This window comes from Nicotiana sylvestris, chromosome 2, assembly GCF_000393655.2.
Source record: "Nicotiana sylvestris chromosome 2, ASM39365v2, whole genome shotgun sequence".
NCBI classification, from domain to species: Eukaryota; Viridiplantae; Streptophyta; class Magnoliopsida; order Solanales; family Solanaceae; genus Nicotiana; species Nicotiana sylvestris.
In genome coordinates, this window is record NC_091058.1 from 34,522,349 (window position 1) to 34,666,527 (window position 144,179).

Below are 144,179 nucleotides of genomic sequence, written 5' to 3' on the forward strand. Positions count from 1 at the left end.
CTAGTTAAATTGAAAGAAATTATGAGTACAAAAATACTAAAATGAGAACTAAATTAACTATTTGGTGTTGGCTTTCCTGACAGTGGTATTAGGCGCCATCACGATCTTTAGTGGATTTTGGATTGTGACAGCATGGTTAATATTTGCATAATTTATGCGATAATCTATATTTTATTTTTAACTGAGATTGAACAAGTGTATTTTGGAAGTTGACAACATATGGTTGTTAGAAATTTTATAAAATCAATTGAACCGATCTTTCAAAGTTTACTAAACTAAAGCGGGCATTTTACTTAACATGGGACGAGGCATGAGTCAGGGGACGTGGGGCACAAACCTCATGTATCTTTAAATTTTTTAATTTATAAATTAATAAAATAGCATAATAACTACAAAAAATAAAAAAATTCATTAAAAGTAAATTTAAAAAAAAAGCTCAAAGAAAATAAAATATCTAGAATTTTTTGTAAATATAAATGCAATAGTGTTACAGTTACTATGAGATAAAAATTAACTATAACATCTAATCTTTCAAACGATTAAAAAATTATAATATTTTAAAAAATATTATCAAACAACACAATTTATCTCTTTAACAGTTAATAATCAGTAAATTTTATCAATTTTATAATTTAATTATTTCTCTTTATGAGTAAATATATAATTGTTTATAATAGAAAAAATATAAATTTTCCTATTCAAATGATATTCAATCTTCAATGTTCTCAATTAGTAAATATGCAACACTTTGGATCATTATTTTGATTTACTCTTGATCTTCATATTTCTATAGATGAATAAAACGTAAATCATTTATTTGTTTAAAGATTTTTGAGGGTCAACACTGCTAATTAGGAAATTTGACTCATGATAGCATTAGGAACTGGTAGGCGAGTTCCGAACGATGAGCGTTAGATGTATCTTGGGCCCACGGACAGGCGCATGGGGCGCAAGTCTCAGGACTAAGCCCCACACGTGAGCCTCGATATATTTTAATAGTATCCCACCTCAAGATGAACCCGTGACGAGTCCCAAGAAAACCTTTTAAAACACTGCTTGAAATATTACTTCAATTTAAAATAAAGAATTTTTAGTTGGAAAAAATATTATTGAGGACTATTTCAAGTAAAATAATGAGCTTCACTATAACACTTTAACTTCTTCTTCTTTTCAAATAAAATTTATCTCCAAAAACAAAGTATGTGATTTATCTTTCTCTTCTTTTGTTTTCATCCTTTTTTTTAGTTAAGAAGTCAAAAAATAAGATCTTTATACAAATAGTTAGTCATATTAATTGTTTACTTTTTCCAGCCATATACATAGATTATACATTGATTATACCCAATTATACACATATAATACATAAATTAAGCATATATTGTATCTCACCGGATATTTTTATTTATGTGATTGGGTTGGGCGGCTATTTGAATTAATTCTTCAAAAAATAACTGTAATAGGCCTGAGTTAGTTTGGGCCCAAGTGTAGCTGATCCAATTTACTGGGTATAGGGGGAATATTTAGGAATAACTCGGGAAACTGGGTTATGGGTTATATGAGGGGCTATCCAACCATAACAAACAATCTGGCAGAACTACTGGCACTGCTAGAAGAACTAAAGTTAGCAAGGGAACGCAATCTGACTCCCCTTGTGATCGACACTGACCCAATAGAGATCATTATAATGTTAAAACATGGTCATATTCCTTACGATAACTTTGTTTGTGAATGTAGGTCATTGATGACTTAGTTGGGGAACCTAGCCATCGGCTATAACTTTAGAGAGCAGAACCTGGTGGCAGACCTGCTACCTAAGGAAGGAGCAAAGAAAAGGCCTTTTGACAATACTAGAATTTTGGAGGTTCCTCCGGTGTTTACCAATGAAGCACTATTGACAGACATCCTAGGAATTACTTTCAATAGAAAAAACTTTGGTTTGTAATATAACTACTACTGTTCCAAACAATGTTGTTCAACTGGACAGCTCCTCTATGGCGCCACCAATGTAATTATTATAATTTTTTGTTAATTAAGTATCTAGTTAATATTAAAAAAAAAGAAGACATTTCTCGCTATATCCAAGTTATTTTTATATGTTTTTCCTCTTCCTTTGTGTTGGGTTAACATAGTATCTTAACCAAAATAAAACAGAAACAATGCCTAAGAAAATGCTTTTTTTATTTTTGAAGGTAACATAGTAACATAATCTATTAGATATCTATTATTAGGTTCGATTTGGTACTTTAGAAAAACTTATTAAGAATTGCACTAGTCACTACATGTGGTTAGTCTTTTATCGAAACAAAAACAGGACGAATAATTAGGTGACATTTGCTTGATAGTATGGGAAAAAAATAACATCCACATAAAGCATCATCGTTTAATACAACGTTTGGTTCCATTTTTCTTTTACATAATTTATGTGATAATCTATATTTTATTTTTAACTGAGATTGAACAAGTATACTTTGGAAGTTGACAACGTATGGTTGTTAGAAATTTTATAAAATCAATTGATCTCAAAATTTACTGAACTAAATGTCACGATCCTGAACTCAAACCTATCGTGATGACGCCTATCGATAATACTAAGCCAGTCGACTCTCTCAATACTTCAATAATTCATTCAAATATATACTAAAGGCCTTTTCATAACAAGATTTTTTATAAAAGGAAACAAGAGTTGAAGCCCCAAACATCGGGGTATCACTAAGTCATGAGCATCTAATAGAACTGGTCCGACAATAACAAGATTTAACATAGTCTGAAATTCAAAATACAACTCAAGAGAGATAGGGAAGAAGAAAATCAAGGCTGCGAACGCTGGGCAGCTACCTCGCTATCTCCAGACTGATGCGAAGACTATCAATAACCTCCCCGATCAACTACTCCTGGATCTACACACGAGGAGCAGGGAGTAACATGAGTACACCAACTCAGTAAGTAACAAAAATAAATAGGGAATCGAGAAGTAGTGACAAGCTATGCAAATACAGTTTATTTCATAAAGTTCAGTAAAATGTAGGCATGTTTTCAATCCAGAGTTTAAGTCAAATCAGTTGATTTAAGTCAAATTCAAGTAAAGTCAGATAAATTATCTTTCAACAGTTCTCAAAGAAAGAATATTAGGCAACTATGTGCATAAATGATGAAATCATATCCTGCCCCTCGGGAAATCATCACTCAGTCCTCCCTATCACTCCAACCTCACAACCACTCATTCCTCACAATCGCTCAGCACTCGGCACTCGCACTCAGTAGGTACCTATGCTCACTAGGGGTGTGTACATACTTCGGAGGGGCTCCTTTAGCCCAAGCGCTATATCAATGCCAATCATGCCAGAATTAATGAAACATGTTACGGCGTGCAACCCGATCCCGTAAACATACTCACAATCAGTCTGTCAGCCTCACTCAGTTATCAATCTCTCCAGTCTCTCGGGCTCTAAAAAATCAGGATAATCAGCCCAACAGAAATGACATGACGCATCAGATAAAATGACAGAGACTGAGATATGATATAATAATACATGAACATGATTGAGTATGGAATATCAATGAAAATAGCAAGAAACGACCACTAAGGGTTCCAAAAATGCCGGCATAAAGCCTAAACATGGTGTCTAACATGATTTACAATCAATCTTTCTATAACACATAGGGTGCATAAAACTAACAACATGTTTTTTCAAATTTACAGTTTATACGAGACGGACCAAGTTACAATCACTCTCGGTGCACGCCCACACACCCGTCATCTAACATGTGCGTCACCTCCAAAATAGTCACAAGACATAAAATTCGGGGTTTCGTATCCTCAGGACCAAATTTACAATGGTTACTTACCTCAATCCGAGCAAATCTCTACTCCGCAATGCTCTCTCCTCTCGAATCGGCTTCCGAACGCCTCGAATCTAGTCACAAGCAGTACAATATCATTAATATATGCTAAAGGAATTAATTCCACAAGAAAAACTACTAAATTAGACTCAAAACCCAAAATTGGCTCAAACCCGGTCCCCAGACCCCCGTCTCAGAATCCGACAAAATTCACAAAACCCGAAAGCGCATTCACTCACAAGTTCAACCATACTAAATTAACTCAAATCTGACAATAAAATCCCCTTCAAAACCTCAAAATTCCATTTCAAGAACTCCTCCACTTTTCCCCCAATTTTCACCCCAATTCACAATTTAGATGATAGAAATCAAGATATAATCATGGAATTTAACCAAAATCAAGTGAGGAATACTTATCACAATCAACTCCTTGAAAATGCCTTCAAATATCTCCCAAATCCGTGGTCTCTAGCTCAAAATATGAAAAATGGGCTCAAACCCTCGATTTTGAATTTAACATTGTATGCCCAAATTTTCTTCTTCGCGAACGTGATCTTCCTCTCGCGTTCGCTAGAACCACTTCACTGCCTTCTCACTCTACTCTTTGCGAATGAGACACACGCCTCGCGAACGCGATGCCTTACAAGATCCAACCTTCGCGAACACAACCACCACCTCGCGAGCACGTAGAACAAGGACCTAAGTTCCCCAACTGCCTCACTCCTCTTCGTGAATGCAACACCTCTGTCTATTCGCGATGCACACACAGACCACACCTTTGTGTTTGCGTCCTCCTCTTCGCGAGCGCGAAGAACAAACCCTTACCACTCAGAAATCACTCTTCGTGAACACGAGCATCCACTAGCGAACGCGAACGAGGAAACCAGAAGAATTCATCAGCAGATATCAGCAGTCTCTTCAAGGCAAAAAAATGCTTTGTTAATCACCCGAAACTCTCCCGAGGCCCTCGAGACCTCAACCAAACATACCAACACGTCCCATAAATAATATCAAAATACTAAATTACACTCAGATTCAAGCCTAAGAACTTCTAAACTCCCAAATTCCACAAACGATGCTAAAACTCGCCAAACCACATCTGAATGACCTCAAATTTTGCACACAAGTAAAAAAAGGACGCCACGAACCTACTCCAACTTCCAGAATTCCATTCCGACCGTGATATCAAAATTTTCACTGCCGACCAAAATCGCCAAAATTCTAACGTTCGCCAATTCAAGCCTAATTCTACCACGGGCCTCCAAATCACATTTCGAACGCGCTCCCAAGTCCAAAATCACTTAGCGGAACCATAAAAATTCAAATCCTAGATTGTTTACACATAAGTCAATATCCGGTCAACTTTTCCAACTTAAACCTTCGCCTAAGAGACTAAGTGTCTCAACTCACTCCAAAACCACTCTGGACCAAACCAACTGACCCGGTAAGACATAATACAGTTGAAGAACACAAATGAAGCAAAAAAATTGGGGAACGGGGCTATAACTCTCGAAACAACCGATCAGTCATTATATCCTCCCCCTCTTAAACAAACGTTCGTCCTCGAACAGGTCTAGAAACATACATAGAGCCTGAAATAGGTGTGGGTATCTTCTCCGCATCTCCTGCTCGGTCTCCCAGGTAGCGTCCTCCACAGGCTAACATCTCCACTGCACCTTCACTGAAGCTATATCCTTTGACCTCAACTTTCGAACCTGACGTCCCAAAATAGCCACCGGCTCCACATCATAAGTCAAATAACCATCCAACTGAACCGTGCTGAAATCCAGGACATGAGATGGATCGCTGATATACTTCCGAAACATAGAAACATGAAATACTAGATGCACACTCGATAAGTTGGGTTGTAAAGCAAGCTCATATGCCACCTCCCCAATCCTCCGAAGCACCTCAAATGCCTAATAAATTGAGGGCCCAACTTGCCCTTCTTCCCAAATCTCATAACACCCTTCATGGGTGAAACATTCAACAAAACCTTCTCCCCAACCATGTAAGACACATCACAGACCTTTCTGTCAGCATAACTCTTTTATCTCGACTGCGTCGTGCAAAACCATTCCTGAATCAATTTCACCTTGTCCAATGCATCTTGAACTAAGTCTGTACCCAAAAGCCTAGCCTCACCCAGCTCAAACCAACCCACTGGAGATCTACACTGCCTCCGATATAAAGTTTGATACGGAGCCATCTGAATACTCGACTGATAACTGTTGTTGTAAAAAAACTCCGTTAGTGGATGAAACTAGTCCCATGAACCCCCAAAATCAATGACACAAACGCGTAGCATGTCCTCCTATAGTTGAATAGTGTGCTCGAACTATCCGTCCGTCTAAGGATGAAATGTTGTACTCAACTCAACTTGAGTGCCCAACTACCGTTGTATGGCTCTCCAAAACTGTGATGTAAATTATGTGCCTCGGTCTGAAATGATGGAAACTGGCACCCCATGAAGGCAAACAATCTCTCTGATGTAAATGTCAGCCAACCGTTCTGAAGAATAGGTAGTGCTCACAGGAATGAAGTGCATAGACTTGGTCAGCTGATCCATTATCACCCAAATAGCATCAAACTTCCTAGAAGTTCGTGGGAGCCCAACTACAAAATCCATGCTGATCCGCTCCCACTTCCACTCTGGAATCTCTATCTTCTAAAGCAAGCCACCCGGTCTCTGATGCTCATATTTCACCTGTTGGCAGTTGAGACACCGAGCTACAAACCCAACTATATCTTTCTTAATTCTCCTCCACCAATAGTGTTGTCTCAAATCCTGATACATCTTCGCGGCACCCGGATGGATGGAGTACCACAAACTATGGGCCTCCTCAAGAATCGACTCCCGTAGCCCATCCACATTGGGCACACATATCCGAACCTACATCCTCAATACCCCGTCATCACCAATAGTCACATATTTGGCATTACCATGTTGAACCCTGTCCTTGAGGACAAGCAAATGAGGATTATAATACTAGCACTCTCTGATGCGATCAAGTAAGGAAGACCAAGAAACCACACAAGCTAGGACCCGACTGGGCTCCGAAATATCCAATCTCACAAACCGATTGGCCAAGACATGAACATCAACTGCAAGGGGTCTCTTACCAACAGGAAGGAATGAAAGACTACCCATACTCACTGACTTCCTACTCAAGGCATCGGCTACCATATTGGCCTTTCCCGGATGGTACAAAACGGTAATATCATAGTCCTTTAGCGGCTCCAACTATCTCTGCTACCTCAAATTGAGATACTTCTACTTGAACAAGTGCTAGAGGCTACGATGATCAGTAAACACCTCTCAAGACACATATAAAGATAATGGCTCCAAATCTTCAATGCGTAACAATGGCAGTCAACTCCAAATCATGAACATGGTAATTCTTCTCATGGGGATTCAATTGGCGCGAAGCATAAACAATCACTCTACCCTCCTACATCAAAACACACTCAATGCCAACCCGAGAAGAATCATAATATACTGTATAAAAGCCTGAAGCTGATGGCAGAACTAATACTGGAGTTGTGGTCAAGGTAGTCTTGAGCTTCTGAAAGCTCACCTCACACTCATCCGGCCACCTGAAAGGAGCACCCTTTTGGGTCAATTTGGTCAAGGGCGATGCAATAGACGAGAAATCCTGAATGAACCGACGGTAGTAGCCAGCCAAACCAAGAAAGCTCTGAATCTCTATGGCTGAGGATGGTCTGGGCCAACTCTGAAACCGCCTCTATCTTATTCGGATCAACCTGAATACCCTCACTAGACACCACGTGCCCCAAGAATGCTATAGAACTGACCCAAAACTCACACTTTGAGAACTTGGCATAAAGCTTCTCCCCGCTCAGCCACTGCAGTACAACTCGCAAATGCTCGACATACTTCTCTTGGCTACGAGAGTACACCAGGATATCATCAATGAATACAATAACGAACGAGTCGAGATAAGGCCGAAACACGTTTCATCAAATGGATGAATGATGTTGGGCATTGGTCAGCCCAAAAGACATCACAAGGAACTCATAATGACCATATCGGGTCCTGAAAGTTGGCTTAAGAATATCTGAGTCCCTAATATTTAACTGGTGATACCCTGACCTCAAGTCGATCTTGAGAACACCCTCACTCCCTGAAGCTGGTCAAATAAATCATCAATACGAGGCAAAGGATATTTTTTCTTGATTGTGACTTTGTTCAATTGCATGTAATCAATACACATTCTTGTAGTGCCATCCTTCTTCTTCATAAATAGAACTGGTGCACATCAAGGTGACATACTAGGCCAAATAAACCCCTTATCAAAGAGTTCTTGAAGCTTCTCCTTCAATTCCTTCAACTCCACCGGTGCCATACGATATAGTGGAATGGAAATGGGCTAAGTCCCTGGCACCCAATCAATACTGAAGTCAATATCCCTATCCGACGGCATGCCCGGCAGGCCTGCAGGAAACACATCCGGAAAATCTCTTACTACCAGATTTGAATCAATAGTACGAGTCTCTGCACCGACATCCCTCACAAAGGACAAATAAGAAATAAAACCCTTCCCAACCATCCACTAGGCTTTTAAGAACGAAATCACTCTACTGGGGACATAATCCAATGAACCTCGCCACTCAATCCGTGGCAAACCTGGCATAACCAACGTCATCATCTTAGCGTGACAGTCCAGAATAGCATGACACAGAGACAACCAATCCATGCCCAATATCACATCAAAATCAACCATACTAAGCAGCAACAGATCAACTTTAGTCTCTAATTCCCCAATAGTCACTACATACGATCGGTATACACGGTCCACATAATAGTATCGCCCACCGACGTAGATACACAAATAGATGAAACTAGAGACTCACGAGGCATGTCCAAATAATGAGCAAAATATGACGACACATATGAATAGGTGGAACCAGAGTCAAATAATACAAAAGCATCTCGATGACATATAGAGATAATACTTGTATCACTGTATCTAAAGCAATGGCATCTGGTCTGGCATGGAGTGCATAGACCTGACTACTATGATCGACCTCCCCCTCTAGGGTGACCCCTACCTGACTGAGCTCCACCCATAGCTAGTTGGGCAGGCGGTGAAGTAACCGGGCCTGAAGATGTAGCCTGACTCCTCTGCTATGCTGAACCTCCGTGATAACGAGGACATTGCCTCCACACATAACCAAACTCCCCACACTCAAAACAACTCCCTGGTACTGGTGACGAGGATTAAAGGGAGGCCCGAGCACCAGGATGACTGGTAGAATAACCTGGCATAGAGGATCCCTGAACCGATGGAGCACAGGATGAACTTTGGGCTGGGAGGGCACTGAGTGATAAGTAGCCCTAATGAGAACTGTGAGACCATGGCCAGATGATGCACCACTGAGAAGCGGGCGGGCCGTCTGAGCATGTCTGAAAGGATGACCTCTGTCGTGGTAAAACTGACCCCCAGAAGGAATACTACCAAAGCTAACTGATCCACGAGGCCTCTTGGCCTCCCTCTCAACCCGCTCCTAATAGCGAATAGACTCTATATCTCGAGCAATGTCAACCACCTCCTCAAAAGTAGCACCGGACATCCTCTCTCTAGTTATAAGTATCCACAGTTGATATGCGAGGCCATCCACGAACCATCTGATCCTCTCCCTGTCTATAGGAACCAACCAAAAATCATGATGCGCTAACTCAGAAAACCTCATCTCATACTACGTCATAGTTATATCATCCTGGCGCAACTGCTCGAACTGTCTGCACAACTTTTTTCTACGTGACTGGGGCACATACTTCTCCAGGAAAAGAATGAAGAATTTCTGCCATGTAAGGGGAGCTACACCAATAGGCCTACGCCTCTCATAAGCTTCCCACCAAGTAAAGAAAACTCCAAAGAACTGAAAGGTAGTGAATGAGACCCCACTAATCTCTAAAATACCTGTTGTACAGAGAATTCTCTAACACTTATCAAGAAACCCTAGGCATCCTTACTCTCTGCACCGCTAAAAGTCGGAGTCTGAAGTCTCCCAAACCTCTCCAATCTACGTTGTTCATTATCAGGAATGACTAAAACCACATAGTCCTGAGCAGGTGCAATCGGCTGGGCTGGTAGTGCCCCCGGTGTCTAGAGTCCCGGTACCACCTGCTCTGGTGTACGGGAGGCGGGAGTCTGAGTGCCTCCCCCATCCTAGGAAGTGGCTGTTGCGGTAGAAACAGAGATGACCTGATCAAGACTAGTGCACACGGTCAGAATCTGAGCTAAGCTTTCCTGAAGACCTGGAATCACGAAGGGCATAGCGGGTTCCTGAGCCAGTCCTGCTGGTGTATCCACAACTGGGACCTTATCCTGAACTGTGGCAACTGGTGGGTCTGCAAGTGCCTCCCTAGATGCTGTGCAGGCTACACCTTTACCCCTACAACAACCTTGACCGTGACCATAACCTCTCGTGGCCCTGACTGGTGGCACTAGTGGTTGTCCGTCCTGCCTAGTAGCACGTGTCCTCACCATCTGTGAGAGAATAGAATAACAGAAGTTTAGTTACTAGTATCAACAGATTCGCATAATAAGAATTCAAGAATTTGAAGTTTCCTAAGGGTTCTGCAGCCTCTCGAAGATAAGTACCGACGTCTCCATACCGATCCGCAAGACTCTACTAAACCTGCTTATGACTCGTGAGACCTATGTAACCTAGGCTCTGATACCAACTTGTCATGATCCTAAACTCAAACTTGTCGTGATGGCGCCTACCGATGATACTAGGCCAGCCGACTCTCTCAATACTTCAATAATTCATTCAAAGATATACTAAAGTCCTTTTCATAAAAGAAAATAAGAGTTGAACTCAATATAGAAATACTGAATGGAAGCCCCAAACATCAGGGTGTCACTAAGTCATGATCATCTAATAGAACTGGTCCGACAATAACAAGATTTAATATAGTCTAAAATCCAAAATACAACTCAAGAGAGATAGGGAAGAAGAAAAGCAACGCTGCAAATGCCGGGCAGCTGCCTCGCTATCTCCAGACTGCTGCGAAGACTATCAACAACCTCCCCGATCAACTACTCCTGGATCTTCACACGAGGCACAGGGAGTAACGTGAGTACACCAACTAAGTAAGTAACAGAAATAAATAGGGAACTGAGAAATAGTGACGAGCTATGCAAATACAGTTCATTTCATAAAGTTCAGTAAAGTGTAGGCATGCTTTCAGTCCAGAGTTTAAGTCAAATCAGTTGATTTAAGTCAAATTCAAGTAAAGTTAGATAAATTATCTTTCAATAGTTCTCAAAGCAAGAATATAAGGCAACAATGTGCATCAATAATGAAATCATATCCTACCCCTCGGGCAATCATCACGCAGTCCTCCCAATCACTCCAACCTCACAGCCACTTATTCCTCACAATCCTCGGCACTCGGCACTCGCACTCAGTAAGTACTTGCACTTACTGGGGGTATGTACAGACTCAGGAGAAGTTCCTTCAGCCCAAGCACTATATCAATGCCAATCATGGCAAAATTAATGAACATGCTACGGCGTGCAGCTCGATCCCGTAAACATCCTCACAATCAGGCCCTCGACCTTACTCAGTCATCAATCCCTCTAGTCTTTCGGACTCTCAAAAATCAGGATAATCAGCCCAATAGAAATGACATGATGCATCAGATAAATTAACTGAGACTGAGATATCATATAAGAATACATGAACATGACTAAGTACGGAATATCAATAAAACCATCTAGAAGAAGGCAAAAAACGACCACTAAGGGTCCCAGCCATACCGGCATAAAGCCTAAGCATGGTGTGTAGCATGATTTACATTCAATCTTTCTATAACACATAAGGTGCATATAACTAACAACATGTTGTTCAACTTTACAGTTTATACGGGACGGACCAAGTCACAATCCCCTCGGTGCACGCCCACACGCCCGTCACCTAGCATGTGCATCACCTCTAAAATAGTCACAAGACATAAAATCTGGGGTTTCATACCCTCAGGACCAAATTTACAACTGTTACTTACCTTAATTCGAGCAAATCTCTACTCCGCAATGCCTTTGCCTCTCGAATCGGCCTCCAAATGCTTCGAATCTTGTCACAAGCAGTACAATACCACTAATATACACTAAAGGAATCAATTCCACAAGAAAAACTACTAAATTAGACTCAAAACCCAAAATTGGCTCAAACCCGGCCCTTGGGCCCACATCTTGGAATCCGACAAGTCATAAAACCCGAAAGCCCATTCACTCACGAGTTTAACCATACCAAATTTACTCGAATCCAACAATAAAATCCCCTTCAAAACCTCAAAATTCCATCTCAAGAACTCCTCCACTTTTTTCCTTATTTTTTTTACCCCAATTCACAATTTAGATGATAGAAATCAAGATATAATCATGTAATTTAACCAAAATTAAGTGAGGAACATTTACCCCAATCAACTCCCTGAAAATGCCTTCAAAAATTGCCCAAATTCGTAATCTCAAGCTCAAAATATGTAAAATGGGCTCAAACCTTCGATTTTGAATATAACACTGTCTGCCCAGATTTTCTTCTTCGCGAATGCGACTATCCTCTCGCGTTCGCGTAGAACAACTTCACTGTCTTCTCACTCTACTCTTTGCGAACGCAACATACACCTCTCGAATGCGATGCCTTACAAGCTCCAACCTTTGTGAAGCGAAGAACAAGGACCTGGTGTACCCAACTGCCTCACTCCTCTTCGCGAATGCGACACCTCTCTCGCGTTCGCGATGCACACACATACCACACCTTCACGTTTGTGTCCTCCCCTACACAAATGCGAAGAACAAACCCTCACCACTCAGAAATCATTCTTCGCGAATGCGAGGGTCCACTCGTGAACGCGAAAAAGGAAACCATAAGAATTCATCAGCAGATATCAGCAGTCTCTTCAAGGCCAAAAATGCTCCATTAATCACCAGAAAGTCACTGAGTCCCTCGGGACCTCAACTAAACATACCAACACGTCCCATATCATCATACGAACTTAGTCGAATCTTCGAATCACTCAAAACAACATCAAAACACTAAATTACACTTGGATTCAAGCCTAAGAACTTATAAACTCCCAAATTTCACAAACGATGCTGAAACCCGTAAACCACGTCCGAATGACCTCAAATTTTGCACACACGTCTAAAAGGACACCACAAACCTACTCCAACTTCCGGAATTCCATTCCGACCCCGATATCAAAATTTTCACTTCCGACCAAAATCGCCAAAATTCTCCAATTCAAGCCTAATTCTACCGCAGGCCTCCAAATCACATTACGGACGCGCTCCCAAGTCCAAAATCAAATAATGGAGCTAAGAAAATCATAAAAATTCAAATCCGAGATCGTTCACACATAAGTCAACATCTGGTCAACTTTTTCAACTTAAACCTTCACCTAAGAGACTAAGGGGTGGTTTGGTAGGATGTATAAGAATAATGCGGAATAAGGTGTATTAGTAATGCATGGATTAGTAAGACATGTGTTTGTAATACAAGCATTAGTTGTGCATATATTATTTCTTATCTACTGTTTGGTGTAGTGTATTAAAATTATAATGCTTTGCATAATTTTTAAGAAAAATAGTTGTTTACAAAAATGCCCTCTATATTCTCTAGCTTTAAAGGATAATTTTATCTTTAAACATACTAATGCATGCATTAATAGCCTTGGTATTACTAATGCCATGGTTTTCTATGCATTACTAATGCATAGGATAATACCAAGTATGATGTATAACTAATACAAGTATTAGTTATACACATGTTAAAAAAATGTACCAAGCAAGGTATTAGTAATGCATAGAGCTAATGCTTGCATTATTTTTTCTAATACCTCCTACCAAACGACCCCTAAGTGTCTTAATTCACTCCAAAACCACTCTAGACCTGAACCAACTGACCCAGTAAGACATAATACAGCTGAAGAACATAAATAAAGTAGAAAAATGGGGGAACGAGGCTGTAACTCTCGAAACCGGGTCATTACACTAAAGCAGGGTATTTAACTTAACGTGGGACGAGGCATGAGTCCCGGGACATGGGGTGCAAGCCCCATGTATCTTTAATTTTTTTAATTTATAAATTAATAAAATAGCATAATAACCACAATATATATATATATATATATATATATATATATATATATATATATATATATATATATATTAATTGATATAAGCTTTGAGTTAAATTAAAAAAAACTAAAAAAAAATAAAATATCGAGAAATTTTTATAGATATAAATAATGCAATAGTGTTAAAGTTACTATGAGGTAAAAGTTAATTATAATATCTTATCTTTCAAATGATTAAAAAATATTATCAAACTACATAATTTATCTGTGACGACCCGGCCGGTCGTCTTAAGAATATATGCCCCGATCCCCTATTAACTGATTTTCCCAAGTTTAATTCTGCTATTTTAATTTGCTGGGATGTTTGGTGTCAAGTTTCGGAGGGTTTTGGAACACTTAGTTCCTAAATGGGAGCTTAAGTGTTGAAAAGTTGACCGTAGTCGGAACAATATGAAGACGGCTTCAGAATGGAAATTTGGTGGTTCTGTTATCTCCGTTAGGTGATTTCGAGATTAGGAGTGTGTTCGGATTGCATTTTGGAGGTCCGTAGCTAAATTAGGCTTGAAATGCCGAAAGTTGAATTTTTGAAGTTTCGGTCCGATAGTGAGACTTGATCCGAGGGTCGGAATGGAATTTTGGAAGTTGGAGTGGTTTTGTAGTGTTGAATGTGACGTGTGTGTGCAAAATTTCAGGTCATTCGGATGAGGTTTGATAGACTTTTTGATCGAAAGTATATTTTGAGAATTTTGGAGTTCTTAGGCTTGAATCCATGGTTAATTCGAGGTTTCGATGTTGTTTTAGGTGTTTTAAGGATTGGTACAAGTTTGGGTAGCAATTTGTGACTTGTTGGTGCCTTTGGTTGAGGTCCCGGAGGCCTCGGGATGATTTCGGATGGTTGACGAAAAGATTTTTGAATTTAAGTTGCAGCTTCAGCTGCTGGTTCTGTCATAACCGCACCTACGGTTTAGGTTCCGCGGGTGAGGCGCCGCAGAAGCAGCTAACAGGCCGCAGAAGAGAAATTGAGGGAGGTCAGCAGGTTTCGCAGATGCGGGGGATTTTTCGCAGAAGCGGAACCGCATCTGCGAGTTGGAGACCGCAGGTGCAGAAATTGACCATTTAATGAAAAGTAGCAGATGCGACCTTGGCTCCACAGAAGCGGGACCGCAGATGCAATCCCAGGGCCGCAAATGCGGAAATCGCTGGGCAAAACATATAAATTATTGCCTTCGTGAAATTTGGCCATTTTTCATCTTTTTTCAAAATGCGAAGAAGCTTAGGGAGCACTTTTCAAGAGGGATTTTCAGAGGAGTTCATTGGGGTAAGGTCTTTGGTCCCTAAACTCGTTATTGGAATGATTTTTATCAATTTAAGCATAACAAATTAAGAAAAATCAGTGGTAATTGGTGTGAGCACGTGATTTTTGCCTTACGAAAACTACTCCAAAATAAATCAAAAATAAAATAAATTTCTTTTACTGTGAATTTTTTTGAATTTGCGTGGTGTTTGTTAAATATTTGTTTTATGTCCGTAAATATTTACGTTGTCATAATAAAAAAATAATAAAATAAAATAAAATAAAATAGAATGTGAAAATCGGACCTGGATTAAAATCCAGGCCCAAAACCAAATTACCCCCTAGCCCAATCCAGGCAGCCCAAGTCCGGTCCAATCCAGATGAGCCAAAACGACAGCGTTTGGTCGTAGCTTCTCAGGGACCGTTGGATCAAATCCAACCAACGGTTAAGATCTTACCCCTTACCCGTAACCCGTAACCCGACCCTTTGACCCGATCCAGGCTGACCCTGAACTTAGACCAAACGACAATGTTTGGTTAAGTGGATTGATCTCAACCGTGCATCTTAATTGATCCAACGGATGAGATCAATCCACCCCACCCCTATATAAGGACCAAACCCCTACCCCGGCCCCTAACTTAACACCCCCCTCCTCTCACTGTTCATCATCGTTCCCAAACCAAACCCCTAACCTTAGCCGCCATTATTCCCCACCGCCTGAAACCCGGCGGCAACAACGCCGCCGGTCACCAAAATAATACCCCAGAACCCCCTGAACATCCTCTATCCAGATATTCGAGCCAAGCTCAGATCTAAACCAAACAACCCCTAGTTAACACCATAGCACCCCCTAGCATGCCTCGTTATGGATCTGGTGTTGGTTTGGTTCGAATCCCCTCAGAACTCTTCGAATCTTCTTTTGAAGGTTCAGACCAAACAAGAACAAACTCATATCTGTTCTAAACTGACACCAAATGACCCCTAGGCTACCCTCACCCGTGTGTCGTATTTGGTCCCCCTCGAATCTGACCAGAAATGGTTAAGTCCCAAATCGAACCTTCAGGAACCCTAGAAATACCAGACTTTTGGATTCTGCCCAAATTAAATAAAGATTGAGGTTTAATCGACCTTAGTCGAAGTATTTTCAGTGGAAAATACTTCGACTAAGGTCTGTTTGATTTCAAACAAAGTCCAAATCCAAGTTGAGTTCGAGTCCGGTTGAAGTTAAAGATTTAGAGGTACTTTCCTTATTTCCTTTTTGTTTCTTACATGAATAATTGTTTGTTTAATAACCTGTTAATTTTTCATGTTTTTATTTGATTAATTCTGTCATCTTTGTCTCATGCCCGTATGATTAGTCAAATAAATGAATTGTTTCTGTTGGTTGTGATTAATTACAATGTGTGTGATCGACTCGATTAAGTTCGTCGATCAGTTGTGTTATAAATCTTGTTTCTGAAAATGCTGATTGAAACAGTCTGTTTCTTTTGTTTTAGACTGATTATGGACAAATGTTGTAAATAGTCAACTGATTAATACTCGTCAATTAAATCATGTTTGTTTGCAAATCAGTAAATTCAAATGAATGTTGTGTATATATTGTTTTCTGAACAGGGCATTGTCAGTATATTGACAATGCTCCTGCGTGTGTTTGATCTTGGTTCAATGTTGAAGTCCAGTCCGAATTGTTATAATAATTTCAGTGGTATGTTGTTATGATGTTAGTTCTGAATTCAAGTTTACAAAGGTTGGGTAAATACAATTGTATTAGGAGGTTAATCATTAGGAATTGGTTGTAGCTGCTAGACAAGTTTAGATTCAGATAACTTGTTAAAATTTGAGACAGTAATACCAGTAGAAAACAGTAAATCTGGGACATTTTGGGACAGAACAGTAAGGGTAATATGATAGCATAATGGGCTGAAAGTGGAAAGTTAGTGGCTATTATTTAAAGTGATAATGGGAAACAAAGGGTAATGGGGCTGCTTAAAATCAGGATAGGATCATTTAAAGTATTAAAAAGTAGTTTGTAATGGAACTTTCTGATTTTAAAAGAAGAAAGGGGTCCAAGAATCACTAGAAGGGTATAGGACAGCCCTGTATAAATAGAGGGAGCTGGACAGCGATTAAAGGAGAAGAAAAAATCAGATTTTAAGAGGAGAGTTCAGAAGAAAAAATAGGAAGAGATTGAGAGATTTGAGGATCAGATTTTAAAGCAGATTTTAAGAGAGAATTTAAGAAAAATATACCTAGAGTGAGATAAAAGAAAAAATCAAGCAGAAAAATCAGATTCCTCTTGGAATTTGAAGAGGAAGAAGAAACAGAAAAGAAACCAAAAGAGAGTATTCGCACACACACACACACACACACAATGAAGCTGAAACAGAAAAATAGAAAAGAAAAGAAAAATCCGAAACCTTGTTGTTCTTTTGGAATCTGTCCGGGTCTGTGTATTGACATTATTTGGTTTTAAAATCTGAAATTCTTTAAGAAGCTTTGCTCTTGTGAATCTGGGTTTCTCGGGTCTTATTATTGCTCAAATCTGTGAAAATACTGATATTCTGCCAGTATTTTGTTACTGCTACAACTGCTGAAAACTTACTTCTTCTACCTTCATTTCCAGGTACTTATCTTCTAAATTCTATGTTGGAAAGAGATTCAGCATGACAAATCAATGAAGTTTGATTTGCAGTTTTATTTTTCCATTTATCTAAGTTTGTTATTATAAATTTCAGTTTTGTTTCATGTTGTTTCATATAGAAGTATGCTTGACATGTTAATTATCAGTTGATCATTCTCTTTTGAAATTCATATAAGTGTTGTAATAATATTACCAATTCCAGAATTTCATTAAAGCATAGTTATGGTTGAGTTGTTAAGATAGGGAATATGGCATGAAGTTGGCTATTAATTAAGTCTTACGACATTGTTAGACAGGTATAAAGTATTCTGGGAATATCAAGAAAATGCGTGGTTAGTGTATTTCGATTGTTTGGTTGTAGATTAAGGCTAGATGATGATTGGTTGCATTTTATTCATATAGGGTGTAATAATGATTATGGTTAACATCAATAGTCGGAAGTTGCATTAGTATCCTCCGCTATGTTTGCAAACGTCAAAAATAGGGCGAATAATGTTGGATGCAATATCACTTTATTAAGTCAATTAGGTAGATTTGTTCTTCTTCTTAAAATAACAAATGGCCTAGGAATGTTATAATGTGAAAGTTAGTAACAAGGGTTCACATAAATTGAGAATCCAATCGGTTTGATTATATATATATATATATATATATATTTGATTATATATATATCTTACATTTAATCATAAGCATAATTAATTAAAATAATTTCGCCTATTAGATTAAAAACGAGTATATGAGAATAAGTTGAGATGTACATGCACAGATTGCAACACTTTAAATCAATGGTAAGTAAAAAATAGAATTTGCACTAAATAAAAATAATGAAAATTCTTGGAAAATATTTCTTCCCTTTATGAATCATTTTTTTAGTTTCATATGCAATTCACTCTTTGGTAGATATATAATGTTGTATTTGCCGAAAATAGTGTTAATCATATTTTTATTCTTTTCTTTGAATTTGAATAGTTTGGATAAATATAATTTATACGCGGGAATTATAATCGACGGGCAACATTTAATAAATTGTGAATTCTTTTCAAGAGTTCAAAGGTATCTTAAATGGATATTTCTCATGATATAATAAACAATTTGGGGAAAGTCCATAATATTATTAACAAAGATTTTGCGCAATCAGGGATGCGTTTGCGCACCCTGATTATATTTTTAAAAGCAAAAATTCGGATTATGCGTACGCGTAATTTCGAGCGAATATTTAATAAAAAAAACGAATTTCTTTGGAAGACGTTAAATTAATTTCATAAAAACCCGAGATGTGCGGTTCACTATTTAAGAAAAACAAATATTCTTGATTCGACACAATTTCGAAAAAATGATTGTTTAATAAATATATTATCAAAAGTTATCGTGTACACGTACGCGTGACACAATTCCGCATTTTTAAATTTATAACACGAATATACGTACGCGTAATTCGATTCAAAGAAGGGTCCTCAATCACAATAAGTATAAGCGGTAGTAAAATCATGTAACATCAATATATTTAATAAAATCAAGATAATTAAGCCAATAATAAAAACAGTTAAGCGACCGTGCTAGAACCACGGAATTCGGAAATGCCTAACACCTTCTTCCGGATTAACAGAATTCCTTACTCAGGATTTCTGGTTCGCAGAATAATAAACAGAGTCATATTCTCCTCGATTCAGGGATTAAAAATTGGTGACTTGGGACGCCTTAAAATTCCCAGGTGGCGACTCTGAAATAATTAAATAAATCCTGTTTCGACTGTCCTTAAATTGGAGAAAACTCCCCACGCGCCCCGCGGGCGCGGTAAAAAGGAGGTGCGATAGCTCTGGCGACTCTGCTGGGGACAAAAGTGTTATCTTCAGAACCACTGGTTCAGGGTTTAAAGAATTCGAGCTTAAAATAACTGCGATAATTGGCTTCATTTACTATATGATTTTCAACTGTTTATATGCTTAACATGCTAAATATTTTTTTACCGCTTTAATATTATTTGAATTGTGAATATATACAACTGCTACGAAAACCCCCTTCTTTCTGAGTCTTCTAAATTTATGGTGCACACGTGCGCGTGGCCCACCTTTCTGTTAAAGTCATACCAAATAAGACGAAGTTGGGACAAGTAACTAGGCCGGGTAGACTTTCGTGCTCCCGGTATGTTGCCCCCGCTTCGGCTCAAACTGTCCGTTTGGGTAAGCCAGGTTTAGAACAATCAACCTCAGGTTTTTCACTTAGAATAACTCAGCCATGTACCGGATCCCTAGTAGGAACGTATATTTGCATCATGTACATTTGGCCTTGGAGACTCAACACAGGGGTTGGGTCTGTCTAGGACAGGTGAACCCGAAATAAAAAGACCATCATGATGCATCCTACTTGCTACTTGTGCATTCATTTGCCTCGAACATGCTTGTTGACCAGCTTAAATGAAATCATGGTGAGAAGAGAGGAATAAAATGGGTTGTTTTAAAAATTTCAAAAAAAAAAAGTTTTAAATCTTGAAATAAAGGTATTTAATAAATAAAAAAAATTGAAAATGATTTTTTTTAGTGTATATTTTCAAAATGAGTCTTGACTTTATTAAATTAAATTTCAGATACAAAATGAGCACCACACAAAACCCCCCATCCACGAATACAGAAGAGTTTCTATTTCAGCTTCAAATGTGGTGGTATGATTTAGGCGAAGATGGTCAAAAATGGGTCGTCAAGCATTTGGGAAATCTCACGGACATTATGAAAGTTAAACCCCGTGATGACCTGATTGCGGCGTTAGTAACTTTTTGGGACCCTGTTCACAATGTCTTTCGTTTCTCTGACTTCGAGCTTACTCCTACATTAGAGGAGATAGCTGGATATGCTAGTTTTTACGGAAGTCTAAGAAATCAAAGCCTGATATTCACAAAGGCTCCCTCGGTACATTGATTCTTCGGTCTTCTGAACATCAGCAGTCAAATCAGGAAAAGCAATGTCATCAATGGATGTTGTTCCTTCAACTTTTTATATTCAAGGTTCGGAAAGTCAGATGGGTTCGAAATTCATGAGAAAGGCCTTACTAACAAGCAAAACAAAGACACTTGGCAAATTCACCGTCGCTTTGCCTTCATGGTGGCTTTTCTAGGAATCGTGATCTTCCCAAACAAAGAGCGAACAATTGATATTCGCACCGCAAAAATTGTGCAAATCCTCACCACCAAAGAAAATCACACCCTTGTCCCCATCATTCTATCAGACATTTATCGGGCTTTGACTTTATGTAAATCAGGAGCAAAAGTCTTCGAAGGATGCAAAATTTTGTTGCAAATGTGGGTGATTGAACATCTCCAACAACAGCCTAAGAGCATACAGTATGGGTCAAACAATGATAATTGCATCGAGAGTTATGAGGAAAGGATAAAAAATTATCAGGCTCCAGAAGGGATAGAAACATGGGTACCTCATCTAAAAGCTTTAACGGCAAATCAGATTGAATGGACTTTGGGATGGCTCCCGATGAGGGAAGTAATACACATGTCAACCTCAAATAGTTATCTGCTACTATTGGGATTGAGAAGCATCCAGCCGTATGCGCCACTAAGAGTCCTAAGACAACTAGCGAGATATCAAGTAGTTCCTGATGATGAAGATTTGAGTATGCAAGTAATCGAATTACACCCAGAAGCCACCATTCCCGAGGCTCTACTTCAGCAGATGTGGAATGGATGTCGATACTTGAAAAGTGATACTCAAGTCCCAGACACTACAAAGGGTGAGTTAAATCCTGGATATGCAAGGTGGTTTGAAAAACGGTCTCGCGTGGATAATGTACCAGAGCCTGAGCTAAGAAGGCCAACAAAAAGACCCCATGTACAAAACTTCAATGATAAAATCCAAGAGCGGTTGATCTGGGGAGAAAAGGAAAAAGGGTACAAAGCAACTATCCATGCCCTAAAAGAAAATCTGAGAAGCCTCAGTCTGGAGAAAGATTTGCAAGCACAAGAAGCCGAAGGCGAGAAGAAGAGTCTAGCTTGTGAGAATGAAAATCTTCATGCTCGATTCCAAAAAATGAAAAGAGTTTCTGAAACACCAAAGAGGAGCTGGAAGGATCAAAAAACCATCGCCAATCTTTTTGAAAGAATGCAAGATTATGATTCCATTCTTGCGGAAAATGAAAGGGCGTTGAGCAAAGCAAAAGAAAAGATCCAACAATTAAACGAAGAAGCCAAATCTAATAAGGAACGCCAAGTAAGGCAATCCGAAGAAGACAGGGCACAATTCAAGAAGGAAAAAGACCATTGGATACGATCAGAAAACCAGCTTCGTGCACAGCTAGAAGAGGCAAGAAGATGCAACAGAGAACATCAACAAGCAGACCTCGACGGGGAAAGAGCGCAAGCAAGATTAGAACAGGCCAGACTCCGAGCTCTGTTAGAATCAGCTCTAGATCGTGAAAACCGTGTCAGAGATATAGCCACCACTCGTCAGCAGCAATTGCAGAACCAAGACCAACGTCTCCAAGATTTCAGGGCACAAATCCACGACCTGGCGGTCTACACTTCTCAAAGTTACGTAAACTGCCAAGGAATGGATTATGAAAGGTTTACAGAGCATGCACCCATTTTTTGCCCGTCATCTAGCAATGGAGTTGGAAAGGATGTATCGTACGCTGGGAGGTCATCCAGGTCAAGCCCCACATTGAGCAAATAATCTATTAATTTACAACACAAGTGGAAAGTGGGGCACGTTGTGAGATGTTAAGAATTGTATCTTTTATTTTGATTTAAGTGTGTGTGTTTCAAGCCATTTTCTTACAAAGTTTTCAAATGTAATGTCTGTTCATCTTTGTATAATGAATAAAAGTGTTTGCCTCATGTCCGAACTACGCAAGGTCTGATTCATGCGGGGGCATGATACGTAGGCAATCTCTATAAGATTCGACCACCACAATAAAAGATATATATAATAAATAAAAGTGAATAAAAATTTCAAGAAAGCTGGGACGACACAAGCAGCCGAGCAAATGCATAATAGAAAAGGATTATTTGTCTAGGAGCATTGCATCTCAACGTGTGATTATATATGTGTTAAACTCTCAAAACTTACAAGTTTGTTCATTTCCAGAATTCAAGCAGTTAGTTTCTCTAAAGAGTATACTGGCATATTATCATTACCACACAAGATCAAAAGGACCAATACCCGAAAGTATGTCTATCCTAGATGTTGACACAGGTATGGAGCTAGAGGAGATGGATGTCGGGAAAATGAAAGAAGAGATGTTTAAACTCAAGCAGCAAATGGCTGAGATGTACCAAGCCTGGTCTACAGGACAGTTACCCCCATCTTACCCAAATAACCCTGCTCCATCAATGACCCAAACTCAGGATAATATTACCACTGAATTATCCCCAAATTTCCCCATTTACCAGCACTACCGAGGCACCACCTCTCAGACACCGCAGTCTCCACCTCCGAAACCAGTTCCATATTTTCCTCCACCTATGACTCCTGTTTTCGTAGCACCTCCCCTGCTACATTCCACAAATCTCCTAGTGAGCCTACATTCCAGGCCCAGGACAACCAATATTACCCCCCGGAGCCCACCATCAAAGCCTCCAAAATCCATTCAACTGCTCCTCGTTTTGATCTCCCAACCGAAATTGACAAGCCAGCCAAAAATGCTGAACAAGAAGAGATGATCAGGAAGGTCAAGAGTCTAGAACAATCGTTCAGAGACATGCGAGGATTAGGTGGGCAAGTCAGTGTAGCATATAAAGATTTGTGCTTATTCCCCAATGTACAATTACCAGTTGGCTTCAAGATGCCCAAATTTGACCTATACAGCGGGCACGGCGACCCAGTAGCCCACTTAAGGGGTTTCTGTAGCAAGATGCGAGGAGCTGGGGGAAAGGATGAATTATTGATGGCTTACTTCAGTCAAAGTTTAAGCGGATCAGCTTTGGAGTGGTATACACGCCAGGACCATGGGAGATGGTACACCTGGGATGACCTGGCACAGGCATTCGCATACCATTTCCAATACAATCTGGAAATCATCCCAGATCGACTATCTTTGACAAAATTTGAGAAGAAACACAATGAAAGTTTCAGAGAGTATGGTTTCCGGTGGAGAGAACAGGCAGCAAGAGTGGATCCTCCTATGAAGGAGAGTGAAATGGTAGACTACTTCCTCCAAGCCTTGGAACCAACTTACTATGCCCATTTGGTTTCAGCGGTAGGGAAATCATTCAACGAAGTAGTGAAGATGGGAGGTATGGTGGAAGAAGGCCTCAAGACAAATAAAATCATGAGCTATTCAGCAATTAAGGCAACTACTCAAGCTATTCAAGGCGGGGTAGGAGGAATCGGAAGAAAGAAGAGGGAGGAAGCAGCCGTAGTTGATTCAGGAATTTGGTCGGGACCCAGAGGTTCACCGCTTTACTATAATCAACAACGACCACGCCAATCAACTTACCACCATGACTCATCCCAACACTACTATCACCCTTCGGAGCCTCATTTTTCCATTAACCATGCTCAAGCATACAATCAGCCACCTGTTCACGCCAATTGACGTGCTCCTGCCATACCAAGTACTTACCCACGAGCCTATCCCGGACCAGGTTTCAGGCCTAGGCCAGCATTCAGAGGAGAAAGGGAACAGAAAAAGAAAACTTACACTCCATTGGGAGAGTCTTACACTAGTCTGTTCCACAGGCTGAGATAGCTAGACATGCTAAGACCAATACAATCCAAGCTACCCAATCCTCCTCCAAAGAATCTGGATTACACCATCAGCTGTGAATATTGCTCCGGTGCACCAGGCCATGATACGGAGAAATGCTGGCATTTGAAAAATGCAATACAAGAGCTGATTGATACTAATAAAATCAAGGTTCAAACCCCCGAAGCTCCCAATATCAATAGAAATCCAGTGCCATCCCATCAAGAGGCCAATATGATAAAAATCATACAAGCTGATGGGGAGACAAAGAAGCCGTCACAAACTGTCATGATGATCAAGTCTCATGAAGCCAAGCCAGATAAGCAGTTAACAGAGGAGAAGCCAGTACCTAAGCAGAACAGAAATGTGATGAGCCATCTATGATAGTCGAGGAGGGATTATCGAGCAAAGTTGCCACAAAACAAGAAAGGCCGAAAGTGATAGTACCAGGGGTTGTCAACAAACCCATTGTATTCTTGGAAGGAGCTCGTACAGATCGGGTTATTATCACACCTGTAACCCAGCTGCCAGTCATCAACAACAAAGCCATCCCATGGAACTATGAACGGGTGACTGTAATGTACAAGGGAAAAGAAGTCAAGGAAGAAGTGTGTGAGGTGCAAGGCTTGACTCGTTCGGGAAGATGTTTTACGCCCGAAGAGTTAAGAAAAACTAAAAATAATCCAACACCAATAAAGAGAGCTGTGACGGAAGAAGAGGCGGAAGAGTTTTTAAGAAAAATGAAACTCCATGATTATTCTGTTGTGGATCAATTGAAGAAGACGCCCACTCAAATTTCATTGTTGTCATTACTGATCCATTCAGAGGAGCACCGTCTGGCTTTGATGAAAATCCTGAATGAGGCTCATGTTCCTGAAAAAATCTCTATAAATCATTTGGGAAGAATAGCCAACAGAATCTTTGAGACAAACAGAATTACATTTGCTGATGATGAATTGCCTGTGGAAGGTACCGAGCACAACAGAGCTCTTTACCTCACCATGAAATGTGAAAACTCCATAGTAACCCGGGTATTGGTTGACAATGGGTCAAGTGCAAACATCTGCCCTCTCTCTACTTTAAGCAAATTAAAAATTAAAGAGGAGAGGATCCAGAAGAATAGTATCTGCGTACGGGGGTTTGACGGTGGAAGAAGAGATTCATTTGGCGACATAGTGTTGGAACTAACAATAGGGCCAGTTGAATTCACAATGGAATTTCAAGTGTTGGACATAACTGTTTCTTACAACTTGTTATTGGGTCGACCATGGATCCATGCTGCTAAAGTAATCCCGTCAACATTACATCAGGCTGTCAAGTTTGAATGGGATCATCAAGAAATAGTTGTGCATGGGGAAGAAAGTTTAAATGCTCACAACAGTACCATTGTACCGGTCGAGGGAACAGAAAATGACCAGGGACCATGGGTATACCAAGTGTCCGACACAGTGTCGGTAGAGAAAATTCCAGAAGGGAAATACCTTCTGAATCCAAAGATAACCTCTGCCTCAGTCATGGTAGCTTATGAAATGTTAAAAAATGGTTTCATACCCGGCAAAGGTCTGGGCTCATCTTTGCAAGGAATTATACAACCAGTATCTCTCCCCGAGAACTGGGGAACATTCGGTTTGGGGTTCATACCCACTGTCAATAACGTGATAAAGGCCAGAAAGTTGAAACACAAGGCATGGGTTCTTCCAAAACCGGTCCCATGTCTGTCAAAGTCTTTTGTCAAGACTGGTGCTAAAAACCGCCCGATAACAACAATTCCTAAATCCCGGGTCAATCCTGAGGAAGAATTAATTGAAAGATTCAAGAAATTGTTTGATGATGTGAATATGTTGGAAAGCGGAGAAGGGTGTAGCAACGCAGAAGTTCAATTCATTGGGCCAGAAACAAAGCTTAATAATTGGAAAGCCACTCCTCTCCCCATTCGAAAGGAGTCTTGGTAGTTTATTTTGATTTTCTTTCAAGTTTGTTTGGGTTACTTTAGGGTTGTAATCCCAAAGCTTATCTTACAGTTTGTTTGAAGTGTGCAAACCTTGTTATCTTTCATCATCCAATAAAAAGCAGTTTCCTTTTTATTATCATTCCTGATAGTTTTCTTTTCTTTTTCTTCTTTTTTCTGTACAGTTCTTTTTACGCTGGCTCTAGTGATATGGCATGCATGAGGAATCCACAGCCCAGTCTTAAAAATCAATCTAGTTCCGAAGTAATAATTCAAGAAATATATTGTGATTATGAATCAGAATATGATGAAGATGAGGTTTTTGAAGAGATTAGTAAAGAGTTAATTCACTTTGAGGAAAAAATCAAACCTAACTTGAGTGATACCAAGGACATCAATATAGGGGACACGAGTAATATCCGAGAAACTAAAATAAGTGTCCATCTCGAACCAAAGATCCGAGAAGAGTTAATTAAAGCACTCATAGAATTCAAAGATGTTTTTGCATGGTCGTATGACGACATGCCGGGCCTGAGCACTGATTTAGTGGTTCACAAATTGCCCACCGATCCAACGGTGCCTCCTGTCAAGCAGAGGCTGAGAAAATTCAAGCCTGATATGAGTGTGAGAATTAAGGAAGAAATCACCAAACAATTGGAAGCAAAGGTCATTCGAGTCACTCGATATCCTGTTTGGTTAGCTAATATCGTTCCTGTGCCAAAGAAAGACGGCAAAATTAGAGTATGCGTCGACTACCGCAATCTCAACAAAGCCAGTCCGAAGGATAATTTCCCATTACCCAATATCCATATTTTGATCGATAATTGTGCCAAGCATGATATAGGATCTTTCGTGGATTGTTATGCCGGGTATCATCAAATTCTAATGGATGAAGAAGATGCAGAAAAGACGGCATTCATCACACCATGGGGAACTTATTGCTACCGGGTAATGCCGTTCGGTTTGAAGAACGCCGGAGCAACCTACATGAGAGCGATGACCACAGTGTTTCATGATATGATACACAAGGAGATTGAGGTATACGTGGACGATGTGATCATAAAATCAAAGCATCAGGCCAACCACGTTGGGGATTTGAGGAAGTTCTTCTTAAGACTTCGCAGGTATAACCTCAAGCTTAACCCTGCCAAATGCGCATTTGGAGTTCCATCTGGAAAGTTGCTGGGATTCATAGTCAGTCGACGAGGCATCGAGCTAGACCCATCAAAAATCAAAGCCATCCAAGAATTGCCACCTCCAAGGAACAAAACTGAAGTAATGAGTTTGCTGGGAAGGTTAAATTACATCAGCAGGTTTATTGCTCAGCTCACAACAACCTGTGAGCCAATTTTCAAATTGTTGAAAAAGGATGATGCGGTCAAATGGACCGATGAGTGTCAAGAAGCGTTCGATAAGATAAAAGGGTACTTGTCGAACCAACCCGTGTTGGTCCCGCCAGAGCCAGGAAGACCTTTGATTCTTTACTTGACGGTCTTGGAAAATTCATTTGGTTGTGTATTGGGGCAACATGACCTCACTGGCAGAAAAGAATAGGCCATCTACTACCTTAGCAAGAAATTCACAGCTTATGAGGTTAAGTATACTCATCTGGAGAAGACATGTTGCGCCCTGACTTGGGTAGCTCAAAAATTGAAACACTACTTGTCATCCTACACTACTTACCTCATTTCTCGTCTGGATCCATTGAAATATATTTTTCAAAAGCCTATGCCAACGGGAAGACTTGCAAAGTGGCAGATATTGCTCACAGAATTTGACATCATCTATGTGACTCGAACTGCAATGAAGGCCCAAGCACTGGCCGATCATTTAGCCGAAAACCCGGTCGATGAGGAATACGAGCCGTTGAAAACCTATTTTTCTGATGAAGAAATAATGCATATCGACGAGGTGGAGCAAATTGAAAAACCTGGCTGGAAACTTTTCTTTGATGGAGCCGCTAACATGAAAGGAGTCAGGATAAGAGCTGTAATCATCTCTGAAATAGGGCATCACTATCTTGTTACGGCTCAACTGCGATTTTATTGCACCAATAATATGGCTGAATATGAAGTTTGTATTTTGGGATTAAGGCTAGCCGCAGACATGGGTATCCGAGAAATCTTAGTCATGGGAGATTCAAATCTTTTGGTACATCAAATTCAAGGAGAATGGGAAACCCGAGACTTGAAGCTCATACCATACCGACAATGTCTACATGATCTCAGTCAGCGGTTTCAATCAGTGGAATTCCGGCATATTCCGAGGATTCATAATGAGGTTGCCGATGCATTGGCTACTTTGGCATCAATGTTGCACCATCCAGACAAAGCTTATGTGGATCCCCTACATATTCGAGTCCACGATCAGCACGCTTATTGCAATATGGTTGAAGAAGAATTTGATGGTGAACCATGGTTCCACGACATCAAGGAGTATATCAGGATGGGGATATATCCCGCACAAGCCACAAGAGATCAAAAGAGGACCATTAGGCGATTGGCAAATGGATTCTTCTTAAGCGGAGGAGTTTTGTATAAAAGAACACCGGATCTTGGATTATTAAGATGCATAGATGCCAGACAAGCTACAATTGTCATGTCTGAAGTACATTCGGGAGTTTGCGGACCCCACATGAGCGGATATGTGTTGGCAAAGAAAATCCTCCGAGCTGGTTACTATTGGCTTACCATGGAGCGAGATTGTATCAGTTTTGTGCGCAAGTGTCATCAATGCCAGATACACGGAGATTTGATTCATTCTCCACCATCCGAGTTGCACACAATGTCGGCACCATGGCCCTTCGTTGCCTGGGGCATGGATGTGATTGGACCAATTGAGCCGGCAGCATCCAATGGGCACAGGTTCATTCTGGTAGCTATTGATTATTTTACCAAATGGGTTGAGGCCAAGACATTCAAATCAGTGACCAAGAAAGCTGTGGTCGATTTTGTCCACTCAAATATCATATGTCGATTCGGAATCCCAAAGGTGATCATCACAGATAACGGTGCTAATCTTAACAGCAACTTAATGAAGGAAGTATGTCAACAGTTTAAGATTACACATCGCAACTCTACCCCATATCGGCCCAAGGCGAATGGAGCAGTCGAGGCAGCCAACAAAAACATAAAGAAGATACTTCGGAAAATGGTAGAAGGTTCAAGACAATGGCATGAAAAATTACCATTTGCATTATTGGGATACCGCACTACTGTTCGCACTTCAGTAGGAGCAACTCCTTATTTGTTGGTATATGGCACTGAAGCAGTAATTCCTGCAGAAGTTGAGATTCCTTCCCTTCGGATCATCGCCGAAGCAAAGATTGATGATGATGAATGGGTCAAAACCCGTCTAGAACAGTTAAACTTGATTGATGAAAAACGATTGACCGCAGTATGCCATGGCCAATTATATCAAAGAAGAATAGCAAGAGCATACAACAAAAAAGTGCGTCCACGGAAGTTCGAAGTGGGTCAACATGTGCTGAAACGTATTCTTCCACATCAGGTTGAGGCAAAAGGCAAATTTGCCCCGAATTGGCAAGGACCATTCATTGTGACCAGAGTATTATCGAATGGTGCACTATGCTTAACAGATATTGAAGGCAAATGCATAGACATGGCGATCAATTCTGACGCGGTAAAGAGATATTATGCATAACTTTTTGAATGTTTGTATTTAGCATTTATTTCGAAGATTGGAATGACAAAGGCAATTTATTCTGCTATCCAAACACTATAGCATTTGCTTCCCCTTCGAGCCATATTCGCTTCTTTCTTACCCTATCTTGGAATCAATGAAAATCAAATATGCAATAAAAAAATATAATTAAAAAAAAAGAAGAAAAGAAAATCACTATTATTTGGTGAACTACGTTTGACCTGATTCCTCAAAGAAGGATACGTAGGCGCCTCACAGCTCGGTCATAGGGTGCACAATATACATAATGTTCACAAAAAGAAACATCAAGCGACCCCAATCAAGAAACTGGGGCAAGAACTGTATTGGAAATAAGAAAAAGATTCCAAGAGTTGTAATTTTAAACCCATACCAAAGCTATTTAGCTTTTAATACCTTTTCCATTTCTAACCCCATACCAAAAAGACCTTTCGATCAATCTTAGAAAAATGCTGAGACAAGCAAATGAAGATGGTTCATAACACTCTGGTACAAACAAGAAAAGAAAGTAAAAATGAGAGAGTCTTATAGGTGAAAACCCACACGGGCACCATAAGGCGACGGAAGTTGAGAGAAAAGTAAAATGAGAGAGTCTTATTGGTGAAAACCTTCGTAGGCACCATAAGGCGAAAAGGAAGTGAGAAATGAACAAATGAGGAAGGTTTGTCGGCGAGAACTCTTTGAGATAATACAAGTCCAACAGGTCTGTAAAATGAAAAATGAAGTTGGATTACGAAAATTTTGGGGAAAACAAAAATGAGACAATTGAAAGGAGATTGATTAAAGACTGGGTTGATTAATCCAAAATGCATACCCTGATCATTGGCGCCAGTGACTCCAATCAGATAAGTTTATTCCTTTTCCAACAGTCATCCAAATTTGGTTTTTTCTTTTCATTCTATAATTGTCGAAATCAGCATGTTTCGTCACTAATAATCTTACTTTTCTAAAAGCTTTGAGATAAGTTTTATTCCAAGCAAATAAGAAGGAATGTCAAGGTATACTACCAAGATTCAAGGTTACATGATGCAAAATAAAGCCATGAAAGGCGGGAGATAAAAATAATAAGATATGGGAGGAAGAAAAGTGAAATCAAAAGTGGATCAACAATGTCAGGAGAGACATATGATTACGGTTAAAAGGGTATGAAGGAAAACATACAGAGGGGAATCCTATAGTCAAGGATCAATTACAAGGACAAAACGGTCTTTTTCAACCATTCCAAGGCAATAAAAAAGAGACGAAGAGAAGCCTCACCATCGGCAAGAATACCCCAGTTAACCACCCTGCTTTAAACTAACGAAGTTTTCTTTGATTTAAAACAGGGGCAAAGACAATATTTGTGTCAGGAAATACCTGGTAAAGAAGAAGAAGTCAGGCGTCAGGCGTCCACCTGGAGAATGAGGATGAAGAATTAAAGAAGTCAGGCGTCCACCTGGAGAATGAGGATGAGAATTGAAGAAGTCAGGCGTCCACCTGGAGAATGAGGATGAGAATTAAAGAAATCAGGCGTCCACCTGGAGAATGAGGATGAGAATTGAAGAAGTCAGGCGTCCACCTGGAGAATGAGGATGAGAATTAAAGAAATCAGGCGTCCACCTGGAGAATGAGGATGAGAATTAAAGAAATCAGGCGTCCACCTGGAGAATGAGGATGAGAAAAGAAGAAGTCAGGCGTCCACCTGGAGAACGAGGATGAAGAATTAAAGAAAGAAGTCACGCGTCCACCTGGAGAATGAGGATAAGAATTGAAGAAGTTCGGCGTCCACCTGGAGAATGAGGATGAAGAATTAAACAAGGAATCAGGCGTCCACCTGGAGAACGAGGATGAGAATTAAAGAAGTCAAGCGTCCACCTGGAGAATGAGGATGAGAATTGAAGAAGTCAGGCGTCCACCTGGAGAATGAGGATGAGAATTAAAGAAATCAGGCGTCCACCTGGAGAATGAGGATGAGAAAAGAAGAAGTCAGGCGTCCACCTGGAGAATGAGGATGAGAATTGAAGAAGTCAGGCGTCCACCTGGAGAATGAGGATGAAGAATTAAAGAAGGAATCAGGCGTCCACCTGGAGAACGAGGATGAGAATTAAAGAAGTCAGGCGTCCACCTGGAGAATGAGGATGAGCATTAAAGAAGTCAGGCATCCACCTGGAGAATGAGGATGAGAAAGGAAGAAGTCAGGCGTCCACCTGGAGAATGAGGATGAGAATTAAAGAAATCAGGCATCCACCTAGAGAATGAAGATGAGAAAGGAAGGAATCAGGCGTCCACCTGGAGAATGAGGATGAGAAAAGAAGAAGTCAGGCGTCCTCCTGAAGAATGAGGACAAAGAATTGAAGAAGTCAGGCGCCCACCTGGAGAATGAGGATAAAAATTAAAGAAGTCAGGCGTCCACCTGGAGAATAAGGATGAAGAAGTTAAGAAGAAATCAGGCGTCCACCTGGAGAATGAGGATAAAGAAAAGAAGCAGTCAGGCGTCCACCTGAAGAATGAGGACAAAGAAAAGAAGCAGTCAGGCACACACCTGGAAAACAAGGGAATACAATTGAAGTGTAGGAATCAAAAACCCGCTCATATGAGAAATGAGCACATTTAGAGTCAATAAAGCAGAGGAATCCAACAAAATCCCCAGCAAGAAACAACAAGAGTCCCAAACAGATGAAGAAAATACGGGACACAATAAAAAGGAAAACGGAATAAGTCAAATGCCCAAGAATCACCAAGATATCAAGACAACAAGAAACTCAAGGGCATGATCTAGATAAGATTTTTATAATTCATGTACCATAGTCTAGTTTAGCTTTTTTGTATTACCTTTGAAGTAAGGTGTAATAAGGAGGTCAGCAAGCAGTAAAAACAGCACGAAGCAGCAGTAACATCACAGTCCCATGGTAGTCCCAGCTACCCAAAACTTCCCGAACTACATTGACCTGATTCCTTTATAGCCAAGGATATGTAGGAAACCTTTGAAGCAGAGGTTCGGTCAAATCTTTCAAAAAATGCTTCCCACGGAGTATTTGAACGGGCAAAAATCGCTCGTATCCGCTCACTTTATCTTTGCACGAAAACTCTTCGAGTTTCCGCACAAAGAGGGGCAGCTGTGAGCACGTGATTTTTGCCTTACGAAAACTACTCCAAAATAAATCAAAAATAAAATAAATTTCTTTTACTGTGAATTTTTTTGAATTTGCGTGGTGTTTGTTAAATATTTGTTTTATGTCCGTAAATATTTACGTTGTCATAATTAAAAAATAATAAAATAAAATAAAATAGAATGTGAAAATCGGACCTGGATTAAAATCCAGGCCCAAAACCAAATTACCTCCCCCCCCCCTTAGCCCAATCCAGGCAGCCCAAGTCCGGTCCAATCCAGATGAGCCAAAACGACAGCGTTTGGTCGTAGCTTCTCAGGGACCGTTGGATCAAATCCAACCAACGGTTAAGATCTTACCCTCTTACCCGTAACCCGTAACCCGACCCTTTGACCCGATCCAGGCTGACCCTGAACTTAGACCAAACGACAACATTTGGTTAAGTGGATTGATCTCAACCGTGCATCTTAATTGATCCAACGGATGAGATCAATCCACCCCACCCCTATATAAGGACCAAACCCCTACCCCAGCCCCTAACTTAACACCCCCCTCCTCTCACTGTTCATCATCGTTCCCAAACCAAACCCCTAACCCTAGCCGCCCTTATTCCCCACCGCCTGAAACCCGACGGCAACAACGCCGCCGGTCACCAAAATAACACCCCAGAACCCCCTGAACATCCTTTATCCAGATATTCGAGCCAAGCTCAGATCTAAACCAAACAACCCCTAGTTAACACCATAGCACCCCCTAGCATGCCTCGTTATGGATCTGGTGTTGGTTTGGTTCGAATCCCCTCAGAACTCTTCGAATCTTCTTTTGAAGGTTCGGACCAAACAAGAACAAACTCAGATCTGTTCTAAACTGACACCAAATGACCCCTAGGCTACCCTCACCCGTGTGTCGTATTTGGTCCCCCTCGAATCTGACCAGAAATGGTTAAGTCCCTTATCGAACCTTCAGGAACCCTAGAAATACCAGACTTTTGGATTCTGCCCAAATTAAATAAAGATTGAGGTTTAATCGACCTTAGTCGAAGTATTTTCAGTGGAAAATACTTCGACTAAGGTCTGTTTGATTTCAAACAAAGTCCAAATCCAAGTTGAGTTCGAGTCCGGTTGAATTTAAAGATTAGAGGTACTTTCCTTATTTCTTTTTTGTTTCTTACATGAATAATTGTTTGTTTAATAACCTGTTAATTTTTCATGTTTTTATTTGATTAATTCTGTCATCTTTGTCTCATGCCCGTATGATTAGTCAAATAAATGAATTGTTTCTGTTGGTTGTGATTAATTACAATGTGTGTGATCGACTCGATTAAGTTCGTCGATCAGTTGTGTTATAAATCTTGTTTCTGAAAATGCTGATTGAAACAGTCTGTTTCTTTTGTTTTAGACTGATTATGGACAAATGTTGTAAATAGTCAACTGATTAATACTCGTCAATTAAATCATGTTTGTTTGCAAATCAGTAAATTCAAATAAATGTTGTGTATATATTGTTTTCTGAACAGGGCATTGTCAGTATATTGACAATGCTCCTGTGTGTGTTTGATCTTGGTTCAATGTTGAAGACCAGTCTGAATTGTTATAATAATTTCAGTGGTATGTTGTTATGATGTTAGTTCTGAATTCAAGTTTACAAAGGTTGGGTAAATACAATTGTATTAGGAGGTTAATCATTAGGAATTGGTTGTAGCTGCTAGACAAGTTTAGATTCAGATAACTAGTTAAAATTTGAGACAGTAATACCAGTAGAAAACAGTAAATCTGGGACATTTTGGGACAGAACAATAAGGGTAATATGATAGTATAATGGGCTGAAAGTGGAAAGTTAGTGGCTATTATTTAAAGTGATAATGGGAAACAAAGGGTAATGGGGCTGCTTAAAATCAGGATAGGATCATTTAAAGTATTAAAAAGTAGTTTGTAATGGAACTTTCTGATTTTAAAAGAAGAAAGGGGTCCAAGAAGCACTATAAGGGTATAGGACAGCCCTGTATAAATAGAGGGAGCTGGACAGGGATTAAAGGAGAAGAAAAAAATCAGATTTTAAGAGGAGAGTTCAGAAGAAAAAATAGGAAGAGATTGAGAGATTTGAGGATCAGATTTTAAAGCAGATTTTAAGAGAGAATTTAAGAAAAATACACCTAGAGTGAGATAAAAGAAAAAATCAAGCAGAAAAATCAGATTCCTCTTGGAATCTGAAGAGGAAGAAGAAACAAAAAAGAAACCAAAAGAGAGTATTCGCACACACACACACACACACACAATGAAGCTGAAACAGAAAAATAGAAAAGAAAAGAAAAATCCGAAACCTTGTTGTTCTTTTGGAATCTGTCCGGGTCTGTGTATTGACATTATTTGGTTTTAAAATCTGAAATTCTTTAAGAAGCTTTGCTCTTGTGAATCTGGGTTTCTCGGGTCTTATTATTGCTCAAATCTGTGGAAATACTGATATTCTGCCAGTATTTTGTTACTGCTACAACTGCTGAAAACTTACTTCTTCTACCTTCATTTCCAGGTACTTATCTTCTAAATTCTATGTTGGAAAGAGATTCAGCATGACAAATCAATGAAGTTTGATTTGCAGTTTTATTTTTCCATTTATCTAAGTTTGTTATTATAAATTTCAGTTTTGTTTCATGTTGTTTCATATAGAAGTATGCTTGACATGTTAATTATCAGTTGATCATTCTCTTTTGAAATTCATATAAGTGTTGTAATAATATTACCTATTCCAGAATTTCATTAAAGCATAGTTATGGTTGAATTGTTAAGATAGGGAATATGGCATGAAGTTGGCTATTAATTAAGTCTTACGACATTGTTAGACAGGTATAAAGTATTCTGGGAATATCAAGAAAATGCGTGGTTAGTGTATTTCGATTGTTTGGTTGTAGATTAAGGCTAGATGATGATTGGTTGCATTTTATTCATATAGAGTGTAATAATGATTATGGTTAACATCAATAGTCGGAAGTTGCATTAGTATCCTCCGCTATGTTTGCAAACGTCAAAAATAGGGCGAATAATGTTGGATGCAATATCACTTTATTAAGTCAATTAGGTAGATTTGTTCTTCTTCTTAAAATAACAAATGGCCTAGGAATGTTATAATGTGAAAGTTAGTAACAAGGGTTCACATAAATTGAGAATCCAATCGGTTTGATTATATATATATATATATATATATATATCGGTTTGATTATATATATATCTTACATTTAATCATAAGCATAATTAATTAAAATAATTTCGCCTATTAGATTAAAAACGAGTATATGAGAATAAGTTGAGATGTACATGCACAGATTGCAACACTTTAAATCAATGGTAAGTAAAAAATAGAATTTGCACTAAATAAAAATAATGAAAATTCTTGGAAAATATTTCTTCCCTTTATGAATCATTTTTTTAGTTTCATATGCAATTCACTCTTTGGTAGATATATAATGTTGTATTTGCCGAAAATAGTGTTAATCATATTTTTATTCTTTTCTTTGAATTTGAATAGTCTGGATAAATATAATTTATACGCGGGAATTATAATCGACGGGCAACATTTAATAAATTGTGAATTCTTTTCAAGAGTTCAAAGGTATCTTAAATGGATATTTCTCATGATATAATAAAAAATTTGGGGAAAGTCCATAATATTATTAACAAAGATTTTGCGCAATCAGGGATGCGTTCGCGCACCCTGATTATATTTTTAAAAGCAAAAATTCGGATTATGCGTACGCGTAATTTCGAGCGAATATTTAATAAAAAAAACGAATTTCTTTGGAAAATATTAAATTTATTTCATAAAACACAAGATGTGCGGTTCACTATTTAAGAAAGACGAATATTCTTGATTCGACACAATTTCGAAAAATAATGATTGTTTAATAAATATATTATCAAAAGTTATCGTGTACACGTACGCGTGACACAATTCCGCATTTTTAAATTTATAACACGAATATACGTACGCGTAATTCGATTCAAAGAAGGGTCCTCAATCACAATAAGTATAAGCGGTAGTAAAATCATGTAACATCAATATATTTAATAAAATCAAGATAATTAAGCCAATAATAAAAACAGTTAAGCGACCGTGCTAGAACCACGGAATTCGGAAATGCCTAACACCTTCTTCCGGATTAACAGAATTCCTTACTCAGGATTTCTGGTTCGCAGAATAATAAACAGAGTCATATTCTCCTCGATTCAGGGATTAAAAATTGGTGACTTGGGACGCCTTAAAATTCCCAGGTGGCGACTCTGAAATAATTAAATAAATCCCGTTTCGACTGTCCTTAAATTGGAGAAAACTCCCCACGCGCCCCGCGGGCGCGGTAAAAAGGAGGTGCGATAGCTCTGGCGACTCTGCTGGGGACAAAAGTATTATCTTCTGTAACCCAGAACCACTGGTTCAGGGTTTAAAGAATTCGAGCTTAAAATAACTGCGATAATTGGCTTCATTTACTATATGATTTTCAACTGTTTATATGCTTAACATGCTAAATATTTTTTTACCGCTTTAATATTATTTGAATTGTGAATATATACAACTGCTACGAAAACCCCCTTCTTTCTGAGTCTTCTAAATTTATGGTGCACACGTGCGCGTGGCCCACCTTTCTGTTAAAGTCATACCAAATAAGACGAAGTTGGGACAAGTAACTAGGCCGGGTAGACTTTCGTGCTCCCGGTATGTTGCCCCCGCTTCGGCTCAAACTGTCCGTTTGGGTAAGCCAGGTTTAGAACAATCAACCTCAGGTTTTTCACTTAGAATAACTCAGCCATGTACCGGATCCCTAGTAGGAACGTATATTTGCATCATGTACATTTGGCCTTGGAGACTCAACACAGGGGTTGGGTCTGTCTAGGACAGGTGAACCCGAAATAAAAAGACCATCATGATGCATCCTACTTGCTACTTGTGCATTCATTTGCCTCGAACATGCTTGTTGACCAGCTTAAATGAAATCATGGTGAGAAGAGAGGAATAAAATGGGTTGTTTTAAAAAAAAATCAAAAAAAAAATAGTTTTAAATCTTGAAATAAAGGTATTTAATAAATAAATAAAAATTGAAAATGATTTTTTTTAGTGTATATTTTCAAAATGAGTCTTGACTTTATTAAATTAAATTTCAGATACAAAATGAGCACCACACAAAACCCCCCATCCACGAATACAGAAGAGTTTCTATTTCAGCTTCAAATGTGGTGGTATGATTTAGGCGAAGATGGTCAAAAATGGGTCGTCAAGCATTTGGGAAATCTCACGGACATTATGAAAGTTAAACCCCGTGATGACCTGATTGCGGCGTTAGTAACTTTTTGGGACCCTGTTCACAATGTCTTTCGTTTCTCTGACTTCGAGCTTACTCCTACATTAGAGGAGATAGCTGGATATGCTAGTTTTTACGGAAGTCTAAGAAATCAAAGCCTGATATTCACAAAGGCTCCCTCGGTACATTGATTCTTCGGTCTTCTGAACATCAGCAGTCAAATCAGGAAAAGCAATGTCATCAATGGATGTTGTTCCTTCAACTTTTTATATTCAAGGTTCGGAAAGTCAGATGGGTTCGAAATTCATGAGAAAGGCCTTACTAACAAGCAAAACAAAGACACTTGGCAAATTCACCGTCGCTTTGCCTTCATGGTGGCTTTTCTAGGAATCGTGATCTTCCCAAACAAAGAGCGAACAATTGATATTCGCACCGCAAAAATTGTGCAAATCCTCACCACCAAAGAAAATCACACCCTTGTCCCCATCATTCTATCAGACATTTATCGGGCTTTGACTTTATGTAAATCAGGAGCAAAAGTCTTCGAAGGATGCAAAATTTTGTTGCAAATGTGGGTGATTGAACATCTCCAACAACAGCCTAAGAGCATACAGTATGGGTCAAACAATGATAATTGCATCGAGAGTTATGAGGAAAGGATAAAAAATTATCAGGCTCCAGAAGGGATAGAAACATGGGTACCTCATCTAAAAGCTTTAACGGCAAATCAGATTGAATGGACTTTGGGATGGCTCCCGATGAGGGAAGTAATACACATGTCAACCTCAAATAGTTATCTGCTACTATTGGGATTGAGAAGCATCCAGCCGTATGCGCCACTAAGAGTCCTAAGACAACTAGCGAGATATCAAGTAGTTCCTGATGATGAAGATTTGAGTATGCAAGTAATCGAATTACACCCAGAAGCCACCATTCCCGAGGCTCTACTTCAGCAGATGTGGAATGGATGTCGATACTTGAAAAGTGATACTCAAGTCCCAGACACTACAAAGGGTGAGTTAAATCCTGGATATGCAAGGTGGTTTGAAAAACGGTCTCGCGTGGATAATGTACCAGAGCCTGAGCTAAGAAGGCCAACAAAAAGACCCCATGTACAAAACTTCAATGATAAAATCCAAGAGCGGTTGATCTGGGGAGAAAAGGAAAAAGGGTACAAAGCAACTATCCATGCCCTAAAAGAAAATCTGAGAAGCCTCAGTCTGGAGAAAGATTTGCAAGCACAAGAAGCCGAAGGCGAGAAGAAGAGTCTAGCTTGTGAGAATGAAAATCTTCATGCTCGATTCCAAAAAATGAAAAGAGTTTCTGAAACACCAAAGAGGAGCTGGAAGGATCAAAAAACCATCGCCAATCTTTTTGAAAGAATGCAAGATTATGATTCCATTCTTGCGGAAAATGAAAGGGCGTTGAGCAAAGCAAAAGAAAAGATCCAACAATTAAACGAAGAAGCCAAATCTAATAAGGAACGCCAAGTAAGGCAATCCGAAGAAGACAGGGCACAATTCAAGAAGGAAAAAGACCATTGGATACGATCAGAAAACCAGCTTCGTGCACAGCTAGAAGAGGCAAGAAGATGCAACAGAGAACATCAACAAGCAGACCTCGACGGGGAAAGAGCGCAAGCAAGATTAGAACAGGCCAGACTCCGAGCTCTGTTAGAATCAGCTCTAGATCGTGAAAACCGTGTCAGAGATATAGCCACCACTCGTCAGCAGCAATTGCAGAACCAAGACCAACGTCTCCAAGATTTCAGGGCACAAATCCACGACCTGGCGGTCTACACTTCTCAAAGTTACGTAAACTGCCAAGGAATGGATTATGAAAGGTTTACAGAGCATGCACCCATTTTTTGCCCGTCATCTAGCAATGGAGTTGGAAAGGATGTATCGTACGCTGGGAGGTCATCCAGGTCAAGCCCCACATTGAGCAAATAATCTATTAATTTACAACACAAGTGGAAAGTGGGGCACGTTGTGAGATGTTAAGAATTGTATCTTTTATTTTGATTTAAGTGTGTGTGTTTCAAGCCATTTTCTTACAAAGTTTTCAAATGTAATGTCTGTTCATCTTTGTATAATGAATAAAAGTGTTTGCCTCATGTCCGAACTACGCAAGGTCTGATTCATGCGGGGGCATGATACGTAGGCAATCTCTATAAGATTCGACCACCACAATAAAAGATATATATAATAAATAAAAGTGAATAAAAATTTCAAGAAAGCTGGGACGACACAAGCAGCCGAGCAAATGCATAATAGAAAGGGATTATTTGTCTAGGAGCATTGCATCTCAACGTGTGATTATATATGTGTTAAACTCTCAAAACTAACAAGTTTGTTCATTTCCAGAATTCAAGCAGTTAGTTTCTCTAAAGAGTATACTGGCATATTATCATTATCACACAAGATCAAAAGGACCAATACCCGAAAGTATGTCTATCCCAGATGTTGACACAGGTATGGAGCTAGAGGAGATGGATGTCGGGAAAATGAAAGAAGAGATGTTTAAACTCAAGCAGCAAATGGCTGAGATGTACCAAGCCTGGTCTACAGGACAGTTACCCCCATCTTACCCAAATAACCCTGCTCCATCAATGACCCAAACTCAGGATAATATTACCACTGAATTATCCCCAAATTTCCCCATTTACCAGCACTACCGAGGCACCACCTCTCAGACACCGCAGTCTCCACCTCCGAAACCAGTTCCATATTTTCCTCCACCTATGACTCCTGTTTTCGTAGCACCTCCCCCTGCTACATTCCACAAATCTCCTAGTGAGCCTACATTCCAAGCCCAGGACAACCAATATTACCCCCCGGAGCCCACCATCAAAGCCTCCAAAATCCATTCAACTGCTCCTCGTTTTGATCTCCCAACCGAAATTGACAAGCCAGCCAAAAATGCTGAACAAGAAGAGATGTTCAGGAAGGTCAAGAGTCTAGAACAATCGTTCAGAGACATGCGAGGATTAGGTGGGCAAGTCAGTGTAGCATACAAAGATTTGTGCTTATTCCCCAATGTACAATTACCAGTTGGCTTCAAGATGCCCAAATTTGACCTATACAACGGGCACGACGACCCAGTAGCCCACTTAAGGGGTTTCTGTAGCAAGATGCGAGGAGCTGGGGGAAAGGATGAATTATTGATGGCTTACTTCAGTCAAAGTTTAAGCGGATCAGCTTTGGAGTGGTATACACGCCAGGACCATGGGAGATGGTACACCTGGGATGACCTGGCACAGGCATTCGCATACCATTTCCAATACAATCTGGAAATCATCCCAGATCGACTATCTTTGACAAAATTTGAGAAGAAACACAATGAAAGTTTCAGAGAGTATGGTTTCCGGTGGAGAGAACAGGCAGCAAGAGTGGATCCTCCTATGAAGGAGAGTGAAATGGTAGACTACTTCCTCCAAGCCTTGGAACCAACTTACTATGCCCATTTGGTTTCAGCGGTTGGGAAATCATTCAACGAAGTAGTAAAGATGGGAGGTATGGTGGAAGAAGGCCTCAAGACAAATAAAATCATGAGCTATTCAGCGATTAAGGCGACTACTCAAGCTATTCAAGGCGGGGTAGGAGGAATCGGAAGAAAGAAAAGGGAAGAGGCAGCTATAGTTGATTCAGGAATTTGGTCAGGACCTAGAGGTTCACCGCCTTACTATAATCAACAACGACCACGCCAATCAACTTACCACCATGACTCATCCCAACACTACTATCACCCTTCGGAGCCTCATTTTTCCATTAACCATGCTCAAGCATACAATCAGCCACCTGTTCACGCCAATTGACGTGCTCCTTCCATACCAAGTACTTACCCACGAGCCTATCCCGGACCAGGTTTCAGGCCTAGGCCAGCATTCAGAGGAGAAAGGGAACAGAAAAAGAAAACTTACACTCCATTGGGAGAGTCTTACACTAGTCTGTTCCACAGGCTGAGATAGTTAGACATGCTAAGACCAATACAATCCAAGCTACCCAATCCTCCTCCAAAGAATCTGGATTACACCATCAGCTGTGAATATTGCTCCGGTGCACCAGGCCATGATACGGAGAAATGCTGGCATTTGAAAAATGCAATACAAGAGCTGATTGATACTAATAAAATCAAGGTTCAAACCCCCGAAGCTCCCAATATCAATAGAAATCCAGTGCCAGCCCATCAAGAGGCCAATATGATAAAAATCATACAAGCTGATGGGGAGACAAAGAAGCCGTCACAAACTGTCATGATGATCAAGTCTCATGAAGCCAAGCCAGATAAGCAGTTAACAGAGGAGAAGCCAGTACCTAAGCAGAACAGAAATGTGATGAGCCATCTATGATAGTCGAGGAGGGATTATCGAGCAAAGTTGCCACAAAACAAGAAAGGCCGAAAGTGATAGTACCAGGGGTTGTCAACAAACCCATTGTATTCTTGGAAGGAGCTCGTACAGATCGGGTTATTATCACACCTGTAACCCAGCTGCCAGTCATCAACAACAAAGCCATCCCATGGAACTATGAACGGGTGACTGTAATGTACAAGGGAAAAGAAGTCAAGGAAGAAGTGTGTGAGGTGCAAGGCTTGACTCGTTCGGGAAGATGTTTTACGCCCGAAGAGTTAAGAAAAACTAAAAATAATCCAACACCAATAAAGAGAGCTGTGACGGAAGAAGAGGCGGAAGAGTTTTTAAGAAAAATGAAACTCCATGATTATTCTGTTGTGGATCAATTGAAGAAGACGCCCACTCAAATTTCATTGTTGTCATTACTGATCCATTCAGAGGAGCACCGTCTGGCTTTGATGAAAATCCTGAATGAGGCTCATGTTCCTGAAAAAATCTCTATAAATCATTTGGGAAGAATAGCCAACAGAATCTTTGAGACAAATAGAATTACATTTGCTGATGATGAATTGCCTGTGGAAGGTACCGAGCACAACAGAGCTCTTTACCTCACCATGAAATGTGAAAACTCCATAGTAACCCGGGTATTGGTTGACAATGGGTCAAGTGCAAACATCTGCCCTCTCTCTACTTTAAGCAAATTAAAAATTAAAGAGGAGAGGATCCAGAAGAATAGTATCTGCGTACGGGGGTTTGACGGTGGAAGAAGAGATTCATTTGGCGACATAGTGTTGGAACTAACAATAGGGCCAGTTGAATTCACAATGGAATTTCAAGTGTTAGACATAACTGTTTCTTACAACTTGTTATTGGGTCGACCATGGATCCATGCTGTTAAAGTAATCCCGTCAACACTACATCAGGCTGTCAAGTTTGAATGGGATCATCAAGAAATAGTTGTGCATGGGGAAGAAAGTTTAAATGCTCACAGCAGTACCATTGTACCGGTCGAGGGAACAGAAAATGACCAGGGACCATGGGTATACCAAGTGTCCGACACAGTGTCGGTAGAGAAAATTCCAGAAGGGAAATACCTTCTGAATCCAAAGATAACCTCTGCCTCAGTCATGGTAGCTTATGAAATGTTAAAAAATGGTTTCATACCCGGCAAAGGTCTGGGCTCATCTTTGCAAGGAATTATACAACCAGTATCTCTCCCCGAGAACTGGGGAACATTCGGTTTGGGGTTCATACCCACTGTCAATAACGTGATAAAGGCCAGAAAGTTGAAACACAAGGCATGGGTTCTTCCAAAACCGGTCTCATGTCTGTCAAAGTCTTTTGTCAAGACTGGTGCTAAAAACCGCCCGATAACAACAATTCCTAAATCCCGGGTCAATCCTGAGGAAGAATTAATTGAAAGATTCAAGAAATTGTTTGATGATGTGAATATGTTGGAAAGCGGAGAAGGGTGTAGCAACGCAGAAGTTCAATTCATTGGGCCAGAAACAAAGCTTAATAATTGGAAAGTCACTCCTCTCCCCATTCGAAAGGAGTCTTGGTAGTTTATTTTGATTTTCTTTCAAGTTTGTTTGGGTTACTTTAGGGTTGTAATCCCAAAGCTTATCTTACAGTTTGTTTGAAGTGTGCAAACCTTGTTATCTTTCATCATCCAATAAAAAGCAGTTTCCTTTTTATTATCATTCCTGATAGTTTTCTTTTCTTTTTCTTCTTTTTTCTGTACAGTTCTTTTTACGCTGGCTCTAGTGATATGGCATGCATGAGGAATCCTCAGCCCAGTCTTAAAAATCAATCTAGTTCCGAAGTAATAATTCAAGAAATATATTGTGATTATGAATCAGAATATGATGAAGATGAGGTTTTTGAAGAGATTAGTAAAGAGTTAATTCACTTTGAGGAAAAAATCAAACCTAACTTGAGTGATACCGAGGACATCAATATAGGGGACACGAGTAATATCCGAGAAACTAAAATAAGTGTCCATCTGGAACCAAAGATCCGAGAGGAGTTAATTAAAGCACTCATAGAATTCAAAGATGTTTTTGCATGGTCGTATGACGACATGCCGGGCCTGAGCACTGATTTAGTGGTTCACAAATTGCCCACCGATCCAACGGTGCCTCCTGTCAAGCAGAGGCTGAGAAAATTCAAGCCTGATATGAGTGTGAGAATTAAGGAAGAAATCACCAAACAATTGGAAGCAAAGGTCATTCGAGTCACTCGATATCCTGTTTGGTTAGCTAATATCGTTCCTGTGCCAAAGAAAGACGGCAAAATTAGAGTATGCGTCGACTACCGCAATCTCAACAAAGCCAGTCCGAAGGATAATTTCCCATTACCCAATATCCATATTTTAATCGATAATTGTGCCAAGCATGATATAGGATCTTTCGTGGATTGTTATGCCGGGTATCATCAAATTCTAATGGATGAAGAAGATGCAGAAAAGACGGCATTCATCACACCATGGGGAACTTATTGCTACCGGGTAATGCCATTCGGTTTGAAGAACGCCGGAGCAACCTATATGAGAGCAATGACCACAGTGTTTCATGATATGATACACAAGGAGATTGAGGTATACGTGGACGATGTGATCATAAAATCAAAGCATCAGGCCAACCACGTTGGGGATTTGAGGAAGTTCTTCTTAAGACTTCGCAGGTACAACCTCAAGCTTAACCCTGCCAAATGCGCATTTGGAGTTCCATCTGGAAAGTTGCTGGGATTCATAGTCAGTCGACGAGGCATCGAGCTAGACCCATCAAAAATCAAAGCCATCCAAGAATTGCCACCTCCAAGGAACAAAACTGAAGTAATGAGTTTGCTGGGAAGGTTAAATTACATCAGCAGGTTTATTGCTCAGCTCACAACAACCTGTGAGCCAATTTTCAAATTGTTGAAAAAGGATGATGCGGTCAAATGGACCGATGAGTGTCAAGAAGCGTTCGATAAGATAAAAGGGTACTTGTCGAACCAACCCGTGTTGGTCTCGCCAGAGCCAGGAAGACCTTTGATTCTTTACTTGACGGTCTTGGAAAATTCATTTGGTTGTGTATTGGGGCAACATGACCTCACTGGCAGAAAAGAATAGGCCATCTACTACCTTAGCAAGAAATTCACAGCTTATGAGGTTAAGTATACTCATCTGGAGAAGACATGTTGCGCCCTGACTTGGGTAGCTCAAAAATTGAAACACTACTTGTCATCCTACACTACTTACCTCATTTCTCGTCTGGATCCATTGAAATATATTTTTCAAAAGCCTATGCCAACGGGAAGACTTGCAAAGTGGCAGATATTGCTCACAGAATTTGACATCATCTATGTGACTCGAACTGCAATGAAGGCCCAAGCACTGGCCGATCATTTAGCCGAAAACCCGGTCGATGAGGAATACGAGCCGTTGAAAACCTATTTTCCTGATGAAGAAATAATGCATATCGACGAGGTGGAGCAAATTGAAAAACCTGGCTGGAAACTTTTCTTTGATGGAGCCGCTAACATGAAAGGAGTCGGGATAGGAGCTGTAATCATCTCTGAAATAGGGCATCACTATCTTGTTACGGCTCAACTGCGATTTTATTGCACCAATAATATGGCTGAATATGAAGTTTGTATTTTGGGATTAAGGCTAGCCGCAGACATGGGTATCCGAGAAATCTTAGTCATGGGAGATTCAGATCTTTTGGTACATCAAATTCAAGGAGAATGGGAAACCCGAGACTTGAAGCTCATACCATACCGACAATGTCTACATGATCTCTGTCAGCGGTTTCAATCAGTGGAATTCCGGCATATTCCGAGGATTCATAATGAGGTTGCCGATGCATTGGCTACTTTGGCATCAATGTTGCACCATCCAGACAAAGCTTATGTGGATCCCCTACATATTCGAGTCCACGATTAGCACGCTTATTGCAATATGGTTGGAGAAGAATTTGATGGTGAACCATGGTTCCACGACATCAAGGAGTATATCAGGATGGGGATATATCCTGCACAAGTCACAAGAGATCAAAAGAGGACCATTAGGCGATTGGCAAATGGATTCTTCTTAAGCGGAGGAGTTTTGTATAAAAGAACACCGGATCTTGGATTATTAAGATGCATATATGCCAGACAAGCTACAACTGTCATGTCTGAAGTACATTCGGGAGTTTGCAGACCCCACATGAGCGGATATGTGTTGGCAAAGAAAATCCTCCGAGCTGGTTACTATTGGCTTACCGTGGAGCGAGATTGTATCAGTTTTGCGCGCAAGTGTCATCAATGCCAGATACACGGAGATTTGATTCATTCTCCACCATCCGAGTTGCACATAATGTCGGCAACATGGCCCTTCGTTGCTTGGGGCATGGATGTAATTGGACCAATTGAGCCGGCAGTATCCAATGGGCACAGATTCATTCTAGTAGCCATTGATTATTTTACCAAATGGGTTGAGGCCAAGACATTCAAATCAGTGACCAAGAAAGCTGTGGTCGATTTTGTCCACTCAAATATCATATGTCGATTCGGAATCCCAAAGGTGATCATCACAGATAACGGTGCTAATCTTAACAGCAACTTAATGAAGGAAGTATGTCAACAGTTTAAGATTACACATCGCAACTCTACCCCATATCGGCCCAAGGCGAATGGAGCAGTCGAGGCAGCCAACAAAAACATAAAGAAGATACTTCGGAAAATGGTAGAAGGTTCAAGACAATGGCATGAAAAATTACCATTTGCATTATTGGGATACCGCACTACTGTTCGCACTTCAGTAGGAGCAACTCCTTATTTGTTGGTATATGGCACTGAAGCAGTAATTCCTGCAGAAGTTGAGATTCCTTCCCTTCGGATCATCGCCGAAGCAAAGATTGATGATGATGAATGGGTCAAAACCCGTCTAGAACAGTTAAACTTGATTGATGAAAAACGATTGACCGCAGTATGCCATGGCCAATTATATCAAAGAAGAATAGCAAGAGCATACAACAAAAAAGTGCGTCCACGGAAGTTCGAAGTGGGTCAACATGTGCTGAAACGTATTCTTCCACATCAGGTTGAGGCAAAAGGCAAATTTGCCCCGAATTGGCAAGGACCATTCATTGTGACCAGAGTATTATCGAATGGTGCACTATGCTTAACAGATATTGAAGGCAAATGCATAGACATGGCGATCAATTCTGACGCGGTAAAGAGATATTATGCATAACTTTTTGAATGTTTGTATTTAGCATTTATTTCGAAGATTGGAATGACAAAGGCAATTTATTCTGCTATCCAAACACTATAGCATTTGCTTCCCCTTCGAGCCATATTCGCTTCTTTCTTACCCTATCTTGGAATCAATGAAAATCAAATATGCAATAAAAAAATATAATTAAAAAAAAAGAAGAAAAGAAAATCACTATTATTTGGTGAACTACGTTTGACCTGATTCCTCAAAGAAGGATACGTAGGCGCCTCACAGCTCGGTCATAGGGTGCACAATATACATAATGTTCACAAAAAGAAACATCAAGCGACCCCAATCAAGAAACTGGGGCAAGAACTGTATTGGAAATAAGAAAAAGATTCCAAGAGTTGTAATTTTAAACCCATACCAAAGCTATTTAGCTTTTAATACCTTTTCCATTTCTAACCCCATACCAAAAAGACCTTTCGATCAATCTTAGAAAAATGCTGAGACAAGCAAATGAAGATGGTTCATAACACTCTGGTACAAACAAGAAAAGAAAGTAAAAATGAGAGAGTCTTATAGGTGAAAACCCACACGGGCACCATAAGGCGACGGAAGTTGAGAGAAAAGTAAAATGAGAGAGTCTTATTGGTGAAAACCTTCGTAGGCACCATAAGGCGAAAAGGAAGTGAGAAATGAACAAATGAGGAAGGTTTGTCGGCGAGAACTCTTTGAGATAATACAAGTCCAACAGGTCTGTAAAATGAAAAATGAAGTTGGATTACGAAAATTTTGGGGAAAACAAAAATGAGACAATTGAAAGGAGATTGATTAAAGACTGGGTTGATTAATCCAAAATGCATACCCTGATCATTGGCGCCAGTGACTCTAATCAGATAAGTTTATTCCTTTTCCAACAGTCATCCAAATTTGGTTTTTTCTTTTCATTCTATAATTGTCGAAATCAGCGTGTTTCGTCACTAATAATCTTACTTTTCTAAAAGCTTTGAGATAAGTTTTATTCCAAGCAAATAAGAAGGAATGTCAAGGTATACTACCAAGATTCAAGGTTACATGATGCAAAATAAAGCCATGAAAGGCGGGAGATAAAAATAATAAGATATGGGAGGAAGAAAAGTGAAATCAAAAGTGGATCAACAATGTCAGGAGAGACATATGATTACGGTTAAAAGGGTATGAAGGAAAACATACAGAGGGGAATCCTATAGTCAAGGATCAATTACAAGGACAAAACGGTCTTTTTCAACCATTCCAAGGCAATAAAAAAGAGACGAAGAGAAGCCTCACCATCGGCAAGAATACCCCAGTTAACCACCCTGCTTTAAACTAACGAAGTTTTCTTTGATTTAAAACAGGGGCAAAGACAATATTTGTGTCAGGAAATACCTGGTAAAGAAGAAGAAGTCAGGCGTCAGGCGTCCACCTGGAGAATGAGGATGAAGAATTAAAGAAGTCAGGCGTCCACCTGGAGAATGAGGATGAGAATTGAAGAAGTCAGGCGTCCACCTGGAGAATGAGGATGAGAATTAAAGAAATCAGGCGTCCACCTGGAGAATGAGGATGAGAATTGAAGAAGTCAGGCGTCCACCTGGAGAATGAGGATGAGAATTAAAGAAATCAGGCGTCCACCTGGAGAATGAGGATGAGAATTAAAGAAATCAGGCGTCCACCTGGAGAATGAGGATGAGAAAAGAAGAAGTCAGGCGTCCACCTGGAGAACGAGGATGAAGAATTAAAGAAAGAAGTCACGCGTCCACCTGGAGAATGAGGATAAGAATTGAAGAAGTTCGGCGTCCACCTGGAGAATGAGGATGAAGAATTAAACAAGGAATCAGGCGTCCACCTGGAGAACGAGGATGAGAATTAAAGAAGTCAAGCGTCCACCTGGAGAATGAGGATGAGAATTGAAGAAGTCAGGCGTCCACCTGGAGAATGAGGATGAGAATTAAAGAAATCAGGCGTCCACCTGGAGAATGAGGATGAGAAAAGAAGAAGTCAGGCGTCCACCTGGAGAATGAGGATGAGAATTGAAGAAGTCAGGCGTCCACCTGGAGAATGAGGATGAAGAATTAAAGAAGGAATCAGGCGTCCACCTGGAGAACGAGGATGAGAATTAAAGAAGTCAGGCGTCTACCTGGAGAATGAGGATGAGCATTAAAGAAGTCAGGCATCCACCTGGAGAATGAGGATGAGAAAGGAAGAAGTCAGGCATCCACCTGGAGAATGAGGATGAGAATTAAAGAAATCAGGCATCCACCTAGAGAATGAGGATGAGAAAGGAAGGAATCAGGCGTCCACCTGGAGAATGAGGATGAGAAAAGAAGAAGTCAGGCGTCCACCTGAAGAATGAGGACAAAGAATTGAAGAAGTCAGGCGCCCACCTGGAGAATGAGGATAAAAATTAAAGAAGTCAGGCGTCCACCTGGAGAATAAGGATGAAGAAGTTAAGAAGAAATCAGGCGTCCACCTGGAGAATGAGGATAAAGAAAAGAAGCAGTCAGGCGTCCACCTGAAGAATGAGGACAAAGAAAAGAAGCAGTCAGGCACACACCTGGAAAACAAGGGAATACAATTGAAGTGTAGGAATCAAAAACCCGCTCATATGAGAAATGAGCACATTTAGAGTCAATAAAGCAGAGGAATCCAACAAAATCCCCAGCAAGAAACAACAAGAGTCCCAAACAGATGAAGAAAATACGGGACGCAATAAAAAGGAAAACGGAATAAGTCAAATGCCCAAGAATCACCAAGATATCAAGACAACAAGAAACTCAAGGGCATGATCTAGATAAGATTTTTATAATTCATGTACCATAGTCTAGTTTAGCTTTTTTGTATTACCTTTGAAGTAAGGTGTAATAAGGAGGTCAGCAAGCAGTAAAAACAGCACGAAGCAGCAGTAACATCACAGTCCCATGGTAGTCCCAGCTACCCAAAACTTCCCGAACTACATTGACCTGATTCCTTTATAGCCAAGGATATGTAGGAAACCTTTGAAGCAGAGGTTCGGTCAAATCTTTCAAAAAATGCTTCCCACGGAGTATTTGAACGGGCAAAAATCGCTCGTATCCGCTCACTTTATCTTTGCACGAAAACTCTTCGAGTTTCCGCACAAAGAGGGGCAGCTGTGAGCACGTGATTTTTGCCTTACGAAAACTACTCCAAAATAAATCAAAAATAAAATAAATTTCTTTTACTGTGAATTTTTTTGAATTTGCGTGGTGTTTGTTAAATATTTGTTTTATGTCCGTAAATATTTACGTTGTCATAATTAAAAAATAATAAAATAAAATAAAATAGAATGTGAAAATCGGACCTGGATTAAAATCCAGGCCCAAAACCAAATTACCTCCCCCCCCCCTTAGCCCAATCCAGGCAGCCCAAGTCCGGTCCAATCCAGATGAGCCAAAACGACAGCGTTTGGTCGTAGCTTCTCAGGGATCGTTGGATCAAATCCAACCAACGGTTAAGATCTTACCCCCTTACCCGTAACCCGTAACCCGACCCTTTGACCCGATCCAGGCTGACCCTGAACTTAGACCAAACGACAACATTTGGTTAAGTGGATTGATCTCAACCGTGCATCTTAATTGATCCAACGGATGAGATCAATCCACCCCACCCCTATATAAGGACCAAACCCCTACCCCAGCCCCTAACTTAACACCCCCCTCCTCTCACTGTTCATCATCGTTCCCAAACCAAACCCCTAACCCTAGCCGCCCTTATTCCCCACCGCCTGAAACCCGACGGCAACAACGCCGCCGGTCACCAAAATAACACCCCAGAACCCCCTGAACATCCTTTATCCAGATATTTGAGCCAAGCTCAGATCTAAACCAAACAACCCCTAGTTAACACCATAGCACCCCCTAGCATGCCTCGTTATGGATCTGGTGTTGGTTTGGTTCGAATCCCCTCAGAACTCTTCGAATCTTCTTTTGAAGGTTCGGACCAAACAAGAACAAACTCAGATCTGTTCTAAACTGACACCAAATGACCCCTAGGCTACCCTCACCCGTGTGTCGTATTTGGTCCCCCTCGAATCTGACCAGAAATGGTTAAGTCCCTTATCGAACCTTCAGGAACCCTAGAAATACCAGACTTTTGGATTCTGCCCAAATTAAATAAAGATTGAGGTTTAATCGACCTTAGTCGAAGTATTTTCAGTGGAAAATACTTCGACTAAGGTCTGTTTGATTTCAAACAAAGTCCAAATCCAAGTTGAGTTCGAGTCCGGTTGAATTTAAAGATTAGAGGTACTTTCCTTATTTCTTTTTTGTTTCTTACATGAATAATTGTTTGTTTAATAACCTGTTAATTTTTCATGTTTTTATTTGATTAATTCTGTCATCTTTGTCTCATGCCCGTATGATTAGTCAAATAAATGAATTGTTTCTGTTGGTTGTGATTAATTACAATGTGTGTGATCGACTCGATTAAGTTCGTCGATCAGTTGTGTTATAAATCTTGTTTCTGAAAATGCTGATTGAAACAGTCTGTTTCTTTTGTTTTAGACTGATTATGGACAAATGTTGTAAATAGTCAACTGATTAATACTCGTCAATTAAATCATGTTTGTTTGCAAATCAGTAAATTCAAATAAATGTTGTGTATATATTGTTTTTTGAACAGGGCATTGTCAGTATATTGACAATGCTCCTGTGTGTGTTTGATCTTGGTTCAATGTTGAAGACCAGTCTGAATTGTTATAATAATTTCAGTGGTATGTTGTTATGATGTTAGTTCTGAATTCAAGTTTACAAAGGTTGGGTAAATACAATTGTATTAGGAGGTTAATCATTAGGAATTGGTTGTAGCTGCTAGACAAGTTTAGATTCAGATAACTAGTTAAAATTTGAGACAGTAATACCAGTAGAAAACAGTAAATTTGGGACATTTTGGGACAGAACAATAAGGGTAATATGATAGTATAATGGGCTGAAAGTGGAAAGTTAGTGGCTATTATTTAAAGTGATAATGGGAAACAAAGGGTAATGGGGCTGCTTAAAATCAGGATAGGATCATTTAAAGTATTAAAAAGTAGTTTGTAATGGAACTTTCTGATTTTAAAAGAAGAAAGGGGTCCAAGAAGCACTATAAGGGTATAGGACAGCCCTGTATAAATAGAGGGAGCTGGACAGGGATTAAAGGAGAAGAAAAAAATCAGATTTTAAGAGGAGAGTTCAGAAGAAAAAATAGGAAGAGATTGAGAGATTTGAGGATCAGATTTTAAAGCAGATTTTAAGAGAGAATTTAAGAAAAATACACCTAGAGTGAGATAAAAGAAAAAATCAAGCAGAAAAATCAGATTCCTCTTGGAATCTGAAGAGGAAGAAGAAACAAAAAAGAAACCAAAAGAGAGTATTCGCACACACACACACACACACACACAATGAAGCTGAAACAGAAAAATAGAAAAGAAAAGAAAAATCCGAAACCTTGTTGTTCTTTTGGAATCTGTCCGGGTCTGTGTATTGACATTATTTGGTTTTAAAATCTGAAATTCTTTAAGAAGCTTTGCTCTTGTGAATCTGGGTTTCTCGGGTCTTATTATTGCTCAAATCTGTGGAAATACTGATATTCTGCCAGTATTTTGTTACTGCTGCAACTGCTGAAAACTTACTTCTTCTACCTTCATTTCCAGGTACTTATCTTCTAAATTCTATGTTGGAAAGAGATTCAGCATGACAAATCAATGAAGTTTGATTTGCAGTTTTATTTTTCCATTTATCTAAGTTTGTTATTATAAATTTCAGTTTTGTTTCATGTTGTTTCATATAGAAGTATGCTTGACATGTTAATTATCAGTTGATCATTCTCTTTTGAAATTCATATAAGTGTTGTAATAATATTACCTATTCCAGAATTTCATTAAAGCATAGTTATGGTTGAATTGTTAAGATAGGGAATATGGCATGAAGTTGGCTATTAATTAAGTCTTACGACATTGTTAGACAGGTATAAAGTATTCTGGGAATATCAAGAAAATGCGTGGTTAGTGTATTTCGATTGTTTGGTTGTAGATTAAGGCTAGATGATGATTGGTTGCATTTTATTCATATAGGGCGTAATAATGATTATGGTTAACATCAATAGTCGGAAGTTGCATTAGTATCCTCCGCTATGTTTGCAAACGTCAAAAATAGGGCGAATAATGTTGGATGCAATATCACTTTATTAAGTCAATTAGGTAGATTTGTTCTTCTTCTTAAACTAACAAATGGCCTAGGAATGTTATAATGTGAAAGTTAGTAACAAGGGTTCACATAAATTGAGAATCCAATAAATTGAGAATCCAATCGGTTTGATTATATATATATCTTACATTTAATCATAAGCATAATTAATTAAAATAATTTCGCCTATTAGATTAAAAACGAGTATATGAGAATAAGTTGAGATGTACATGCACAGATTGCAACACTTTAAATCAATGGTAAGTAAAAAATAGAATTTGCACTAAATAAAAATAATGAAAATTCTTGGAAAATATTTCTTCCCTTTATGAATCATTTTTTTTAGTTTCATATGCAATTCACTCTTTGGTAGATATATAATGTTGTATTTGCCGAAAATAGTGTTAATCATATTTTTATTCTTTTCTTTGAATTTGAATAGTCTGGATAAATATAATTTATACGCGGGAATTATAATCGACGGGCAACATTTAATAAATTGTGAATTCTTTTCAAGAGTTCAAAGGGTATCTTAAATGGATATTTCTCATGATATAATAAACAATTTGGGGAAAGTCCATAATATTATTAACAAAGATTTTGCGCAATCAGGGATGCGTTCGCGCACCCTGATTATATTTTTAAAAGCAAAAATTCGGATTATGCGTACGCGTAATTTCGAGCGAATATTTAATAAAATAAAATAAAAAAACGAATTTCTTTGGAAAATATTAAATTTATTTCATAAAACCCAAGATGTGCGGTTCACTATTTAAGAAAGACGAATATTCTTGATTCGACACAATTTCGAAAAATCATTTTTTTTAATAAATATATTATCAAGATTATCGTGTACACGTGCGCGTGACACAATTCCGCATTTTTTATTTATAACACGAATATACGTACGCGTGATTCGATTCAAAGAAGGGCCCTTAATCACAAGCAGTATAAATAAAAGCGGTAGTAAAAAGCATGCAATAAGGACGCATTTAGTAAAAGTCAAGGTAATTAAGCCAATAGTAAAAACAGTTGAGCGACCGTGCTAGAACCACGGAATTCGGAAATGCCTAACACCTTCTTCCGGATTAACAGAATTCCTTACTCAGGATTTCTGGTTCGCAGAATAATAAACAGAGTCATATTCTCCTCGATTCAGGGATTAAAAATTGGTGACTTGGGACGCCTTAAAATTCCCAGGTGGCGACTCTGAAATAATTAAATAAATCACGTTTCGACTGTCCTTAAATTGGAGAAAACTCCCCACGCGCCCCGCGGGCGCGGTAAAAAGGAGGTGCGACAATTGGGGGTTTAGGGCTTGACTAATTTGGAGGACTTTGAGTGATGATTTTAGGGACATTTGAGGTCCGATTTTGATGCTTTTGGTATGACTGAACTCATGAGAGTGTGAGGATTCTGAAAATATAATTTTTGCCCGATTCCGAGATGTGGGCCCGAGGGGCATGGTCATTTTACATAATTTCGCGTATTAGCTTAGAATTTAATTGTAGAATCAGTTACTTGAAGTATTATTTACATTATGCAATTGGATTGAATAGATTTAGGCCATTTGGAGTCGAGTACTCGTGGCAAGAGCGTGGTTTCAGATTGATTATTGAGACGGTTCAAGGTAAGTGGCTTGTATAACCTTGTGTGGGGGACCTTCCCCTTAGGATATGATATATTTGATAATTGAAATGCCTTGTACGTTAGATGACGAGCGCGTACTTGAGCTAATTGTTGAAAATCCGGTTTTTCCTTAAGTATTTCAATTGAGTTCTTTTTTCCTATTTTATTCTACTTGTGAATTTAGCCTGTTGCTAGTTTTGAAAAGCACGTTTAGTTGATTTAATTGCCTATTTACTTAAGCTGCCTTAATTGCATTACGTGAAGCATGTTAGGCTAGAATTAACTGTTTACTTGGTACAAAATTTAGCTTAATTGGGTATTCTTGTGTTGCTGTTGTGTGTTTTTACTTTGGGACTACGAGATGGCATCCCAAGAGATCCCTTTACGTATTTATGATCTGAACTGAGGTGCGGGATACCAAGAGATCCCTGGCACGTATATTGAGGATACCAAGATATCCTCGGGATACCAAGAGATCTCTAGCATATATTGAGGATACTAAGAGATCCTCGGGATACCGAGAGATCCCTAGTATATATTGAGGATACCAAGAGATCTTCGGGATACCAAGAGATCCCTAGCATATATTGATGGATACCAAGAGATCCTCGGGATACTAAGAGATCCCTAGCATATATTGAGGATACCAAGAGATCCTCGGGATACCAAGAGATCCCTGGTTATCATCCTTGTTATGAGTGGTACTTCCTTGCGGTTTGCCTTCATCTCTGTTCCCGTTATTGTACTCTTGTTATCCTATGTAGATTCTTACTGTAGATTCTCAATTGTAATGCTTGTCTTATCCTGTCATCTTTATATTTATTTAATCTTAGTAGGGCCCTGACCTTCCTCGTCACTACCCAACAGAGGTTAGGCTTGGCACTTACTGAGTACCGTTGTGGTGTATTTATGTCTCTTTTGCGCATGTTTTTCATATGCAGATCCAGGTACCGCTACTCAGGCTTATCATCCTTGAGGAGGCGACCACTCTAGAGACTTCGAGGTACATCTGTCGCGTCCGCAGACTGAGAAGTCCCTTTCTATTCTTGCTTTTAGTATTTAGACTTTCTGTATTGTTTCTGTTCTTATTAGACATTCCGGAGTTAGAGCTATGTAGTATTGATCTTAGCTTGTGATTCGTGGGTTTCCGGGTTTTGGATTTACGTATTGGTATTGGGAGTTAAACATGGTGTATGCCGAGTGGCACATTTAAACACTATTATTACTTTATTCCTGTTTTTCAATTGTTTTACTTCCGCAAATTTTTATTTTTCTTCTGTAATTTAGGCTTACCTAGTCGTAGAGACTAGGTGCCGTCACGATGGTTCAGGGAGGGCGAACTGGGGTCGTGACAAGTTGGTATCAAAGCTCTAGGTTCATAAGAGTCATGGATCACAAGCCGGTTTATTAGAATCTCGCTGATTGGTACGAAGACGTCTGTGCTTATCTACGAGAGGCTATGTAACTGTTAGGAAAATTTCCACTTCATTTGATTCCTTGTCGTCCGATATTTTGACATCACAATTCTAAACTTCTGTCTTCTATTCTCTCATAGATGGTGAGGACACGTGCTACCCGAGATGATCAAGCACCCGCGCCCCCTACTGCAACCGTCAGAGGCCGAGGCCGGGGTAGAGGCCGAGGACGCGCACGTGGTGCAACTAGAGCACCTGTGCAAGCTACCGCCGAGGTACCACCTGCAGTTCCAGCTGGAGTCCAGGCACCTGATATGCCTACTTCTACTACTACTCCAGCCTTTCAGGAGACTTTGGTACAGTTCATGAGCATATACACCACCTGTCTTAGGCAGGGTTGTTTCCCCTCACTGTAGCTACATCTCAAGCTTGGGGAGGAGCACAGACTCCCACTGCCCGCACTCCTGAGCAGCGAGTGCATGTTGAGCAGGTCCTTGAGATTATTCCTGTGCCACCTGCAGTGCCAGCTTAGCCCGAGGACAGGGCAGCGGCTTCCGAGGAGGAGCAATTGAGGCTTGAGAGGTTCAAGAAGTACAAGCCTCCTATATTCAGTGGTCTAGCATCGGAGGATGCTCTAGGATTTCTAGATGAGAGTTACCGCATTCTCCGTACCATGGGGATATCAAGATCGAGCAAGGTTTCCTTCACTACTTTCCAGCTTCGAGGAGCCGCCTATGAGTGGTGGCACACCTATGAGTTAGACAATCCGGATGAGGCTACTTCACTGACTTGGCCTCAGTTTTCAGATCTGTTCCTGAAAGAGTATGTTCCTCAGAGCCTCAGGGATACATGGCGCACCGAGTTTGAGCATTTTCACCAGGGTGCTATGACTGTCTCAGAGTATGCTGTTCGTTACACCAGTTTGGCTAGGCATGCACCAGCCTTGGTTTCTACTGTCCGCGAGAGGGTTCGCCAATTTATTGAGGGGCTTATTCCCAGCATCAGGTCTAGCATGGCTCGTGAGTTGGATATGGATATTTCTTATCAGCAGGTGGTGAGCATTGCTAGGAGGATTGAGGGTATGCATGCTAGGGAGAAAGAGGAGAGGGAAGCTAAGAGGTCTCGAGAGTCGGGCCATTATTCTGGTACTTATACCCCAGCTGTAGGTCGTTATGGTAGGGGTTATATGAGTCGTCCTATTCATTCAGCTCTTCCAATAACCAGTAGTGCTCCAGCTCCTCCTAGGCCTCAGGAGCCTTATTATGCACCTCCGGTTTCTAGTGCGCCTCCTGCGCGAGGTGCTTTCAAAGATCAATCCAGTAGACCTGGTCCAAGCTAGTCACAGCCGCCACGTCCTCCTAGAGCTTGTTTTGAGTGTGGTGACACATGCCACGTGGTGAGGGATTGACCTAGACTTGGGAGGAGTGCACCTCCACAGACTTCTCAGCCACAGCGTGTCCCACAGAGTTCTCAAGCTATGATTACAGCTCCAGTTGCTACCCCACCTACTCAGCCAGCTAGAGGTGGAGGTCGGAGAGGTAGAGGTCGGGGAGATAGAGGTTGCCCTAGAGGTGGAGGCCAGGCCAAATACTATGCCTTTCCTGCCCGTACCGAGGCTATTGCCTCTGATTCTGTCATCACAGGTATTATATTGGTTTTCCACAGAGATGCATCGGTTCTATTCGATCCAGGATCTACTTACTCTTATGTGTCTTCTTATTTTGCTCCGTATTTGGGTGTATCTCGGGATTCTTTGAGTCCCCTGTCTATGTTTCTACTCCTGTGGGAGATTCTCTTATTGTGGACCGTGTTTATCAGTCGTATTTGGTTGTTCTTAGTGGTTTTGAGACCAGAGCTGATCTATTGTTGCTCAACATGGTAGGTTTTGACATTATCTTAGGCATGGACTGGTTGTCGCCCCATTATGCTATTTTTGATTATCACGCCAAAACTGTGACACTGGCTATGCCAGGTGTACCGCGTGTTGAATGGAGGGGTACTTTAGATCACACTCCTAGTAGAGTTATTTCTTTTCTTAAAGCTCAGCGTTTGGTTGAGAAGGGGTTGTCACACCTCCTTTTTTTACCCACACCCCCGGGAAGGAGTGTATAAGGGAGTTTTTTTCAGCTTAATGTGACAATTGAAATGGAATTATTTTATTATTAGAAATTTAGAGTCGCCACTTGGGATAATTTATGGTGTCCCAAGTCACCGATTCAAATCCCGAATCGAGGAAAAGATTGACTCTGTATTACAGTCTGCGAACCAGAAATGTGAGTAAGGAATTGTATAAACCCGGGAGAAAGTGTTAGGCATTTCCGAATTCCGTGATTTTAGCATGGTCGCATCAACTGTTATAATTGACCTATTATCTGATTTTTATACATGTTTAGACCTATGTGCATTTTTAACCTTTTTAGCCGCTCTTAGTATTTCGGAAAAATTCAAGGTTATTTTAAAACACATCGTAAACTGCGTTACATGAAATGCACCTGCGATTCACGACACATTCTATTTAACCTTGTTAGAGATTAGAATCGGGTCACATGAAATGCACATCCGGATTTATAACATGTTTATTTTATTGGCATTATTAGAAGTTGTGGCCCAACAATAAGCAGTAGACACAATAAACTCTAATTTCCTTTCATTTAGTGACAAGCTCATGGCCAAACATTTATCATAAGTTCTATTAAACCAATACATCCTATTCAACTAAGATAAAACATTCAACTCTAGCAAATCAATCAAACTTCTTAAAGAAATTAAACCTCGATTAATTCACATTTTTGATGACTTAATGTGTTTATTCAAATGACTTTCCTCAAACACAACTTAGCACAAGCGCACATTAGCAGCGGATCTAATTTAACCAAATTGCACACTAAAAATAAAATTTTAAGGCATAGACAATAACCATCTTTATCAAACTCGTTCACATGGATCATACAAGAAACATTGAAGAAGAAAGTTAAAAATAGACCTTGAGGAGCTTTCGCCGAACGGAAATCCGGATCTAATTTTGGACCACGATCGGAGCTTTGTCGGGGAACCTCGAATAGACCGAAAGCTTCGTCGGAGAAACGGGAACTTCACCGAAAGTGGAAAGTCAGAAACAATTGAGAAAAAAAAGTGCTTGTGAAATTGCAAAAGAGACGGTGAAGAAGAGTGGTTGTGATTTTTTAAGATTTAATATATGATAAATATTGTATGGACCCGTGAGAATGATGACGAAGAGAAAGAATTTGAAGATGAGTGTTCTCCGTCCAAGAGCCGATTCTTTGTGTCGCCCCTCTCCACTTGCTCCTTCCAATTTTGTGTGTCAAATCCAATGGCAAGAGCAGCTTCTTTTCTTGAAAAAATTGTTTTCCTAAACGCTTAGGAAGCAAATAAATAATCCTCTTTCTTGGTTGAGAATGTTGTCGGCAATTTTTGCTCTTAAATGGCTTATTGAGGAGATTGTATAATATGAAGGTTACTCTTTTTCCTCAGAAAGTGGTTGACGATTTTGCTCTTTAATGTGTAAGGATTTTTTTGGCATTTTGGTCTAGCCTCCTTTTTTTGTATTTTTCCAGCTGATGCTGTAGAGTGTCTATTAATAAGTTAGGTCTAGGTTATTATTTGGGTTTAAGGGTATTGGGCTCAAGAAATGCTAGAAACTTGAGCCTTTATGACTAGCTTTGCTTAAAATTAGCTTAATTAACTAAAAATCTATCCATATATAAATATTGCCAAAAATATTAATTAGCCTAACTTAAGTAAAAATAATTATTAAAATAAGAATGATCGTTAAAACAAAACTATTTTTTGGTATTTTTTTCAAATTAAAAAAAGACTACAAAACCTTAATGAAACTATATATTTGTTTTTGTAATTTTCATTTTCTTGTAATAAAATAAAGTAAAAGAGTCAAAATTAGTTGAAATAGCGATATTAGGCCTAAATTAAATATTTACATGCTAAAATATAAAAAATCTTGGGGAGGGTCAAAAATCACATGTCTACAGGGGTGTGACGCGTATTTAGCTTATGTGAGAGATGTCAGTATTGATAACACTTCAGTTGATTCAGTTCCAGTAGTACAGGATTTTCCCGATGTGTTTCCAGTTGATCTTGCAGGCATGCCGCCTGATAGAGATATTGATCTTGGCATTGATCTGTTGCCAGACACTCAGCCCACTTCTATTTCTCCGTATCGTATGGCTCCTCATGAGTTGAAGGAGTTGAAGGATCAGTTACAGGAATTGCTTGATAAGGGTTTTATTCGGTCCAGTGTATCACATTGGGGTGCTCCTGTCTTGTTTGTGAAGAAAAATGATGGTTTTATGCGTATGTGTATTGATTATCGCCAGTTGAACAAAGTTACAATTAAGAACCATTATCCTTTGCCTTGTATTGATGATCTGTTTGACCAGCTTCAGGGCGCACTGGTGTTTTCTAAGATTGACTTGCGCTCAGGTTACCATCAATTGAAGATTCGGGAGCCAGATATCCCGAAGACTGCTTTCAAGACTCGGTATGGTCATTATGAGTTCCTTGTTATGTCATTTGGATTGACCAATGCCCCAACAACTTTTATGCATTTGATGCACAGTGTATTCCGACCATATCTTGACTCGTTCGTCATTGTCTTTATTGATGATATTCTGGTGTATTCTCGGAGTAGGGAAGATCATGATCAACACCTGAGGACTATGCTTCAAACTCTAAGAGAGAAGAAATTATATGCTAAGTTCTCGAAATGTGAGTTTTGGTTGGATTTAGTTGCATTCTTGGGCCACGTGGTATCGAGTGAGGGCATTCAGGTGGATCCTAAGAAAATAGAGGCTGTGCAGAGTTGGCCCAGACCATCCTCAGCCACAGAGATCTGTAGTTTCATTGGTTTGGCAGGTTACTACCGTCATTTTATGGATGGGTTTTCATCGATTGCAGCCCCCATGACCAGGTTGACCTAGAAGGGTGCTCCCTTCCAGTGGACGGAAGAGTGTGAGGCGAGCTTTCAGAAGCTCAAGACAGCTTTAACCACAACCCCAATTTTGATATTGCCTACAAGTTCGGGGTCTTATACGGTCTATTGTGATGCCTTGAGGGTTGGCCTCGGAGCGGTGTTGATGCAGGATGGTAGGGTAATTGCCTACGCGTCCAGACAATTAAAGATACATGAGAAGAACTACCCTGTTCACGACCTTGAGTTAACTGCCATTGTTCACGCCCTGAAGATTTGGCACCATTACTTATACGGTGTGCCTTGTGAGATTTATACTGACCATCGGAGCTTGCAACACATGTTCAAGCAAAATGATCTAAATTTGCACCAGAGGAGGTGGTTAGAGTTGCTGAAGGACTATGACATAACTATTTTATATCACCCGGGCAAGGCCAATGTGGTGGCTTATGCTTTGAGTCGCTGAGCGGAGAGTTTGGGGAGTTTGGCTTATTTACCAGCATCGGAGAGGCCTATGGCGATGGATATTCAGGCCTTAGCCAGCCAGTTTGTGAGATTGGATCTTTCGGAGCCCAGTCGAGTTCTAGCTTGCGTGGTTTCTCGGTCTTCATTATTTGACCGTATTAGGGAGCGACAGTATGATGACCCTCATTTGCTTGTCCTCAAGGACAAGGTTCACCACAGTGATGCCATAGATGTGACTATTGGTAATGATGGGGTATTGAGGATGCAAGGTCAGATTTGTGTACCCAATGTTGATGGGTTTCGGGAGTTGATTCTGGAGGAGGCCCATAGCTCGTGGTATTTCATTCATCCGGGTGCCGCGAAGATGTATCAGGATTTGAGGCAGCACTACTGGTGGAGGCGGATGAAGAAGGATATAGTTAGATTTGTAGCTCGGTGCCTCAACTGTCACCAAGTGAAGTATGTGCACTAGAGACCGGGTGGGTTGCTTCAGCAGATAGAGATTCTGAAGTGGAAGTGGGAGCGGATCACCATGGACTTTGTAGTTGGGCTCCCACGGACTTTGAGAAAGTTTGATGCTATTTGGGTGATTGTGCATCGGCTGACCAAGTCTACTTATTTCATTCCTATGTGTACTACTTATTCCTCAAAACGGTTGGCGGCGATCTATATCCAGGAGATTGTTCGTCTGCATGGTATTCCAGTGTCCATCATTTCAGATAGAGGTACTCAGTTCATATCACGGTTCTGGAGGGCCGTTCAGCATGAGTTGGGTACTCGGGTGGAGTTGAGTACAGCATTTCACCCTCAGACGGACGGACAGTCCAAGCGCACTATTCAAATTCTTAAGGATATGCTCCGTGCGTGTGTGATTGAGTTTGGAGGGTCTTGGGATCAGTTCTTGCCATTGGCGGAGTTTTCTTACAACAACAGCTATCAGTTTAGCATTCAGATGGCACCATATGAGGCTTTATATGGTAAGCAGTGTAGATCTCCGGTAGGGTGGTTTGAGCCGGGAGAGTTTAGACTATTGGGCCCAGACTTGGTTCAGGATACTTTGGAGAAGGTTAAGGTGATTCAGGATAGACTCCGTACAGCCCAGTCCATACATAAGAGTTAAGTGGATCGGAAGGTTCGCGATGTTTCCTATATGGTTGGAGAGTGGGTTCTACTTCGGGTTTCGCCTATGAAGGGCGTTATGAGGTTTGAGAAGAAAGGGAAGTTGAGTCCGAGGTTTATTGGCCCTTTTGAGATATTGAGGCATGTTGGGGAGGTTGCTTATGAGCTTGACTTACCTCCCAGCTTGCTAGGGTTTCATCCGGTATTTCATTTCGATGCTCCAGAGGTATCACGGTGACCCGTCGCACTTGTTGGATTTTAGTGCAGTCCAATTGGACAAAGATCTATCCTATGTTGAGGAGCCAGTGGCAATATTGGACAGGCAGGTCAGAAAGCTGAGGTCAAAGAACATTGCATCAGTGAAGGTTCAGTGGCGAGGTCAGCCGGTTGAGGAAGCAACCTGGGAGACCGAGCAGGATATGTGCAGTTGTTACCCTCATCTTTTCACTACTTCAGGTATGTCTCTATGCTCGTTCGAGGACGAACGAATGTTTAAGTATAGGAGGATGTGACGACCCGGCCGGTCTTCTTAAGAATTAACGGACCGATCCCCTATTAACTGCTTTCTCCAAGTTTAATTCTGCTATTTTGATTTGTCAGGATGTTCGGTGTCGAGTTTCGGAGAGTTTTGGGACCCTTAGTCCCTAAATGAGAACTTAAGTGTTAGAAAGTTGACCATAGTCAGAACAGTATGAAGACGGCCTCGAAATAGAAATCTTATGGTTCCGTTAGCTCCATTGGGTGATTTCGAGCTTAGGTGCGTGTTCGGATTGTGTTTTGAAGGTCCGTAGCTAAATTAGGCTTGAAATGCCGAAAGTTGAATTTTTGAAGTTCCGGTCCGATAGTGAGATTTTGATCCGAGGGTCGGAATGGAATTCCGGAAGTTGGAGTAGTTCCGTAGTGTTGAATGTGACGTGTGTGCAAAATTTCAGGTCATTCGGACGAGGTTTGATAGACTTTTTGATCGAAAGCGTATTTTGAGAGTTTTGGAGTTCTTAGGCTTGAATCCATGGTTAATTCGAGGTTTCGATATTGTTTTAGGTGTATTAAGGATTGGTACCAGTTTGGATAGCGATTTGTGACTTGTTGGTGCCTTTGGTTGAGGTCCCGAAGGCCTCGGGATGATTTCGGATGGTTGACGGAAAGATTTTTGAATTTAAGTTGCTGCTTCAGCTGCTGGTTCTGTCATAACCGCACATGCGGTTTGGGTTCTGCAGGTGTGGCGCCGCAGAAGTGAAATTGAGGGAGGTCAGCAGGTCCCGCAGATGCGGGGGATTTTCCGCAGAAGCGGACCCGCAGATGCGGGGGATTTTCCGCAGAAGCGGACCCGCATCTGCGAGTTGGAGACCCCAGGTGCAGAAATTGGCCATTTAATAAAAAGTCGCAGATGCAACCTTGGCTCCGCAGAAGCGGGACCGCAGATGCGGTCCCAGGGCCGCAAATGCGGAAATCACTGGGCAGAACATATAAATTCTTGCCTTCGCGAAATTTAGCCATTTTTCATCTTTTTTCAAAACGGGAAGAAGCTTAGAGAGCACTTTTCAAGAGGGATTTTCAGAGGAGTTCATTGGGGTAAGGTCTTTGGTCCCGAAACTCGTTATTGGAATGATTTTTATCAATTTAAGCATGAATAATTATGGAAAATCAGTGGTAATTTGGGGTTAGGGCTTGACTAATTTGGAGGTCTTTGAGTGATGATTTGAGGGACCATTTGAGGTCCAATTTTGATGCTTTTGGTATGATTGAACTCGTGAGAGTGTAAGGATTCTGGAAATATAAATTTTGCTCGATTCCGAGACGTGGTCCCGAGAGGCATTTTGGTTATTTTACATAATTTCGCGTATTAGCTTAGAATTTAATTGTAGAATCAGTTACTCGAAGTGTTATTTACATTATGCGATTGGATTGAATAGATTTGGGTTATTTGGAGTCAAGTACTCGTGGCAAGAGCGTGATTTCGGGTTGATTATTGAGCCGGTTCGAGGTAAGTGGCTTGTCTAACCTTGTGCGGGGGACCTTCCCCTTAGGATATGATATATTTGATAATTGAAATATCTTGTACGTGAGGTGACGAGCGCGTACTTGAGCCAATTGTTGAAAATCCGATTTTTCCTTAAGTATTTCAATTGAGTTCTTTTTTCTTGTTTTATTCTACTTGTGAATTTAGCCTGTTGCTAGTTTAGAAAAGCATGTTTAGTTGACTTAATTGCCTATTTACTTAAGCTACTTTAATTGCATTACGTGAAGCATGTTAGGCTAGAATTAACTATTTACTTGGTACGAAATTTAGCTTAATTGAGTATTCTTGTGTTGTTGCTGTGTGTTTTTACTTTGGGACTACGGGATGGCATCCCGGGAGATCCCCTGTATGTATTTATGATTTGAACTGAGATGCGGGATACCAAGAGCTCCCTGGCACGTATATTGAGGATACCAATAAATCATCGGGATACCCAGAGATCCCTAGCATATATTGAGGATACCAAGAGATCCTCGGGATACCGAGAAATCCCTAGCATATATTGAGGATACCAAGAAATCCTCGGGATACCAAGAGATCCGTAGCATATATTGATGGATACCAAGAGATCCTCGGGATACCAAGAGATCCCTAGCATATATTGAGGATACCAAGAGATCCTCGGAATACCAAGAGATCCCCAGTTATCATCCTTGTTATGAGTGGTACTTCCTTGTGATTTGCCTTCATCTCTGTTTCCGTTATTGTAGTCTTATTATCATGTGTAGATTCTTACTGTAGATTCTCAATTGTACTGCTTATCTTATACTGCCATCTTTATATTTATTTAATCTCAGTAGGGCCCTGACCTTCCTCGTCACTACCCAACCGAGGTTAGGCTTGGCACTTACTGAGTACCGCTGTGTTGTACTCATGCCTCTTCTGCGCATGATTTTCATGTGCAGATCCAGATACCGCTACTCAAGCCTATCATCCTTGAGGAGGCGAACGCTCTAGAGACTTCGAGGTACATCTGTCGCATTCGCAGACCGAGAAGTCCCTTTCTATTCCTGCTTTTAGTATTTAGCCCTTCTGCATTTTTTTTCTGTTCTTATTAGACATTCCGGAGTTATAGCTATGTAGTATTGATCTTAGCTTGTGATTCATGGGTTTCCGGGTCTTAGATTTATGTGTTGGTATTGAGAGTTAAACATGGTGTATGCCGAGTGACACATTTAAACACTATTATTACTTTATTCCTGTTTTTAAATTGTTTTACTTCCGCAAATTTTGGTTTTTCTTCCGCAATTTAAGCTTACTTAGTAGTAGAGACTAGGTGTCGTCACGATGGTTCACGGAGGGCGTACCGGGGTCGTGACATTATCTCTCTAATAGTTAATAATCAGTAAACATCATCAATTTTTGTAATTTAATTATTGCTCTTTATGAGTAAATACAATTGTTTATAATAGAAAAATTATAAATTTTCACTACTCAAATGATATTCAATCTTCAATGTTCTCAATTGGTAAATACGCAATACTCTGGCTCATTATTTTGGGTTACTCTTGATCTTCATATTTCTAGAGATGAATAGAACTTGAATCGTTTATTTTATTTTTTTTTAAAATATTTTTTAGGATCAACAGTGCTAATTAGGAAATTTGAAGCATGATAGCGTTAGGAATTGGTAGGCAAGTTCTAAGCGATGAACGTTAGCCCTATCTTGGGCGGACGAACGGGCACTTGGGGCGCAAATCTCGGAACTAAGTCCCACATGTGAGCCTCAGTGCAATAGCACCCCGTGACGAGTCCCAAGAAAGCCTTTTAAAACACCGCTTGAAATATTACTTCAATTTAAAATAAAGAATTTTTAGTTGAAAAAAATTATGTGAGGACTATTTCAAGTAAAATAATGAGTTTCACTAGAACAATTTAACCTTTTCTTTTTCAAATAAAATTCATGTGAAAAAACAAAGCATGTAATTTATCTTTCTCTTCTTTTGTTTTCATCCTTTTTCATTGGTTAAGAAGTCAAAAAATAAGATCTTCACGCAAATAATTGGACATATTCATTGTTTACTTTTTCTAGCCATATACATAGATAATACATTGATTATATCCACTTATACACATATAATACATAAATTATGCATATATTATATCTCACCGGTATGAGTGACAAAATGGTTAAAAGAAAACAGTTAAGCATCTACTAAAAAATGGGTTGGATAATGAACTTTTTAAAAACAGGTCAAATATAGATAAGAACCATATTATCCATTTATAAAATGGATAACCAATGAGTCTAACTTTTACATTTATAAAGTCTCAAAATTAGGGGCTCCTCAAGTTAGGGAGACTAAGAATTCTCCCAAAAAGTGATGGATAATATGGTTACCCATATTACGCCGGTTAACCCGTTTTTTATTCGTATTAAATATGGGTCGAATCGGATAATTTACCCGTTTTTTATTACCCATTTGACCCGAACCATATTCGACCCGACCCGTCCATCTGCCACTCTTACTCACCGACTATTTTTTGTTTAAGTGATCGGGTGGTCGGCTATTTGGATTAATTCTTCAGAAAAGGGCCTGAGTTAGTTTGGGCCCAAGTGTAGCTGATCCAATTTACTGGGTATCACAATTCCCAAATCTTCCTCATTATTTTATTCCTGTTTTTGGAGGTTAAGAAAAAAATCGCAATCAGATCCCATCACTCTCAAAATCACAAAAAATGGAGTCGAAAGAATCAAGTAGAGAAGAGGTATCATCAGCACAAGCAGTATTAGTGGGAGCTTTGGCTCCAGGAGTCAACGTCTGTACAATTTCCCCCTTCTCCTCATTGTTCTTGTTCTTTTATTTACAATTCAATTAAACTTTAAATTCATTGATTCAAGTTACTGTTTTTTTGCTTTTGGATTCAGGCTCCTACTTGGAATACGCTAAAGATGTCATTTTTTATGCTGGGTTTGTGTCTTGCTGTTATGTTGGGCTTGGCTTTTTCCTCAAGTGACTTGTCTTTGACTCTCCATGTTGCGTTCCTCTTTTTAATAACTGGAACCCTCTTCGTACTTCTTAGCAGGTGTGTTTCAGCTTTTATCGTTCAATGTTGACATTTGAGCTCTATTTTTGTATTGTTACTTTTGCCTACATGTGAATGCACTTGGAATTTGTTACCTAAACTTGTATTGCTAGATTAAAGGATTTATATAAATAAATATGTAACCCGTTATTACGAGGTGATTTGACTCCGTGGATCATCTGCTGCTACTAAATGCAGAGACACAAATATTAACTGGGAAAGTCAAAAGTACTATGGAGAAACTAAACATTGTTTGTTAGCTGACATGGTCTTGTTGTCTGTTAATTAGATTGTTCATTAATGTGTGTTTGACCTTGTTGCGTAGTGTAGTAGTAAAACTGTTGGACTAGAAAATCTTTTCTGACTTGATATTCTTTTGTAGAAAGTTGAAACTTTAATGTTCTGTTATTGAAAATTTCAATTTTGAAATCTGAGAATCTTCTGATCAAACCTCTGGTTAATGGTGAGAAAGGGAGATAACTTGCCTTGTTTCCGATATTGGACATGAATCTGATATGTTGATTGAGTCTGAGGTGAAAATGCATTCTGATTGTTGTAAATGCAAGTAAAGGACAAACCTCTAAGTTAAGATTGAATAGTTGTTTGACTTTCAGCTCTTATTTTACAAATCTAGGTCAGTAGCTGATCAAGTAGCTAAGATTACATTCTGCTATCTTGTAGTTTGTTGAATCCAAATTGTTTCACATTGTCACAACTCGTCAAAGAAAATAGTTGTGAAGCTTGTGCTAGCCTCATTCATTCCAGTGTGGAGCAGTCTAAAATCATGTGTGTTATTTTGGATGAGTAATTTGCTTCATCCAGTCCTGGAATTCATTTTGGCCCGCCGGGGCTTTGGCCTAGTGGTAAGAGCGCAGCATCTGACATGTGAGTAAGGCACACATCATGACTTCGACCCTACAATAGACAAGAGTCTGGTATTTAAGTTGAGAAAGGTAGAGGGACGGAACCCACCATTCATCGAGTTTCGAACCGTGCTCCACTCGCTCTCGGCAATTTCTTGGTTATTAAAAACAAGTTATGGAATTCATTTGGTCACTTCCTTTTTTTTTTTAATTTTTTGTTAGTAACTCATTAGGTCATTAGAGAAACTGTTTAACATAGTTTTGTTGTAAATTAACTGTCAACTTTCATGGTAGTTTGGAGTTAAAGAAACTGCTATCTCTCTCTCGTTTCCCCCTTACCGCAGTTGCTGGGTGTGGCAGGCCTGCTTTTGCCTACAGTGTGTAAAACTGCTACTTATTCAACATAGCATCCAGCTTTTTGCATTGTTACTAAATTTAAGTTTCACTTGCTCCTATGAACAATTATATTATTCAATCACATGACAATAGTTGAATTTACTGCAAAGATTTAATGCATAGTTTTTTTCTCCTTTAGGTTTCTAGCAGAGACTGGGTTTGTTTCTGTTGAACATCAAATGGAGGAAATAGGCTTAGCACCCAGAGATGAAGATAAAAGCAAGAAAACCAGTTGATGCTTTTATAATCAGATTTTATCATTACATGTCATGACGTTTCCAAGAGTATTACATTTTGCACGGTACTATCATGATGATTGAAAGCTCGACCTTGACCTTCTTGTTAGAGAAAAAAAAGAATGGGCGACGTAAATCCTGTGCTCAATATATGCTATCCTCCAACCAAGGTCCTGTAAAATGCTCCTGAACTGAACAGCTCTTTCAATTTTCCTTCGGTTCCTTCTCCTTCGACTTTCCTTTTTTCTGCTTGATGAAGCAGAAACACAAACAGCAAGGAAGCTGCAACAGGAATTTCATTTTTCTCTTCTTTAGTCACCACAAATGTTACTGAAAATCATTATGTATATATGAGGGCTTCCTGCCCTTGATCTGTATTCTCTCTTTTATTTATTTTTTTCTCCTGTGATTCTATTCCTATTCCCTACAGATAAGAAGATGCCTTTCTTAGGAGCCATAAGCTAACCAAGTTGATGTATGCCAGAGGAAAAATGGTTCGTTTCGCTTTCCTTTCTTCAAAGGTAAGGTTTCTTAATACAAACCATAAGTTATTTTCAAGGAAGTCCAAATCTTTAAGCTATCATTCAATATAGTAGTATTATCTTTTTGGTCATAGAACTAGAATGAGTTGACGATTTATTATAATACTTGAATTTTGTTCGTCTGGTAATGTTATTAAAACTAATATTATTACAAAGTTATAACAGTAAGTTAATCTCGTTGAGTGTTCTGTTTTCTAACGCAGAATTGAAAATTCTCAATGACATATACCTAAAGTCACCTGCTGTCAAGATAGGGGAGGCCTAGGTTCCGTATTTTACCTTTTGATCCAAATATTTATTAGTTATGGTTCATTTAGTTTCTTGCACTAAAAAAACTGTGCAGACTGGTCTTATATTCCATTTTAAATGTAATTTTATCGATATGATTCTCATAGGAGATCAACAAAATATAACTCATGAGATTGGTAAATAAAACATAGTAACATATTTTTGTAAGATTATTAATGATGGGAATCCTATCGATAAGAAGAGGCATAAGCATTGCCTCTCGATTGAATCTGTCTCCCCAACACACTCTTGATACGAAAAAAAACCTCTTGCCATAGAGGAGAATTAAATTTTTATCCTCCCTTGAATTTGAACTAGTCAAGAGAGAGATGGACTCGCACCATATTTTTATGAATCGAAACCCCCAATTAAAGATGAAATTCTAGAACCCGATTTTCTTCTATTCAAATTTTTATGGTTCATTTAGTTTCTTGCACTAAAAAACTGGGCAGACTGGTCTTATATTCCATTTAAAACGTTATTTTATCGATAGGATTCTCATTGGAGATCAATAAAATATAACTCATGAGATTGGTAAATAAAACATAGTAACATATTTTTGTAGGGTTAATAATGGCGGGAATCCTATCGATAAGAAGAGGCATAAGCGTTGCCTTTCGATCGAATCTATCTTCCCTGGCCTCCCCAACAAACTCTTGATACAAGAAAAACCTCTCGCCATAGAGAAGAGATCAGAATTTTGGTCTCTTCGATCATCCTCCATTGAATTTGAACTAGTCGCATCATATTTTTCTGAATCGAAACCCCCAACTAAAGATGAAATTTTAGAACTTAATTTTCTTCTATTCAAATTTCAACGGATCATAAGAGATCTTTCTCAAGCACTATTCTGCCGTGAAATTCTAGTTTCTGGCATAAAATGCTGCATTACTAGTGCGTATTTGATTACAATTTTCAAAATCTTCTACGAAGGTGCTTTTACATGAGAGATTCTATTAAAACCAACGTTTTATTGAGAGTTAACTATTTCAAAAAAGTCACTCTAAGGAATCCCTTTATTAGAGCTATATGTATGATGTAACTTTAGTTTTGTACTTGCGGGCATAGTTTAACAATTGATGTTTGATGAAGTTTGAATGAAGACGGTAAAGATTATGTTTGCGATTGAATATAATTAAAAAACTTAATTGATTTTTCTCTTTCTGTCTTAAGCTTTGATGAGTAAGTGTTATCACCTACTTTTACTGGTAGAGGGATGTGGGTGTTGGAATTAGGGGCAGGGGTGTACAAAGGAAATCGACAAATCGTACCAACCCGATAATCCGAGTCAAACCGAGAAAAAAAATCCAATTATGGGTTGGTTTGATTTGGTTTAGTGTTGGAAAAAAAACCCAACCATAATTGGTTTGGTTTGGTTTGGTTTTAATTAAAGAAAGTCAAACCGAAACCAAACCAACCCGACATTACATATATAGAAATTTTAGATATATTTAATATATAAATATACTTATTGTGATGTAATTTATAAATATTTCTTAAAAGATTTCATAATTTTATTTTTTGAGGTATTATTTCAAGGTTAGACTTAGAATATTTGAATGTTCCAATAAGCTTTATAGCCATTAACATTAGTAAATTAAATAGTGCTAACAAAAGTCCAAACCAAAAATCAAATCAATACTAATGCTAACAAAAGACAATCAATTCAATACTACGAACGACAATGTATTGAATATCTATTTTTTGTTTTGCAATAATTTAGATAAAAATGCATAACCTATTTTTATTTTTTCTTTAGCGTTTAGTCATGTATTTAATACTCCCTTATTAGTCTACTTATTTTAGCATGACTTAGTACTCTTAGATTATGTTTATTTCTATTATGGCTTTTTAATTAGCAATATTTATATTACATAATTTTATTGTCTTTATTGTTGAATATTTTAGGCTAATGCCATGACATATCTTATATTTTGTATTATTTTCTTGGACAATACTTTATATAGTTGTATCTTACTAGGACTAAAAATATTCTGAGCATAATTTATATGTTTTGTTCTACGAAGATTTTACCGGGAAAAAAACCCGAATAATCTGAAAATTCGAGAAAACCCGAGAGTGAAAAATCCGAGTTTTATTGGTTTGGTTTGGTTTGGTTGTTAGATTTAATAATTCGACACATTTGGTTTGGTTTGGTAATTGTAAAATCTGAATTAACCCGACCTATGTACACCCCTAATTAGGGGTGTCAATGGTTCAGTTCAGTCAGTTATTTTATAAAATTAGTACTACACCAATTTTTCGATTTTTCCATTTTATATAACCAAAATTAGTGTCATGCCCCGAACCTGGACCTGGACGTAATACGACACTCGGAGCCTGATACATGTGACCGAGCGAATCAACTGGCTGGCTGAATCAACATGTGATATCATAACATACTAAATGCGAAAGATAAACTAACACATGCTGATATACTGAAAGTCTGAATGATAAAAGTCAAAGTGTGGAAACACTAATACAAGTCTGAAACTTGTCTGTAGCCAACATTACTTAACACAAAAGCTTGTGACTCTGTCTAATTGATACTCTAGTATATGAAGCCTCTATTTGAGTACTGAAAACGCTGACTGTCTGTAAATACTGAAGACTGTAGTAATGATAATGCCTCGAAAAAATTGGGGATCACCAAATAGCTGGTACGAGAATCTTAGCACTCTGAATCGTCAACCTGTAAATCATTACCTGCATCGTGAGATGCAGGCCCCGAGCAAAAGGGACGTCAGTATATTTGAATTGCACTGGTATGTAAAGCAACTGAAAGAAAGAATTATAAATGCTAAAACTGAAACTAAGCTGATAACTGGGAATTGATAATTGGTAACTGAAATGATTACTATTGAAACTGAAACTGAACTGATAACCGAACTGATAACTGATAACTGATAACTAAACTGGAAAAAGGAAAGTAAGAATATGAATACTCCCTCTTCTGAATGATGAACAACATGTTTATCTGAATAAGCTACGGCCTCGGGCCCAATATATATGTGCACAAGCTACGGCCTCAGGCCCAAGTATACGTATACATAACTACGGCCTCAGGCCCAAAAATGCATAAAGCATAAATTACGGCCTCAGGCCCAAACGTGCATAAAACATAAGCTACGGCCTCAGGCCCAAACATGCATAAAGCATAGACTACGGCCTCAGGCCCAAGTATGCATAAAGCATATAAACTACGGCCTCAGGCCCAAATACAGGTGTTCAACATTCAGGAATTTAAAATCAGAAACTGAGAATCATACTGCAATACATGATAGTGAAATATTGAATCACATTGAGTTACATGATACTGGAATACTGGATCATACTGGGTTACATAATACTAGAATACTGAATGGGACTAGACTGAGACATGTATTCTTGAACTGATTATGAATACTGAAATTTCAACTGTATATGGCATACTGAGTAATCTATACTAAGACTCGGGAGCATCAACCCAAGTCTATATTGAATACGCACCGAGCTCACACGTTCTGAATGAAAGTCATGAGCGAGTTATGAAGCTAGAGAATAGAAGTTCTACAACTGTTCAAGGAACTAGGCTTAACTATATTTCTGAGGCAATTAGTAACGTCATAAAAGAAACGTAGTGTAGGGAGAATCATTAACTTTCTCAAACATAGAGAGTTAGCCTCACATACCTCAATTTCACCCCTTAGTGATACTACAATGATCCACAACACTAAGAACCTTCAATCTACAATAGAACATCCAATGGAACTAATATTAGTAACAAATTCCATAACTTAAGTCATTTAGGCATATTATCAAACACAGTGTAGACATAAATCTCTACATCTCATTGCCATATAATTAGTTCATCTAACTACCACCATTCATCAACAATTTATCCCACCATCTTGATTAACCAATTTATATCTTCCAAAATCACATATATGACCATTCATCCACACCCAACCAACAAGGTTCCATTAAATAAACATCTTTCAATCTCTATAATAGTTGTTTAATCAAATTGGGAACTTATGGTTTCCAATCACCATACCAAAAGTTTCAATACTTATTCATACTCATATTCCCTTATTAAATCTATACATGAAAGTCTAAGGGTGTAGGATTACCTTTTTGGAAGAAATATTGCAAAACCTTCTTTTGAGTTCTTGAAGATCTAAGTATTTTATGTGTAGATTTCATCAATACTAGTATATAAATTATAGAATTCATACCAAGATAATGGGGATTGCTTACCTTGAAGGTGGGAGGGGTTGGAGGTCTTGAGATGGTGGAGGAAAACCCTAAAATTCGTCCAAATGAAGTGGGGAAAATAACCCCCGAAGGTTTTATATCAAAATAGGGTCGGTTGACAAAAAACGAAGATTTGCACAGCCGCGGCGCATGGGGAGACGCATGGAGCGGCGTGGTAATGAAAAATGTATTTAGAATCGAAATTTGGAGGTGCTCTGTTAATTTACACAGCCGCGCCGCATGAGGCGGCACATGGGGCAGCACGATAGTGTAAAAGTCTGTGCTGCTTTTGGTAATTTGGTCATAACTTCTGGTAGGAGTGTCCAAATGACGAACGGTTTGAAGCGTTAGAAACTAGACTCAAAGATCTTTCATTTGATAGATTGTGAATCACATAATACCTTGTATAAATGTAGATATGCTCGTCCAAAATATAGTCTTGTGCGTGCTCATTTAGAATTTTAGTTTATCATGTAATTTTTCAACTTGGCTTAGACTTAGGTCTTTCCTTGGATCCCAAATCACTTATGATATGCCTCGTACACTTATTATCACAACCAATTAATAACCATCATATTAATACTCATTTAATGCATCCACAACTGATTCAAATTTACGGGGTGTTACAATTAGACTTTTCAGAATCATCCCAATCATCTCGATTTTTCTTCGGTATCGGTATGGTTCGATTAATTTTTCGGTATTTTTTTTAAAATGTCATGTAAGAGTCCCTAGTAGAAGTTAGAATGCCATAAATATGTACTTGTATAGGACTTTGGCAAAACTCTAAAGACATTTTTACTATTTAAAAAATGGTAATCAAGTTGTAACTCAAAAATAGAGTTTATTACAAGATTAGCATCCAACAAGAGAAATCTAAATCATACGAGGGAAAAGATATCTAATACCTTGTGGCTTGCTAGTTGTTATTCAAAATGTTGGAACTAATTTAGTTTCAATAAGCGTATCAGAATAGATTTAAAAGTTGGAATTTTTGGGTGTTAATTACTTGTAGCTAGGGGTGTACAAAGGAAACCGACAAACCGCACCAACCCAATAATCCGAGTCAAAGCGAGAAAAAAACCCAACTATGATTTGGTTTGGTGCTGGGAAAAAACCCTGACCATAATTGATTTGGTTTGGTTTTAACTAAAGAAAGTCAAACCGAAACTAAACCAACCCGACATTACATATATATAAATTTTAGATATATTTAATATATAAATATACTTATTGTGATGTAATTTATAAATATTTCTTAAACTTTTTCATAATTTTATCTTTTAAGTTATTATTTCAAGGTTGAACTTAGAACTTTTGAATGTTCCAATAGGTTTTATAGTCATTAATATTAGTTAACTTAAATAATGCTAACGCAAGCCTAAACCAAAATCAAATCAATACTAATGCTAACAAAAGACAATTAATTCAATACTACGAACGACAATGTATTGAATATCTATTTTTTATTTTGCAATAATTTAGATAAAAACGCATAACTTATTTTTATTTTTTCTTTAACGTTCAGTCATGTAGTAATTAATACTCCCTTATTAGTCTACTTATTTAGCATGACTTAGTACTTTTAGATTATGTTTATTTTTATTGTGGCTTTTTAATTAGCAATATTTATATAACATAATTTTATTGTCTTTATTATTGAATATTTTAGGATAATATCATGACACATCTCATATTTTATATTATTTTCTTGAAAAATATCCTATATAGTTGTATCTTACTAGGATTAAAGAAATATTTTGAGCACAAGTTATATGTTTTGTGTTACGAAGATTTTACCGGAAAAAAAACGAAAAACCCGAAAATCCGAGATTGAAAAATCCAAGTTTTATTGGTTTGGTTTAGTTTTTAGATTTAATAACCCGACACAATTAGTTTGGTTTGATAATTGTAAAATCCGAACCAATCCGACCTATATACACCCCTACTTGTAGCCATTTTTATAATTCCAAGGCCCAATTTTTTTTAATGCTTTGTTAGTTTTAAACGTAATATATAAAATATATGTTTTATATTTATTCGGTATGATTGAGTTTTTTTCGGTTTATTTTTATAAAATTTAAAACTGATCTTATTATTTGGTATGATTATAGATTTATATATGAATCTACTATTTTATCGAAAAAAATCTAATAATCGGTTTGATATGATTCGGTTCGGTCGATTTTTATTTAAATATTTATTGACACCCCTAGATAAAATAATTGAGGACGTGCAAGTTAGTCCTGCACCGCATTATCGAAAAATAGTTCTCCTCGAGTGAAAACGTCGAAGTGAGGTAAAGGGAATAAACGACTCATACACTGTTAGCTTATAGTAGATCAACATTTGTCCAAATTTACGTAACTTGTCCTATGTGTTGAAAGTTAGAAGAGTGACATATAAGAATGGGTCAAAATATTAAACCCAAGCTGATCCATAAAAGATAAAAGAAATTTGGTTAAAAATTGGCTGAGATGCAACCAAATGGGTTGATTCTTCACCCTATATTTTGGACGAATAGTTTCTCAATTCTCTTAGTAAAGCATAACATAACAAGAAAGAACTAAATTAATAGAGAGGATTTTTCTGACACATGTATTCTTGGAGAAGTGGTATCGAACTGGGCCGGGTTTGGTAATTTTGTGACCCGTACTCAAACCCATATCGACTCTCAAGTCAAAATTGACCCGAACATTCTTTTGTAGAATTGGATCATGAGTCATGACATGTACTTTTGCTGCCTGTCCTTCCTACCTTTTGATATGCTTGCAACAAATTACTTACTGGAGTACTATAAATCTAGAAATCTGAAAAATCGAATATTGCTCATTGATCTTTTGACTTCAGCTTAATTAAAAGTTTTGGATTAGTGATGCTCCTTAAAACAGAATATTATGTTAATATTTAGATAATCTTACTAACTTACCATATTTGTCTACGTTTTTTAAAATAATTATTTAATATTGCAATTCACTATTTCGACTATTCAAATTCACGTTATGTAAGACCCATTTAACTCGAGCTCAGAACATATATAGTTAAGGGTGAAAGGATTACCTTCCACCATATCCAATGGTTTCCTAACATGATTTGAGCTACTGAACTTCTTGAATTTCGTAATTTGCATATGAAAATTCTACCAATTATTAAGTTACTGTTAAAAATCAATTATTCTAATGAAATTTAGTAGGCAATCCAATTACTTAAATAAAAATGGTATCTAGTTAACAATAGTTTAATTTCTTACCAATGATATATCATCTTACTTGTTGCATATAGATTGTAATAAGAGTCACACAATCTCAATGCCATGTGATATTATTCCTTTTTTTTGTTGGGTAACTATTTGATGGTCAATACTAATTGATGGGATTAAAAAAAAAACCTTTATGACCTTAGAAAATGGTAGATAGCAACTACAATAAAGATGTAAATTATATCACGCCTTTAATCTATGCTATCAACAGTCACAATTTGTCAAGCATAAATTTATTTAATACCATTATCCTTTTCCAAACTGAATAAATATGATGGGATTAAATAAATAACTGTATGACCTCCGAAAATGGCAGGTAGTTAGCATCAATTTATCTCTATTATCTTCACTCACAGAATCTCAAGTATTACAAGTATCTAAATTAGATCACACCCTTAAACTTTTTTTTTTAATTGATTGATAACTCACTTTAAAAAAAAAACATAATTCTTTAATAATAACTTGTAAATAGGCCACATTAAGCATGCCGTTTAGTCTAAAATAGATTTTAAATACTCTATACAAAGTATTATGCATTGACAATGTAAAAAAATTATACTGTCATTTTTTTTTTAAAAAAAAAAAAAAAGAGGGGATGGGGGTTGTTTCTTGTTGAGATATTTATGAGTTTTAACCGTCTTGTGGAGAGATGACTTTGTGGGTTCAGAACTTTGCGTTGAATTCAGAGCAAAAATTGCTAAGAAACCGAAAAGGGACTTGCACAAAATTAATGAGTGATTGTCCAATTGTGAAAAAGTAACTTTCGATTAGCTCAAATTTAAGAAGGTTCACTAACTTTTATCGTCACCTCTTTTGGTTCGAAGCTTCGGAGGTTTAAGTATTGCAGTAAAAACTATTGTCTGTTTGTCACCTAAAAAACAGTTCATTTCATTTTCTTCTTCTGCTTCCTTCTTAGAATTGGCTTCTATTCTGACTTTGCCTCAAATGCATTAATACCTCTTTATTTTGTTATTTATTATTTAAGTAAATACTGGACTATAAAAAAAGGTAAAATACTCAAAGGATAACAAAGTGAAAAAGAACAAGATTCAATGGGAATCCTTTTATATTTATTTACAATGTAAATGAATTTGTTAAAGAAAATTAAAATTTTAGTGCTTACATAATTTGATTAACTAAATTTTTTTTCTCCCTCCCCCTCCACCCAAGGAAAAGGAGAGACACAGCATCACAATTTTTTTTTTTCAAAAAATTGAGGCTTTTCACCAAAAATAACAAAAAGAAAGAAAAAAAAGGGGTAAACAAAGAGTTAGGGGTTAAATAAAAATGAGGAGAAAATAAAAAGAAAAGGGAGAAAAAAGGGGAATAAGGATGAAAAGAGAAATAGCAGAGCTTCAAATTCTGCGCATTGTTCCAATGAAGAATTAATATAAATAGTTGTTCACTTATATGTATAGTTCATGTATATTATGTGTGTAATTATGTATAATCGATGTATAATTCATGTATAACGACTAGAAAAAATAAACAATGAATAGATTCGGTTGTTTATTTGCGTAAAGATCTCACAATTACTGGTAAAATCTTATCACTCAAATCATTTTCACCATTGTCCAATGGCCACCATTTCTCTCTCTCCTCTTTTCCTTTTAAAACCCAATATATATACTACATATATATATATATATATATATATATTTTTTTTTTCCTTTCATTTTTGCATGGTACTTTCACTCGCTACTTCACTTGCTACAAAGCTTCCAGCTTTCATTTCCACCACCTCATTCTCACCTCAACTCTCTCATTCTCTCCCTTCCAACTCTCTTTCATCTCTCTCTCTGCATTCTTGTTACTGTAATCCAACTGAGATTTTGGTTCTTGAGACTCTTTCCCTTCATCTTTCCCCTTCTCTTTTCTGTGATTAAGTTTTCTGGTGATCATGGCCAGTTTGCAGGCAAGACGCTCGTAAGTTTATTATGTGTTCACCAGTTATTTTATACGTACATTTTTAATGATTGATACTCTGTGCTTGTCTACTTTTATTTTGATTTTTGGTGTATGTGATTCTTTTCCCTTTGTTTGACTGTTTTTTGTCATGCTTTTCTTTTATTTGTTTGTGTTTTTCAGACTTGAACTTGTCATTCTTGATTACATGACTAAGAGAGGTTTCCGCCAGAGTCGTGAGGTATTCGCCACAGAAATTCTTGCTAATCCAGTTCCTGTTGGTAAGTATCTCCTTTTAATGAATTCTATTCTTTTAATCAGATGCTAAAAGCTGATCCTATGATGAATTAAGATATGTGCTCTAGTAACGATTGTTCTTTACCTGAGAGGGTCGTAAAATTCTCATGCCTAGTTTAGTAATTCTTATATATGACCATAGGTAGATTACTGATCATGTTGTTCTTGAAAATTTTGATAATAAGTTGAGGTCGCTCTCTTTGATGCATGTGGTACAATTTGATTACCTGATGTTGGATGTTTTTGAAACAGGGTCGTCTCAACAAGATTGGGGGTATAAAGCCAAATTTCAGAGAGAGGCCCTAAGTAAGAATATCAACGACAAATTTTCAATGAAAAAATATAAAATAAAGGTAGAATTATAAAATCGGCTCAAGAATTTGATAAGTTGATATACAACAACATATCCAGTAAAAACCCACAAAGTGTGGTCTGGGGAGGTAGAGTGTACGATGAACTTTTCTCTATCTTGGGAGGTAGAGAGGTTGTTTCCCAAAGACCTTTAGCTCAAGAGAAAGCATGACAAAAAACAGGTCAGATAAGGACAATCAATTTAATGCAGTATGAAAATGAAAGTAACGAAAGCGAATAAGTCATGATAAAGTAGTCTAAAAAGGAGCAGTAGCTATCACATATAAATAAGATAATCGAAGCACAAGAAATAATAGATAGTAGTAGAAATCAAAGAGTAAGAAACTATTGAACAAGATAAGTTGATATAATTATATCGAAAACTGTTGCGTTGCTTCAATATAATGATTGGTTGTTGTAATACTTGATATTTTGAAGAAGACAACTTGTAAACCGTGGTAAGTTGCCGATTGAGAGACTTTTCAATATTGAGAATAAAAATAGTAAAAGAGAGAATGAAAAATGTAAGTATATAAATAATAATGTGGGCCCGCATATTGCTAGGATATAAATGAGGCAAAAAAATAACTACCCTACCCATGTAAAGAAACAATTCATAAAAAAATATTTCATTCTCTAATTATTACAACGATCCTCATATTAAAGTTATCTTACTTTCGCTCCAAAAATTCTTTTTAAATTTAAATGTACACAGATTTTTTTTAATAATACATATACAACACATCTTTAAGGAAAAAACGGGCCCCCAAAAAAGTTGGGGCCCAACGATTGCTTTACTGGCCTTATAGTCGAGCCACCTGTGTTTTGAAAGTACTGAAAGTACTGTATTAACTGCCCTTCAGTAATTTAGAGAGAGAGGAGAGATGTATAACGGAGTTGACGTGATGTGTTAATGTGATACAGTTCTTTGGAGTAATAATTTTTGATTTTGTGATATTGTTTCAGCTATCAATTCTCCTGAAGGATTTCTGCAAGAGTGGTGGAATATGTTTTTTGAAGCTTTCAGCTCTAGGTTCCCTGAGGCTGCTGTACTAGCTACCGAATCCTTTGAAAAGGTGTTACCCGTGGAACTTTCTATACCATGTTCATGTTTAACTGATGTGAAATAATTCTTGCTAACTAAATGCTTGATTTCTAAATTCTCAGGTTGCACAGACAGTGAAGAGCATTGTGTCTAATAGTGGTCCTGCAAATCCATCCTATGCTTCTAACCATACAGGAGCAGACATCTCTAATGTGATGGCATCCTCTCCTATAATTCCGCCCCCTCATTTGATAGCATCCTTTCCATTGATGGAATCCGGCAGTCCTGATCTTATGGATGCTAAGATTTCAGATTTATTGTCATCCATTTGTGAATTACCAAATTTATCTCCTCCAAGAGACATGCCATCAAGCTCACAGTTTCTTGAGATGAGTGAAATGGATGGCATGCTTCCATTTGCAAGCAATTCCGGGTAATAGCATGTTATGTTTATTGCTAAACTGACCATTTTTCCATATTTTAATCTATTTTACAATGTCTGCCAAGTCGCTTCAACGAGGATAAAGGTTGAGTGCTTGAGTTGAGGCTATGTTCTCCTTGGTCTGATGTCATCGTCTTAAGCCACCAAGGCAACAAAAGAAGATTGACTAAAATCACGTTCTTGTTCTATCTGTGTATTGCTATTATGACCTTCTGATATATTAAATGCCAAGAGTTTCTTGCAAAACTTGGCTATCAAGACATGCTCTTTATTCTAGTACTAGAACCAACTGTCTTAGCCGGTAATATGAGATAGACTTTTCACATTATCTTGATAATACATGCATGTTTTGTATGTGAAACATTACTTGTTGAAGTTTGTGTATCAGAATCTTCTAATTTCTATGATGTATGTTCATGTCCTTCAGCTATCCATTGCAGCAAATTCCAACTGTTCCTCCACAGTGGAATGCAAGAGTATGTTTACCTTCCTCAACATTTGCAAGATTTTTAATAATTAGTTGAAAATAATTGAAAAGGTTTTATTCTTCTCAGGATGGCAAGACTGGTATAAACTTTGGAGGAGCTACACAACTGGAACCAAATATTCGTGCCCCTGCAAATGCTTTGCCTCCTTTGCCAGGAGCTTCTGATGCGGGTTTGTTTATATTTTGGCTTTGAATATATTTCACATTTACTTTATAGAATCTTTTGTCTTTAGCATTGATAATGTTGGACATGTGACAGTTGATTGATTTTTCTCTTACAATTCACTCAACATGCATTAAGAACAAATCCATTAGAAGGATAAATGCACATATATCGAAGAGGACTGGCTCACTTTTAATGTGTAGCAAATAATAAATCCTTTTTATTTTGGATTATTATATGTCTACCATAACTAGGTTTTGCTAATGTACTTGTTAGTTATCAGTCCTTCCAGGACAAATTAAACATTTCTCTGTTTTAGTGGGAAACTAATAACAAACGCTCTGCTGCTCTTGCTATCAGGCTCTGCATCAAATCCTTTTAGTCAAATGAAGATTGTTTGATTACTATCTTCCTATAAGCATGGGATGGAGAAGTTGATATTTTGAGAAAGCTGCTACTTAGTTAGTTGCTATATTTAAGAAAGAAAGTCATGCGATGAGAGAGGGACCACCTATCATCTTTGAAAATGATGAAGTGGCATGAACAATTTGTTAATTCTTCATAATATTGAGCATTTGACTCCCTTGTAATACCAGCTTTACCAGTGACTACCCCCTTAGTTTTTTTGTGTTGAATACTTCCAATTCAAACATTTCAAAAGGTATTAAGCATTAAATGATAGTGGCTGCTTTCTCCCAATTATTAAATATTTATTGCTATTTTCTGAATCAAATAGAGATTTGGGAGAAAAAGCTCTTCAGGAAGTTTCTTATTGCTTTTGCTATTAGCAGAAAAAAGGATGCAATACTATTGTAACCTTACCATGACCATGTAGATTTGGTCTTGAGTATCTAGCTTTTACCCGTAAAGTAATGGTACATTGGTAGATTCAGGATCAGGGGCTTGAAGCTTAGGTTTGAGACGATATAGTTACATCTAGAACGATGTATGATTGAAGTTATAGCGCTGATGGTGATAATATTGCAACAATGCAATTGGTCCTTGTTGTGTTGTACAACAAATCAGATTGAACTCTTGAAGGTAGTCTTTTATGGGTGATTATGAAGGTAAATCCACATGGAGGAACGCAGAAGAGACAGAAGTTGTGATAGTGATCCGTATCAAGTAATAATGCTTCTATTGGGAAGTTTGTAGTATTGCTTTATAGAATATATGAAGCTGGAGAAATGCATGGTCGATCTCTTAGTTAAATTTCGAGCGACTAAGATTCCTATTGGTGGTCATATTAGGAAAATTGACCATTGTGGCTTGGACTAACCTTTCACAGACGGGATTAGCTTTCCACCTTTTATAGGCTTATTAAATAATAACAGTCTTTGTTGGTTAGTGAATAAGCATTTCTTGGGGTAACCAGATGAATATTAAAACCAAGCAAAAGACTATATCTTTCGTTCCTATAGTGGATGTTTATTCAGGAAAGTGGTTTGTCTTAGATCTTTTTGGAAGGTGGGAAGTCTTGTTTGATTTTTTTGAATATCCTCCTTCCTTGTATTAGTACTGGGGAAACCTAGATTCAAGGTAGGAAGAATCAGAAACAGACTCGAAAAAGATGAGCTGTGTCCTGGAGTAGCATGCATATGATTGAGGAAGATTCAGAAATTCAAGATTCAGTTGAAGGTAAGAATAAAGGGAAAATGGGAGTATTATTTTTCAAAGGACGGGGAATACTTCCTTGTAGCCTGTTTGACATCTTAAGGTGGATAGGAGGGAGACTATAAGTGGAAGACAGGAAGAGAGTTCCCTAAGTTGGTAAAAGGGAAAAAAGATCAGAATTCAGTTCCCTTGAATTCCATATAGGTTACCAGTCTTTTCTACTTGACGCTCTGAAAACAAAGATCGAACACACATAATGAAGTGTTCACACTGATAGCTGCTCCATTCTTACTTCACTGCCTGTTAGTCACTGGTACAGAACCAGCAAGACCTTATCAGCAAAGAGAAAAGTAAAGGATCCACCTAATTGGGAAGCTTGACCTTTTAAGGTCCTTCGCGCAGTCGCATGATATCTCATAGAGCAGCAAGAATGGCTTAAGAGCTGCCAAAGACTTCTCAACTTGGGACCTGACTTTTGTGTCGTTGAGCTAGAAACGATCCAAATGGAATTTCTTGTGACTGCAGAAGACTTCTCAAATTGGGACCTGACATTTATGTCATTGAGCTAGAAACGATCCAAATGGAAACTCCTGTCACAAAATTCTTCCTTCATATCTTGTCATGTAGCTGATCTCTCTTCCAAACAAGCTCAGATAATGAGGCTCAGCTTGAAGCCATCTTAAAGTGTCTAAATCCATTGTCCTTAACGTTGATCAAGTACTACATCTTCTCAGGTATCCTCCAGTCAAGGGAACCTATTTCAGAGTTTACTCATTTGCGAGTGTCTAAAATCATTTAATCTTAGATTATTCTAATTTCGGCAAGGTTTAATTAGAAACTCAAAGTACATCTATGACTACTACTTGTTGGGGTGGAGAAATACATAAAACCTCCAGTTAGGAATTCTTTCTCTTTCCCTTTTAACCATTTAAAAAGGTGTGGAAAAGCAAAGGAGTATATACCAAAGCGGAAAGCTTGTATATTTTCCTTTTATACAAGTCATAATAAATGTGCCCAGCCAATATAAGCATAAATATAAATATTTTGTTATGCAAATATGGTGGCGCCTTCTCCTACGAATCTTGCCTCAACCACTTTATTGGATCAATAAAGAGATAATGAATTTCAAAGTGACATTAGCTGTGATTAGCATGCTCGGGATCGTATTTTAAAGAACATGGGCATAAAACAAACTTTTCTTTGACATGCATATAGCCCTATGCTCCCTTGTGGTATTCATTTGGATTAACTGTGACACACCGAATATGTTCATGAATCTCCAATCATTCTTTTTTGATGAAATTCGATCTTTTCGAGACTGCAGAGTAGTCATAAATAAAGGGTCCCATCATGTGCGATTTGACCAATCTTAGCTGTGATTAGCATGACCGGAGTCATATTTTACAGAATATGGGAATAAAATAAACTTTTCTTCGACATGCATGCCCTATGCTCCCTTGTGGTATTCATTTGGATTAATTGTGACGCACCAAATTTGTTCACGAATCTCCTAATCATACTCTTCTTGATGAAATCCGATCTTGTCGAAGTTGCAGAGGAGTTGTCATAAATAAAGAGTATCATCACAGGCGATATGACTATTAGATGCAGCAGAAAAAGTCCTCCTCAACATGTCCTTGCTCAGAACTAAAGATCCTGAACATCGGCACTCACTTTGTAGGTTCATAGGACTTTCTCGTTCATCCTAAGAGATCATCTATCCTACAATATACACCACCAATCTTAATAAAAGTGTCTTACTTTCTACTTTAGCTTGTTCCTAATGACCTTGGACCTATTTCCTTACATGTAAAGTGATATCTTGATCCCATAAAATTGAAGTACAGTAATAGCATTTCATATTATTTTTAAATGCTTTTTCACATTTCAAAAGGTTTTCTTCTACTAGTCTTAATATGGTAATCATTCAAGTATTTTAACTTTACTAATCACGCTCGAGTCATTTTCGAACTGAAATATATAGCTTCAACTTGAATGTGCCTAAATATATTGGTGAGTCATGCCACCTTGATAAAAATATTACCCGGACTATATGCAATAAGAGCTTGATCGTTTTCCATCTATTTTCTGACCACCCTAAGTTTCCAAATTGAGTTTCTTAACCTTTGGCACTAGTCCAATACGATGAATGGCTAGTATGATATTCACTACGGTTCTTTAAGCAAGTTCTTCTATCTCACTTATGCGGCACCTACTTGCCTAATATGAGACAAGTAACGGTGTTTACCTCTCCTCAAAGAAGTGATGACCTCTTACAACTTGTAAATTGCCATTGTTCAAGTTCACATAAAAGAGTAAAAAAGAGGACGAGGGATTGATGAGGGCTGTTTTAGCCTTTGAAAGACCCTCATATAGAGCTATCATGACCTGCTACATACAAGTATCTTCAAATCAAGATGGCCAGAACGAGGACTAACATGGGAAAGGTTGCCCAACTAGCTAACATAGAAATAGATTCTCGAATAGCAGTTGTCTCTATGTGAATCTCTTCTTGACCTAGCCAAGCCACATGGACACCAATTAGGATAGGAACTACGTGTCATAGATTTATAAATGTGGCTTGCATGGGCCTAAGGTGGCTTTGTTCAATTAGTTAGGGCTATTAAGTGAGCCACATTGTTCGGAAATACAACTTAACTGGCTTAATCTTAGCTTGTCTTTTTAACAATTCAAGCATGTGTAACTTTAAGGTCAACTTATGTTCATGAAAATAATTATTTTGACATTAGTGTAAACCTAAGTTGCTCGGACACGGGTGCAGGTGTCCGACATGTGTGCGGATCTAGAGGTCGGATCCTTCGAGACGTAAATTCTAAGATTCGGGAATATGGATCCTAGTACGGATATAGGTGCGAGGATCTGGCTAAAAATAATTTAAAAAATATAAAAATATCTCTAAATTATGAGAAATTTTTGTGGAAAACTTACCTATAACTTGTCAAATGTGAATTTCTTAATTATTCTCAAGTTGTAGGCATGATTTCTTGATTTTCTTCCATTCTCGGATTCTCCTACAAGTTAACTATTTTATAGTTATCTTTCATTTAAAACTAAAATGTTAATTTTTATAATTTAGATTAGATCTCTAATTATTAATATATAAATTAGAGTTAGTGTCTGTCAAGCTTTCCCAAATTCTCCAAGGCTCCGTCTTCCCCATTCTCAATTGTTGCTCTCTGCCACTCTTTCTGCCCGATCAAGAGGAGAAGCAGAAAGTAAACAATTGATTTTCTAGATAAGGTATTGTCATTTTCTTCAAATTTACCTTAGTTTTGTTTCTGATTTCGGGAATCAAATTGTATCTTGTCTCCAATTTTTCGTCCGCCGTGGTAAAAGTACCCAAAACCGTTTGACCAGATCCCGTACGAATCCCATACTCACACCCACAGCCACACCAGTGTCGTGTTGACACGGGTGCACCTAAACTGCCGTGTCGGAGCAACTTAGGAGTAAACCCCATTAAGAGTTTTCTCTAATGTTACATTCATAGCGAATAAAAAGATTATATAGATATTAATGTGAAAATATTTTCCGATTTGATTCTACGAAGTAAATTTATTATACTATCTGTGTGTGTGGGGGGGGGGGGGGATGTAATTTGAGCTTGAAGTCGAGTTCGAGGTTATTAATTAGCTTGTTACTATATTAAGTCATGCTTGAACTTGTCTAATATATTTGAGTTGAGCTCTACTCCAATTTAGAGAAAGAAGTGAGGATTCATATAGCCGACCCCAACTTGTTTGCGACTGAGGCATAGTTGTTGTTGAGCTCTACTCCAATTTGAAGCTAGTTCGATGTTTGAACTCGACTTGTAAAGCTCAAGGATGAAAAACTGAGGTCAGCTTAATCAGATTAGCTGAGGTAGCTATTTGATGACTCTCATTTCCTTAGTGATTATGCCAATGGCTAGTGAGGCATTAACTTCAGTAACATCTTTACAACTAAGATTATATATGACACACTTCCCCATTTGGACAAAGATGCATGTTGCAGGTTTAAGTAATAAAAGGATGAACATATGACAGCTTAGGAATAAGATCCACCAGAACAAATATACAGTGGGGCATTCAATAAAGTTCTGAAAATAGAACTCTGATTCAATGCACTTTCCTTTTGCATCTTTTTAACTTTTGATTTTTGAAGATGATGCTCTGTGTATGCAATTGATTTCCGTTGGTTTGCTGACCAAGCTTTTACTACTATGTTTCTTTGTTCTAGTTCCAGTTTCACTTTGAAGATTCAATTCATTATCACTGGAAGTTGTCATAGAAAAACACATTAGGCAAACTGACACGGAAGGAAGTATGAATAAGCAGACTATCTTAAGACTTAAATTCAGCAAAATAATCCGTGTGATGAGTGCTTTGCACTTGCATGTTCTCTTCAGAATAACCACCAGGAGAAGTTCTTGCAGTGATCACATAGATGACATTTCAAATACTTTTTAACGATAGGTTGCACAATGTTCCCAACTAGCTTGGAATTAAGGCTTAGTTGTTGTTGTTTATAGATTTTACAATGTGCCATCATGTTAGTAGATTTGCCAATTTATTCCCTTTAATATTTCTGTTGGCATTTTATGCACTTTTAGATCTCCTTATCTTGCTCTTTTTTAATTTTCAAATTTCCTGTGATCTTTTTTTTGCATTGTACCTGCAGGGAACTACAGGTTTTTCCAACAATCATCTCATCAAGGATGGCCGTTAGCTGTGAGTGTCTTGAACTTTTGCATCAATAGAAATGTATAGTCCATTATGGTGTTTTAGTTCGGGTTCAAATTTAAGTTGATTCATTCCTTTTATATTCAACCCAGGGAGTTGGCCCAGTTCCCCCTGTCATTAGCCATCAAGTAGTACATCCTAGTGTAATAGTACCAACTCAAAAGGAACAGTTTTTGAGAACTAAATTCTCTCCTCAACAGGATGCATTACCAGAAGTGGCAGTTCAAACGTTTGATAAGCTCCACGTTCCTGCCCCTGCAAGTTCGGGTGATTTCAATCGTGTGCTCATTCAAGCTGGATCGAGTGGAAAAGATGTAGGAGTAAGTTGAATTCTCAACTAATCCTGTCGCTCCTAGTGATTGTAGCATGCTACAATTATTTTAGCCGTGAAATAGACCATGGATTGGTTTTCAGGATTTTATGTTCTGTGATTGAGATCTTTTTCCTGCCTCACTAATTCTTCTTTTTGTCTTCTTCCGGTATTGAACAGATGCTTGGTGATAAAAATAAAAGAACCCCGAAGAACTTACCAGTTGACAAGCAAATATTAGCTCCTATAGGAGGAAAGCAAATGAAAGATTCGGGGAAGCAAATTGCAGTGCAGGAGCAAGCGAACCAGCTGAGATTGCAGTCTTCAAATAAGGTTGGTCTTAGATCATAAAGCAAGTAACTCGTTTTGATTTGAATATCTTCAAATTTCAGCAATATTTTAGCAGTACAAGACTTAATGGAGACATGTGCCTCTTCCCCTATTTGGCGACTAATTTATTTACATGTGTTTTGAATCAGAGTGGCAGAAAGAGGAAAACTTCATTGATTTCTCTGTCAGCTGTAAGATCATTTTCTGCATCTACTTCTTAAAGCCCTTCATGTACTGGTGTTTCCATTTCACTCTGCCGCTGACGTTTGCATCTTTTTTTGGGGATTGGACTTCCCTTTCTTAGTTTATTCTTGTCTCTGTCACCTTTATAGTCACTTGGACGAATATGACATGTCTATATAGTCTTCGTCAACTTTATTCTTGCTCATTTAATATATTCCCGGGATGTAGGTTGGGAAAGAGAAAGCTACTACAGATTGTATTATGATTGGCAATAGCGACAGCTACTTATCCCGGGGAGATGCTGGTCTGATTGCTGCAAGTAATTCACTCGCTGCATTGAGGAAAAGTATTGCTGCTTCCATTGAATCTGACCGGAAAGGTAGGTTACAACAAGCTTAATGGGTCAAAAAAAAATTAATATTAAAAAAATATTAATTTAGATAATTGACAGTCAACAGAAATTAATCCTCCATTAGGACTCCATGAATCATTTTAACAAGTTTAGATTTAGGCTCTGATTTTGAACTGTACATAACCAGTCTCACCTTTTTTGTTAGGTTCTAACCTCACCCAGCTAGGTCGTGCGTCTAATTCTCTTATGTTCAGGAAATAACATTATCCCAAGCAAACCCAATCGTGCTGGTTTTATTAGCATTATACCCTGCTTCGTTCTTCCAGAAGCCACTAGTGTTTTAGGGGACTAGTGGAAGATTCATTGCACATATCTGAAGGTGTATACTTAATGTATGATATTTGTGCTTTGTCATGAACCTCTTTGCTTAAAAGCAAATAGTGATGTGGCAGCTGCTCATGGTGGCAAATAGATGGTGTCATCTGTAAGTTTCTCTTGTGAAATTTGCACGATTTTATATTGCTTCAGTATAATTGTATCTTAAAACGGGAAAAAAATGAAAAGAATGTGTGGTGTCACATTTAGGGTTTGAGATCAAGCACTGTAGCTTCTGACTTTTTGAGGCTCTTACCCTGATGGATAAATTGCTGGTTATCAGCACAAAGGATAATTGACTTCATATTGCTTTGCAGGCATCACTATTAAAGAGATTGGAAGCCTTCACGCAACAAAGAGCAAGCTCCTATGTTGCCACTTCCATTCACAAGGAAAATTGTTAGCTACTGCTGGTCACGAGAGGAAGGTTTGTCTTGCTTATAAAAGGATTTTTAATGGGAGAGCGCTTATGTCAATTTCTCCTGTTAATGAACTTGTACGATCTATGTTTAGGTTGTAATTTGGGACGTGGAACATAGTGATGTTAAATGTGGAGAAGGTCATGCTCATCTAATTACAGATATCCGTTTTAGGCCAAACTCAATGGTGTTTGCAACATCCTCTTTTGACAGAACTGTGATGTTATGGGATGCAGCTAAGGTACTACCTCTATTTTCCATACCAAGTTCTTGGCAAATGAGTCTTTTACAAGTTCCATCCACCTTAGAAATAGCAGTCAGCATAGTCAAATCAACCAGGATATGTATTCACTAGTTGTAACTTCTACGATTTCGTCGTTCTTGGTTAACATTATTTCTTCTAATTTCTGTGCTATTATTATCCTGATTATTTTCCTTTTACTTAGATGAGAAGATATATTCTTATTTTAGCAAGCAGCTGCTCAGACTATTGTCAATTGGCGTTTACTGCCACATTCATTATCTCTGCTCAGAGGATAAAAGATTTATCACTAATATGTACAGAATCATCATCTTGTTCTGTCCAACACATTTCATTTGACTCATAGCCCGTTTGGCCAAGCTGCAAAAATCAGCTTATTTTGAGAAGTGCTTTTTTTCAAAAGTACTTTTGGTGAGAAGCAGTTTGTGTTTGGCTAATTAGTTTGAAAAGCACTTCTGAGCAGCAATTAGTGTTTGGCCAAGTTTTAAAAAACTGCTTCTAAGTGTATTTTTCTCAAAAGTGCTTCTCAAAAAAGTTCTTTTGGAGAGAAGCTACTTTTTTCTGCTTCTCCAAAACTACTTCTGCTTCTCCTCAAAAGCACTTTTTTTCCTTCCAAAAGCTTGGCCAAACACCTCAATTTTTGGCCAAAAGTGCTTTTGGCAACAAAAAAAAAAAGCACTTTTGGCCAAAAAGAAGCTTGGCCAAACAGGCTATCAATATTTGAGGAACTTGTTGTTACCAAAACATCTTTTGCAGTCTCTAGACCTTCAGAATATCTTTTTCTTCTTCTTATGGTTATCAGGACTTTTCTAATAATGATAACTGTCTAATATCTTGAGTTTCTTCCCTTTTTCTTCTGTGTCTTTTACAACCATGACACTGTACCTGTTTCACCATTTTGTCTTAATCCAGCCAAGCAACCCTTTCAAAAGCCTTGTCGGGCACGCTGAGCATGTGATGTCCACAGATTTTCATCCAACAAAGGCCGGTCTCCTCAGCTCTTGTGATAGCAATGATGAGATTAGACTGTGGGATGTCGATGAGGGCGATTGCAAACTCATTTTTAAGGTTGGTGTCTCTACTTCTTTGTTTTTTAAACGTTGATGAAGAGGTGCCTCTACTTGACATAGGAAGGGCCTCCATAATTTGGTATTACCTGTTTTTCTGTTCTATTTCAATTTTGAGCTTACATATCTACCTGATCTAAGCCATCTTCAAGTCGGTTCTCCTGAATTCCTGCATTTAGATTGTGGGAAATGTTTTTCTTATTGTTCTTCTTGCCTGCGAGCAATTTCAAAGTTTTCATGATCAGTAGGCCTCAACATGTACATGCACATGCGATAGTTTAGGAAATAAAAGGGTTGAGTTTCATAATATTATTTGAACCAACATCCATAATCACGTTCAGCGGGGGAAAGTACAGTGTCTAAACTAAGTGACGTTCTAGAGAATTAGCTATTATCCATTCACTAAATGTTGGTTAACTTGCTCTTGGTACAAATGCAGGGAGGTAGTAGACAAGTTAGATTTCAACCTCGATTTGGGAACTTATTGGCAAGTTCTACAGGAAATGTTATAAATATATTTGATGTGGAGACTAACAGCATCCAACAAAAGTTCGAAGTAAGATTGTCTATTCCCGGTCAAGCTTGTTTTAAATTTCTACTATGCTGCAATACTGTATCATATCAAAGTGGTCTCCTTTTCTTTGATATATAGGGTCATGTCAGAGATGTCCGTTCAATCTGTTGGGATATGAGTGGGAATTTCCTGGCATCCGTGAGCGAGGATAGTGCACGGATATGGTGTGTTAGCGGAGGAAAGTGTTTACATGAACTTTGCTCCAGTGGCAATAAGTTCCAGTCATGCACTTTCCACCCTGACCGCGCTCAACTCTTGGTGATTGGTTCTCATGAGGTATGCTTAACAGAATTTCTGCAGAAGCTTTGAGCTCATAGATTAAGTTCTTTGTAGACTTGGCTTGATTAATGTCTCTATATAGTTGCACAACAACAAATGTAACCTAGGATTATTCACATGAATCACATGTAACCATCTCAAAACATGTTTCAGATAACTTCGATGATCTTAGATACTTTTAATATTTCATGAGGGGGAAGTAACCTGTCGAGTGTTGTTGCAGTTACTGGAGCTGTGGAATCCAATGTACCAGAGCCACAGAACTTGGCCACACCGAGCACATGATGATATAATTTCTTCATTTGCAGATTCACCTCCGACAGGAACCATAGCCTCAGTGAGTCATGACCAGTATATCAAGATATGGCAGTGATACTTTGTTGCATGCCAGTTTCTGCGGCTATACCCCATGCTCTCAGCTTCCATTATTAATTTACTGATGCTTCTTGGTTTAAGACTTTTACTTGGGACAAAGCAAGAAGACAGTATTCTTGATTTTGTTGAGGGATACACACCATTTCCCTGGAATGAGTTATTTGAATGGCTGAATCACTACAGAAACAGTCACAAACTTTGATTCATAGTTTCAGACTCTATTTAATCTTGACATTGTACTCTTCTGCCCTATTTTATTGTTTGGAAATTGAATTTAAAATATTAGAATTGTCTATGAAATACCTAATATAAATTTTTTGTCTATGGATAAAGTACAATATCACATCAAAGTTTAAAATTGAATAATTAATGTACTTAAATTCTTAAATTGGAAAGTTTGTAAAAATATTATTATTAGTTAAAATGATATTTTATTTGACTTACTTTTGAATATAATTATATCTCATACATTTTAGGGAGGAGTATTTATTAGGTTTGATTTGGGATTGTTTTATTTTTTTTTAAAAAAAATTGCTACTTATAATTATACGATTATCAACTTTTGATGTAACAGAAATAGGATCAAATAATCAATTTAATAACCTGATTGAGCCGATTCAATTTACTGGGTATTCCCAGTACAAATCCCAAAATCTTCCTCATTGTTCTCTTACTGCTTTTGGAGGTTAATAATCCCAATCAAAACCCCAGCACTCACAAATCACTAAAAAAAATGGAGTTGAAAGAATCGAGTAGAAGAGAAGAAGTATCATCGGCAAAAGCAGTACAGGTTGGAGCTTTGGCTCCTGGAATCAACGTCCGTATAGTTTCCCCCGTTCTTCGCAAATATGATGTTTTTAAACTTTAAATTCCTCTGTTGTAGTTGATTTTTCGTTTTTGGGTTCAGGGTCCTACAAGGAATACGCTAAAGAGTTGCATTTTTAATGCTGGGTTTGTGTCTTGCTGTTATATTGGACTTGGCTTTTTCGTCAAGTACTTTTCTTCTTCTTAGCAGGTATGTTTCAGCTTTTGTTTATTCAATGTTGTAGACTTGATTTGCATTAGTGTATAGTTATTTTTGCCTACATGTTAATGTACTTGAAAACTGTCAAGTAAGCTTTGTATAATTGGATTAATCGGTTTGGATAAAATAAGTAAATAATCCTTACTTTGGAGGAATAGATTCCCACTTCAAATCTTTGATTTTGTGTAGTACTTGGAATAAGTGATAAAATGTCTGAATTACAAGATCATATAACTAGTTGACAGCATTTGTTGGATTATTTCTTTGGAAAATAAAGTTAATATCTCGGACAAAGAAGGGTTTTCCTAGACTCATTAGGACTAATGATCATCCTTAAGGTGTTCCATTCCCTTTGCGCATCATCTTCTCTACCAGCTGCAGAGACACACATATTTCATTTTCCTGGAAATATAAACTGGATAAAGTCAAAGAGTATTGCAGACAAAGTAAACATCATTTGTCAGTTGACATGGTCTAAAAATGACTTCCCTCACTCTTGGGTAGAAGTTATCTCAACTCTTAATTTCATATCTATTCTCCAACCAACACTTAGACATTATAACCAATCTTTAGTATTCAAAAATTTCATAAAAAAACTATCTGATTCACTAACATTATTATCAATCTATAATCTAAAAGAATTCAGAAAATATTTGAAGAACGTTTGGAAAATGTTTCCATCGTATCACCACCCTAAATAAAAAACAATTAGTACCTATTGTCTATTTTTCCAAGATATTGTCACCATCATGTGATTAATCGAGGAATATAACATACACTTTGTTAATCTTCATTCTGAGATGAATTTACCTTACTAAAATCTTTTTATGTCGAAATAGTTACTGAAAATATTTTTTCTCTTAAATAACATTATGCTAGAGCTAAAAATGGACAAATCATTAACATCAACATAGGGGCAAATAATAACATTTGACTTAATTCTAATACTTATGATAAATGCACTTATCATGTTTTATCGATTTTAAGACTTATGGTAAATGCAGTTATCATATTTTATCGATTTTTAATCATTTTCAATCATGCAAGAATCAAACTTTACGTTGTTTTGGTGCCTATCTCAAGCCATTCCGATATGTCAAATGGGGGTTGAAACTGCCTTGCTTTGGAATCACAATTTCTCAAATATGGCATATTCTTTCCTAGGAAGTAGTGTTGAAGACATAGTAAAGTCGATAAAAGTCTATTCTCTGTAACAAATTAAGTTTTTAAACGAGATGGTTACGCAATCTAACATGATTTTTATTGTTGATACAATCTACATGGTAACATAGCAGATAGAGGTCCTAAGTTCAAGTCTCACCATCTCTTATTGTAAAAAGAAAGAAAAAATTCACTAGTTGATTTACAAAAAAATACTCAGACCTGTACGTGAGGGAGCTATTTGAAACACAATTAAGTAAATAAAAGTATACTCCTTTAGTAGTTTAACCATTTAGATGAAATGAGTTATACAATTTATCACCTAGAACCAGTGTCTTTAAAAGCGAAAGAGCGAAAACGCAATAAGGTCCATGGGACGTGAATCGAAGAGCGAGAAATAAAGTACATAGTTGTTTGGAATGAAGTGCACTATTCCGAAATTAGAAAATAGCAAATATATATGAATTTAGTATTATAATGATCAAACTGTAATTAAAAAAACTACTTTCAACATTCAACAAACAATAATGTCGATACAAATCCAGCTCGAAGTTGAGATTCAAAGAATTGACCGTTTGTCACTTTGCGTGGTATTGTATGAAGCACACACATCTATGAAGTGCATGGCTTCACCTATGAAGCAATAACCCATTTCTTTGCATAGCCTCATTGCTTTAAGCGACGAAATGATGTCTTGTAATAGCACTAGATGATTAAATGCTCCTTAAATGGAAATATGATGTTAATCTTTGCATAATATATAGATGTTATTATTAAGTTACCACATTTGTAAGAGTTCATACATGCATGTTTGGAGCTAATGAAAGTCTTCCTTTATCGTAATATGCGGCCCAACTGAACATTTTAACAAATTTGAAGACATTTAGTTATGGTTTCTATTAAAAACCACGGGATAAATCTTAATAGGCAATCCAATGCCTTCTTTTCAGTATAACCATATGGCATTCGGAACCTATTAGCTGACTAGTCCAGATTCACACAACGTAGGGCCATTTAAAGGGAAAATACTCGATATCAAGGATTTCTTCATTCCGGGGGCTCGAACCCGCTAGCTCTGGCTAAGGGGAGGATCCCATCCATCCCACCATAGCCAAGAATACCCCTTGGCTGTCCAATCCGATTACTTAAATAAAAATAACATATATTTAACAATAATTTAATTTCTTACTTAAGTTATACCATCTTATCAATCTTTTTTGTCTCAGATTATGTAATAAGAGTTTGCATAATCACAATGGCATGACTTTTATTGATATAAATTACTTGACTACCATTTTTTGGTAACTAGCTTTCGAAATTAATTAGTGGGATAAAATAAAAGAATGTATGACCTTCAAAAAGTGTAAGTGGTTAGCAACAATTAAATCATATCTAAATTAGATCATACCTTTTAATCTCAATTTTCGTTGTCATATAATCTCAAGTATTTCAAAATTATTCAATACCCTTATACTTCTCTAAATTGATTGATTACTCCCTAATTGTTACTCTTTACACTACCGTGAAAATATTGTTTTTACACTATCACGATACTTTATAACATGTAACAGATAGCCTACAAGCTTGACAATGTTGCATAAAAAGATTGTAGATAATATGGTTAATAAATTAAACTACACTGACAGTATAAATTATTTTTATACTTTCAATTCGGATGTGTTAAATCAAAATGGGAAAAAAGAAGAAGAAAAAACCGGGGGTGAGAAGCTGTTTCTTCTTGGGGTATTTACGAGTTTTAACTATCTTGCATGGAATTCAGCTCAAAAATTGCTTAGAAACCGAAATGGTCAAAATTAACGAGTGATTGTCTAATTGTGAAAAAGTCTATTAGATTAGCTCAAATTTAAGAAGGTTCACTATCTTTTTTGTGACCTCTTTTGGTTCGAAGCGTTAGGGTTAAATATTGGAGTAAAAGTTGTTGTCTATTTATCACCTAAAAACGCAGGCTCGGACAAACAATTCGTTCATCTTCTTTTACCGTGCCTCCTTCTTAGAATTGACTTCTATTGTAACTTTGCTTCTGAGCTGCATTAACACGTCTTTATTTGTTTTTTTTTTATGGTATTTTCAATCAAAAAGAATACTTTATAAAAGGTAAAATGGTCAAAGGATAAAACTGTGTCATTGTCATTTTTACCACTATACTGGGGCCACCATTTCTCTATTTAAGTCAAGTGTTTTGCTCTTTTTTTTCCCTACACTTTTGCATGGTACAGTCACCATTTCTCTCTCTCTCTCTGCATTCTTCTGTCTGTAATCCAAGTGGGATTTTGGTTCTTGAGACTCTTTCTTCATCTTTCCCAGTTGTTCTTGCTCAAACCTTCTTTCCCTTCCCCTTTCTGTGATTAAGTAACGCTTTGTTTTTGGTGATCATGGCTAGTTTGGAGGCTCGACACTTGTAAGTTTTTATGTGTTTGCCAATTATTTTATAGCAAAAACTACTATGTCTCAATTGTTTTATGCTTACATTTTTAATGATTGATACTCTTGATAATCTGTGCTTGTCTACTTTTCATTTGATTTTGGGTGTATGTGATTTTCCCCCTTTGTTTGACTGGTTTTAGTCATGCTTTTCTTTTATTTGTTTGTGTTTTTCAGGCTTGAAGTTGTCATTCTTAATTACATGGTTAAGAGAGGTTTCCATCAGACTTGTGAGGTATTCGCCAGAGAAATTAATGCTAATCCAAATCATGTTGGTAAGTAACTCCTTTTAATGAATTTTATTCTTTTGGTGAGAAAAAAAAGATTTCTATTCTTTTATCAGATGCTAAACACTGATCCTCTAATGAATTAAGATATGTGTTTTAGTAATGATTGTTATTTACCTGAAAGGGTTGTAAAATTCTCATTCTTAGTTTTGTAATTCTTACATATGTGATATGACCATATGGTAGATTGCTGATCGTGTTGTTCTTGAAAATTTGCTAATAAGTTGAGGTCATTCTTTTTGATTTATGCGGTACATTCTAGTTATCTACTGTTGGATTTTTGAAAGTACTGTATTAACCGTCCTTCAGTAATTTAGAGAGACGTGTATAATGGAGTTGAAGTCTAAGTTGCTCGGACATGGGTGCGGGTATCCAACACGGGTGCGGATCTAGAGGTCGGATCCTTTGAGATGTAAATTCTAAGATTAGGGGATACAGATCCTATTATGGATACGGGTGCGGGGATCCGGCTAAAAATAATTCAAAAATATAAAAATATCTCTAAATTATGAGAAAGTTTGTGGGAATACTTACGTATAGCTTGTATAGTGTGGATTTCTTTTTTATTCTCAAGTTGTAGATACGTAAGGGATTGTTTCCTAGATAACGTATGCTATTTTCTTCAAATTTACCCTAGTTTTGGTTCTGATTTCGGGAATCAAATTGTATCTTGTCTCGAATTTTTTGGTCCGTCATGGTCAAAGTACCCGAATTTGTTTGACCAAATCAGGTACGGATCGCATACCCACACCCATTCTAGTGTCGCGTCGATACGGGTGCGACACCTAAACTGCCCTGTCGGAACAACTTAGGTTGAAGTTATATGTTAACATGATACAGAGCTTTGGAGTAATGATATGTGATACTTGTGATATTGTTTCAGCTATCAATTCTCCTGAAGGATATCTGCAAGAGTGGTGGAATATATTTTATGAAGCATTCAGCTCTAGGTTCCCTGAGGTTGCTCTATTCGCGGCCGAATCCTTTGATAAGGTGTTACCCATTGAACTTTTCTAAGTTATGTTCATGGTTAACTGATATGACATAATTGCGAACTAATTTCTTAATTCTCAGGTCTCACAGACAGTGGAGAACGTTGTGTCGAATATCGGTCCTGTAAGTTCAATATATGCTCCTAATCATACAGGAGAAAACATCTCTACTATGACGACATCCTCTCCTATGATGCCGTCCCCTCATTTGATGGCATCCTCTCCTGTGATGGCATCCAGCGGTCCTGATCTTATGGACCCCTATATTTCAGATTTGTTGTCATCCATTTGTCCCAGCTTGTTGCCAAATTTATCTCCTCCAATGGCATCTATTACTCCCGAAATGATGCCAACAGGGGGAGATGTCCTTCAGAATGGCAGTTCAATCATGCCAAGGACAGGGTATATTCAGCCCAGTTTCACTCAATTTTCTGTTGGACCAAATATTCGGATGGTGCAAGGGCAACCATCGTTAGATCTGCTACCCGGAAGAATGCAAGAGCAAGCCCAGAATATGACTCCTCCAAGAGACGTGACATCGATTTTAAAGTTTCTTGAGATTAATAAAATGGATGGCGTGCTTCCATCTGCAAGCAACTCTGGGTAATAGCATGCTATATTTATTGCTAAACTGATCATTCTCATCACATTTTGATCTATTTTACAATGCTTCCTTTGTCGCTTCAACGAGGATAAAGGTTGAGCACTTGATGCTCTGTGGTTTTGTTTCGCTTGGTCTGATATTATTGTCTTAAGCTGCTAAGGCAACGTAAAGAAAATTAGCCAAAATCACGTTATTATTCTGTCTTTGTATTGCTATTATGAGTTTCTGATATATTAAATATCAATAGTTTCTAGCAAAACATGGCTATTAAGATGTGCTCTTTAGTCTAGTAAGCGGAACCTACTACTTAGCCAGTACTATGAGATAGTCTTGTCACATTATCTTGATATTCCAAGCATGTTTTGTATGTGAAAGCATTACTTGCTTGCTGAAGTTATTGAATCAGAATCTTCTAATTTTCCATGATGCATGTCCATGTCTTTCAGCTATCCAATGCACCAAATTCCAACGGTTCTTCCACAGTGGGAGGGCAGAGTATGTTTACATTTTCCCCAAACATATTTGTAAGCTTTTTAGTAGTTATTTGTAAATAATTGACAAGCTTTTATTCTTTCCAGGGCGACAGACGTGGTATAAACTTGGAAGGACCTATGCAGATGGAACCAAATCTTTATTTGCCTCCATGGCCAGAACATTCTGATGCGGGTTTGTTTGTATCTTGGCTTAAAATATTATGCATGTAGTTTATAGAATCTTTTGTCTTTGGCATTGATATTGTTGGATGTGTGGACAGTCATTTAACTTTTACTCCTAAGTCAACTCGACGTGCATTGTGATTATCTGCAAAAGACTTTTAGCACTAAAATCCATTAGAATGACAAATTGCATACATCGAATAGCACTGGCTCAGTCTTAATTTGTAGCAGTTGTAAATCCCTTTTCGTTTGGATTAATATGTGTCTACCATAAACATCAAAATACTATTTCTCGATAGGCTTCATTGTCAAGCTTAAAGGGAATAACTCATATACTAAGATTTTGGCTGTCTCGCTAGCTAACATAGAAAACGATTTTAGGCCAGCAGTTGTTTCTATGTGAATCTATTCCCGACCTGGTCAAGCCACATAGGCACGAATTGAGATGGGAATGGCAGGTGTTTTAGATTTATAAATGAGGCTCACATGGGCCTAAGGTGGTCTAGCGGCACCACCTGGGATGGGAAGGACGGTTGTTGTAGTTTAATAAATGTGGCTCACATGGGCCTAAGGTGGCACTTATTACTTAGTTATCAAATAATACATGGTTGTTCAACTTCCACTCGCTCTACCTTAGCTTGTATATTTTACTATTCAGGCATGTGGAACCCTGCGATCAATAGTTCTGGAACATATTATTTGACATAAGTATAAATCGAGGTGTTAACATTAGTATCAAGTATCAACTACTACATGGTTGTTTTTGTATAAATTTTTCTTAGATTTTCTTCAATAATACATTTATATTATCAAAAAAAAGAAGTTATTATTGTGAAAATATTTCCCAATATGATTCTGAGATTTAAATTGTTTATACTAAAAATGTCTCCTTGAGCCGAGGAGCTATCGGAATCAGCCTCTTTGCTTCCACAAGGTAAGGGTAAGGTCTGCGTATACATTACCTTCCTCAGGCCCCACTTGTAGGATTTCGGGTTTGTTGTTGTTGTATACTAAAAATGGCTCCCATTTTGAGTCTAAGATAGAGATTTATTATACTGTGTGTAATTCAAGGTTGTCTTGACTTTGAGGTTGTTAATTAGATTGTTGCTACATTGAGTCGTGCTTGAACTTGTCTACATTTGTTCGAGGTGAGAACTCCAACTTGAAGCTAGTTTGATATTTGAGCTTGAGTTTGAAGTTGACTAGTATAATACTTGAGCTGAGCTCAAGGATGAACGACTAAGCTCGGCTTGATCCAATTTCCATCTATGGATGGCTCTCATTTCCTTAGTGATTATGCAAATGGCTAGCAAGGCATTTGTTTTAGTAAAATCTACACAACTAAGATGATATAGGACATTCCTTCCCATGTGGACAAAGATGCATGCTGCAGGTTGAAGTAAGAAAAGGATAAACATAAGGCAGCTTGGGATTAAGATACCAAAGAAAAAATGTGGCACCCGCATTCAATGAAGTTCTTAAAATAGAATTTTGATATGATGCACTTCTCATTTGCTTCTTTTTATCTTTTGGTTTTTGAAGATGATACGCTGTATGTAGGAATTAATTTCCACTGGCTTGCTGAACAAGCTCTAATTACTTTGTTTCTTTGTTCCTGGTCCAGTTTCATTTCTTCGATGATTAGATTCATTATCAATTAGAAGTCTTGATATTGATGGACACTAGGCAAAACTAACATGGAAGCAGACAACTTTTAAACTTACATTCAGCAAAATAATCAGTTTTATGAGTGCTTAGCACTTGCATGTTCTCTTCAGAAGAATCACCATGAGATGCTCTTGCAGTGACCATATAGACAACGTTTTAAATAACTTCTAAAGATAGATTTTACAATGATCCCATCCATCATATAGTTGAGGCTTAGTTGTTGTTGATAAATTTTACAATGTAGGCTAGTAGATTAGCCACTTTATTTTCTTTAATATTTATGTTGGTACTTTTATGCACTTTTAGGCCTCCTCATCCTTTTCTTTTTAAAATATTCTTTTGATCTTTCTTCCACTGTACCTGCAGGGAACAACAGATCTCTCCAACAAGCATCTCATCAAGGATGTCCTTTAGTTGTGAGTGTCTTGAACTTTTGCATCAATCGAAATGTGTAGTCCATTATGGTGTTTCAGTTTGGTTCCAACTTTAAGTTGATTCATTCCTTTTATATTCAACCCAGGGAGTTGACCCAGTTCCCCCTGTCATTAACCATCAATTTGTACATCCTAGTGTAATAGTACCAACTCAAAAGGAACAATTTTTGAGAACTAAATTCTCTCCTCAACAGGATGTTTTACCAGAAGTGGCAGTTCAAACATTGGATGAGCTCAACTTTCCTGCCCCTTCAAGTTCTGGTGATTTCAATCGTATGCTCATTCAAGCTGGCTCGAGTGGCAAACATGCAGGAGTAAGTTGATTACTCAGCTAATCATGTCGCTCCTATTGATTGTAGCATGTAGCAATTATTTTAGCCGCGAAATAGACCATGGGTTGCTATTCAGGATTTTATGTTCTGTGAAATCGCTTTGTAAAACTTTGTACATCAAGTTATCAATTGTCAAAATAAGAGCAGTAAATATAAAAAGAAAGAGCATATGTAGCAGAAAGAAAAAGAGGAAAAAACTTCAAAGTATTTGCAACGCAATAACCAGATTGAGGACAAAATAAAGACTATCCTACTATGTTGATGTGACACAGATATTTTGTCCTGCCTTACTATTCTTCTATTTGTCTTCTTCTGGTATTGAACAGATACTTGGCGATAAAAATAAAAGAACCCTGGAAAATTTACCAGTTGACCAGCAAATATTAGCTCCTACAGGAGGAAAGCAAATTGCAGTGCAGGAGCAAGTGAACCAGCTGAGACTGCAGTCTTCAAATAAGGTTGGCCTTAGATCATTAAGAAAGTAACTGATTTTATTTGAACATCTTCAAATTTCAGCAATATTTTAGCAGTACAAGAGTTGATGGAGACGTGCATCTTCCCTGTTTGACCACTGATTTATTTACATGTATTTTGAATCAGAGGGGCAGAAAGAGGAAAGCTTCACTGAGTTCTCTGGCAGCTGTAAGATAATTTTTGTGCATCTACTTCTTAAATCCCTTCATGTGCTGGTGTTTTCGTTTCACTCTACCGCTGTCATCTGCATCTTATTGGGGATTGGACTTTCCTTTCTTAATTTTTTCTTGTCTCTGTCAACCTTTATAGTCATTTGGATGAATGAGTATGGTTTAATATATTTCTGTGCTATAGGTTGGGAAAGAGAAAGCTACTACCGATGGTATTTCGAGTGGCAATATTAACAGCTACTTCTCCCAGGGAGATGCTGGTCTGATTGGTGCATTTAATTCGATCTCTGCATTGGGGAAAAGTATTGCTGCTTGCATTGAATCTGACCGGAAAGGTAGGTTACAACAAGCTTAATGGTTAAAAAAAACGTTCAATATTAGAAAGGTAGTAATTAGATAATTGACAACCATTAGTTTGCATTGAGGAGAAGTTTTGCTGCTCTCACTCAATCTGAATGGAAAGGTAGGTTACAACAAGCTAACAGTTAACAGTGATGTAAAAGAGGGAAAATGTCTATCTTGCAATACATTATCCCATCAGGGGTTCTTACTTTTGTCAAGGACCAGTAAATAACTAGTATTTAGCAGTACATAATTCCATCAGGAACTAAGGGTGATAGTGTTATCTCCATATTATTCGCTGCTTTATTCTTCCAGTTGCCACTAGTGTTTTAGGGACTACTGGAAGATTCATTGCGCATATCTGAAGGTGTATAGTTGATGTATGATAATTGTACTTTATCATGAACCTCTTTGCTCAAAAGCACGTAGTGATCTGGCAGCTTCTCATGGTGGCTAATAGATGGTGTTATCTGTAGATATCTTGTGAAATTTGCATCTAGGATTTGAGATCAAGCTCTGTAGCTGCTAGTTATCAGCACAAAGGATAATTGAGTTCTTTTTACTTTGCAGGCATCTCTATTAAAGAGATTGGAAGTCTTCACGCAACACACAGCGAGCTCCTATGTTGCCACTTCCATTCACAAGGGAAGTTGTTGGCTGCTGCTGGACACGAGGTTTGTCATATTAATCTTCTACAGGATTCTTGTTGGTCAAATGGGAGGGCTTACCTCAATTTCTCCTGTTAACGAACTCGTACTGTGATCTATGTTTAGGTTGTGATTTGGGACTTGGAAAATAATGATGTTAACACTGGAGAAGGTCATGCTCATCTCGTTACAGATATCCGTTTTAAACCAAATTCAACGGTGTTTGCAACATCTTCTTTTGACAGAACTGTGATGATATGGGATGCAGCCAAGGTACTACCCCTATTTTCCATAATAAATTTCATTTGAGTCAATATTTGAGGATCTACGGTGTTGCTAAAACATCTTATGCTGTTTTTACACCTACTGGTCAAACGTAGGTAATCTTTTTATTTTTCCTATGGCTATCAGGACGTTTCTGATAATGATAACTGTTTAATCTCTTAAGTTACTTCATTTTTCTTGTCTATTACAACCATGATACCTTACCTATTTCACCATCTTGTCTTAATCCAGCCAAGCAACCCTTTCCAAAAACTTTTGGGGCATGCTGATCACGTGATGTCCCTAGACTTTCATCCAACAAAGGTGGGTCTTCTCAGTTCTTGTGATAGCAATGACGAGATTAGACTGTGGGATGTCAGTGAGGGTGATTGCAAACTCATTTTTAAGGTTGGTGTCTCCGCTTCTTTTTGTAATGTTGATGAAGAGAGTGTCTCTACTTGACATAGGAAAGCCTCCTCCATTTGATATTTACCTGCTTTTCTGTTTCCATTTCAAATTTTACTTGTCTACCTATTCTAAGTCATTGTTGTATCTGTTTTGCTCATGAATTCCTGCAATTAGCATGTAGGAAAAGCCGATCCCAACTAGCTTGGGAGTTGGGATTGGGTTGTAGTAATATTTCTTGTTGTTGCAAGGAATTTCAAGGTTTTTGAGATCAATAGGTCGTCACCATGTGAATACACATTCAAATAGGCCATTTAGGATATAAATGGGTTGAGTTTCATAGTATTATTTGACAGATATAGGTATCACATTCAGCAAGGGAAAGTACAGTGCTAAAGTGACTTTCTAGAGAGTTAGATTCTCAATTCACGAAAGATACTATTGATTTGCTCTTGGTACAAACGCAGGGAGGTAGTAGACAGGTTAGATTCCAACCTCGATTTGGGAACCTTTTGGCATGTTCTACAGGAAATATTATAAATATATTTGATGTGGAGACTAACAGCATCCAACAACAGTTACAAGTAAGATGTTTTATTCCAAATCAAGCTTGGCTTAAATTTCTTATCTGCAGCATTACTGTATCCTATCAATGCGGTCTCCTTTTCTCTGATATACAGGGACATGTCGGAGATGTCCGTTCTATCTGTTGGGATATGAGCGGGAATTTCCTGGCATCCGTGAGCGAGGATAGTGCACGGATATGGTGTGTTAGCGGAAGAAAGTGTTTACATGAACTGGGTTCCAGTGGCAATAAGTTCCAGTCATGCACTTTCCACCCCGACCGCGCTCAACTCTTGGCGATTGGTTCTCATGAGGTATGCTTAACAGAATTTCTGCTGAAGCTTTGAGCTCATAGATGATTTGTTCTTTGTAGACTTGGCTTGATTAGTTGCACAACAACAAATGTAACCTAGGATTACTCACATGAATCACATGTAACCATCTCAAAACGTGTTTCAGATAACTTTTTAGATGATCCTAGATTCTTTTGATATTTCATGAAGGAAAGTAACATGTCAAGTGTTTTTACAGTTACTGGAGCTGTGGAATCCAATGTACCAGAGCCACAGAACTTGGCCACACCAAGCTCATGATGGTATAATTTCTTCATTTGCAGATTCACCTCCGACTGGAACCATAGCCTCAGTGAGTCATGACCAGTATATCAAGATATGGCAGTGATGCCTTTTTCTTCGTGGATCAAGATACAACAATCAAACTTGTTTCTTTCTCTTCTTATTGGAGGATTTTTATATGATACCTTGGCCATTTACATTTCATAAAGAGATGCTTCCTTCGTTATGGGAATCAGTTTATTTGTCATTAATTGTTATAGTCCGCCAGCGGCAATACTCTCAAATATCTTTTTATACTATATTAGAAAGGTATTTTCAATGCAATGCAATTCACTTTGCATGCCTAGATTTAAACTTATCCTATCCATAAAATGCTGGAAATTACATCAATCATAATAAAACTAGAGCTGTATACACTCTTTTGCATGTTATATAAGTTGAATAACACACCAAAGAGCCAAGAACTCAACATAAAGCAAAAATGATATGCAATTATTATTATGTCGGAGTGATGTTTCATTTCAACTTTCTTGGCTTCCACGTACAATTAGTGTGGACATTTCTCCTTTTTGTTGAAGTTTTCTTCTTATATATAGAGAGCTAAGATTTTGTATATTAAAATTGAAGTTTTCAAGAAAGAAAATAATTCAGAATTCTTGTAGGAACTCTGTCAACGCTCGCAATGCCTTGTCGAAAAAGGCCTCAAGTTTAGTGCTGCATTCACCCATTTCATTGATTCAAACATGAATTTCACTTAGTTAAGTTCAAGCTAGATGATCGGAAGCCTTTCAGACAATAAATATGGATTTGGATTTCGTACCTTTGCTGTTAGTCCATAAGAACCGGACGGTAAAACTTTAACTGCACCCAATATTTAGACCAATTCAATGAACATATGACACATATTTTTATTTATCGTCTCCTTATCTCAATTGATGACTTAGCTATAATATAGCCCCTACCCAAAAAAGTAGTTGACATTTGTATAATATATGTAAAATTAGCATATGATCCATGTGTGTAGTCCGAAATGGTCTCGTGAAGCCGGTCAACGGTAGCCTAAGAGCAAGTCAAAACTACGAGAAAGGCGCAAGAAGTTTTGTGAAGGTAGAGAGAGATTTTAAAATCAAGACTTCAAGTTGGCCCCCTTTCCTACAGGTTCCCCCACAATTTTTGAATTCGCCGCTGGAAAATTCACACGAAAGGGAACGAGGAATTCTCAACGAAAAAAGTGCTCTCTGAATCAAACGTGAAAGTAGTTTTCCATCAGACGTCTTTTCCTGTAACTCTACTCTCGACTTGGATTATATATCCAAAAAGGTTCTCTCTCTGTCATCCACACGCTGCCTAGCAGAGACGTGCTTATCTGAAGTGGATTCTCTTTTGTAGTAGATGCCGAACCTGCGATGCCCCATTGACTAAGAAGGGGGCGGACACAGCAGCTACATGGACCCCTTCCTTTCTGTTGTTGCCAGTGCTTTCTCGGGCCGAGTTCTTTTTTGAATTTTCCCAGTTCGGATTCTTGTCTGTGGTGGGAGATGCATTCCGATGTGATGTCTTCGGTTTAGACATCAGGCGCCAACATTCCTAAAACGCTCTAGAACGATATATGAGAAATAGATGCCCGACCTGCAATGTCCGATAACGGCACTGAAGCGGTGAATCTATCGGCACCGTAGCAATGGTATACAACTCTGGACCTAACATCCGGCCTAGTAACCTTTCGGAATGGGGGATCCCCGTTGGCAACAACAACGATAGTAGTTGCGGAACTACTAGGCTGGGAGAAGAAAGTTGGGGGTGTGCCCGCCAGCCCCTAACCTGCCTCCGATTACTGAAAGTGAATTCGTTTTCAATTATCTAGTTGGAAGTAATTTTTTCTTCTCAGTGAAAGCTAAAGGCCCTTGTATAGTAGGAGTGTGGCTCGTGCTCTCTTTATTTTGTATATGCACTCATAAGAAGGGAAGCTAGAATTTTTTATGTGGATCGATCAATCTCACCCTGTTCAAGTGATCGCCTCGAGCCGAGCGAGATTGGAGACATTATACAAGTCCATTGCAGCAACAAAAAATTCATGTAGGATGTCGTGAAAGCTAATGGACTAGTGACCCCCAAATTACCAAAACTTTTCGAGAGACATTAGCCACTGTCAACTCCATCTTTCATTTTTTATCCAAAACCAGAAACTCACTTGAAAGATGAGCATAAGATTACAGGGGCAAGTGCACAGATAGTCATTTTCAGGGATGCTATTTAGGAATTAGTTTGTACTTATTTTGTCCTAAAATTTTAAATTAAAAATCTTATCGTTGCGACAATTAAGGATATTTTTGTCCTGAAAAAACTAAAGTTCAGGAGGCACTGGCTAACTCCTAAATAGCATCCCTTTAGAGTGGCTATCTGGTGTCATTTCTACATACCACTCATTAAAATTAGGCCCAAAGTGTAGTCAACAAATCCTATCTCAACTCAGGCCCATATTACCACTTGGAAGTTAAAGATAAGAAGATTACATTTCTTCCACTGTACTTCGCCATTGACACAAAACAAGAGACAATGGCAGCAGCATCTGCTTCGCTCTCCACCTTCTCTTCCCTCTCTCTACACACAACCCCTTCTCGCTTTTCTCCGTTTCAATCTCAATCATTCTTCCTCCCTAAACCCATCCACCCACCAAAACTCAAGCCCATAACAGTCAATTCCACAACCGTCGAAACCACTTTCTTTGACAACACAGACCCAGAAGAAATTTCCACTTTTGACCCTCCAGAACGCCCTGAAGACTTTATAGAACCACCCTCTTTCGACGATGGCCCCTTAGAATCCGAAGACGACATTGCAAAAGCTTATGAAGAGCTTTATGGGCCAGCTTACAGTGGAGAGACTTTTCTTGGGAATGACATTTATACAATGGACTCTAAGGTGAAAAAGACAACTGGGTTTGGGAAAACAAAGAAAGAGAAGGCCAAAGATGGGTTTGATGAGAGAGTGGTGCAAGTGAGGAGAGTTACTAAGGTTGTTAAAGGTGGGAAGCAATTGCATTTTAGGGCAATTGTGGTTGTGGGTGACAAGAAAGGGCAAGTGGGTGTTGGAGTTGGTAAGGCTAAAGAGGTGATTGCTGCTGTTCAAAAGTCTGCTGTTAATGCTAGGAGGAATATCATTACTGTCCCTATGACTAAGTACTTGACTTTCCCCCACAGGTAAATTTTGCTAACTTTTAAATATGTATGTGGTTTCACTAGTAAATGTTGGGTTTTGACACAAATATAGAATCTTGTGTAGTTTTCAGCTAGTTTGAAGGCTTGAAACTCCATCCTAAATTCAGCTAGATTGTGCGAATTTTGGTTTGTAGATTCTGGTTATTACTGTAGAAACAGATCACAAGTGTCTATTCAATGCATTTTACCACCAAATCTTATAGTCTAGTGGTATCAGCGGGAGTTTTTTATACAATAGGAATGAGTTCGATTTTGATTGTCCCTTTTTCGTTCCCCTAAGTAATAATTGTTAACCTAAACGAAATGTGTTTTAGTTCTGGCACCTTGAGGATATTGGTTGAGATGGCTTCTGTTAATGGTTATTTTTGAAGCAATAGTGGCACTGGGTTCTCCGAAACTTCTTATGGATAAAATCATGACATTTGGGTTCTCCAAGAGGATGAGTGGATGGTTGATACATAGACTAATAACATAGAGATATCATGTTCGAATACCATTTATAACACTCAGCGTGAGCCCATCTGCTCTAGCCTTCATAGGCATAATTACTGGAACTTGTGTTTGTGGGCTGTAGCAGGTGCCAATGAATTAGTTGAGGTGCAGGAATTGCATACCTAAGTCCCACTGTCTTTAAAAAAATATTTGAGGTCTATTTTATGCATTTTTGGAATTCGACAAGGGCAGAGAGACCTACTGAAGTCCTGCATTGCTATAATACAGTATAAGCAACTTCTCACCCCTCTAAGGTTGAGGATGTGGTGTATCAATTTCTTATCTGCTTCCTTTGCCATTTGAGTTGCTTCTGAGGATCAAATTGTTGCTAATAGTTCTGCTTCCAGCCTCAGGGCTTAGGTAGTATACTGCGGGACAAATACGAATCGTGCTGGTAATCCAAGTCTGGTATTTGTAATGCAAAACTGAACCAAGCAGGTATTTAGGTGGACAAGGATAGAGGGGTAGAGGGGGGACATTATATTGAGTTTCATAGCTGGAAACAACGGATTTCTTGGTGCTGGTTCTGCAGTAATACATGAGAAATGATTTTTGCATAGATTGGTCATTGTGCCATAAACCTATGTAATTATAAATTGACATGGCCACAGGCTTTTACTAAGATAAAGTCACCAATTTTAGTTGTGCCCCTTGACCTTAAACATACCTATAACTGGAAGTGTAAAGATCAGTAGTATGTGGTGCTTGTCATGGATATACTTGATTGGTGTTTCCTCTGTGCAAAGAGCTATGTTGCTCGTATCCTTAAAAGATGCCACCACACCCCTTTTAGATCCTCGAAAAATGCATTACTTTTGGAGAATCTGGCATACACCCGGCAACGTTTATGGAGGATTCGAGCAACATAGGCAAAGAATTTAATAGAAAGTTAAGTTTGTGTGGTTCAACCTTTCCTTTGATGAATTTATCCATAGACAAACACTTTTGGAATCTCACTTCCCCTTCATGGGGGGCCACTTTGTGCATACCTAAACTATTTCATTGGATACCTGTAACATCCTACTAGCATAGGCACCGGGTAACTCTGACTAGCAAGGTTTAGGCAGATGAAAAGAAATCATCTAGCATTTTTTTGTCTTTGAGAGGATTTGAACCTTGGTCTCTCGTGGTTTTCACCCACTAGGCAACACCGTGGCCTGTAGAATGGCATACTTAATAAGTTCTATTTAAGCATCTGAACTTAATCTAATGTATTTGTGTCGTAATGAACCTCTTATTTTGTTGACTATGTAATTCAAATGGACATATGCACAAATTTGTGTCTTTGTGTCTATGTGTTTGTTTTCATTGATTTAATAGATAACAAGAAATCTAAATGTAACCCAATATTTCATGTGTCTAAGGGAGAGCCTTGGCGAAATTGGTAAATTTGCTGCCATGTGGCTAGGAGGTCACGGGTTCGAGCGGTGAAAACAACCTCTTGCAGAAATATGTAGGGTAAGGCTGCGTACAATAAACCCTTGTGGTCCGGCCCTTCCCCGAACCCCGCGCATAGCAGGAGCTTAATGCACCGGGCTGCCCTTTTTATAATATGTGAGATTCTCCAGATTCTAGCTTATGCATCTGAAAGAGATTAATCTGATCTATCCTCACTTTTAATCCCTGCTCGCGCCGTTAGCTGCCATTGTCATTTATCAGTTTCTTTTGTTGGAGTGGAGGGGGCTGTGGAGTTTCTTTCTTTCAAATCTTTTACCTTTTGTTTAGGTGGTGTTTGTTTTTGGAAATTCCTTTTTCCTGAGGAATTGAGAAACATATTAATGACTTAGCAGTACTGCTATGTTTAATACTTTTGAAGACTGGCTATATATGTTAGGATGTGTACTGAAGCTGTGGTTTCTTGTCCTGATTATCCCAGCACATCTGTTGCTAAATCTGGAGGAACGAAATGGTAGGCCTTGAGAGGATTGAATATGATAGATAAAGTCATTTATTTTCTGTTCCTCCTTAATTGATTGTCATCCTAGTGAGGAAAAAACTGATTTGTCGAAAGGTTCCACCATATCTTGCCTCGAGGAAATCTTATGGTAGTATTTGCCTTGACAAGTATGTAGTTCCGAAAACGTTAATAGAATTACACAGCTCATCGTGAAGGAATTATTTCGCTATAGGCACCCGAGTGTGATCTAGCCAGTCCATGAAGTTGGTGAAAACCGAAGTCCGAGGTTCAAATTCCAACAGAGACAAAACGTTTGATGTCTTTTTATCTGCCTAAATCTTTGTTGGTAGATGTACTAATTGGAGGTAGCATGTAACTCTTGAGATGCAAGCAACTTGGCTTGGGCACCATCGTAATCCGAAAAGAGAGAATCATCTTGTTATTGTTAGGGATCTAATATTGCTGAACAACTTAATTGCAGATCCGAGGGAGACTTTGGAGCAGCAAGGGTGATGCTTAGACCAGCAGCCCCTGGTACCGGAGTTATTGCTGGTGGTGCTGTGCGGATTGTTCTCGAAATGGCTGGGGTTGAGAATGCCTTGGGTAAGCAACTTGGGAGTAACAATGCCCTCAACAATGCAAGAGCCACTGTTGTAGCTGTTCAGCAAATGAGGCAATTTAGTGAAGTTGCTCAAGACCGTGGGATTCCTATGGAAGAACTATGGAAATGAAGAGTTTCTGTTGCTTTGATTTGTATCTTCAAGATTTTTGTAGATTTCAACCCGGATAGCTGCAGATGCACCTTTTAATTTTTCTGCAAGTGATTATCGTTAATTGTGATGTAAATTTCAAAATTCAGCTTTCTCAAACACGATCTATATAAAATTTCACAGAGTAGTTCTGGCCAACCCCCTTAATCTCTCCTGAACCAATGTCATTGGTAGATGGCCTAAATGTAGTGTTGAATATTAGTACCATGCATCGATTTGGTATTTAGTTTCTGAAACTCTATAGTACCTAAGACTTTTTCATCACTTACATTCTGTTCCATTTTTTTTTATTTTTTTTAAAGATGCAGAATATGAGAGTGAATTTGAGCCATGATATGTAAAAGTTGAACATTATACACAAATTAAAGCCTCAAGATCACAACACTATTTGTTGGACTTGTTGGTTAAGAGAAGAAAATTTAGTGAGTATTTTTGTCAAATAACAATCACTGGTTAAAATTATGTATTTGCTTAAAAGTAAAAAAAATCCCATCTAGATAGTATAAATTTAATTTAAGATAATAATATCACATAATCATATGTTTGTAAAAATTACTTTTAAGGATTTTAATATTAAGAGATTAATTTTTTTGAATGGATTGAAAATAATACATCTAACGAAATTCCTACTATTAATAAGGCACAGTTTAAGGAGCTTCGGGTCAACATGGCTGCTTGTGTCCTAATGACAAAAAAACCAGAATCTAGTTAAAATACCAATTATTATATGCTGACTTTGTATTTTGTAACCTGGGCCCATAGGGTATTTATGTAACTATGTTAAAGGAAGCAACTTTATTGGTACCCGTTAATTTAAAGCTTCTACCACCTGGCACTAGATGCTTTACGCTAGGCCCATAAAATTAAAATGATGATTCTACAACAACTTCTCTTTTGTTACGATAAATATCACATTATGGTGGATGTCTACTCTTCTCCCATAATATTCATCTCAAATGCTTAATGACATATTCAATGACATATTTTGTATGTTCAATGACATATTTTGTATGTTCAATGACATATTCCATGACATATTTTTTTCACTTTTTATGCCTATATAAAGACCTTGTAATAGATAGGAAAATACACACAATTGAAGAAGAAATAAGGATCTCTCTTCCTCTCTTTCTATCTATATCTCTTAGTTTGTTTTGCTTGTTCTATATTGTTATTTTGGGTTATATTTTATAACACGTTATCAACACGAGGCTCTACCATCTCAAGAAGATCTTTGAGAAAATTAAGGTATAATTTTTCTCAAATTTGTATTTTTTTAAAATGTCTGATATTATGAAAAGAAAGTTCGTTGCCCTTGAAATTTCGGGCTAGAACTATATGACATGGGTATTGGATGCTGAAATCCATTTAGATGCAATGGGTCTTAGAGACGCCATTAAAGACAAAACTAAAGCATCCACCCAAGACTGTGTTAAGGCCTTGATTTTCTTGCGCCATCACCTTGATAAAAGATTGAAAATAGAATATCTCACAGTCAAAGATCCACTTGTTTTGTGGAATGACTTAAAGAAAGGTATGACAATTTAAAGTTGGTCTAGAGATTTATTTTGTTATGAATCTGTCACTATGGACGGTTCCATTAACTGATAACCTAACCATGGAAAGCCATTATAAATTCAATATCATACTTGGAATGAATATTTTTAAGATTGTGCACTGGATTCTTTTCAATCCCATCATCACTTGTAAGTGGAGTTTAATTTTCTTCTCCAGAAAATTGAAGGTATGTAGCCTCCATACCTATGTGTTGAATGTATATTGACAAAAGCGTGTAATTGTCTAGTGGTTCAAAATCATAATTTTTCAGTAAAGGTATAAGTGCATATGTTGACTGCATATTGAACTACTAACGAGATTCACCTATTTGCACATAGCAAACCTTGAGTAGTGTTTTCATGTTTGGTTAAGACTCTGCTAGTTCACAATTATAGTATTGTTTTAATAATCCGTATTAAATGAAGATTTTCCAAAAGTACTACTACCATATTAGGAATCCAGAAAAGGCAATAAGCAGCCAATTAATTTCTTTACTCGTTTTACAATCCAATCATACATGCTTACTATTTCTGACTAATGGTGATTGGTGAATCGTGTGATATTCTAATGTGGCCTCTTCATTCCTCATGTTAAAGGAATTTTACATTTGTACTAACTTGTATATTAATAAATAATAAGTTATGGAACTTAACTAAACAAATTGTACAAGTTTTAGTGTATATAAAAATTTATTTTCTAACATCAGTATCTTCTACAATTTAACCTTGGCACGATGAAACTAATGATGCATGAGATTTAATTATGAATTATTTGTTCGTTTAATTATTGAGAAGACTAAGAAAATATGGATATCTCTCAAATCAAACTTGGATCAAAGTTCAATTGTAAAAAAATATATTTATTTAGTTGATTCATGTACGACACATACAATATTCAAAGAGAAGAAATATTTCTCTTATTTAAGTATGTGTAAGGCAGATGTTACTATAATTTCTAGTAGTAGTAAATTAATTGAAGGCTCTGGAAGAGCTACTATAACTCTGCCTAAAGGAACAATACTTATCATACAAAATGCAATGTTCTTCTCCAAGTCCAAGAGGACCTTGTTGAGTTTTAAAGATATCCACCGAAATGGATATCATATTGAGACGATAGATGAGAATAATCTTGAATATCTCATCATTACCAAAAATGTCTCCGGCCAGAAAAGAATTATTGAGAAGTTCCCATCTTTATCTTGTGGCCTGTATTGGACAAAAATTAGTGCAATTGAGGCACATTCTACCTTAAACCAAAAGGTTACTGCTTACAATACTTTTGTACTTTGGCATGATCGATTGGGCCATCCTGGATCAATTATGATGAGACGAATCATAGAAAACTCAAATGGCATCCATTAAAGAATTTGAAAATTCTTTTAAATAATGAATTTTCTTGCACTTCTTGTTATCAAGGCAAGTTAATTATAAGACCATCACCAACAAAGATTGGGATTGAGTCCCCTGGCGTTTTTAGAACGTATACAAGGGGACATTTGTGGACCTATTCACCCACCTAGTGGGTCGTTTAGATATTTTATGGTCTTAATAGATGCATCCTCTAGATGGTCTCATGTATGCCTATTGTCATCTCGCAACCTCGCATTTGCAAAATTAATGGCACAAATAATCCGATTACGGGCACAATTTCCCGATAATCCAATTAAGTCTATTAGACTTGATAATGCTGCTGAGTTTTCATCCCAAGCATTTAATGATTATTGCTTATCAATTGGGATAAAAGTGGAACATCCTGTAGCTCATGTTCACACTCAAAATGGCCTTGCAAAGTCTTTAATTAAACGTGTACAATTGATAGCAAGACCGTTCCTCATGAAAACGAAGTTGCCCACTTCTGTTTGGGGTCACGCCATTTTACATGCAGCAATGCTAATTTGTCTCAGACCGACAAATTATCACAAATATTCTCCGTTGCAATTAGTTTTGGGTCATGAACCTAATATATCTCATATAAGAATTTTTGGATGCGCTGTATATGTGCCTGTAGCACCCCCATATCGCACCAAGATGGGTCCCCAAAGAAGGTTAGGAATATATGTTGGGTTTGAATCACCCTCCATTATTCGTTACCTTGAAACATTAACGGGAGATTTGTTCACTGCTCGTTTTGCAGATTGTCGATTCGATGAGGCATTTCCCCCAAAATTAGGGGGAGAAATTAGTGAAACAAAACGTGAAATTTTGTGGAAAAATACATCATTGTCTCATCTTGATCCACATGCATCTATTTGTGACACAGAGGTGCAAAAGATTATCCATTTGCAGAAAATAGCAAATCAAATGCCAGATGCATTTACGGATTTGAAAAGGATAACAAAATCACATATCCTTGCAGAGAATGTTCCAATCCGTATTGATGTCCCTATTGAACAATCTTCTAGTGTCATAGCTAATGAGTCAAAAGCACGCCTAAAACATGGCAGACCATTAGGTTCTAAGGATCGAAATCCTAGAAAAAGAAAAACAAATGATCAAGATGACACTACGAAAGGTCTCATAAAGAAATTCACGATTTAACCAATCTTGAGATTCATGAGGAAATCAATGAGCCTGAGACTCAAGAAAATAAGGAACTATCAATAAATCCAATCGATATTGAGACAAATTTGAATCGAATGGATATAGTGGTATTACGTCTTTGCATATAATGTTGCATCTAGCATTATGCAAGAAAGTGAGGATCTTGAACCTTAATCTGTTGGAGAATGTCAACAAAGACTTGATTGGCCAAAATGGCAAGAAGCAATCCAATTAGAGTTAAGTTCACTTGCAAAACGTGAAGTTTTTGGGCCTGTAGTCCAAACACCTAATGGTGTTAAGCGTGTTGGCTACAAATGGGTCTTTGTACGCAAAAGGAATGAGAAAAATGAGGTACAAAGATATAAGGCACGCCTTGTTGCACAAGGATTTTCACAAAGGCCTGGTGTCGATTATGAAGAGACATATTCTCCTGTTATGGATGCTATAACATTCCGTTATCTCATTAGTTTTGTTGTCCATGAAAAGCTTGACATGCATTTAATGGATGTAGTTACATCCTACCTTTACGGCTCACTTGATAATGAGATATACATGAAAATTCCCGAGGGATTTAAAATGCCTAACACACAGAATTCAAATTTTCGGGAAACATTTTCAATCAAATTGCAAAGTTCTTTGTATGGTCTAAAGCAATCAGGAAGAATGTGGTATAACCGTCTTAGTGAGTATTTATTAAAGGAGGGTTATATAAATGATGTCATTTGTCCATGTGTTTTTATAAAGAAAACAACATCGGAATTTGTTGTACTTGCCGTATATGTTGATGACATAAACCTTATTGGAACTCCTACAGAACTCCAAAAGGCAACTGATTATTTAAAGAAGGAATTCGAGATGAAAGATCTCGGAAAGACAAAATTATGTCTCGGTTTGCAAATTGAACATTTGACAAATGGGATTTTTGTTCATCAATCTGCCTACATTAAAAAGGTATTGAAACGGTTTTACATGGATGGAGCACATCCATTAAGTACTCCGATGATTGTTCGATCACTTGATGTGAATAAGGACCCGTTTCGACCTCAAGAAAAGAATGAAGAGCTTCTTGGTCCTGAAGTACCATATCTTAGTGCAATTGGTGCACTAATGTATCTTGCTAACACTACAAGGCCTGACATAACTTTTTCGGTTAATGTCTTAGCAAGATATAGCTCTGCTCCTACAAGGAGACACTGGAATGGGATCAAACACATATTGCGATATCTAAAAGGGACTACCGATATGGGCTTATTTTATGGCAATGATTGCAATCCCGATCTTGTTGGTTATGCCGATGCTGGGTATTTATCTGACCCGCATAAGGCTCGATCTCAAACAGGTTATGTGTTTACATGTGGCGGCACTGCCATATCTTGGCGATCGACTAAGCAATCAATCGTGGCTACTTCTTCTAATCATGCTGAGATAATTGCTATTCATGAAGCAAGTCGAGAATGTATTTGGTTGAGGTCTATAATACATCTTATCCGAGACAAATGTGGTTTGAAATGTGAAAAACTACCCACAATTATGTATGAAGACAATGCAGCATGCATAGCCCAATTGAAGGGAGGATTCATAAAAGGAGATAGGACAAACCACATTTCCCCAAAGTTATTTTTTACACATGATCTTCAAAAGAATGATGATATCAATGTGCAGCAAATTCGTTCAAGTGATAATATGGCGGATTTGTTCACCAAATCTCTACCAACATCAACCTTCAAGAAACTGGTGTACAAAATTTGGATGTGAAGACTCAAGGATGTGAGTTGATGCTCTCATCAGGGGGAGTTAATACGCGTTGTACTCTTTTTCCCTTACAAGGTTTTGTCCCACTGGGTTTTCCTTGCAAGGTTTTTAACAAGACAACCAAAAGGCGTATATCTAAACATGTGTACTCTTTTTCCTTCACTAGAATTTTTTTTTTCATAGAGTTTTTTTTCCTAATAAGGTTTTAACGCGGCACATTATCTTTGGACATCCAAGGGGGAGTGTTATGATAAATATCACATTATGGTGGATGTCTACTCTTCTTCCATGATCTTCATCTCAAATGCTTAATGACATATTCAATAACATATTCCATGACATATTTTTTTCACTTTTTATGCCTATATAAAGGCCTTGTAATAGATAGGAAAATACACACAATTGAAGAAGAAATAAGGATCTCTCTTCCTCTCTTTCTATCTGTATCTCTTAGTTTGTTTTGCTTGTTCTATATTATTATTTTGGGTTATATTTTATAACATCTTTTGAGTTGATAAATTTTACGTTTGGAAAACTGATGCAATATACGGTTCCCTTTTGGGTTTTTGATATATGTGCCTAGCTTTCTAAAATTGAAAGCCTTTTGAATTCTATTCCTAGTCTTTTTGAATTTGTATTTTCTCCGCTTTAATTTTGATTAAATTTATTTCTTAGAGAAAGAAGGTGGACAATTATTTTAAGGTCAATTGAGTTTACTTGGTTTGACTAAATCAATAAAATATTTGAGCTTAATTTTTATTCTCTTCGGAAATTTCTTGTGCAAAGTGGAGAATAACACTAAGACTTATTTTCTTTTGCTATTAGAATTGATCCTATTTGAAAATCTACACGAATTATTTGGTACTTTAAAATGTCATAAGAAATTTTAACATACAACACAAAAAGAAGGAAAGAACTTTACAAATATTTCAGGAATGGTTTAGATTGTATGACCAATAATAGATATCTCACCCTTATGCTTATTTGATGTACTTCTCATATTTTAAGTATGTTAGTGGAGTATTCTTACAAATCATGAGTTAACAGAATTACGTCTTGAAGAGCAGATTGTAAAATGAATAACAAAATAATATATCATCGCTTATGAATGGTTGTTGAGAAGATTAAATTGAAGTAGATAAAAGAACGAACTACTATTTTTTCTTTCTTTTATGGAGTATCAAGTATTTTGGAAATAGCAAGAAATGCCATGTGTATCATATTTGATTATGGAATTATTAGTAAACTTTATCTTAAATGAAATAATTCGCTCCTTTGACAAGTTATGATTGTGTATATTTTTCTCTAATGCATGACATCTTTACACATCGGGAGAACCCATAGCTTTGACTGTAGTGAGAAGCCCTTGTGAAAAAAAATTAATTAGTGCATTATAAAAATAATATTATTTCTACTGAAGGACCAAATAATATTTTTACTAGTGTACTTATAAATTCAGGTGTCACCTTACATTTAAATGTAAGTTGTGGTTGTTGCTATCGTGTTGTTGAAATATATTATTTACTATTCTTTGTATATATAGCAGAAATGGGAAACTCAATATGAAATTGATAAGAAGAATCACGTAATCTAGACTGTGAAAATATTTTTGTTCTATCAATTTAAAATCTCAATTTTCCATCTTAAATAACTTGATTTAACAAGAATTTCATAATGTGGAGTGCAATTGAAATTCTTGGTTATCTAATTTTTTTATTTCTCAGCAAATATGTAGAATTAGTAAGTAAAAAAGAATCTAAAAAATTACTAAAATGAAGTACATTCAAATTAAATTAAAGATTTATGTTTAATTTAGGCCTACAACTCCACATGCACTCAATATGATCATATTAAAATGGAGGTAGTATTCACTATTATTTGGGGTTACTCAAAAGGGCGATATTAATTGAGATAATTAATAAGGAACACATGTAATTGAAGTTGTTTATATGCCATGAAAACCACATACTTCTCCGATCTATTTTAATTTAATTTTTGTTTGTTTTCATATATTATAGAATTCATCTTTTAGCATTAATTAACAATATGACCATATTAATTTTAATTTATTAATTAAAAATATAACAAATACTCTTAGGCTTTTTATTCCAAAGTCAACTTTGAAAAAAAAAAAGAAGAAAAATTAATCTTTTCTTGATATCTGAAAAATTAAATATTGTGAACTATAAAAAAGGATAAAAAATGAATTAAAGTGAACACGAGGAAGTATTAAATAGTGCGCCAAACTTTACATTTCCACATAACAATATAAATTAGTTCAAGTTTTGGATTGGGCCTGTGCTAAGCACGGGCTAACTGCCACTAATAGAAGGAAGAAGCAGAAGTGCAATCTTGCAAAATGGTGTCCGTTGTTAGTTGTGGCACTAGTGCCAAAAATTAACGTGGGAACTGTACACGTGTTAAAAGATAGCAACTACGTGTCACATCGACATCTAAACGTGGCAGTTTCAAGAGACACCAACCCCTTCCTTCATGCAGTAATTCTCGAGAATGCCGTGAAGAAAAGGAGTTAAAAGTCTCGGAAATCATCTTAACTACATTCAGTTCAATAACCAAAAAAGTAACTGACCAAGCAAAAGTTGCAAAGGAAGAAGAAAAATAACAAATGGCGTCCTTAACCAAAAAATCAATCTTCAACCTCTCCAAGGCCTTCCCACATCGAGCCTTTTCTGTCTTTATCGGTCGTCAAATCTGGAAGGTAAGTCTTTTCTATACTAGCTTTGATGTAGCACAAAATTTACTGAACCAAGTTACGTTGTAGGATCTAGCATATGCAGCACGTTTAGACTATATATTTAGCACTTTTCAAAATATACATTTTTCGTTTATCAATTAATATGTTAAATTCTGGATCCGGCTTATTTACAAGGCTTAGGGAGATGTTTAGTAGGGTTATTTGTACGGATGATCATACAACTTGTAACTTTCGATATGGTGTACCTTAGCTATAAAAATTACATTTTTTTTAACAGAAAACTAAGTGACTATCCTTCTATGTTGTAGAGAATAGAAACTAAAAGCATCAAAATATATTAAATTTGACAAATCGAAAGTTGGATGGCTAGCTATTTGTGAAATTAACTCTACGTCATTAGTACTTAATTCTTTAGATTTCCAAACAAAGGCACATGCTTATTTATGCTGTGATCTATGCATGCATATGGAAATATATTAAAAGGGAGGATATATTGCAACAGAGGAGTCGTCGGAACCACCACGGTGGAGGCACGACAGGAACTACGGGAGCAGTGAAAGGGGTGGTAAGGTATCTGAAATGGCTGATAAGGCGAAAGAAGTGAAGGATAAAGCAAAGGAAACAGCTCAAGATGCTTGGAAGGCAATTGAGGATACTGCTGAAGAGATGAAAGAAAAAGTGGTGGGAGATGTAGATCCAGATAATGTTCAAGATGAAATTATGGTGGAAGATGAGAAAGAACTTAGGAAGAAGTTGGCTAAAGAACCAGGAGGAAAACCTGTGGATGAAGATAAAGGTGTTGATGTGAATTGGAGACCCATTATTGAGAAGAAACCACAAGCTTCTTGAAACCATCCTTTTTTTTTTTTTGCTGTCTTTTTTAAGAATAAAAATAAAGCACAGTAGGACTTGTTAGTGGCTTGAAGTTTGTAGTCCCACTAGTCTAGATCAATTATAATAAGAGACGACATGAGTCTCTATTTGGAATATTGCAAGAAAATGTAAATTTGAAATTGTTTTTTTTTTCCTTTGGGTGAGTTTTGAGTGTTCGAATGTGTATCTTTTCTTCTTTGCATCATCCATAAGTCTAGAGATGAAATGATGAATGAGGAGGTAATGTAAGTCTGGCTTCGTAATGTTCTTATGTACGATAAAGATTTAGCTGGACAAACGAAATGTTGGTAGATATGCCAAATTTCCAAAATGCAGGCCAGTCTCTTGATAATAAATATAACAAAATTATCTGGATTTTTAGATGACTTTTTCTAATTAATTAGTTATGATTATGGAGTTTTCTGTGATCAAAACCGTACGTTATATCTACTCGTTGTTGACGTCCCCTTATTTGCAACAGGCAAAGCCAATCTTCTTGATAACAGGAAGAAAGAGGAAGAAGAATTTCCCGTTAGATGTTAGTGTACTGTTTGGTATTGCGGAATCTAGAAGCTTGATTGATCTTTGATCCTGTAAATAGTGACTGATAATAGGCTAAAATGTATAGTTTAGCCTACGTTTGGGCTCTAACTTAAGGATGCTTTACTGTTGTAAGTGAGTAAATAATGCAAAAATTGGCTTTAATGGTAACTTTTATGTCTCACAGGAGTGCAATAATCAAATGAGGACTTATGATGGTGATCCGGGCAAAAATTGGAGTTAATGGACGAAAAAAGGGAACAAAGCTCGTTTGCAGTGGAAAACCCCACTAGCGCGGACATTAGCGCGGCCTTAGCGTGCCCGCGCTAGTCAGCAGTCAAAAACAGAATTAAACCCCACTAGTGCGGGCAGTAGCGCGGCCTTAGCGCGCCCGCACTAGTCCAGATGCGGAAGCCATGTGTTAAAAAGGGCAATTTCGGAAGTCCAAGCAAATTCACATAAACTATAAAAGGTTTAACATGTCCGATAGAGAAGGGTTCCGAGTTTTTTGGAGAAGAAGCAAGAGAGGCAAGGAGGCAACTTGGAAAACGATTTTTTTTATCTCCTTACTTTATTCTTTTATCAATGACTATGAAATCTTTTGTAGTTTTTATCGTTGTCATGAGTAGCTAAATACTTTAATCTAAGGTTTTGGTGAAACCCGTTGGGGATGACTTGGTTGTTATATTAATATAGTTTTAAATTGGTTGTTAATCTTTATTTGTTCATCTATGTTTTGATTGTGGTTAATTGAAAGGGCCCTCAATTATCCGTCCCTATTTAGTATGTATCTGCTTGAGAGAGAGTGCATATTTAGGTAGTTGTTTGAACAACGTCACTTTCGGAGTATAGACGCGAGTCATAACCGAGGGTTTAGAGGTTGCATTAGAGATAACGATACCTCGGGTGCAATCTAAGTGAACTGTAATGCGAATCTAGCTAGCGTAGCTTGAGAGAGTGCGTCTAGTAAATTATCATAAATGTTTGAGAAAGATTTATGATAGCTGGAGAGTTCATGATTGATAGAGACAGCTAAATCACAGTTATAAGACATATACAACCAAGGGAATCAACAACGGGGGAAACCATTACCTTAGATCTTATTCCAATTGTTTACACATCAAGCATAGTTAATTTTCAGCTGTTAATTATTTTCAGTTTTTAGCTGTTAGAAATACCATCACTTGTTAATCACAAAGTTTGGGAAAATTGATTCTGTGAATTTAGTAAGTCCGAAAAAAGTAATTGATAGATTAATTCCCTGTGGTTCGACTCTGGGTAAAATTACTCATATTATATTTGCAACGTCCACGTGTCTTTTTATAAGGCATAGTTGGGCGATATCAAATTTTGGCGTCGTTGCCGGGGAATTAACGGTGTTGTCAATTACATTTGAAAGAAGTACAAAACAAAATTCGTAGTATTGTCAGTTTTCTCTATACCCAATCTTTTCATTGAAATTCTAACGTTTGAATTCTTGTGGAATTCAGGTGTATGCCTAGAAATTCTTTGAGGACTGGAGAACTGCTAGAAGGACTCTCAGACCCCGAGAAACATTCAGGGCATTGAACCGCGCCAACAAGAGAAACCAACAATCCCAACAACCACACCAGCTCGAATTTGATATGGGTAACACATAAAACGTCATTGGAAACGTTGAGGATCCGCCAGCAAACCCCAACGTCAGAGTAGTGGCACCTCTTGTGCTCGAAGCTGCACTTTATGACTGGGCACAACCCACAGTTGATAACCTGGCAATTGCCATAGCTGTGCCCGCAATTCAAGCGGAGACATTCCAGATCACTAACAACATGCTGCATCTGCTGCAGAATAAGGGACTGTTCTCCGGGTCACACATTGAGGACCCTCAGCAACATTTGAAAAATTTCCTGTCAATATGTATGACTCAAAGGTAGCCAAATGTGACCCCAGAAGCTATCAAACTATTGTGGTTCCCATTCTTTGTGACTGGGGAAGCTCTGAATTCGCTCCCAATCAATTCCATTGTCACCTGGGAGGAATTAGTAAAGCAGTTCCTGAATAATTTCTACCCGCCCAACAAGACTGCTAGGCACATTGATAAAATATTGCAATACAAGCAGCAACCGACTGAAACCTTGCAAGAAACATGGGAGAAATTTAAAGGGATGCTGGTGAAGTGTCCTCATCATGGCATTCCAGACCAGATGCTCGGCCAGAGATTCTACATGGGGTTAGCTGACAATCTAAAGGCAAATGTGGATGCTTCAGCTGGAGGTGCATTTTTGAGTAAGACATTCACCGACTGCAAAGTCCTTCTTGATAAGATGTCACAAAATTCGGGGTGGATGACTAGAGGTACAACACTTGCACCCATAGTGCATTTAGTTCCTCTTGACCCAAATAATTTGCATGGAAAGAACATGGCCACACTCATGACCCAGATGAGCATACTGACAAAGAAGATTGATGAGATGGGCACAAAACAGGTATACATTGTTGATACAACAAATGGAGGACTGTGTACACCTTGTATTAATCAGTCTTATGTGTGTTCATGGAGCGGAGAAGGTGAAAATCAAGGGGCAAGAGAAGATATGAATTATGTCAACAACTTTGGGGGTCAGAGACAAGGAGGACAGTAGTGGAGACCGCCACAAAATCAGTAGTACAAGCCAAACGTGCAACAGCCTGAGGGTATGCACTCTCAAGGCCAATTGGTGCCAGTACCATATTAGAAACCACAGGGCTATCCTCAGCAAAATCAGCATCAATTAACATATCAACCACCTCCTCAGCTGCAAGATAACAACATGATGGAAATCAGGGGCATGCTTCAGCAACTCATTGGGACAAATAATAAAGTGCAGGAAAAGTTGGCAGTGCATGATTCAGCTATAAAGAACATTGAAACGCAGCTGGGACAACTGTCCACGGCTTTAAACAACCGCCCTCAAGGAACCTTTCCTGCGGACACAAAGATAAACCCCAAGGAGCAAAACCTGAATCAGCTGATGGCAGTAAGTCTCTGGAATGGGAGAGATTTAGATAGAGAGCAGGAGATTATACAAGCCAGTAAGGAGAGTACACCAGTCACTCCAGTTCCATTAGAGGTAGAGGAACCAACAGAACTTACTGAAATGGTGGTTGAACAGAGTCATGAGGAAAAAGGCAAAGATAAGATGAATGAGCAAGCTGCAGAATAGGTGGCACCTCTTGTGCCAGAAAATTCCAACAGAGAGAAGCCATCAAGCAGTGCACAAAGGGTGATACCTGCACCCTTCCCTTAAAGATTGGTAAGACAAAAGAAGTCAGACCAATACAAGAAATTAATGGAGATGCTGCGTCAAATTCAGTTGAATATTCCTTTGAAGGATGCCTTGAGGGAGATGTCCGGTTATGCAAAGATGATGAAGGATCTAATGTCACGGAAGTTTGATTTTCAGGATCTTTCCACTGTGACTCTGACATAGACCTGCATCGCAGTAGTGACGAGACCGATGGCTTAAAAGATGTCTGATCCAGGTAGCTTCACTATTCCATGCACAATTGAGAGTTATGCCTTTGCAAAGGCATTATGTGATTTGGGAGCCAGCATAAATCTGATGCCGCTGGCTGTGTACACCAAATTGGGCATTGGCAGAGCTTGGCCGACTTTGATGCTGCTACAGCTGGCTGACCGCACGGTGAAAAGGCCAACTGATATTCTTAATGATGTGTTGGTGCAAGTGGGGAAGTTCGTGTTCCCTGCAGACTTTGTTATTCTGGATTGTCAGGTAGATGAGGAGATACCTCTCATTTTGGGTAGACCATTTTTGGCCACTGGAAGAGCATTGATCGATTGTGAGACTGGGGAATTAAAAATGAGACTGAACGATGAAGAAGTCATATTCAATGTTCATCAATCTATGAGGAGACCCAGTGAATATGCTAATTGCTCTCTATTGGAGGCAGTAGATGTGATCCTGCAAGAAGATGATGTGACCCTGACTGTTAATGATCCATTAGAGGCATGTCTGACAAATTTAGAAGAGATGGATGGTGAAGGGTTAGCTGAATAGGTCATGGCACTTGAGGGCCAAGGATTCTGGACAAGGGAAACTCAGTTCGAGTCCCTTGAGTTAGAAAAAAGGGCTACACCTCCAGCAAAGCCATCAATAGAGGAACCACCCAAGATGGAGCTGAAGCCACTCCCAGATCACCTCAGGTATGTTTTCTTAGGCCCTGATTCTACTTTGCTTGTTATTATATCATCCAGTTTGCTAGATGTGCAGGTAGAATAGCTCTTATGGGTACTGCAGGAAAGTAAGACTGCCATTGGCTGGACCATGGCAGACATAAAGGGTATCAGCCCAGCCTTTTGTATGCATAAGATTCTCTTGGAAGAAGGGCACAAACCTTCCAGAGAACATCAACGAAGGCTTAACCCGAACATGAAAGAGGTAGTAAAGAAGGAAGTGATCAAATGGTTAGATGCGGGAATCATCTTCCCCATCTCTGATAGCAATTGGGTCAGCCCTATCCAATGTTTGCCGAAAAAGGGGAGAATGACTGTTGTGCATAATGAGAACAATGAGTTGATCTCAACTCGTACAGTCACGAGAAGGCGGATTTGCATGGACTACCGAAAATTGAACACAACCACCCGGAAGGACCACTTCCCCTTGCCTTTCATTGACCAAATGTTGGACAGGCTAGCTGGGTGATCGCACTTCTGTTTCTTAGATGGATATTCGGGGTACAATCAGATATCAATAGCCCCCGAAGATAGAGAGAAAACATCCTTCACTTGTCCGTATGACATCTTCGCCTTTCGGAGAATGCCTTTTAGGCTTTGCAATGCACCGGACACATTTCAACGGTGTATGTTAGCCATTTTCGCAAACATGGTGGAGGTCTTTATGGATGATTTCTCCGTGGTAGGAGATTCATTCGAAGACTATCTTCACAACTTAAAAAGAGTGCTCAAAAGATGTGTGGAGACAAATTTAGTGCTAAACTGGGAGTAGTGTCATTTTATGGTACAGGAAGGGATAGTCTTAGGACATCGAGTGTCCAGTAAAGGAATTGAGGTAGACCATGCTAAGGTTGACGTGATTGAAAAGTTACCACCGCCCACTTCAGTTAAGGCAGTGAGAAGTTTCCTGGGACACGTCGGGTTCTACCGGCGATTCATAAAAGATTTTTCCAAAATTGTTAATCCATTATGCAAACTCCTTAAAAAGGATCAGCCATTTGTGTTTTCTAATGATTGCAGGTTGGCATTTGAGGAACTGAAGAAGAGGTTGGTGATTGCACCCATCATTGTTGCACCCAACTGGGAGCAACCATTTGAGCTCATGTGTGACGCAAGTGACTATGCCATAAGAGCAGTTTTGGGGCAGCGTAAGGATAAGCTGATGCACCCGATTTACTATGCAAATAGAACGCTAAGTGGTGCACAACTCAATTACACTGTGACGGAGAAGGAGATGTTGGCGGCGGTGTTTGATTTTGACAAGTTCAGATCATATCTGATTGGCTTCAAGGTAATTGTATACACTGACCATGCAGCTCTCAGGTACTTGATTGAGAAGAAGGAGTCTAAGCCGTTCCTGATTCGTTGGGTGCTGCTGTTGCAAGAATTTGACCTCGAAATTCGTGACCAGGGCACAGAAAATCAAGTCGCTGATCATCTATCATGACTTGAGAGAGCTGAAAAAGCAGTCAAGGTCGAAGAGATTCTGGAAACCTTTCCAGACGAGCAGCTGCTCGCAGCTAGTCTTGAGGAAGCGCCAGGGTATGCAGACTTTGCAAATTACCTGACCTGTGGTATAGTTCCCTATGACCTTTCACCTGTCCAGAAGAAAAAGTTTTATTGTGATTACCGCATGTATTATTGGGACGAGCCTTATTTGTTTAGACTATGTGTTGATAATATGATCCGGAGATGTGTCCCCGAGATAGAACAATTTTCTCTTTTGCAGGCTTATCACGCATCAGCATATGGAGGACATTTTGGAGGGGTCAGGACAACTGCGAAAGTGCTAGAGGCCGGGTTCTTTTGGCCAACAGTGTTTAGAGATGCACACCTATGGGTGAAGGGCTGTGATGAATGTCAGCGAACCAGGAACATTTTTCGTCGCCATGAGATGCCCATGAACCCGATTCAAGAGGTAGATGTGTTTGATGTTTGGGGGATTGACTTCATGGGTCCCTTCGTCAGCTCATTTGGCAATAAGTACATACTTGTTGCTGTGGATTACGTGTCTAAATGGGTAGAAGCTGCAGCGTTGCCCACTAATGATGTAAGAGTCGTGGTAGGATTTTTGAAAAAGAACATATTCACCCGATTTGGGACACCAAGAGCGATCATCGGTGATGGAGGCACTCACTTCTGTAACAGAGCCTTCGAGAAATTGCTTGAAAAGTATGATGTACGCCACAAGGTGGCTACCCCTTATCATCCGCAAACTAGTGGGCAGGTTGAAGTGTTCAACAGAGAGATAAAAAGTGTGCTAACCAAGACTGTGAACGCCAAAAGAACTGATTGGGCAAAGAAGCTTATGATGCACTTTGGGCCTATAGGACTGCATTCAAAACACCATACAAGTTGGTATTTGGAAAGGCCTGTCACCTGCCTGTGAAGCTAGAACATCGAGCTTGGTGGGCACTAAAGCAATTGAACATGGACCCCAATGCAGCTGGAGAAAATCGACTAACAGAGTTTTGGAGGAATTTAGATATCAAGCCTTTGAAAGCATGAGGCTCTATAAGGAAAGAATGAAGAGGCTGCATGACAAGCACATTATGGACAGAAATTTCAAACCCCGTGACAAGGTATTATTGTATAATTCAAGGTTGAGATTGTTTCCGGGTAAGTTAAAGTCCCGATGGTCAGGACCATTCAAAGTGGTGCAAATGTTCGCAAGTGGAGCTGTAGAGATCGAATCAGAATATGGGACAAATAAGTTCACAGTAAATGGGCAAAGGTTGAAACATTACCTTGGAATAGCTGAAGAAAAAAGGGATACTGTGGTGATCAATTTGAAAGAACCCAGTATGCGAATGAGGAGTGATGATCAAATACTTGCGTTGTGTCGCGACGTTAAATCAGGCGCTGCGTGGGAGGTAACCTATGAATGTGTTGTTAAATGTAGTATGTAACTTCATGTATTAAAAAAAACACCTCAGATTTAACTAACTAGCGCGGCCGCGCTAAGCCAGCGCACAGCCTGCGCTAGTTGGGTTTCACACTGCCTCAACATTAACCAACTAGTGCGGCCGCGCTAAGCCAGCGCGCAGCCCGCGCTAGTTGGGTTTCAAACTACCTCGCGTCATTGAACTAGCGCGGCCGCGCTAAGCCAGCGCGCTAGTCCAGGTAAGTTCCGCCTAATTTTTTTATTTTATTTTATTTTCTTTTTTATTCCTTTAACCCTTTTAACTTACCACATACCCTCCCCGCCCCTCTTAATTCCCCCAATCTCCCCTCCTCTCACACGATAACCTAACACCTAAACCCTCTCTTCTTCTTCTTCTTCATCTATTCCTCCACTCCCCCTCCTCCATACCCAACCATTTACAGCACCACCTTCCCTTTCTTCCTCAATCCCTCCACTTTTGCTCTCATTCCCTCTACTGGTATGCAATTCTTCCTTTAATTTTGTTGTAGTTCTCTAATTTCATTTTCTTGTTTCTTTTTACTTTGTATAGTAGAATGTAGTCTTATTCTAGGTAGAAACATATGTTAGTACGGGCTGAAAATTGAAAACATACAAATTGTGGATGTGTGGTGTGTTTATTGGGTTATTGTGGTGGTGTTCCTTGTGTTGAAGGGATAGTTGGGGCTTAAAATTAACCATTGGCCACCATGTGTTTGTTAAAATTCCTCTTTGGAGGAAGTATTGTGACCATTCCGGGGTGAATTCTGAGTAGCCACATTTTGGTCACCCGATTGAATAGAACTGACGTTGGCCTATTTGCAGGTACCATGGCTCCTTGTAAACGCCAAGCAACAGGTTCCTTATCTAGCTGCCCGGCTACAGCCAACACTGGGGGAAGGCCTCGAAAGTCGGTTGATACAAGGCCCTTCAATAGTCAAAAGTTCGTGTCCGCCAAGGCACAGGACATGTTTAACAAAAAAGAGGCCAAAACAATTGTGCCGGAACAGGCCATGGATCCCATTGCACTGGGGACTGCCTGCCCCAATATACCATTCGAGTTGAGGTGGCGACACCTGGACATATTCTTTGAGGAGCCTATCACTGCAAATGTCATGCTTATTAGAGAATTCTATGCAAACCTACCGGAACATGATGACTACAGAGTCACAGTGCACAAAAGACCGGTCAATGCTTCTTTGGAGACTATCCGGACTCTATACAGGCTTCCTCCACCAGATCAGGGGTACGTGGATGCATACCAATCATACAGTGGCAAACATACTTCCTGGTCCACATTCACTGATACCATTTGTCAACCAGGAGCCACTCTACAGTGGTACAAATATGGAAATAAGATCCACTCCTCGACCCTCAAGTTTGAGGCCAAATGCTGGTTGTACCTTATCAATTGCAGACTCCTACCCTCCAAGAATCTGTCAGAGGTGAACATCCCTCAAGGGTGCCTAATTTGGTGCTTCATGAATAATACCCCATTTGACATGGCCAAAGTCATACACGATGAAATGTTCCAGCGGGTCCGGGTTCAACACTATGGGTTATACTACCCGTCTCTTGTCACCTGGTTGTGCCTTCAAGCCAATGTGCCGAGCAACCTTGCTTTAGATGGCCGAGTTCCTGTGGTAAATCCTTTCACGACTGAGAGGGTCACCACAGGCAAGAAAGTGGTAGCATCCGAGGAATTGATTGGACATGATTCTAATAATGGTGATGACGCGGAGGAGGAGGAACAACAACAGGTAGCCGATGGTGTGGAGATGGTAGGTGATGAGAAGCCCGCTCAACCACAGGTTGATGATGCTGCAGGCCCGTCTAGATCCAGTCAGGGACAGCGGTTAGACCGCATGAAGCAGGAGATAGCTGAAATACGAACCTCAGTAACTAACCTGGGGACTCGTGTTGATAAGATGGCCACCCAGCAGAAGAAATCAGAAAAACGCATCATGGGTTGGCTCCGTGCATTGGGTCGAGTGTGCAATATCAACGCCGGCTCTGTCTCCGACCAGGATTGAGCAGTCAAGGAAGTTCCCTTTCCCTTCTTTTGATTTATTGGCCATGAGGACATGTCCTCAATTTAAGTGTGGGGTGGGGATATGGATACTTCATTGTATGTTTGTAATTGTAACAATTAACTGTTTTGCTTTGGTTGTTTTGTCTTGCTTTGATTGTGTTGGTGTTAGAACAATAGTCATTAGGTAAGTGAAAATAGTAAATGACTTGTCCTGACTACTGATCTCTTTCGATGGGGTTCTTGAGGGACTAAATCGTGTAAATATATATATAAAATATGGAATATAGAGACTCTTCCGAATGACGGATCCTTTAGACAATTTTCTTGAGGGAAGTTAGTCTAGAGAAAATACAAAAAGATTTTTTTTATTATTTTATTTTTAGGTAGTGTAACAACTCCCCCCTTGGTTTTTCTTTGGATCACGGTTCTTTTCCAAGGGTTTATCTTGAACCAGGTATAGGTAGTTTTTGTTTTTGTTTTAGGTTAGGTTAATGGACTACGAGTAAAAAAATCGAAGAAGGAAAAAAAAACCGTTAGCGTTTCTACACCTGAACACGATAGACACCAGAGTGTAACGCTTAGCTCCAAGGGTTGAATCTTGTTTGAGTACCTTAAAAATTGTATGTTTGTACCTAACTTGAAAACTCAAAAAGAGAATGTCTTGATAAACTAATCCGGAGTGAGTCATGTGCCATGTGTATGTGAGTATTACTGTATTCCATGCTTTACATTTGATGCCTAGAACTTGCCCTGTGTGTTTGCGAAACGAAATAGTAGCTTCATTCAGTTTTAGAAGGGATATAGACATTTCTTTGTTGAGCCAGACATATAAAGTAAACCCACCTGAATGCATTACATCTTAGTTAACCCCGTTAAGCCTATAAGCCTGTTTCTTTGGCAACCACATTGTGAACCTTACCCAACTGTTTGAATAGCCTACTTTTTAAACCTTTTTTCCTCTCACTAAGCACTAGAATGGTATTGAAAATATGCAAAAGCAAAAGTGTAGGGTGGTGGTTTGGTTTTTGAAGTGGAACCATGGAAATAGAGAAAAGGTGCAGAATGTTGAGGTATAAAAAGAGAAGCACCACGAAAAAAACAATTATTGTATAATGATTGATAAGTGGTAGCTTGTACAAATTGTACCTAATGTATGGGGATATTTAAATAAATATGGTGGAGTGTCGGCTGACAAAATGATGATCTTAAAGTTTAAGGTAATTGTATTAAAAGTGCTTAGGGAGGTTAGTCACTATATCCAAATATATCCTACCCATCCCTTAGCCTACATTAAAACCAAATAAAGACCTATTGATCTTAGATTGAGTGGGGCTCGATTAGTAGAGTACTACACTACGGGCAAGCCTATGGTGTATCTTTGTGGCATATGAATGTCTTTTCGAGAGCGAGCGAATTTTTTTTCTATCTTAGTTCCTAATTGTCCTAAATATCATTGTATATGGAACTACTCTCTTGTGTGATGTGAGGGCATATGATTCACAATGGAAAGGTAAGTCTTGACGCTCGTATAAAGTGGTTTGAGTAAGTGCGAATAATACATGGTATGAAATATTTGATTCTTGAGGTAAAGTGCTCACTACTAGTTGCAAATTTTGTAAAATGTTCATGGTGTGAGTCGTTAAGGGAAAAGCTTAGAAAAGAAACCTTGTAGGATGTAGTGGATTGCTCGAGTACTAGCAATGATTTAAGTGTGGGGTGTTGATAATAGGCTAAAGTATATAGTTTGGCCTACGTTCGGGCTCTAACTTAAGGATGCTTTATTGTTGTAAGTGTGTGCAAAAATTGGCTCTAATGGTGACTTTTATGTTTCACAGGAGTGCAATAATCAAATGAGGACTTATGATGGTGATCCGGGCAAAAATTGGAGTTAATGGACGAAAAAAGAAAACAAAGCTCGTTGGCAGTGGAAACCCCCACTAGTACGGGCATTAGTGTGGCCTTAGCGCGCCCGCGCTAGTTCAGCAGTCCAAAACAGAATTAAACCCCACTAGCGTGGGCAGTAGCACGACCTTAGCGCGCCCGCGCTAGTCCAAATGGGGAAGCCATGTGTTAAAAAGGGCAATTTCGGAAGTCCAAGCAAATCCACATAAACTATAAAAGGTTTAACATGTCCAATAGAGAAGGGTTCGAGTTTTTTTGGAGAAGAAGCAAGAGAGGCAAGGAGGCAACTTGGAAAACGATTTTTTTATCTCCTTACTTTATTCTTTTATCAATGACTATGAAATCTTTTGTAGTTTTTATCATTGTCATGAGTAACTAAATACTTTAATCTAAGGTTTTGGTGAAACTCATTGGGGATGACTTGGTTGTTATATTAATATAGTTTTGAATTGGTTGTTAATCTCTATTTGTTCATCTACGTTTTGATTGTGGTTAATTGAAAGGGCCCTCAATTATCCGTCCCTATTTAGTATGTATCTGCTTGAGAGAGAGTGCATATTTAGGTAGTTGTTTGAACAACGTCACTTTCGGAGTATAGACGAGAGTCATAACCGAGGGTTTAGAGGTTGGATTAGAGATAACGATACCTCGGGTGCAATCTAAGTGAACTGTAATGCGAATCTAGCTAGTGTAGCTTGAGAGAGTGCGTCTAGTAAATTATCATAAATGCTTAAGAAAGATTTATGATAGCGGGAGAGTTCATGATTGATAGAGACAGCTAAATCACAGTTATAAGACATATACAACCAAGGGAATCAACAACGAGGGAAACCATTACCTTAGACCTTATTCCAATTGTTTACACATCAAGCATAGTTAATTTTCAGCTGTTAATTATTTTCAGTTTTTAGTTGTTAGAAATACCATCACTTGTTAATCACAAAGTTTGGGGAAATTGATTCTGTGAATTTAGTAAGTCCGACAAAATTAATTGATAGGTTAATTCCCTGTGGTTCGACTCTATGTAGAATTACTCAGATTATATTTGCAACGTCCGCGTGTCTTTTTATAAGGCATAGTTGGGCGATATCAGTGACATACAAACATTGAACTCGTTTGCAGTCATTTTCTTTGTCATTATTTTATATTTTTATTTCATATTATTTGCTTTAATTAACAATTAGACATTATTATTATGTATTTAATATTTAGATATTATTATTAGGTACTTAATATTTACTACAAAAGCTTAATCAGAAGACTTTTTGATTTATTAAATATTATAGTTGTCACATCCCTTTTTTTCACCTTACTAACTCTCTTTTAAGGATATAAAAAAGATTTGTAAAGCTCAAAAGTTTTTTCAAAATTGAAAGTGACAAAATATGGTGTTTCGAAGGATTTTTCAAAGTCGCCGTATGACATTTAATTTCGGTGTACCATGTCACCGTTTTTTTAGAAATGATTTTCCTTTAAAACACGTTTAGGCTCTAAAACTGACTGCACTAAAGATTCTAGGTAAGGGGATTCATTTGACTCGGGGAGAAGGTGTTAGGCATTCCCCGAGTTCCGTAATATATACATGATCTAGTTGGCTTTTAGGAATATTCGGGCTGAGGTAAGAAACAACAAAAGGAAAAAAGATAGCAAAAGAGGTTTGAGGTTGTCCCCACCTAATAAAAGAAAAATGAAAATTAAATTCCTAAACTAACCTATACTATAATTCCTCCACGATGTTCGTCACGGCTTCAAAAAATATTTACAAATTCTTCGGAGCATACCCCGGATAAAATATATACAAAGTCTAAGGGGCATTCCCCTGAAGATAAGCTAAAGGGAACGACCTCTCGCCTCAATTCGAACAAAAGAAAGGACCTAAAATTTGCCTGTCCGGATGTTGCATGCTCCTAGCGGACAATGTAATAATATAAACAAATGAAAGAAAACTAAATAAGACAAAATAAAAGAAAATTCTAAATCATGCTCATTTTCTTATCAATTAATTTTACTTGTTTGACCGAGCCCAATCCTAAAGTATGGAAGCAAATTTAATCTCTAATGGGCTAATCTTTCCCCATTCCCATGGCTCAACAATCATTCGTTCAAATATAAATTCAAAAGATGCAAATAAACAAATGAACACCCAAATCATTTAGAGAGAAAGAAAACTATGCAAAATGGAAAGGTAACAAGCACGGTAAAGTGAATCAAAGCTTTCAGAAGAGTCATTAAATCCCTTTTAACTATCCCTGTTAACCCCTCAAATAATCAATGTCAAATGTCTAACACATTATTCAATTTCCGAACGTTATCTCCCAAAGTCAATTATCTCACAAAATAAATCATTAAAGTGACGAAACATGTTCCAGTGGACGAAACTTTTGAAAACTTGCCGTCTTCTCTACATCAAATGGTAAAATTGAGTGGGACGGGCAATAAATAGTTGTGCACGATGAGGAGGATCTATCCCTATATGAAGATTCATCTATTCCATTTGCTGAGGCTAGAGATGATAAAGGACCTTTAGTTTACCAAACTTTCGAAACAGTGTCCGTCGAAAAGATTCCTGAAGGAAAGCGCATTCCAAGCCCGAGGCTATCATCCTCGATTGCCATGGTAGCTAACGAGATGTTGAAGTATGGTTTTGTACCAGCTAAAGGTCTGGGTTCATCACTGGAGGATATTGTGCACCCGGTGTGCCTACATGGAAACTTTGGTACGTTTGGGTTGGGATTCATGGCCACGGAGAAGGATAGAAAAAGGACTAAAAAATAGGTTAAGGAGGTGCGATCACTTCCCAATCCTGTCCCATACATCTCCAAGTCATTTATTAAGTCGAGGGTTGCAAAACTTCCAATATCATTAGTCTCGAAATCAGCAATTGATTTTGATAAAAAGTTGATCAGAATCTCCCAAAATCTATTTGATGAGGTCGATATGGTTGAAATTGGGAAACGTTCTAGCAATGAAGATGTGCAATTTGTTGGGCCGAATGTGAAACTTAGCAACTGGTAATCTACTCATCTCCCCACCCGGGAGGAGTTTTGGTAGTTTGCTTTGTTTTTCTTTCTGTTATCTGGATTATTCAAGGGTTGTAACCCAGATTTCACTTATACTTATTTTGATGGTCAAACCCTTTTTATCCTTCTATTTTCAGTGAAATGCAATTTTTCTTCTTTTATTGTTATTCTTAATATATGTTTCAATTTGTTTTCCTTTTTACAGTTATTTTTATGCAGGTTGTAATGATATGAAATGTATGAGAAATTTTCAGCCAGATCTTAAAAGCTAGTCTAACCTTGAAATAATGATCCAAGAAGTCGAATGTGATGAAGAGGCAGCATTTGAGAAAATAGAGGTTAAGATCACGTCCCCCAAATTTATGATGACCCAATAGGTCATCTTATGTTTTAAAATCAAATTCTATGTTCCGAGGTCTTAAAAATCTCATTTTTGTCCTCCTCGATTTGCGTGCGTAGTCCGAGCATGTTTCCGAAAAGCTTTTATGTTAAAAAATTGAGAAAAATATGAAATTTTGTTGAAATCTATTTGAGTTGACTTCGGTCAATGTTTTGAGCAAACGGATCCGGATTCATATTTTGACGATCCCGGTAGGTCCGTATCATGATTTGGGACTTGGGTGTATGTCCGGAATCGAATTCGGAAGTCCCTAGCCCGAGATATTGGACTTTGTTAAAATTTGAAAGTTAAAGGCTTAATGAATTTGAAATGTTTGACCAATAGTTGACTTTTGGATATCGGATCCGTATTTTGGTTCTGAAATCTGGTATAGGTCCAACACCATATTTATGACTTGTCTGTGAAATTTGGTGAGAAACCGAGTTGGTTTGACGCTATTCGGACATCCGGTTGTGAAAATAGAAGTTTCAAAGTTTTTTTAAAAATTTCATTTGATTTGGTGCTCAATTCATAGTTCTAGATGTTATTTTGTCGATTTGATCGCGCAAGCAAGGTCATATGATGTTTTTAGACTTGTGTGCACTTTTGGTTTAGAGTCCCGAGGGTTCGGGTGAGTTTTAGATAGGCTACGGAGTGAAATTTGACTTAGAAAATGTTATTGGTATTTCAATTCTGTTGCAGGCCTCTGATCTCGCATTTGCGAGTTCAGGCATCGCATTTTCGACCTCTGCTGGGTTCGCATTTGCGAAGAGTAGCTGCGCCACACAGATTTCGCATTTGCGAAATATTCTTCGCATTTTGCGAAGTGAGTCTGGGGAAAACAGTGGTCGCGAATGCGATCACAGGGTAGCAATTGCGGAGGGTCATGTTCGTAATTGTGAACTAATCTTCGCATTTGCGAAGAAATCAGAGGTGTGAGGGGCTTCGCATTTGCGATGGTTCCTTCACATTTGCGGGGTTCGCATTTGCGAACCCTAGATCGCAAATGCGACATCTGTAGGTGGTAAATATGATTTAGACGGGATTTTTAATTCATTCTTCAAATTTTAAAACTCAAGAAGAGGCAATTTTTCAAAGAACTTTTCTTTCCCAAATCATTAGTACGTGATTCTAAACTAGTTTCTTTCAATCTTTTACTACTTTTCCTAAGATTTCAATCTAAAATCTAGAGTTTTCATGGTGGAAATTGGAGGTTTTTGGTAGAATTAGGGATTTTTGAAAAACAGGGATTTAGACCTCAAATTGAGGTCAGATTCCAAAATAAATTACATAATCGGGCTCGGGGTGAATAGGTAATCGAATTTCGGTCCGAATTTTGGGTTTGGACCAAGCGGGCTCGGGTGTTGACTTTTGTTGACTTTTTCAATAATGACCTAAATTGAATTATTTACAATTGCGGGTAGTTCCTAAGACCTAATTTGAATCGTTTGGTTGGTAATTTGCTACATATTGTTGGTTCGAAGGCGTGTTTGAAAGGCAAAGTTATGGTTGAACTTTAAGTGGTCTTTGGAGTGAGGTAAGTATTGTGTCTAACCTTGACTTGAGGGAATTAGGAACCCTTGGACTATGTGCTATGTGAATTTCATGTGAGCGGTGTATATGCGATGTGACGAGTGCTTATACGCCGCCGAATTATCTGTTTTCTATGATTTTCCGCTTTTCATTAATTATTTCCTTCCTGTTTTGACTGTTATATTTTTTAAATGCTTTTTATGCTTAACTGCTACTTGTTAATCAATATCTACTCCTGTTAATGATGTTAGCTCTTCCGTAGTTTCATGATTACCTGCTATTTGCTTAAATTGACTTACTTGTACCTTCTAATTATCAAATTCTGGATTGGGCTCGCTGTGTATTATCACTCATGTAGATTTCTATATTGTACAAGGTTTCCATTTTGGTTCAGTTTGGTATTTGTTGATCGTAAAGATTATTGTAGTTTGAACTGTTGATTTGATTGTACATTGAGTACTTGGCACTGAAATAGTGGAACCGGGCTGCACGCTGCAGCATGTGTATAAGGATGGATTGATGTGGCGGAATAAGGGTGAATCTGTACTATACGGTGGGATCGGGTTGCACGCCGCAACAGTAAAATAAGGGTGGATTGATATGGCGAAATAAGGGTGAACTGTGATACTGGTATTGATATATGATGAGATCGGGTTGCGCGCCGCAACATATTTATATACATTATCTTTGTTGTTTATGCTATTATGGTGGAATAAGGGATGATTATGTGTTGTCTGGTAGGATCGGGTTGCGCGTCGCAACAACCTATATATTTCCATTTCTTGAGCTGTGTTGGTTTTCGATATTTTTATTTGAATTGTAAAAGATTGGTAATTCTGGGCGACACTAGCTTATTCTTGAGGCTATGGTTATTATTTTCAGTTGGCTGTTTAATTCTGTTTAGTATTCCCATTTTCTGTCATTATTATATATTGCGTACAAGTTGTAGTATAGGTGACTCGCATTAGGTTCGTTACTACTTCGTCGAGGTTAGGCTCGGCACTTACCAGTACGTGGAGTCGGTTGTACTGATACTACACTCTGTACACTGTGTAGATTTTGGACTTGGTCCCAGCGGCGGCTACTAGAGAACTCAAATTGGACAGCCTGCGGAGACTTGAGGTACAGCTACTCAGCGCCCGTAGCTCCTGAAGTCCCCGTCTTTATTATTATTTAGCTGTGTATTTTTATTCAGACAACTTTCTATTTATTTCAGACCCTTGTATGTATTACTGTAGAAGCTCGTGCACGTGTGACACCAGGTTTGTAACACCCTGTACATTCGAACTAGGTGTGGATATGTTAAATGGGCATTAATATGATATTTTAGACATATGAAGTCCTATCGGGATGAGTAAGGGTGAAAATAGTTATTTTAGAATCAAGACGAAGAGTGAGGTGTACAAGATTCGATAAAATCTACTAAGTTTATAAAATGTTAGCCTTGCAGCAGGATTCAGTAAAAATGTGTAAGGTATTTGGGAAAACTCAAAACAAAAAAGTTGTAGGCATTTGAAATAGCTTTCTAAAGATATATTGTGGAGCCCAAACGGATCTCTGTTTAAAAAGTTATGTGTGTTTTACAGAACAGTGCACAATATGCGCGCCCAGTGTGCACCCTGTGCGCGGCCGCACACTTTTGGTAGGGTTACTGCCATTTTGCGTGGTCAGGTGCACGGTCAGGCCTTCAGGTGCGCGGGGGGCACACTTGGGGGGTCATTTTAAAGGCATACTTCGTCCCCACACCCCCAAAATACAAAAACTTGCTCTAGAAAGGGGAGCTCTCAAAAACCTAACTCCTTAAGGGTCCCTCCACCATCCAAGGTAATTTCTAATGGCAATTCTAAGTTAGTTTCAATTTTCCAACATCTTATTAACATGTGTAAACCCTCCATATCATTAGATATTCTATTGGAACATCATTGTTGAAAGAAGGAACCCTAGAACTCGAATTCAAGGGGATTGAACTTCAAAAAGGTAATGTCTTCACCCTCTAATTATTCTAGCATCAGATTAATGATTATTGACTCTAATTCATGAGATATGAGTTGATGGGTTTGATAGAAAAGCATGAATGGTTATAGGTTTAGGGTGTTGATTATTGATTATTGGTTAAAGGTGTTGTTTACCTTATGGGTGATAAAGAATGATGTTGATTATAACCATTTGAGACTTTAGAATTTATCTAGGAGCAAGAGAATGGGTTATTAGGTGTAGAGACACCATTTATAAGGACTATGAAGCTTTATGCCACCAAGTATTTGAGAAAATGCCTAAGTAATCAAAACATGAGTATTATTGCTAATATGGAATCTCTTTGACGTGTATTGATATAGATTAAAGTTGAAAGGGTTGGCGAATGTTGTATTACACTCAAGAGCAGGAAGTTAAGATATGTGAGGCTAACTCTCTATATTTGGAAATGTTAATCATTCTCCCTACACTATGTTTCTTTTACCACGTTACTAATTGCCTCAGAAATATAGTTTAGCCTAGTTCCTTGAATAGTTGTAGAACTTCTATTCTCTAGCGTCATAACTCGTTCATGACTTTCATTCTGAACGCTGTGAGCTCAGTGCGTATTCAATATAGACTTGGGTTTGATGCCGCCGAGTCTTAGTGTGTGTGTGTGTGTATGTATATATATTGGGCCTGAGGCCGCAGTTTAATATTCAGATAAATAGGTTGTTCATCATTTAGAAGATGGAGTATTCATATCCTTACTTCCTTTGTTCAATTCAGTTATCAGCTATTAGTTATCATTTCAGTTTCAGTTTCAACAGTTATTATTTTAGTTATCAATTATCAATTCACAATAATCAGCTCAGTATTAGTTTCAGTATGTATAGTTCTTTCTTTCAGTTGCTTTACATATCAGTGCAATTCAAATATACTGACGTCCCTTTTGCTTGGAACCTGCATCTCACGATGCAGGTAATGATTTACAGGTTGATGATTCAGAGCGCTAGGATTCTCGTACCATCTAATTGGTGAGCCCCAGTTCTTTCGGGGCATTATCATTACTTTACAGTCTTTCAGCATTTAGTATTTACAAACAGTCAGTATTTTCAGTACTTCATTAGAGGCTTTATAGACTAGAGTAATAGTTAGGCAGAGTTGCAGTCTTTTCATATTAAGCTATGATGGCTACAAATATGTTTCAGAATTGTATTAGTATTTCTACACTTTGATTTATATCATCCAGACTTTCAGTATATCAGCATATGTTAGTTTATCTTTCGCATTCAGTATGTTATGATATCACATGTTGATTCAGCCAACCAGTTGGTTCGCTCGGTCACATGTAGTCAGGCACTGGATGCCGTATTACGTCCAGGCCCAGGTTCGGGGCGTGACAAGGTTCATGGAAACTGTAATAGACGTTTGGCTGGTTTAGCTTCTGCATTTTACACTTTAGATTATTTCAGTTATTTCATTTCTGTCTTAATATTTAAATCAAATTGTTAAAAAGGATAAATTGTTCTAACGTTGGCTTGTCTAGCTAGTGAAATGTTAGGCGTCATTACGGTCCCGACGGTAAGAATTCAGGTCATGACAGAATTGTCGTAGAAGTTGAAATTGATGGTGATGGGTGGGCGAGAAAATATTGGCAGCGAAATGTCATGATCAATTTTATCAAGAGAAAATGGCTAGAGCTTACAATAAGAAGGTGTGTCCCAGGAAGTTGAACCGGGCTAACTAGTATTGAAGAGCACCCGTCCATATCAAGCTGAAGCTAAAGCCAAGTTCGCCTCCAACTAGCAGGGGCCGTCCGTTGTGACAAGAATGTTGCCCAAAGGTTCTTAATGCTTGACAGACATAGAAGGCAAAGTTGCGGTATGGCCGTTAATGCTGATGTCGTTAAGAGATACTATATATGATCTCTTTGCCTTATCTTCAATTGCATGTCTTGTATTTAGCATGTTTAAAGTTGAAATGACGAAGGCATTTTATTCTGCTACCGGACAAAAAAGTTTCTTCGTTTTGTCTGTTTTGTTGTAGCAGCAGGCGCCCACCTGGAGAATGAGGGAATTCATTCCAAGTTTCAAGTCAGTAGCAGGCAACCACCTGGAGAATGAGTACATTTATTTCAAGAGTTTTAAGATTTAGTTTTAGTAGCAGGCGCCCACCTCGAGAATGAGGGAATTCATTTCAAGTTTCAAGTTAGTAGCAGGCGCCCACCTCGAGAATGAGGGGATTCATTTCAAGTTTCAAGTCAGTAGCAGGTGCCCACCTGGAGAATGAAGGTATTTGTTTCAAGAGTTTTAAGTTTTAAGTTAGTAGCAGGCGCCCACCTAGAGAATGAGGGAATTCATTCCAAGTTTCAAGTCGGTAGCTGGCACCCACCTGGAGAACGAGGGTATTTGTTTCAAGAGTTTTAAGATTCAGTTTTAGTAGCAGGCGCCCACCTGGAGAATGAGGGAATTCCTTTCAAGTTTAAAGTCAATAGCAGGCGCCCACCTGGA

At 38.3% G+C, this 144,179-nt stretch overlaps 6 protein-coding genes and 1 non-coding gene across 11 annotated transcripts; 6 read left to right on the forward strand and 1 right to left on the reverse strand.

Annotated features, from left to right (window-relative positions):
* Positions 1-68,533: 68,533 nt before the first annotated feature.
* LOC104236722 (uncharacterized) lies at positions 68,534-70,850 on the forward strand. The gene is made up of 3 exons (XM_009790706.2): positions 68,534-68,674; positions 68,784-68,941; positions 70,340-70,850. The coding sequence occupies exons 1-3, from the start codon at positions 68,594-68,596 to the stop codon at positions 70,434-70,436; spliced, it is 336 nt and encodes a 111-aa protein (XP_009789008.1). The 5' UTR covers positions 68,534-68,593; the 3' UTR covers positions 70,437-70,850.
* Positions 70,851-70,867: 17 nt separating this feature from the next.
* LOC104236723 (transcriptional corepressor LEUNIG_HOMOLOG-like) lies at positions 70,868-94,660 on the forward strand. Of its 3 annotated transcripts, none has more exons than XM_070167823.1 (18): positions 70,868-70,957; positions 80,850-80,947; positions 81,216-81,269; positions 82,281-82,390; positions 82,482-82,792; positions 83,229-83,277; positions 83,356-83,458; positions 89,746-89,795; positions 90,008-90,127; positions 90,298-90,450; positions 90,597-90,638; positions 90,859-91,009; positions 91,675-91,784; positions 91,871-92,017; positions 92,951-93,106; positions 93,545-93,661; positions 93,758-93,955; positions 94,182-94,660. In XM_070167823.1, exons 1-18 carry the CDS (start codon positions 70,914-70,916, stop codon positions 94,329-94,331), a joined length of 2,163 nt encoding a protein of 720 aa, XP_070023924.1. In that variant the 5' UTR covers positions 70,868-70,913; the 3' UTR covers positions 94,332-94,660. The 3 variants fall into 3 exon arrangements, with proteins under 3 accessions (XP_070023924.1, XP_070023926.1, XP_070023925.1); XM_070167824.1 differs by lacking the exon at positions 70,868-70,957 and adding an exon at positions 80,632-80,687; XM_070167825.1 differs by lacking the exon at positions 81,216-81,269.
* A 206-nt stretch (positions 94,661-94,866) lies between these two features.
* Positions 94,867-107,728, forward strand: LOC104236724 (transcriptional corepressor LEUNIG_HOMOLOG-like). 3 transcript variants are annotated; one of them, XM_070167826.1, is made up of 18 exons: positions 94,867-95,150; positions 95,241-95,348; positions 99,138-99,235; positions 100,131-100,240; positions 100,322-100,842; positions 101,290-101,338; positions 101,422-101,509; positions 103,534-103,583; positions 103,796-103,915; positions 104,260-104,391; positions 104,534-104,575; positions 104,828-104,912; positions 105,490-105,593; positions 105,693-105,839; positions 106,083-106,238; positions 106,703-106,819; positions 106,916-107,113; positions 107,331-107,728. In XM_070167826.1, exons 2-18 carry the CDS (start codon positions 95,278-95,280, stop codon positions 107,478-107,480), a joined length of 2,238 nt encoding a protein of 745 aa, XP_070023927.1. In that variant the 5' UTR covers positions 94,867-95,150; positions 95,241-95,277; the 3' UTR covers positions 107,481-107,728. The 3 variants fall into 3 exon arrangements, with proteins under 3 accessions (XP_070023927.1, XP_009789013.1, XP_009789012.1); XM_009790711.2 differs by having other exon boundaries at positions 100,331-100,842; positions 104,762-104,912; XM_009790710.2 differs by having other exon boundaries at positions 94,868-95,150; positions 104,762-104,912.
* Positions 107,729-109,890: 2,162 nt separating this feature from the next.
* On the forward strand, positions 109,891-113,889 carry LOC104236721 (small ribosomal subunit protein uS5c). The gene is made up of 2 exons (XM_009790705.2): positions 109,891-110,574; positions 113,463-113,889. The coding sequence occupies exons 1-2, from the start codon at positions 109,931-109,933 to the stop codon at positions 113,710-113,712; spliced, it is 894 nt and encodes a 297-aa protein (XP_009789007.1). The 5' UTR covers positions 109,891-109,930; the 3' UTR covers positions 113,713-113,889.
* Positions 113,890-122,150: 8,261 nt separating this feature from the next.
* Positions 122,151-123,520, forward strand: LOC104236720 (uncharacterized). Its single transcript, XM_009790704.2, has 2 exons — positions 122,151-122,319; positions 122,800-123,520. The coding sequence occupies exons 1-2, from the start codon at positions 122,227-122,229 to the stop codon at positions 123,163-123,165; spliced, it is 459 nt and encodes a 152-aa protein (XP_009789006.1). The 5' UTR covers positions 122,151-122,226; the 3' UTR covers positions 123,166-123,520.
* Positions 123,521-125,798: 2,278 nt separating this feature from the next.
* On the reverse strand, positions 125,799-125,905 carry LOC138886693 (small nucleolar RNA R71). Its single transcript, XR_011405736.1, has one exon. It is a non-coding gene; the product is annotated as a small nucleolar RNA R71 (small nucleolar RNA).
* Positions 125,906-127,220: 1,315 nt separating this feature from the next.
* On the forward strand, positions 127,221-127,769 carry LOC138884182 (uncharacterized). Its single transcript, XM_070165208.1, has one exon. The coding sequence runs from the start codon at positions 127,221-127,223 to the stop codon at positions 127,767-127,769; it is 549 nt and encodes a 182-aa protein (XP_070021309.1).
* The last annotated feature ends 16,410 nt before the right edge of the window (positions 127,770-144,179 follow it).

Coding starts and splice junctions, on each gene's coding strand:
- LOC104236722 (XM_009790706.2), top strand. CDS start 68,594: ATGGAGTCGAAAGAATCAAGTAGAGAAGAGGTATCATCAGCACAAGCA. Junction 68,675..68,783: donor CTTTGGCTCCAGGAGTCAAC/GTCTGTACAATT, acceptor TTTTGGATTCAG/GCTCCTACTTGGAATACGCT. Junction 68,942..70,339: donor CTCTTCGTACTTCTTAGCAG/GTGTGTTTCAGC, acceptor TTTCTCCTTTAG/GTTTCTAGCAGAGACTGGGT.
- LOC104236723 (XM_070167823.1), top strand. CDS start 70,914: ATGCCAGAGGAAAAATGGTTCGTTTCGCTTTCCTTTCTTCAAAG. Junction 89,796..90,007: donor ATCAAGGATGGCCGTTAGCT/GTGAGTGTCTTG, acceptor TCTCCTCAACAG/GATGCATTACCAGAAGTGGC. Junction 90,639..90,858: donor CATTGATTTCTCTGTCAGCT/GTAAGATCATTT, acceptor CCCGGGATGTAG/GTTGGGAAAGAGAAAGCTAC.
- LOC104236724 (XM_009790710.2), top strand. CDS start 95,278: ATGCTGGGTTTGTGTCTTGCTGTTATATTGGACTTGGCTTTTTCGTCA. Junction 100,241..100,321: donor CGGCCGAATCCTTTGATAAG/GTGTTACCCATT, acceptor CTTAATTCTCAG/GTCTCACAGACAGTGGAGAA. Junction 101,510..103,533: donor GCCAGAACATTCTGATGCGG/GTTTGTTTGTAT, acceptor CTGTACCTGCAG/GGAACAACAGATCTCTCCAA.
- LOC104236721 (XM_009790705.2), top strand. CDS start 109,931: ATGGCAGCAGCATCTGCTTCGCTCTCCACCTTCTCTTCCCTCTCTCTA. Junction 110,575..113,462: donor TACTTGACTTTCCCCCACAG/GTAAATTTTGCT, acceptor ACTTAATTGCAG/ATCCGAGGGAGACTTTGGAG.
- LOC104236720 (XM_009790704.2), top strand. CDS start 122,227: ATGGCGTCCTTAACCAAAAAATCAATCTTCAACCTCTCCAAGGCCTTC. Junction 122,320..122,799: donor TCGGTCGTCAAATCTGGAAG/GTAAGTCTTTTC, acceptor ATATATTAAAAG/GGAGGATATATTGCAACAGA.
- LOC138884182 (XM_070165208.1), top strand. CDS start 127,221: ATGTCTGATCCAGGTAGCTTCACTATTCCATGCACAATTGAGAGTTAT.